This window comes from Xenopus tropicalis, chromosome 8 (genome assembly GCF_000004195.4).
Source record: "Xenopus tropicalis strain Nigerian chromosome 8, UCB_Xtro_10.0, whole genome shotgun sequence".
NCBI classification, from domain to species: domain Eukaryota; kingdom Metazoa; phylum Chordata; class Amphibia; order Anura; family Pipidae; genus Xenopus; species Xenopus tropicalis.
In genome coordinates, this window is record NC_030684.2 from 72,311,607 (window position 1) to 72,455,785 (window position 144,179).

At 38.6% G+C, this 144,179-nt stretch overlaps 1 protein-coding gene across 8 annotated transcripts; it reads left to right on the top strand.

The window, feature by feature from the left end:
• Positions 1-5,228: 5,228 nt before the first annotated feature.
• Positions 5,229-104,208, top strand: col11a2 (collagen type XI alpha 2 chain). 8 transcript variants are annotated; one of them, XM_031891216.1, is made up of 67 exons: positions 5,229-5,470; positions 26,780-26,947; positions 27,037-27,247; positions 27,439-27,601; positions 28,989-29,117; positions 30,938-31,051; positions 32,914-33,123; positions 34,179-34,328; positions 34,813-35,001; positions 36,184-36,243; positions 39,931-39,972; positions 47,111-47,173; positions 47,265-47,339; positions 48,959-49,045; positions 49,131-49,187; positions 49,724-49,777; positions 52,043-52,096; positions 53,640-53,693; positions 53,775-53,828; positions 55,786-55,839; positions 55,944-55,988; positions 57,448-57,501; positions 57,593-57,637; positions 58,463-58,561; positions 58,673-58,726; positions 59,680-59,724; positions 60,398-60,451; positions 61,019-61,063; positions 62,157-62,210; positions 65,037-65,144; positions 65,227-65,280; positions 65,367-65,420; positions 68,149-68,193; positions 69,691-69,744; positions 70,017-70,061; positions 70,193-70,246; positions 70,812-70,865; positions 74,042-74,095; positions 75,633-75,740; positions 76,276-76,365; positions 76,813-76,866; positions 79,029-79,136; positions 79,686-79,793; positions 80,097-80,150; positions 81,659-81,712; positions 83,120-83,227; positions 84,462-84,515; positions 84,609-84,662; positions 84,877-84,930; positions 85,639-85,692; positions 85,781-85,888; positions 86,495-86,548; positions 88,912-88,965; positions 89,714-89,767; positions 92,724-92,777; positions 92,876-92,983; positions 93,644-93,697; positions 93,786-93,839; positions 95,615-95,722; positions 96,254-96,307; positions 97,341-97,376; positions 97,667-97,720; positions 97,806-98,055; positions 99,084-99,193; positions 99,508-99,576; positions 102,250-102,483; positions 103,111-104,208. In XM_031891216.1, exons 1-67 carry the CDS (start codon positions 5,359-5,361, stop codon positions 103,255-103,257), a joined length of 5,619 nt encoding a protein of 1,872 aa, XP_031747076.1. In that variant the 5' UTR covers positions 5,229-5,358; the 3' UTR covers positions 103,258-104,208. The 8 variants fall into 8 exon arrangements, with proteins under 8 accessions (XP_031747076.1, XP_031747078.1, XP_031747079.1 ...); XM_031891218.1 differs by lacking the exon at positions 34,179-34,328; XM_031891219.1 differs by lacking the exon at positions 32,914-33,123.
• The last annotated feature ends 39,971 nt before the right edge of the window (positions 104,209-144,179 follow it).

A 144,179-nucleotide genomic window follows, 5' to 3' on the forward strand; every position in this document is an offset into this window, starting at 1 on the left:
GCTCTTTACTGAACTGTTATGAGAATTGGTGCACTTAGCCAAAAGGAAATATGCCGCCCAAATATTTTTCTCAACCTAGTCAAGCTTACCCTATGTCTCTCATTTAGCACCCACCTCAAAGTCTTCTTCTGAGACTGCAGTTATTAATATATATACATTTCCATCCTTTCTCGGTAAATAAGATAGATCTGTTTGTGCCCATGTTCTATCTCTACCATGTGTAAAGATGCTTGATTTAAATACAGTATCTAGCCGTTTTGTCCCAGAGGGATCCTCAGTGCTGCTCATGTGGGACAGATGTGGAAATCTCACACTGCATTACTAGGCTACAATGCAGGTGAATACCACATGGAAGAATAACTAGAGGTTTGTGGGTTCCAGTAAAACTTCGGTCCTGGGCCTCCGTCTGTTTGCCCCTATATCTCCTTGCATACAATCAGTACCTGTTTATTTATTGCAACCCTTATATTAGCCTGTACCCATCATAATAATAATATTTGCAATATTAAAATCCTATTAAGTCCTATTCGGTCATAGATGCTGCATCCCTTGTAATTGTACCTGTTGTGCCACATTCATCATATATAAAGGAGAAAGTCTGTCCATATGTTTAGCTGTTGGGACACAGTATAACATAATGCAACAAACTTCTGAGGGATGCTTTTCTCATCCACAAGGATATCAACAGATACTTTTGATTAAAAAAAATCAGGCCCCCATGTGCAATGGCCCTGCATATCTTAGGGCCCAGTCTCATTATTTTATTTTGCCCACTACAACGCACTATTCTATTTGTCCAGATTTCATCAACAATTGCAACAAAACAACTTCCTAGGGTACAATCTGCAATCTGATTACACCAAAATCCCATTCCTGCCCACCTAATCAATCAGTTTATGCTATTCTATAGTACAGAACTGCTCTGCAGTATATTGTACCCAGGGATTTTCACTGGTGCTGAGCTTCAGTCTGTTGTGCTACTTCCATAGTACTGGACCGCTAATCAGCAGTGCATTGTGGAAAAGGACAAAACATGTACCTAGGGGTGTTCAAAGGTGCTGAGCTTCAATATACCATCCTTTTACTCCAAAATCACACACCTGCCTCAATAGCATTTTGCTCTGAAGGAAAAACCATGTATCTAGAGATTTCTTTTGTGTGTTAGGTTTATGGCAAACGGGGTGATTTGTCTTCTGTGGTTAAATCTGAGCTACTGTGGCGACATATCTCCCAAGTGAATAGCTGGTGGGAAACCATATAAAGCTCTTTGTTTTCTGAAGTCGCCTGAAATTTCCTCAAGCCGCACATGTTTTCCCACCAGTGGTTGACTTTATTGCCAGGGGGAAAGCATTCTGGGGAAATTTGTCACCCGTGGTAGCCCACATTTCATTGCTAGTGACAAATCTCTCTTTGTGCCATAAGCCTATGTTTGATTATGCAGCCTGTTTATCTGCAAACCTGATAAAGTTACAGATAACTGCCAAAAACAATTGGTGGTGTAATATCTTAGGACAGTCCAAGTGGAGTGCAGATGACCTACTGGATGGCCACATCAGCTCTTCCCAACCTCCTGAAGTCCACTAAGACTTCCCTAAGGTAATATGCCCCCAGTTGTCTTTGGTAGCTGACTTTATAATTATTCATAAGGTTTTGACAACACTTTTACATAATGATTGCTAGGATCTTGGCATTTATTTTTATTTTATATTAAGCTAACTGATGTACCAGGCATTGTATGGGAAATTTCAGGTTACATCTTTAAAACAATACAATACATTTAAAATAAAAAAAAAATTTGCAAAACATTTGCACTACTGAGAATTTCTCTAATGCAATGGAACCCCATACAGATGAAACACTTCATGCCCCTACTGACATATGGAACAATACAAAATATTCTAGCTTGTTATTATTAGCTTGTTATTATAAATAAGGCCAACTTATTCAGTATCACCAGAACAATGCTTGCTTTGATATCAACAGAAACACATTTCTGAAAGGGATCTTGAAGGCCTCAGTCTGCTGAAACATCCTTGCAGCTCATGTGGGGATGCCCAAGGGACTCAAAGCACTGGATGGAGGCCCAGCCTGGAGGTAATTTAGAGTGGGACATGGTTAGATGCTTATTTCCTATATACTCCTGGAAGCACAAACTGTTGTACAGCTATCTTTGTACAGTTAGCTAGGAGATTGACTGGAAATATATATTTTCTGACCTATAGCAGTATGGCTGAAGTGGTCTGAAGTCTGTTACAAGCTATGGAGAGCTTTTTTCTATCCTGCCAAACGGAGGAGTTTTGAAACTCAAAAGTTTAAAAACAGATTTATGCCACCAGAACAAATGTCAATGTGTTTTAAAAATATAATGTATGCGCACATAAATTTGTAGTACACTGTTCAAACAAGGCTAATGTGACACTTGCTTGGACTTACCCCCAATAATATGCATATGTTGTGTACAGTTTCTAGAGAAGAAAAAACACAGAGGGAATCCTGGAAAGCACTTTGATATTATCCAGGCACTTAACATCCTCTTTCATTTCTATTTATATCAATTCAAGCATCTAAAGACCAAAGACACAACATGTTTTGTCCTGGTGATGCTGAATTACTGGGTTTCAGTTATGGTGCCAGGCAAAAATTAGCTCTAAGTACACTTGTCATTTTTTTAAGATTGTTGTTGCAGAGGGCAGAATATGCTAGGGATGTAAAACACACATTTTGAAGTGTTTCTAAGTCAGTATTGGCACAAAATGTGCATGGAGATCCAACTTTTTAAAGTTGAAGCTCAAGCATTCTTCAATTCAAAACATTGCACAAGGTGAAAAAAAAACTAAAAGTGCAAGAAAGAGGTGCTCAGCAGACTCTCCTTAAAAAAGTAAGAGCCTAACCAGCCGGACCTAAAAGTAAAAATAATGAATGTGCTAATAAGTCAGTATTTTAATTGGGGGGTCAGTGGAGTTTATAGTATATAAAGTCATGTAAGCTACTTTGAAAGTAACGTAAGTTTTGCATAAGTTATGTAAATTATAGGCTAAAAGTGAAGGGGCCCAATAAAGTTGCTTTGGAGCTCCATAACCAGTGATTCCCCTGCTGGAAAGTTCATGTAGAAGACACTGATATAATTCAGTAACTAGATCCCAATATAAACAGCTAATGTTACTCTAAAATAAGCAGTTCATATAAATAGTTAAAATGAATAATTCATGTGCTCAGGGTCGGACTGGGCCGCCGGGATACCGGGAAAAATCCTGGTGGGCCCCGGCGGCCCAGTCCCGATGCTTGCCGGCGCTCCCCCTGCCCTACTGTTCCTCCCCTGGCACATTTATGCATGCTCAGGGAGGAGGTCGGGGTCCCAGCAGGGGGTTAGGGGGGCCCCTGCGGGGGGGGGCACCTGCAGGGCCCCTGGGGTGGGACCCCCGGTGGGCCAGCAACCCCGAGTCCGACCCTGCATGTGCTAATGTCAGTCAGTTGATTGGGGGCCGTGGAACTTACCTTAAGTTATTTAATTAATTGGTGAATAGTGGAGTTTGTCCATGCCTTGCCTTTTGCTTGATACGCAAGTTTCTAGGCAAGTTACGTAGTTTAAAACTGTTTCTAGCAGTATTACGTGACTGGGCCCCCTTGCAAAAAAAATTTAACGGGGTCTGGCACAGTTGTACCAGCTCTGCCCCCTGATGGCGGCCCTGAACGTGCATACGTGTGATGTCACCTCCACTCAAATGTCACCAAGGGACCCCTCACCTCTGCTGCTGGATTTGATAGGAAAGTATCTGACAGCAGGTCAGGTTTTTTTCTTTTTTTTTAAATTTATGGTTAATTTATGGTTTTATTTATGATATAGGCATCCGAGGGCCGCTCCCTAAAGCTGCTGCCATAGGCATGGTCCCTCGAGTGCCTATATGGTAAATATGCCTCTGGGGTCATAGGGAGAAGACTAATGGGGCCACACATCTCTCAGCTAGATTTTAGTCTATAAAGACAAAAAATATAAAGTAAAAGTTATGCACAAATGTGATTAAATAAATAGATGGAAAAATTATAGTGTATATGTGACCGTGTACAGCCTCACCATATTGAATGAAATGAAATCATTTCTAAGCCTCAGCCAAAAGGCCAGGGCATAAGAGCAGTGCTGCACAGAAATGAGGATATGCTGTGTCAACCACAACTCATGCCATGAGTGTAAGGTACCTCAGGCTTCCAAGGCCAACAACATCATCTGGAATTTGGCCAGAGGATCAAGTGCTTTGCTGTCTCACCAGTGGGAGTGATTGTCAAACACCCCACAAAAATAAGAACAGATACTACACTAAATCCAAATGGCTGAGACGCAATTGGGGCTTCAGTATAAAACTTGGCTCATGATGAAAGCCCAGATGTGTGGGTGCCAGGCCAAGTGTGCCTTGGTATGGTACACACAGTACATATGTGTATCCCCAAAAGTATCATTTTACAGAACAGTAACATTCTGTGGGATACAGTCACCACCATGGTGCAGATTCACTTTATAGCTGCAAAACACAAAAAACAATTAAATAATAAGCTTTGATCTGACAAAAGCAGGCACAATAATGAACAAAACATATCTAAATGATTGATATGGATCACTGCCCTAAAGCAAATGTGCATGATACATAGTAAATGTACCCTTGTGCCAGATACATTAGAGAATAGGACTGCTGAATGTATAGGTGTAAACCCCAGAGGCATTGCCATTATAAATTACTCTAATGGGTAAAGGGGACAAATGATGGAAGAAAAAGTAATGGCTTTATATACAGGAGTGCATAAGCATGCAGAGGGATTTCTATGGCACTGTCCTGTTAGGGGGAGAAAGAAGGGGCATAAAGTAGAGAATTAAAATACAGAAGGTATGAGGAACATGTACAGTATGTGTAGAATCAGAGAGACAGAAATCATACATGGGAATCTATAGAAAAAACACTAGATGAGCAGAGAGAAATAGCAGGATGAAGGGATAAATGGAGCGACGAGGAGAGAGGGAGCTAGCAATGCTGTAATGTACAAATAACTATGGGACACAAATGACTGAAGCGGACAACAGAGGGCACGGATTAACGAAGAGTTCAGCGGAGAAAATGGGTGAGAGTGGGTGTGTTTAATGAACAGGAGCTCAGACAGGGTCTCACCTCAAGCACCCCCCTGTCTCCTCCTCCCCTCCCAGTGCTGGGCAGCCCTCCCTTTCCCTGCCCAGGCTCCTGCACATGGTGTAAGTAGTGAGCTTCCAGCAGTAGCGGCAGCCTGTCCTCTCCTCTCCTCTGCTGCTCCCTCACACCTCGGTTCCTGCTGATCCTGCGGCCTCCTCCACCCCTCCCTTCCCTGTACCTGGGCACCATGCCCCGCTCTCAGCGGCAGCCCAGGAGATTCAGGGTCCCCGGAATGCCCCCTCTCTGCAGCCTGGCATTGCTGCTCCTACTCACGCAACTGGTGAAGACTCAGGTAGCAGGTAAGTTGGCGAGTGCCAGAGGGGCACTGAAATATTAGCATCTACGGGAACAATCACTTGGACACCTATGAGCTGACTGGGAGCACCTACTGGTGCCAGGGTACCGGCTTTTAAATCATTTTCCGAGTCAGATAAGTGCTTTACTGATGGGAACTTGCCAACAAGTCTATGATGGGTGCCAGGTGCCCAGCACCTTCCAGCTGTCTGACAGTCTGATTCAACGCTGTAATGACTGAGAAAACCCCTGTATGTCAGGTAGAACCTAAAGGCACCTAACTTACAATCTCTTCAAAATAATTGGGGTCCGGTGCTTTAAATCCCACTAATGATTTCTTTTAACTCAGATATGTGCTATCAAGATTCTAAATCAATATGGAGGTGACATTCCAACTATTTTTTTAAATTCTAAATTGAAAGCAATGGTGGAGAATTGTATTAAATTGGCTCTTTCATGCTAAGTAAATAAGAAGGTGGCAGGAGCAGGTGCCTGGTGATCACTTATTCAGCAAGATTGGAGGACACGTTGGCCATCTCTATCCATGTGGCAGAGCACCTAATAATTAAATAAATCCCATGGGAAAACATTTGGTAATCCTGGAAATGTTCTGTAGTGACAGTGCTTGGTTTATATGACTGTATAAACAGATGGGATTTGCCATGGGTAGGAGGTTGGTGGAGCAGTTATACCTGAAAGAGAAAGCTTTAGAGTTGCACCTAGAGCACCATACTCTTCTACCTGCACTGGGAACCAGAAATCAGAAAGAATAATTATAACGCACTGCAGGGGCTAATTGTTGCCCTTTTGAATGTTGGTTGTTACTTCATCCTAACACAGCCCCATGTTACTCCGTTTTATAAGTTACATTTCATTTTTCAGGCTTTAGGTCTCCATATCTGATCAGAGGATGTTTGCTCTTTGTGGAGTATTGTGGGTGCTAAGGGCAGTTTATGGCCCTCAGAAAATATGTTTCTTACATGGCACATGTTTTGTGTTGCTTATTTTGTTGGAAGATAAGCGTTGTCTTTAAGAATAGCAGAGTAGCTGCAGATTATTAGCATGTGCCTGGGGTGCCAGGATTATTGTGGTTAGGACTCAGGAAAGATCAATAATTTTGTTAACATTGTTTGGGCTGCCTCTCAAAGTATTACAGTCCATGTATATAAATAACAGGAAGGAGGCATCTGTGCAGTTGTGTGGCTAGGAATTTGAAAGCTGGAATGTGAGAGAGGGAGAGATTCAGACTGGTGGATAAAGGTGACTTCTCAATGTGACATTTGGCTGGTAGCACACACAGGGACAGAAGGCCACTGAACAAATGGCACACACTTTTCATTCAAATGGATGTAACCTACAGCTTATTATAGTGAGCATATATCCAAAGATATATTTACCCTATTCTGGACTTGCTTTTCTGAATTGAGCATTCATGTTTTTTTGTATAAAGCATGAAATGTTAGTTGTGAACATATGGGCAAATGGTTGTGAGTCTATAGCTCTTTATCAGTGTGTGGCCAGCCCAGGCTATGTGTACAGTAGTGTCTGTGTATGGGGAATGTGGTATGCAGGGGAGGCAGGCACACAAGGAGCCCAGGTAGTGCACAAGCAGACTGAAATAAATGTGACCATGGTCCATTAACCACTCTGAACTTAACCCTTAATAAGCTACAGCCATTAGAGTGTGGCATAGGATGGTCTTTTAGACATCAGCTGTCTGCATATGTGGATGGGTATACCAGAAATCACATAGATTATGCAAAAGCACAAATAGCTGCTGGTGCTTAGTCAATGTAACTCTGTGTATGGAGATGGGTGAGACCATTCCCTGTCTCTTGGGACAACCCTTCTTCACCAGACCAATAAGGGTTAACAACATTTTTTCAGTTCAGATAATAAGACTTTTATTTAAAAGGTGGATGAATAAAACACACTGTGTTTTTCTTTTACTGTTTTACTCCTGATAGCAAAGTGGTGATTTTTGTTGATGTGCCACTAGGCAAAATAAAGAATCTCCTTGACCATATTAACATTAACAAAAGAAATATCTGTACTGTATGTATACTCACTTGTGTCTCCTTTATTTTATTGTCCCTTTGCTGTTGTAAAGACATTTCAGTTTTCCTTTATTGATTTTTTAACAAAGTCAATCCCTTTTGCATTGTATTTTAGAGAAGAATTTCTCATATGTTTTGGTATAAATGCATAAATGCCAGTCAGTGTGTTTCCTGATGCCTCATCTCCTTGGAGAACAATGAAGTTATTTTATTGTTTAAATGGCTAGATTATGATTTTTTCTCTTGCATTTAATGAGCTCAGAGCTGGCTGATGGAACAAGAAGACTTTTTATGGGGCATCAGAAAATTCCATAAAGGCAGCAGCATTTTAGAACTCCATGCATCCATAAAAAGGTGCTGCTGGGGGAGTGCTATGGAATCTGGGCTTTGGGCCCCAAAATCGGCCAGCATTAAACGTCTGCAAAACTAAAGCTTTTGCAGAAAAAACATCTGTAAACCTTTAGAACACTAGGCTCTTCCTCTACTTTTTCCTTTATGACTGAAGTTTCTTGATTAAGAGTAAGGATGGGAGGTTATAGATATAGCAAGGAAGCATTGACAGACTGGGTCAACAAGGAAAATAGAATTATCTGGGGAACTGATCTGCTTGAAGATAATTAATAAATGGGAAAAAATTAGGGCTGTTTGGGTGACAGTTGTCTGACAGTCTCTTCATCAGAAGTAAGAGATTTTATTGAACACATGTGACTGCTTGTGATGTAGAGCTACATGTGACCAGTCATCCTGAAAATGGTTTAAGCATGGCAACCCCCCAAGGATCTAGAAGTCTGGGCAACATTCTTTTAAATGAAGAATTTGGGGCAAGCATAGGGAAATGGCTAAAACAACCGTTTGGCAAGAATCTACCAAACAAGTAATTAACACCTAATTGTAATATAATGGTTGTAGGACCTTGGTTTTGTTCTGGTGCTGAATCAAAAAGAATAATGGATGGACTAAAATGTAGGAATAGAGTTGGTATCATATTGCCTTCCTCATCATATTGCCTTCCTCCATTTCTCTTTTCATTCCAGTTTTATGTTAGGCCAGGGAGTAGAGGCTCTCTGAATACACTGGCACAAGAGAAAAATGTGAGATACAGAATAGAGAGACAAATATTATAGGGGCCACATGTCACTAAACTACTTAAAATAGATGAAATAGGATTCAGATAGGAAGTACTTATGATATGATATTCAAATTGACAGACTGCTTGCTTATTCTGGAAATAGAAGACCCCCTTAATTATTTTATATGAAACACCTCTGCTCAGATAAATATAATGCAGCCATGCAGCAGATAATAATGGCTCAAATTTGCAACATTAAAGTAACTCATGGAGCCAACTAGTTAACACTTACCTTTGATCAGCTTAAATCAATGAAAGCATGGACCCTGAGGTGCCATGGACTGAAGGATGAAATATATGGAGAATAAGCAAACAAGGAGAATAGCATTTACCTGCAGCTGGGGGCACATAAAGTGCATTATGGGCAAGTTCTCAATCTCCTGTGTCAACCACATGAATTGTAGCCAGAATGATTAACTTGACAGTCTTTCTGACATATATCATTGACAGTCTCTATGATGAGCATTCAAGGTATAAGATGAGTGCACTTATTGTTAACACACTTTTCTGAATATGTCATTATTACACCAATAATTTTATAGTCATCTGGAGTTTGGTAAAAGTAATGCAGCAATCATTAGAGATACTGAAATATCTGACTTTGCTGTTATATATGGAAACACTATTGCTGCTCCATTAACCTTTCCCCAAATGTGAGGTTAGCATCAGGTATGCTGGAGGCAAACCTGCTGGAGGTCACTGTTCCAATGAGACTTGTTGTGGTGGCTTGATGGTGTGAATTATTGTCTGCCAATTACTTATCTACTGTGCAGTAATTATGTAACAAAAGATGCTAAGTTTGCTAGGAGCTGTGATCTATAACATCCAATCAGCAGGTAGCATATACTCCTGTTTAAAAGCAAACATCTTATTGGTTGCTGTGGGTTACTACGCCTGGTCAAACTTAGTTCTTTTAATTACATATCTAGGCCTGGTTTGCTAAGGCAGTAGCAAGTGCATTTACACTAAAAATCCCCACTTTTGATATCAATTGTGTTCAGTTTGTAAAAATGTGCAGCTGCAATTATGTGCATTTTAACACATCACATGCAATTTAGGGGGTGTAAATTTGCTTGTGGCTTCAATTATGATGTAATTATTGGGAAAATCACTGAATTATGGGTAAAAAAAATATTGTGAATTAGATCTGAAATTGCACTTTGAACACTGTGGCTGTATTTGTATATCTCCCTGCTTGTTACAGACAGCTAGTGTCTCAGTTGATAGCCCAGTACATGGTTTACCTCATTAGGGGTGGCACATTCATTTACCTCAAATACTACTGGTATTGCTGCAAGCTGTTACCAGTAAGCTTTTCTGCAGAGGTGGCATTTAATCTGAAAGGTATATAGGCAATATGTGGCATTTAAAAAATGTGGTTATGTAATCACTAGTAGAATTAAAAGAAGAAAGTTTATATAGTGTAATAGGTGGAGTTAAAGGCTGTACTGAAAGCAAAAAGGTTGTGTAATGAAGTAGGTGGAGTAAAAGGGAAAGGGTTTTACAGTGAAACTGATGGAGTTAACGGAAATGAAGACATATAGTGAAATAGTTGGTGTTAAAGTAAGAGAGTAATATAATGAAATATGTGGAGTGAAAGGAAAAAGGGTTATAAAGTGCTACAGGACAGGTAAAGATAAAGAAAGGTGACTTTAAATGGAAATAGGCATTGTCAAGTGATTAAATAGTGCTATTAACTTTTAGTATTTTGTAGATATTAATTTAAAACTATTTGCAGTTGGTCTTCATTTATTATTCATTTATTTGTTTTTATTTATTTTTTTTATTTATATTTGATGTGCAGCTGCTGTGCTTGGAAGAGTAATTATCTGGTTGCTAGAGCTCAATTACTATAGCAATGGAATAGAATATATTAGAGAGCCTGACCGGAAATATAGTCAATTAAAAATAAAAATTATTATAAATTTAAAGGCTTACATCCAGTCTATTTTTTGGTTGCTTTAGTCAGTGACCCAGGCAACCAGATAGCAAAGTTACTTACAAAAGATCCATCCATAGCATACTTAAAGGCTATCTGACAGAGAACTTCCTCTTTAAAGGTAATTGGTTTTGGTAAATAAAAAAACAAAAAAAACCTACAGATTATTAGGGATGCCCTAAATCCAGAATTTTTGGGTTCACATTTGGTTCGGCCAGAATTAAGGATCTGTCTGAATCCTGATCCTGCAAAGAAAAAGGCTTGGATTTGGCTAATTCCCAAACCACAGATTATACTTCATGTTGGGGGTAGTTTAGCACCATTTCTATTAATTATACAAAAAAAATGCCTTTCAGTTGACTATTCCAGTATGCCGCCTTTAAAAATTGTATTAAATACGCTGTGTTAGTTTGATGGAGAACTGAATGAAGCATTGGATATATATGAAAATGATCGTCTATCATGGACCATAACGCCCAAAACCTTTACCTGCACCCAACACTTACCCACAAAAAGTTGCCAATGTAGGGCCTGCACCAAACTCGCACCGTTTTTCCACTCAGTACTTTCGCAGACTGACCCGCACCCAACCTGCACCTGCAACAGTTGCCTAAATTTCACCCCTAACCCACCTCACCTAAGGGTAAACCCACGGCTTTCAGGTCAATGCTCACATTACTAGTTACTTATCAAAATAGTCTGCATGCAAGGAAATGCTTTATACAGTGAGATGGGTGACATTAACAGAAGTGGGTATTGTGGTATAGTGTGTAATCGGCCCCTAACATAAAACAACATGGCCTTGTGTTTAGCTTACCCACAAAAAACTTTGAACTCATAAAACAGCGTTAAAAAGTACTACAATACAATTCACTGCTCTTACTGCCCCTTCTAAACCCACCCTAGCTCCATGGCTTCATCTGATATGCATTGGGAGCCACAACCCTACTTTTCTACTTGTCTGCTACATTTACGTCTGGCTTTCACTTCTAACATAATAAATGTACATGTATAATATTTGTTATGGTATTGGGGTGTTCTTTCCTTAATTTGAGTAACTATAACGTAAGTCACTTAAAACCTTAAACGTTAAATAAACCAGGTAGGGATGTGTTGCCACCAGTATGGATTCAAGTGCAGGGTACCGTTTTTTTTAATAAGGCAATGAAAAAATAATTATTTGCTTAAAATGGCCTCTATGGGTGACTTGCTTTCTGTAATTTTGAGCTTTCTGGATAATGGGTTTCTGGATGAGGGATCTCATACCTGTATAAGGGTTATAGATTCAGTCACATAATAAGAATAACGGTTATCATAAAGCAAGAGAAGGGCTACTATGCAAGGGAGATAAAATACCCTGTATTTAAGGTATTTGTTACACCCAACCCCATCTTAAAATGGAGTAAGATTGAACTGGCTGTCATTTCATTGTGATTCCATTGTGCCATATTTTAGCCATGGCTCTGTATTTAAAGCTGATTAATACATTATTCTTGGCAAAAGTAAACTAGCACACATACCTGTAAAGGTCTGTTTCATATGTTATTCGTACCAGTTTGGAATGGAAACAGGCAACCATTTTTGATTTAAGATCTGTGCCATATGAGGCAATTTGCCTATTTAAAGCATGTGGCACAAAGTTTCCATATACAGTACCTAGATTACTACATTACTTCTGTCTTTTAGGATATATTCTTAGAACAGCTTGGCCTTCATGGCCAGTGTTTTTGAAGAAAATGACAGTAAGAATAATAACTAATTAGAATTAAGGACTAAACTGGTTTAACCCTAAAATATCCCATAATAAGCTAATCTAACTGTACTGTAAGAGAACTGAGAATTTCTTGTAGGGACATTCAGTGCACTAAGAGCATCCTGTGTCTGAAACTGAAGGAATGAATTTGACAGAGGGCCCATTGTGTGAATTCACGTACAGTACCCTGTTTCTCCCTGTGCGTTTATGGAACAGGCTACTGCTTCAGTTTGGGAGAAGCTGGGGGCCCGCTGTGAAGGGAAAGGGGGTGGTTTAAATATTTACTTAGGGTTAGAAAGTATGTGTCAGGAGCTGGGAGATTGTTTCCGAGCCTATTCCTGACAGTGTGTGCTTAGTTGCTGAATGTATGCATCCAGGGGGCAGATGGACAGCTGATCTGTATTCAAAAATGTTGGGTTTATTATTATTTAATTTAGAAAGTCCGGTGAAATTCCAAAGCTGCTTGTTGGTGATTAGGTTACATGTGATTAGCTAAATCTGCTATTGATTATATGACTTGGATATTTCCACTGAAGAGTCTAATTTGCCTATTCAGCTTTTATTATTGTGCTTCTCTGATGAGTGATTAAGTCAGTGTAATACACCATAAACTATATTTTTTATTACTTTTGAGCTAAAGAAATCCATCAAGGGTAAATAAATGCAAATGGATATTTTGTTTGTGCAGGAACCAATGTGTGGCAGTGTGTGGCACACTTTAATCCAAAGTACTAAAAAGAAGCAATGGAAACATATTTTCAGTATTTACTAGTCATTTATTAAAATGTATGGATTCCAAAATCCAAATCCAGAATCCCTCCTTTTGCTCCTGCTTTTATGAGTAGCAAGCTATTTTTTGCCTGATTCTCTTGCACCCACCACATAATGTCATACTAAGAGGAATATCACACATTCATGTGATGTTATACAAAGAGGCATAGGAAGACCAGGAAGCATATCTGCTACTAAATGGGTAGTGTATGTGTGTGTACAGTACATGCTGGAGCTAAGCTAATGTGCAAGAAAAGAGCTAAGCAAATTTGCTGTCTGATTACTGTCTGTATTAAAGTATAGCACTGACCCATTGTACCATCATGGTGGGCAGCTCTCCACAAGGCTAAATTTCTGGACATTCTACCATCTCTCAAACATAGCTTTAGAGCTGCAGCTGCCCTTATTTTCTGTAGGTGCTCTCACAGGCCCTGAATTAGCCTTACAGTTCTAACTATTCCTGCAAAAACTTTTCAGCAAAATTGTGTGCCATCGTTTCTCAAATCGAAGCCCAATATACCACAAATATAAAAATTTTGCCTCAGATAATATTTCACTATTTGATAGATTTAATTATGACTTTTGTCTTTCCTCCTACACAGTTGACATTCCTAAGGTGACTCTATATATGTCTCTTACATTAACAGTATAGGGCTTACCAACAGCTTCAGTTGCAATAGCCATCTCCAGTAATTCTTTTTAGCTTCTTGTAGGCTTTGAGCATTAATTTTCTTTTGAAAACACCTTTAAAATTTTTAAAAGTGTCACACCTAAGGGAAGTGTTTACACTTTTACTGTGCGAGGTTCCAGTTATTGGTACATCTGAATGTGCATCTTATGCTCACATTGCATTCCACTATGCTCTCATCCTGTAATTTGGATCAGTTATCAGTAGTGATGTGTGGTCTGGCCTGAAACTCGGGGGACCTGCGGGTCGGAGGGTTTGGGCCAACACGCACAGTAAATATGCAGGTCGCAAGCAGGTGCTGGCTATGCTGTCTCCCCGCCCATGACATAACCGTGACACTTTTCCGGCTCCAGTAGTGTTTATTGATAGATGTGCGCCTGTCCAGGCCCCTCCATGACATCAGAGGCGGAGCGAGTTGGGCACAGGTATATAAATAGACTCTGCTCAGCGGGCCGGGTCAGGTGCTGGTAGCTAAAGAGCGGGTTTGGGATGGGTGCGGGCCGAATTTGAACTCGAAAAAAACTTGAAAAACGTAAAAATGTCGAATTGGAAATATGGCTTGACTTTGCTTAGGACAACTCCCATTGATTTCTCCATAAACTCACAAGTTTTTAAATTCCAAAGTTTTCATGTTTTTTGCACTAAACATTGGACATTTTAGCGCAAAAAATCAATTGCGAAAAAAAAAATGAATTTGAACATTGCTAAATCACCCTCTTAATGCATAAACTTTCCTGTACTCAGCTTTTGTATTGCTGAAAGATGTCCTTATACTTTAATGGGATTTATAGCCCTCACCCTGTTAATCATATTGAATTAATTATGTGCTGGTTTAAAGAAATTAGAACAATTTATCCTACCATACAATTAGAATCAGCAGAGCACCAATAAGCTGAACATTCTGGGTACACATGCCCCCCTGTTTCTTTGGTCATTAGGTACTTATTGCAGGCATAGCATATTTTCTTAACAGTTATAGTGCTACTTGTGAAGTTCATTGTCAGTTTTTGTAAAAAGTAATGTTTGAGCTTCTGTATACCAAACAAGAAGTTATCTGTTTCCAGTACTTCTAGTATGCAGGCACCTTATCTTACCCTGCCTTATGACAGGTAGTACAGACTATCTACAACACAGTACAGTACCTTTTTAACATAAAACTTCATAGGCCAGGTTCTACGTAGGAAAAATGTCCACCCTTCCTAGGAATTTTTACCTACTAAGGACTTACACTGGTATTGCTTGTTCTTTGTGGGTAAAACTATTAATAAATGTACAGATCAGTATCCAGAGCATAGCTGTTCAAGTTCTCTTTGCCTGGGGAACTTACCCAAATGCTGCTCCTGGGTGATGCCTTATAGGCCGGGGAACAGGGTGCCAATGGAAGAGCCAAAACCCTCTACCTTCCAGAGTGGATTTTAGTTTGGTAACATGAAAGCATACTTTTTGCAATGATTTTAACACAAAAGTAAGAATACTTGCATAGGCAGATAAACACACCATTAGCCTTAGTCTTATGCTTTTCTATGTGTACTGCTTGTAGTGAGGGTGGTAACAGCATCAGGGACCTGTACTGAAGGGATTCTTGGTGTAACATACACATAGGTGGTTACTAATAAAACATATATATTTATACTGATATATTTGTTGTTTTGACAACAGGACTAGCAGTTTCAACTGTGATATATTATATAGGGAATAATGAACCCCTTTTGTAATTTATTTGGATATTAGAAGTCACCAAGTAGTCCTATGACCAAATAAAAGCATGAGGCTGCGTGAGTCATGTATCACAAATTACATCACTAAAAACTAATTTTAAATGATGACATCACTAAGCACATTTGCACATATTTGTTGTGTATGTGTATAATATCACTATTTGCATAAATATACATGTGCAATGCATTATATATTAAAAAACAAACATACAAACAACAGACCAAGAAAGCATCTAGGATAAATATACAATCTGCGTAGAGAAAATAAAGAAGATTTCCTCTGTAATCATTGATCATTAGTTGGTTTGTAAACAAGCAACAGATGTGCCCACCCAACAGTGTGTATCCTTTATCTAAAATATCAGTTGACTTCCAGTCTGAAGCCTAACATGCACTATCGGTTTAGAAAACAATGTGATACTACGTTTAGCTGATATTTAACTATGGGTAAACTGTATTCCTATTTTTGTTGCGTTCAACAAGAATTTAACATTTAATTTAGAGGTTGTTTACCTACTGTCTAAAAATGTAATGGCCCATGGAGTGTGAACTACTGTGCATTTCAACAGTGTAGTGGGAAGTGATCCCTGCAATGGATAGTAATAATCAAAACACAGCCAGTGTTTAACAGCCTAAGAAAGGGTCGACAAATGATGTGTTTATGTGTGTTATGTGCCACACAAATGATCAGCTAGCAGGTAGGTAGGTTTTTCTGGGGCAAAAGGTTGAACTTGTTGGATGTATTTTTTAACCATAGCTTCTATTATACAAACTCAGCAATCATTTGCTAAAAAGTAGGGGTGAAACTATAGAGAACACAGACCCTGCAACTGCTGGCTAATTAGTCAGTCAATTGATTGGGGGTCAGTGGAATTAAACCCTAAACTCCTTCCTGCCCCTACTCTATGCTGTCATTATGTTATGTAATAGGGGCCCAATGATCTTACAGGTGGGGCTCAATAACTAGTAGTTCATGTAAACAGTAAAATAATTAATGCGCTGATATTGCAGCAATGTACAACAGAAAATGCTGGATACATAAAAAATAGATGCCGATATAAGAGGTAAAGGGAACTCTGTCTTCAATATCTAAAAAGTTAGTAGCAGTGAAAACTTTTCAACAGTTCTAAACTCTAATTTTTGAGATTCATTATTTGCAAAAATCGAGCTTTTTAAAAAAAGAAATGGTTGAATTTTTAAAAATCAATTTCAGTTTTTTGAATAAATGCTGACAATAAAGAAAAAAAATGGGGTGAATGCCATTTTTAATTACATTTAGAAAACATGTTAATTGATGAATTTGTGGAATTTTAAAAAAAATTATTGCGGACATTCTATAAGTTATAAAAATCGGCTTTAATGAATGGGCCCCTCAGTGTCAGCTGCTAATAGAGCAATTTTTTTCAAGAAGCCAAAATGTCTTCATTAAAGGGGTTGTTCACCTTTAAATTAACATTTTTGGGTCCAAGGCCGAAGTCAGACGAGAATTTATCACCTTAACAACTTTCTTTTAGTAGCAGCAGTTTCCAGACATATATATATAAATAAATATGTCTGCATACACATCATTTGTGAACATGGGCTTTGTATCATATTACATTATGAAACATGTTTGTATGTTAATTTACATCTGTTGATGTTGATTTAGGTTCATAAAGTTTATTGTAGTTTTTAACTTATAGATACAGTATTTACAGGAATGTTAATGAGCTTAATGACTAGTACAGAAAAAATACAAGGGTCTTGGTTATTTAACCTTCCGTAGCTGAAAGTCTCTGTTAGTTTTGCAATGAAAGGGCTAGTGGATAGAATCTGGCAAGATGGATAGTGTGCATGAGTGTCAGTAGATTAATGCTTCTGAAAAGAAAGGCCCTAGTGTTTTATAATATTTCATGATACATAGATGCCAGATAGGCTTTCTAACTTCTAGTGAGCACATTCTGAGCTTCCTTTGAGAATGGACATAGTCACCCACATGTCTGCATGCACATATATCTGCCCATAGGATGCATGGGTCACTGCCACAGAGAATACAGTGTGTGCTTCATCTCAACAGTACGGATTGGGTTAGTTCTTTTCACTGACGTACGAGTTGGAATTCTTCCATCTCTTTCAGGTATTCTGATGAATTAAATTGATTTTCCAGCAGTAGTTATTTGTACAGAGGCAGTGAATTTGGTGCACAAAGCGCTTGCAAATGTGTGTACATTATGTATTAGTGCTGTAATTCGAGCAGCCTCTGTCTTCAGATCTCTGTCTTTTCTTTTCTTTTACTTTTACCGACCAGATTTTACATTTTTTTTCTTACCAATGAAGTTGAAAAAGACTTAGCCCCAAATATATGGTTCTTGTAGTGTACCTGTAAGAATAGCAGCTTGGGATAGGCGTGTATAATATGGCCTGGTTCTTGGTTATCCTACAGTGAGGTATCTACATTATCTACAGCACAGCCCTCTTTCCTAATTTTACTGTAATACGGTATTTCAATGGAATTAGAAAAAAGAACTGTGTCTGCAATGGCTTACACGCTATACTGTACAAGTTAAGGAGCCATGCGCAAGGACTGAGAGGCCATCTGGACCTGTAAATAAAACTTGGGGAAACTGGTACCAGGGAACAGGTCCTAGAGTGTAGAATGCATTGGGTTAAGCAGAATCAACACACAGTTCAAGGCAGGCAGCAAGCAGAATAACCAGGAACCAGGCAAGAGTCAATAAACCAAAATACCAGGAAATTTAACTTGGACCTACATTTATGGTTGCCACTTGGCTGGTATTTCAGTGGCCTAGCCGGTAAAATGCGAGTCAAGGCTGGACCGGTATTACACATTTAAGAGATTTCCCCATTCAAGCTCCATCTGTCCCTGTCCAACACACAAAATTCTCCTCCAGTAGTGATGTTGATGTCATGGCCCCACCTGGTTAGCATACTTTCTCAACCCCTTAGATCATGGACTCATGCACTCACTGACCCACCCTCCACAATCGGTAATGTAGATGCCAAAAGGTGGCAACCCTACCTACAATCTGGCACCAAATCTGGGTCCCTGTTGTCCTTTTATTTTGAATTATAACATTCACATCACAATGCAGTGCTGGTGTGATAAATAAAGCCAACTTGAGCACAGGTGTATTGATGTTACTAGGTTATACTCTTATTGATGATTGGGGGATATTTCACAACTCTCTATTTTCTTGTCTGTGATTTCGAGGGGCATATAGAGCCAACTTTATGGTGGGACAGACTGCTGGTCCTGCTTCCTTTATAGTTGTAGAAACTATAGTACCCAACTGCCTGCCCCACTTGCTTCCCCCATTCCCCAGCTGCACCTACCAAAATGTTTTTAGGACTGTTTTTATTTAAACAGTGATCAATATGCTGCTAAAAATGCCTTACAAATACAATTAATCTTCATATGGTGGTGATATTCCACAGCACTTTACAGAGGTTTACATTGGGAAGCAGAGCTTGGTGAAATATTCTTTAGTGGTACAAGTTGATTGTATAGTAAGCCCATTATAAAATATAATGTTTGTAATGTTTGCTTTCAGTACCTCCTGTTGGAGGCATTTATTTTGGTGCTTGTAGAGCATCTAACTACTCTTCTTTTATTCACTCCTTGATATCACCGTGCCATCAGGTGTTTATATGCATGCTCATTGGTCTGATTTAACAGAGAAACTGCTCCTATTTGCATAAAACTGTACTGTATGGTTACCAGGCACAATAGGGTCATACCCGACCTGCATATGACATCACTGAGGGGGTAGGGTGGGGCAGACACGCGCCTATAGATAGACACTGCCAGACCTGGAAGTGGGGCTCAGCTCTCAGGTGGGGAAGTAGGCAAAAGGGCTCGGCCTGCATCCGCCTGTGACCCGCTTTTGATGTTGTGTTGCAGGGGCTCACAGGTTGCGGCCGGCCCGCACATCACTAGTTTGCCAGTCTAGCTTAGTTGCCTCTAAGGCAAATCGGAGAGGCTTCAGAAGGGTTTTTTGCCTTTCTCTGGAACAATTAGCAGGTTTTATATAGACTTAAAAGGTTAAACTTGATGGACCTGTTTCTTTTTTCAAACTAACTTAGCATTCCACTATAACATACATTAATATGTAATAATATTTGTCACAGCAAATTTGACACAAACTATGTAACGATTCTAGAAAAGGGAGCCGGGTTCTTTTTCAGTTCCCATGTCCTATTACATTTCAACCTGGATAGGCGCACAGCTTCTTATATGGTGAAATGTCATAGAAGTCATAAATGGAAAAATATACCTAAAATACATAAATAAGAGCAAAAAAATGGACAATATACAATGTAATATTCTTCATTAGACAGTTATTACATTATGAATTTGAATTGGGTATAGTGCTTTTTAAAGCCTTCTTAATGGTGTTCTATCTTTTTTGATACAAAAATGAGAACTTTTTTAGCAATTTTTCCCTTGTGAAAATCTAGTATAGCATTTGTGAACCTGGAAGGAATTTAGTGGCCCCATCTGCCAGTGGATGAACTGCACTGCGCACTGGGGCAAGTTATAAAATTTGCACATTTTCATCCACTGGCAGATGGGGCCACTAAATTCCTTCCAGGTTCACAAATGCTATATTAGATTTTCACAAGGGAAAAATTGTTTCCTCATACATTTTTCTCGTTAACAACTTTATTATATTCCTTCCATAGAATCTAGACTTCCAAATACAGTTTATTATATAAAATGTTATACACAGAACATTCAGTCTTTCCCTGTGATAACAAAGCCTAACTATACTTTCTATTTATTTGTTGTACTAGTTTGGAGTTATTATAGAGAAAACATTCAGAGCTGGCATTTTAGTGTAAATAGGGTATTGTTAGCAACAAATATAACTGCGTGCCTATGCAGAGGCTTCACATTGCTGTTATTGTTGTCCCTGGCCTCTCACTTTGCACAGATCTATGTCATTTTTACTTTTCTCCAACTCTTCCAACTCTTCTACATTCTCTTTTCTATGTTTATGATGCTATAAATTCTGTCCCACTGTGCCCTGCCCATCACAGGATTATATTGCAGGTCTCCTGCCCGCATTTAAAATGAGAACCAAATGCAAGTATTTTGACTGTAGACAACACTTCTCTAATGTTCCAAGCTCTCCCACAAACCCAGACAGACTCCTGACCTCTGCTGTGCTATCATAATATCACACTGACATGCAAAGCTACTGCTGGAAACTGCAGGTGTCCCAGAGAGAGGGAGCAGGCAGAGAGTGAATGGGAGAAATAAGTCGAGATTAGTTATGTGCGTATTGACCAGCAACCTGTGGGACCCGCAGGTTTACCAGGCCCGGATTTGTGGCCTCACCACAATGGTCTGGGCCTAGGATGGCACAAATTTAGGGGCGGCATGCCGCACAAGCCACACTGAAACTTTGCTCAAATATGGAGCAATGGGGACCGGACACGCAGAAAATTTCTGCGCAACCTCTCCCCACTACTCTGTATGTGAGTTAAATGGATGTGCATGTGCAGGCGGGGGGTTGTCTCGATCTGGCCCTGGGGTTTACCCTTATGTCAGATGTGTTAGCATTGTCTCGCGTTTTTATGCAGATATTGGCTACATGTGCCTGCACCCGAGTGTATGCCATTCATTCGTGTGCAGGCACAGGTAGGAAAATATACACCATACACCTGGTCTGACATTAGCCTTAGGGGCTGATTTACTAAGACACGAATTCGAATCCGAATTGGAAAAATTCCGATTGGAAAACGAACATTTTGCGTCTTTTTCGTATTTTTTGCGATTTTTTTCGTAGCCATTACGATTCGCTCGTATCTTGTCACGACTTTTTCGTATTGAGCGCTCGTAAGCGGCGGCCGAAACTTTCAGACTTAGCATGATTTTGGAAGCCTCCCATAGGACTCAATGGCACCCTGCAGCTCCAACCTGGCCCATGAAAAGTCACCATACTGAAGCTTGAATGAATCCGAACGCTACGAAAAAAATTGCAACATTTTGCGCAACCTTCGGAATGGCTACGAAAAAGGCGCAACTTTTCGCGCAAGTTTTAGCGCTACGAAAAAATCGCCAGATTTTACGCAACATTCGGATGGCAACGAAAAAGTCGCGATAATTTTCCGAAAAAAAAACGCCAAATACCAATCATTACGAAAAAAACGCAATCGGACGCATTCGGCCGGTTCGTGAGTAAGTAAATGGGCCCCCTAGTGTTGAATCTAGTCAAGCATTGCATGTTTGGGTTGGGTGCGGGTCAGACTGGGAAATTATGGTCCTCCTCTGCTTAGATTTTGTATGTCTAATAACTAGATGGTTGATATATAACATCCAGAGGTAATTAATACCTATTTAAAATATGTGTTCTTATTTTAATATAACCCAAGAAGGTGCCAAATAATTATCATTCATTTACTGGCAGGGTTGGACTGGGGTGTCCGGGGCCCATCGGGGCTGTTACCACAAGGGCCCCCACCCCAGTCACACACCCTTTACTGTACCGGCGACCAGCATAATTCCTTTGCATGCGCAGCCCGCCCCTTAAACATGCATGCATATTAAATTGCATTTATTTTATTAGATGCAAGTTCAAGGCAGCAGGGAAAGGACCTGGGCTGGCAGGGTCCACAAGGGCCAGGGAAACTGAGTTTTTTCTCGGTTCCCTGTCAGCCCAGTCCGACCCTGGTTACTGGCTGCAAGCATAACTTTATTGGTCTATCTACATGTTACTAATTAAGCGCAGATCACCTATTGACACAGGTGAACCTGTATATTTATAGGCCATTTACACCTACAGACATAAAGCTACAATTTATATGTTTATACCCTATGTCTGTCTATCCAGCACCTAGAAATAAAATACTTGTGGCAATAACAGTTTGTTTGATTTGGTGTAAGAAAGGCTTTCAATATTAAAGGATTAGTACATTATATTTATTTGTAGACAAAGCCCTTTCATTTGTTTGCTGTTACTCGCCCATTTAGAGCAATAACATTTGAATCAATAATATAACAGGAAATATTTAAAACAAACATGTATAAAATAAAAATGGCAATGTCACATGAGGCTGAAAGAGCCTATAACTGTCCCATGTGACATTACCCTATACGAAAACAGAAGACCTATTTTTAAAGAGGTTAAAGAATCATTAGAGCAGATATCCCTTAAAAAGTATCCTTTGTGTTAAATTCTGAACCACATATTAGTTAACCCTTGCATAGTTGTAATAATCACAGGGATCACTATTAAATAAATGTCACTGTTACATGGCCCTCACAGTGATTGGTGAGGAAATCATATTTATACAGACATTCCTGATGAGCTGTTTGGTTGTACAGCTGCCCATCATCCCTTAGAGTGCCCCAATCTTTATCTATCTGCCCATGTCTCTAATAGCCTGTCTGGAAACATTCCCAGCACTCTCTCCGCTTATGCTTTCAATGGTCTTAGTAAGGCCTAGCGTTTTTAGTTTAATATCATGATTATGCAATAAGAGGCAAACTGTTTTTTCAGAAAGTTTGAATCAGCAACTAGTAAAAGGAGATAGGGCATGTTCCGTTTAACTAGGCCTTTCCATTTATTGTATGTATATATTTATCATCTACAGGTAGGAATAGTAGAAGTCTGATGGTCTGTATGGCGTCATATGTAGCCTACAAAAAGGAAGTTACCTTTGCTGTAAAATAGCCAGCTTTCCAATAAAAATGGATTAATAGAGATTAACAAATTGGTGTGCTTGCATGTGGGGTCAAGTAAAAGAGGGAATTGAGAAAAAACTCTGACTAAAGCCCTCCAATTGAAAGCAAGCGAATTAAAATTAAAATTTAGTGAAAACAGATGAAAGTGAGTGTAGGACTGGCCAGACTGGGGATGACTTTGACATAGTTGGCTAGCTGCATGCAACTATATTGCAATATATGGACAAACAATCCCTGGGGATTGGGGGAAGGGCATTTCTTGCTAGCTTAATGCACAGAACATCTTAAAGTCTTATATATATTGCTAATGTGTAAGTGCAGAGGATCTCTTGTTTCTATCTATACTGAAGCCCCCCACAGCCTTCCTCCCTCCTGTCTTCAGGAGCTGTCTAAGCACTGTGTTTGGATAAAATTGGCAACATGGGAGCCTTTTTTTCCTTGAAGAATAGATGTAGTGTAGTGGTGAGAAGCTTTCTCTAGGGCAATACATATGCTATTGCTCAGTGTAAACCTCCTTAACTTGCAATGTCATTTTGCCTTCCCATTGACTCCAATACATTTGGTAAAATTTTGCCATTTCACAAATTTATCTGCGGTTATGTGAAATTTTCAGTGAAGTGTCCTACTTTCGCTCATCACTAGTTATCACTTCTCCAGTTTTCCCTCCATTTTATCCTTTAGCATCTCTTTACAATTTTCTGTAAAGAATACATTCTTCATTTAATTTCTGTTACTCTCCCTATATCATAGACTTGTGTCTATCTTCTTCCCTTTCTCTCTCAGTCTGTCTTCTTTCCCTCTTTCTTTCTGTCTCTTAATCCCTCCTGGATTGAGGTATGTGGAGGGTAATGAGTTTTTCCTCTTTGGCTCCTGGTTGGAAGTCCTGCAGACTGTTAAGAATCGAGTTACTAGAAGTCTGTGATTCACATCAGCTCCTTTCATTAGTTTGCCCCCCTTCTGATTCTTTTCTCTCCTCTCTCTCAGTATGCAACTTATTCTCCTCTGTTTGTACCATTTTCTCAGTTTTTTCATCTTTCCCTCTGCTAGCAATTATGCCTCATTTTATACAAATAGGGTATAATGCAGGAGTATGATCAGGAAAGAGAACCGTCTCATTCTCTTCTCTCTTTTCTCTGTGTACAGTAGAGAAATTTACTTTGTATTCTTTTTTAAGCATGTTAAACCCAGTAGCTCTCCAATAAGTATACAAAAGAGAACATTTCTGTATATGAATGTACTGTACATTGTATTGGGGCATTTTTTTGTTTTGCCCATGTAAGGATACTTGCCTGTTTGTATTGGCTGTATAGGCATGGCCAGATGCCAGTTACCTTGATCTCAAACAAAACATTGTGTCTGTACTATGGTCTTCACTTATCTTTATATAGACTGGGCTATATAGTGTTCTGTAAGGCAGTGCATAGTTCTAGGTTTTATTTTTGGTAGAGGCGTAGGCCAAGTCCTTCAATATACTGCTCTTTGATATACCAGTTTGGTTTTCTTTACAAAGTATATCATCTTACTGGATTCATGAAGTACCCCACTACAAGCAGGATTGTTTAATGTAGAGACATCCACTTGTTTAAACTCATGGGTGTCTAATAAATATGCATAAGGGGTGTTTGGCAAGGGCTTACCAGAACAGGGATCCCACTTACCTCTTCTCCAGGAATACCCTTTTGTATGACACACTGTATAATGGAAACATAATACCAGTATTTTATGCTGGTTAGAGCTTCAGGTAATAGTGTATTATTTTAAATGCTTTCATAGGATTTAATTGTGTGATATATCATATAGAAGCAGGCAACGATCAAGGTTCCTGGGATATTTTAACCTCCACTGGGGCATTACCAAATAGGCAATCTTGGGCTGATACCCAGAGGTCCTGGTGGTGTGGTAAGGTGGTGGAGCTGATGCAGGGCTTGGGAGGTTTGGGGTGGGGAGTTGCATGGCCAAAATCCTAACCTGACTTCAGTATTTACCAAAAGTGTTGTACTTGGATGTAACTCTCACTGCCTGCTTCTACTACCACTACTGGTCTCTACTGTCTATTTGCTTTCTCTTTCAGCTGTCCCTTCTGGCGATAGCAAGTTAGGTTTCACACAGTAGCAATACACTTTAGTGGAGCCAAATACTTTATTTACTGTTTGTTATGCCATCTAAAGTTCTTAAAATAGTGTTCTCCAGCTCCCAGGTGTTAGTTTAGTCACATGCAGCTTTGAATGTCCGCTACTATTGAAAGAATGACTTACTGTATACATTTACTGCATATACTATACTATACTATGTAAAGGTTAAATGATACGGCATAAATTTGAGCAACTGATATGCATTGTTTTATTGTTATAATGAATTTGGTTCTCTTGGTGTCACTAGCACTTTGCTTCTCCTTGATTTCTGTACAGTTTTTTTCTGGGCTAGATGCCCAGAAAGTTAATACATTTGCAAGAGCAATGTAGTAGTAGTAGAAATAGTATCTAGTCAAGGAGGGAGGCTGACTGCAGCAGCTGTAGGGAATAGGTTTCAGAGTGGCAATTGGAGGCCACTAAAGTTTACAGACTGCTCAGAAAAAAAAAGAAATGAAATTTTATATGTAGCATGACAAAGAAAGTATTGTAAGAAAAAAAGCAGAACATAACAAAACAGAAGAAAGCAAAGAGGAAAAGATACTAGGATAAGATGCTAAAATAAGAATTAGAAGCATATTTAAAAATACACAAGTAAAGCAATAATAAGCCATACAGTGACATTTAAGATACTACATATATATCACAGTTGTATTCCTGCCTGGTCAGGGCAGGTCTAGACTTTCTTCTAGACCTTCTTCTCACATCAGCAGAGTTCTGAGGGACATATAAGTTTGTAACTATGCAGATTTGTGTAGGCAGATGGGTGTATGCTAAATGCTGCTAGATGAATATAGCAGAAGCTGCTGGCATTTTCACTGGGAAATATTGAAAGCTGCCAGTTTCCATTCTCTCAGAACTTTGGCATCCAGACACCTGCACTGCCTTGCTTAGGTCTGAAATTGCTTGTGTGGCTTCTCACTGTGCTCCTTATCGGAGTAATACTCACTAGCAGTGCAGATCTCTCACTTGATGAGCAGTTGAATTATTCCTCAGTCTTGTTTGGCCAAGGTTTCTACCAAAATGGGGTTTGTGATGCTAATAAATTCATTATTTTAGCTAGAGACATTCATTTGGTAAGGAATACACAATAATTTAATATACTGAAAGGAGGCAGAATAAGTATATATATTTTTGCAACCTTCCCTAAAACCCCAAAATCCCTAATCAATTTAAAACCCCTGATAGTAAGTAGGCCTCCTGCTCTTGATGTCCGTTGGGTCCTACTTGCCATTAACTCTGGCCTTTAGAGAACCATATAGTATAAAATATTGGTACCAATCCATAGTGTAGTGCAAGCTGTACTCTGGGGCTTACTCTGCACCTTGGACTGGTCGACTACACTGGTGCAAACTTTGCGTCTTTTGTTTCATTATCCAGTTAATCTTCTTGCATCAGTGTTCTTTTTCTCTTAATATTTTCTTTCATTCTCTTCATCAGCTGATCCCATAGATGTGCTGAAAGGACTGCAGCTCCATCTGCAACCTGAAGGTGTCAAGAAGACCACTGGCCTATGCCCAGTCCGTCGTTCAGGTACTGGCGCAGATGTGGCCTTCAGAATATCCAAACAGGCTCAGATAAGTGCTCCTACAAGGCAGCTCTTCCCAGGTTTGTATCAAACTCTTCTGATCATGAAGGATGGGGGGAGGGGGGAGCAGGGGCACATTCCCACATGACTAAACATTTTCACTTTGTAGGTAAATTCCCTGAGGACTTTTCAATCATGGCACTGGTTCGGGCTAAGAATGGATTACAGTCATTCCTCCTTTCCATATACAGCGAACAAGGGACCCAGCAAATAGGGGTAGAACTGGGGCACTCCCCAGTATTCCTCTTTGAGGACCAAAATGGAAAGCCAGCCCCTGAGGATTACCCCATATTCAGGGGGATCAATTTGGCAGATGGAAAGTCAGTATACACTGTCCTACTATTCTTTTTCTGCTCTGTGCGTGTGCATTTCTCCTTGTGTTCCCTGTATTCCATTCTGGTGCCTGCAAATCCTAATCATACCTTCTTTATTTTCTCTTATGCTTTTATTTTGCATTCAGTGTACAATTTGATATCCTTCTAACCCTGTACTTTTGTCCCTTCCTTCCCAGGTGGCATCGCATTGCCCTAAGTGTACAAAAGAAATCAGTGACCTTAATATTGGACTGTAAAAAGAAAATTACCCAGCAACTTCCACGTGGAAACAAGCCCATAGTTGACACTAAAGGGATTACAGTATTTGGAACACGCATCCTTGATGAGGAATCATTTGAGGTAAGGAGAAATCGGCAACACTTAGTTCTTATCACCACTAGAGGTCAGAATCAAACAAACAACAAATTGAATAGGTATAATACTTCCCTCGAGTGGTTATACATTTCAGTGGTCTATTATGAGAGCACTACGTTGCTGCTATCCGCTCAAAGTATTTTTTTAGCTTCTGTTTATATATAAATGTGTATATATGTTTTAATGTTACCCCAGAAAGAGATCCTCTTCCAGACTGTCTTCCTTTGTAGAAGAGAAAGCTAATGTCAGTGCCTTCTTAATCTCCTTCTAGGGGGAGAGCCATTACTAAATATTACTTACAGCAGTGGCTTCCAGATTGTTTCATGTAGTAGATAAACTGTCTGGTATTATATACAAATACTGGGCAATACTGAGTCTGGACTTCTCTGATTCACAAATCCTTCTCATGAAGACCCCTGACAGTGCAGGTTAATTAACCGCTAAAGTACCTAATTCAGTTGTATATTCACCTCTATTCTGCCTGATATGTACTAATAATTTGCATTATTGCTGGTTGCCATGTAGCACAAGTAAAATATGCAAGTAAATTAGAATACTTCATGTTAGCCAGAGTTTAACTTCTTGGGCACATTATGTGACCAGTATTCTCCTGCTGGTGCAATGTCTGTATGTGGGTTAGAATGTACCACTGGTAGCTTAATGGGATGCACTCTCTGTAACAACTTTACTCTTAGGGGCCTATTTATTATGCTGTGTAAAAAAGGTGACAAAATTTGCCACATATTGCCAGACTTCGCTATGTAAAAAATGGCGTAAAATTGGCGGAAATTTTTTTACCATGTTTTTTTGTTCTGCCGAAACTTACTTAAAATAACAGAGTAAAATCTGGTGTACGGGCAGTGAGCTTCTCTATTTATTTTACACATCTTTTTACATAGTTTTTTCGGCAAATTTCGATTTACACAGCATAATAAATAGGCCCCTTAGTTTTGTGTATTAGGTGGCAAGGCAAAGACACACCCATATTAAAGGGCTTGTTTACCCTTGAATTAGCTTTTAACATGACGTAGAGAGTGCTATTCTAAAATAATTTGCAGTTGGTCTATATTTTTTATTATTTGTGGTTTTTCAATTATTTAGCTCCTTATTTAGCTTCTATTCAGTTTGGAATTTCAATAGCGCTGGTTTGAATGTGAGATTGGAATATAAATAGGAAAGGGCCTAAATAGAAGGATAAGTAATAGGAAATAACAAAATGAAATGGTAGCCTCACAGAGCAATCTGGTTTTAGGTTTCACTATTATAGGTACTCTCAGTACTGTATATGTATATATAGTATATCTTTTCTGTGTATTTTTTTAGTTAATAAATAATAAAAGATTATATATAACATTATTACTGTCTTTTCCAGGGTGATATTCAGCAACTTCTTATAGCATCAAACCCACAGGCTGCTTACGATTATTGTGAACATTACAGCCCAGACTGTGACTCCCTTCCTAATGCACCACAAGCTCAGGATCCCAATCCAAGAGTGGATGTAAGTGTAAAAAATAGAGAGGTCAGCAGAAATCCTTTTTGTTCTTTATAGCCCCTACTCAAACAGCCAGCCCGAACAGTATATAATAGGAACACAATGAGGCAGTTCCACCTTCTGTTGTTAGCTGGGAATGAAGTGATCCTGAAGGGTCTGGCTGACTCTTCTGCCCATGCTGACTGCATTCTCTATTCCCAGTTTTAAACTGCAAACTGTAACCTGGAGATTTGACAGTGAAACTGCGCTACTCAGTGTTAATGCGCCATCCCTCCTTTTACATTTGAGATGATTTATATAATCAATGACACTTTATTATATAATATTTGTTGATTATATTTGTTTATGTGGGAAGTAAGAGGCCATATATTACTGGAAGTGGCAACACAGACCTAAATGAAAATTCAGCTATCCTTTTCCCAAAACACTTCATGGATTTGAGTCTAAACATTTTTAGAAGGTTATCGTACCAACCCCACCCCCAATTTATTTTGCATAAATTGTAAGGTAGGTGGTCACAGAATTATAATGTCCCAAGCGTCCACATTTCCTCTTGACTACTTTGTGTATGAATTTTACAAATATACTGTATAAATGGAAACTAACATTTCCAAACTTGGTAATGTTTGCCACACTGCTACCACTAATTTTTAACCCTTCAAATGCTTCCCAGTTTTATCTTACATCACTATCTCTAAGAGACTGAGAAAGATTTGCTCAGCAGCCATCTTTCAGAAGCATTAAGATGGAATGGGAGCTCTTGTTATCTGATGGAGTATCATGCTATCTGGAATTATTCTGCTGGTTTTATATATATATTATAGAACAGCATACAAATAGTGAATAGGTTAAAAGCACGAATACTTGACTATATCACCTCATTCCACCACTGAAGTGGACTGATATTTATGGTCTGTTCAGATGTTGAGCGATGAGGGATGTGGGTGTCAGGGTTCTGTTGGGTTTTGGGCTTATTGACCTGTAGCAATTTACCTAAACACAATTAAAAAAGTTAGAGGATTTCAATTACAATGATGTAAGGGCTTATTTATTAGAGTTATTGGGACAAGATTATATAAAACGGGCTTCAGCTTCAGCCATTTTAGTAATATAGTTTCCCTGGTCTTTGAAAAACCTGTAATTACAGATTGAAAATTGAAATATTTAGTATGTACAGCATCAAGTGCAGGCAAAAAGGCAGTAGTGGAAGTCTCACCAAAGTGCAGAAGATTGCATGCTACCTGCTGATTGGTTGCTATAGGTGCTAAAACTAAAGCAACATTTGCACTTTTTATTACATTAGCCCCTAAGAACATACTGACTGCGCAACAGAAGGATAAAGTACATCTGTTTTTAAATAAAACAAAGAATATAATTTTTAAATAAAGAATATTGTTTGCACAGTCTTATCTGGAATTAGGTTAGGATTTTGGGTGTCATGGCAATAATTTGCGTATAAACGAATTGTTGGTCTTCAAATTAAGGATTGAATGCAAAAAAACTCTGCCTCGGTAGAATTTAAACTAAAATGGCCTCTGATCTCTAGTCAGTCAATTAGGGTAATGGCACATGCCACCCACATGTAAAACTTATAGCTGACAAGTTGGGCATCCCAGTTTCTGTTTTATCTGATGGTGTAAAATGTCTTCTAACTGGGATCCTTCATGATAAATATCTAAAATGAAAAAATGTATCAGAGAACATGGGCATCCCATAACTTTCTGTCTTTTTTAGTCTGCTAGCAATCCACAATCTCCTAAAAATTCACAATAACATATTTCTCCTCTCCCTGTACCTATTTTGCTCTGCCCTCCTGCCGCTTATAGTATGCAGAGGAAGAGGTGGAGTATTACGAATATCCATACTATTATGACAATAAAGAGGAAGGGACGCCTGCCCCACCCACTGTGAAAGCTCTTGAAGAGGGTGTAGAGGAGCAGGTAACCAGTGGATGTGTCATTGTATCCATCCTGGGTGTCATGTCTCACTCCATCTCATTCCATCCAGCACCTGTAAATGTAAACTATTGTGTTGCCCAACGAGGAAAGGGGATTATGGGAAATCGCATCACTTCTTTATAGCTATATTCAAAATTTCCAGTCAGTGAACAACAAAAGCAATGCATCATGTGTCTCTGACTTTTTCTTTGCTTTTCTAGGTACTCACTCCTCTTTGTGCATGAAATATTCTACTTTTTTTTAGTTACATCGGGCAACTCAAATTGACTTTCCTAATATAAACTGGATAAATCTTTAGGGGTCAGCTAATTTCTTCTTATTTGACTAATTGTCCTGATGCAGGTTCCTCTCAAATTTTGCTTCTCCCTAGTTAAAGTATATATATTTGCTGAGCTGTATTGATTTCTAGCAGTTTTACTTCCCTGTTTTTTCCTCCCTAAAAGAGAAGAAATGTATGTATATTGTAGAATCAGTTGTTATAGGCCTATGTTGAAGCCTAGCAGAACTAATTGGTTACTGTATGTTGCTTGGTTTTGCTACATTTACTCACATGCTGCCATTGGAGCAGCCAAGTGACACATTCTATGAATCAGGGAGTCACAGCTTTGGTTGCACCAGGATAAGGCCGAAAGTCTAAAATGTTTTAATAGACTTGGAAAAAAATAAAGCTGTTTGAGACAATTCCTTTTGATTTCTATAAAAACTCTTTAGCTTTTACTTGCTGGGTATTTTTCACATTACTTCCCCTTGAGGATGATTTATACTTTTTTGAGCTTGAGAAAAAAAAACACAGAATAGTCATGGTCACATTTGGTTGCTGAAAAATAATCACGCAAACAACAATCAAATTATTATTGCTTGAAATCTTCAGAGACAATGACTTCTGTAGAAATTCAGCAGCCTTTGCTTGCTGAATTTTTTTTAACTACAACTATTCAAGTTTTGCAAAAAGTATTGTATATTATATATATAATGTATATATAACATTTATAAATACATATTTTTCGTGCTGTGTTTCCTCGAGTCACAGAAAATATTAATAAAGTGGCCTTTTAGAATCTAGACCATTGAAGGAAAGTACAGAGATAATAGGGAAGATATGAAAAGTTCCTGAGAAAGAAGTTCTGATTCCCTTGTAATGTAATGTAAAGTAATGTAGAAGAGAGGCTGTAGATTGACGAAGACTATTTAAAAAAAACATTATTTTTCTCAGTCTCTCTCCCCATTCATGAATACAGTTTGCTACTTTTGTAAATATTACTCTAACATGGGCTCATTTTCTTATTTTACCTTCTAACGTTATATCCTAGTTTTCTCTTCAATTTTTTCCCATCTCCTTCTGGATATGTTGAAGCTTCACTACCTACCCACAAAACAAAAATGTAAAAAAAAATTGTGCATAACCATGAAACAGTGACCGGTCCAGATGTAATAACTATGTAACATGGCCCATTTACGGCATTACAAGAGTCTATATCTACTTTATAAATCCAAGTATGTTACCATACAGTTTCTTCAAATTATTATTTCCATGCAGAGCTTTTGTTCACATATCTGTATACCATATTTTTAGATTTCTGAAAAGAGATTTGGAATCTGCTAGCAATTTAGAGATGAGTATAACAGTTTATGAGTAAACCCCCACCCTTTCCTTGTTGGGCATCACTTTGTTCCTGCATCTACCAAGGTTACTAAGTCCATCACATGTCTTATTCATGCGTGTTTCTTTCTTTCTCTCTCCAATTCATTGTTTGTCTGTGTGCCACCCCGTACGTGTACTTCATATTCAATACCCCAAAATACCCATATTCCCCATTCTTCCAAACTGTTCTGGCCACTGACAGAAAAGCAAAGTCAAAAACCACAAGCAGCCAACCAAGCCGAAGCCAAAGGTGCCTCCTCCTGCCAAGAGTGTCAGCAAGGTGAAAAACGGAGCAGCGGGCAAGGCCCCTGCCAAACGCAACACCCCAGTGAAAAATAATGTGGGCAAGGCCCAACCAAAGAAAAACTTCGCTGGCGCCAAGAGGAGGAACTTGGGGAATGGTTACCAGCAGGTAGAGAAAAAAAGTATGCAGATCACATAAATGAGATCTGACATACCTGACTTGCCCCAACCCCACACTGCTCAAGATATTTTTGGCTTCCCTTTATGAGAGGGGAGACAGCAAACAAAGGGATCTACTATTTGTATTATTATATGAGTCCTGTAATGTGTATACTTAGCGGTATTCTGCTTCAATGCTCCTCGCTTGGAGCTCATTCATCTGTGTCCCTGCAAAACAAGGAAGCACTGGAGCCAAATTGAACTATATGTGTCACCCTCTTAGATAGTGATTTAACCTTTAAATCATAAAGTTTAGCTAGACATATGAAGGAATATTCACATAAAATTAATTTTAATGTATTGTTATTGCTAGTTGTCTAAGTAATTGGTCTTAATATGTTATTATTTTGACAGAAAATATAGTAACAATGCTGCATTCAAACATTTTTGGTTGCTAGGGTCTTTGATTCCAACAAACAGAGAACAGCAGAAATCCATGGTTGGACAAAGGCAGGAAAAATGCAAATAATTTTAACCTTGTTCCTCCACAAATTACTGTTGTCTTAACATACTAAAAGTTATTTTTAGGTGAATGTTACTTCTCATGAGAATTATATAGATAGATATAAATCTGGGAAGCCATCCCAGTCCATTGTGGTTTGGTGTCACATATTTCTCTTTTTGCTTCAGATGTTTTCCCTTGTTTTGCTGTGTAACGATTTGACAGTGAATGAATGAAAAGCCTTCCCCATCATCATAGGGACAATTCAGTCAGGATTCATTATCAGCCCTCTCCTCTCTACTGCACCTCACTGGGGTGATAATGATCATTCTGTGTGAATTTATGATGGAGCAAATACATTCTCCTTCAGCATGAGGAGAGAAATGATATTATAACACACTAATGCTTGACATGTTTTTTTTCTCCTTTATTTTTTTGCTCCCCTGTATTTTATGCTTTACTCTATTTTCCATTTGCTTTCTCTCCTTTCCTGTTATTACATCAATGCTATATCTTTATCTTCACATTTTCTACTATACAATACTTCTTGCCCTATCCCCAAGGACCCATCTCTTACCCCTGATCTCATTGTCACTCCTGAGCCCACCATATCAGAAAAGGAACTTGATTACACTGCACCTCCTTTGGAAGAGGAGGAAGCTTATGGGGTCTTGGAGGAAAAGGCCACACAGGATGTCTCACCTTCCCCCCAGGTATTCATCATTCCCTCCAATCAAGCTTGCAAAATGCAGTAATACAAAAATTCTCCTGGCAATTCTTCCACTTTTTTAAAAAAAGAAGATTATTTGCCTTTTTTATTTATAAAATAATTTAGATGAGTGAGTTGCAATCATAAGAAAGCCTTTCTGGATTGCACATTAAATATCTATTACTGTATTAATACCAAAGGGAAAAAAGCCAATTGGTATATTATTTTCCTACCTAGTACATCTGTGTCCAGTGACAAAACCTTCCCAGCAAAATCCTGTTGGGAGTTCAGAACTGTAACCTGTTCTGAACTCTTTCCATTATTTGCTATACATAAGGACCCAGCTATTGTCTTATAGGTCTTACACTGTTATTATTACTCCACCTCCTGTTTACACCTCTACTTTTGGAGTTTTATTGTATTTCACACTTCATCCTTCCCCTCTGCACCCGTCTTTATTCTTTCCTCATCTCCTCCCATCATGGAAGGCCAAAGAACAAGAACCTTCAATGGCTGCCAAGGGCAGTGATTCCTTCACAGAGGAGTATATGACTGGGGAGGAGGACAATCCAACAGGAGGACTGGACTATGAATATGTGTACAAGGACTACACCGAGGGCTCGGAGACCACACACCTGGGTCCTGTTCTCTCAGCAGAGACCCCTGAAAGTGGAGGTGTAAGTTCATTGGTTCAGAGTCCCTGTAAATTAACCAAGAATAAGAAGCTCCTTTACACAACCTGCACGTTTCCTAAACTCCAACAGTCCCTATTGTTCAGTGTGTTCCTGTGTGATGCCATTTCCTTTGTCACAGTGTCATTCCCTGTTCTACTAATGCCACGTTCTTATCATATTTACTTAGGTCACCTCTTTTTATACATTATTACTAAATTCTGTCCCTTTCTCCTCATTCTTTAATGTTATTTTCTTCTGGTAGAGTAATGTCTAAATCTAAACCTTTGTGTTCTCAAGGCCTTCTGTACTGCTTCCATGCCTTTCTTCCTTACTCTCTGCCTTGAATCCACAAGTGTGGTTGATTTCACCTTGATATCATATTCTACTGTGTGATGTCAAAAGAAGTTCAATCCAAACTGTGCCTTGCAAAGCCGATGAAGCCATTTTGTCTGATTATTATGACTGTTTAAAATCCATTTTGAGCATATCTGATCATAGAAATCCCTATGTGGAATTTTATGATGTGACTGTAATCCAATAATATTGCTGCTTGAGCATATCACGGCTGCCGCTAAAAACACATTATTATAAAGGTATTTTTCCACTCATTTAGTTTCCCTTTAATAAAGAGAGAGAATTCATAGCCCATAAAGTAACATATTTGATATTAGCTATCTACAGGGAGTTCCATGACAATTTTAAGACACAAGGCTGCAGACCACAAGCTTTTGTACCAGTCAGAAAACTCAGAAGTGAATGAATATCATATTTTACAACAGGGTTACATTAGTATTTATATTACATATGTTTCAGTAAATCATGGGACACAAATGACATTACTATGCACTCATTACAACTGATGAGTACCAATTATAAGGATATATTTTGCAGGTTATTCTTGGCTTTTATGTATTATAATAGTGTATTTAGACAATCAACTAAAGCACCTCTTGTATTACACGCTGAAGTCAATGAAGTTTAACTTAATGTTAAGCAAAAAGGTGAATCCTAAACACAAACATAAATGCAGAAAGGCAATGAAGGAAAGTTAAAGAATGTTCTAATTAAATAGTGCAGCTATAACTTTATAATTTGTAGTATGATAAAAGTTAGTTTATTACGATATTCAGAACTTAGTGATACTAAATAACTGCATATTTGTGGTTATATGTGTGCTACCCTCAGGCTTTCAGTGGACCCCGTGGGATCAAAGGAGACAAAGGAGAGCCAGCTGTCATGGAGCCAGTAAGCATCAATTACTATCTATAAAATTGACAAATATTGACAAATGTTATTGTATATATCTGGCACTCTGTAATAATAGGTTGAATGTGCCCTTAAAATAAACCAAATTTGTGACTTTGTAGATTTATTCATTTTCGACTAAGATGATTGCATATATAAGTGTTAAAAATGCAGTTGTGTTCTTTATCACAGTTGCATTTTTACCATTGATTGCAATTCCACTATTATTTTACTTGCACGATCGTATTTTTTAAAGAAAATGTTAACTTCAAGTGATGAAAAAAAAAACTGAACTTATAACATAACAGAATCATGACAACTTGGCCAAATTTTCAACATCTATATTGTAATAATATCAGCCCATTAATGTTATGCTTGTAATGCTTTCAATTAGGAGAAGAGGCTTTCTGTTTAACTCATCCTTTCATCTGTCAGTGTGAAAAATATAGAGTATGTATCATAGGAGGCTCAATCAAAAAGAAAGGATTTAATACGTTTGTAATAGTGTCATTAGTAATAGTGTCATTAGTATCATTGACCCAGACTGTGGGGCCTGCATCCTCTATATCTATAGTATAGAAATCCCCACTCCCAAGCTGCTCTCCTACCTTAGAGTGTGTGGTGAGGTGGGGACGCGACTGGGCAGGAGGGTGGGCAAATGAGTCTGGTAAGGTTGGCTGTGGGCCTCCCATTCAAAGTATTTTTGTGTTGCTGGTTAGCATTGTACTCTATTATTAGCTTTGATGACTATTTCCTGTTGCAAATAGTAAGCTTTCATGAATCCATGTAGAAGCCTTGCACATTTTATTTGCTGGAACCTTTCAGACATATACCAATAATGCTGGACCCAAGTGTATCTCTAATGGAGAACTAAAGCTCAACAAAAAAGCAGGCTGGAAATGTATATGCATATGTTAGGACTTCTTCAATAGTCCAAGATGACTACAAAGATCTGTGCCCTGAAGATTCCTCTTGTAGCTCCTTGTCTTCAACTGATTCTTTTCTACTGACTCTGGGCTGCTGTCAGTTACCTGGGCTAAAGGAGTGACTCACTATATACAAACATATATATATACAAACATATAAATAGATATATATGTATAAACACAAACGCAGAGGTGCACTTCCATTTCCAGCACAGACTAAATGCCTGGGTGCAAAAAAATAAGTAGTAGTAACCAACACTGCACTCAACAGAAAAATGTAATGTGCAAAAATCAGTAGTCCAACATTTCAGTCTCAAACAAGTGACCTTCCTTAAGGACAGCTGCCTTTCTCAAGAAATAATTAGTAATTAAATCAGATTCAATTTAAATGGCAACTCAAACAACAGTTCTGCACTAGAACAAGAACCAACCCTTTTCAGTTTTTCAACCACAGCCCAGACCACAATATGGGGGGGATTTACTAGCTGTCGGAGTTTACTATGCTACAAAACTGCGACAGTTTAGAATTTAGAAATACACTTTTAAAACTTGTTGAGATCATGTAGAAATCAATGGCAGATGCCCCCCTTACAACTGGAAGATCTTTCCTTGCTACATATTTTTAGAAGTTTTTGTATTTTTCATGCTGACTTTTGTGCGACAATACAAAAAAGTTGCATATGTGCTTTTTCAGTTCAGCTTTTTTGATAACTGTCGGACATTCGTGGTAATGAGTTTTTTCACAGTTTAAAGAAAATAAAGGAAAAATTAAAATTTTAGTGAATCTGCCTCCACATGACACAGATGCTCAATATATAACCTAACAAGACCAGAAAATAGGCTTTGGACAACTTTCCAGGGCAAGAACATTAATGTTTTAGGGTTGGTAAACTCTGCCAAGACAGTATGTTAATTATATAAAATGTATCTATCTATATTCCTTGTAAGGTTTTAGATTCCCTTTAAACCCAGCAGCAGCCCAATTGACTAGATGATTTGGAATTCAAACTATAGCAGTCTAATGATAGAGTCTGGATTTACTGGATGCTAGGAGAATGCTACCTGCCGGAATGTGTAATGCTACCTAAAAAGTATGATGAAGAATTAATAATGGCCAACAGCTGTTTTTCACGCTAGCACTGAATGAAAACATTACTAGTACATCAAACAATGGCATTCGTGACTATTCCCTGCTTTGTATTTTGTGGAAACAGTTTGGCCTTACCTTTTCAACACAATAATGTCTCCATGCACAAAGAGATTGGATTGGATTGCTGTGATAGGAGGGAACAACCTAAGTGTCCCGAACCTGTGGAGTAACTTGGACTGCAAGCCAGGCTTGATTTCCCAACATTAGTGCTCAACTTTTCAAAGAAAATGGCTGCGGCACCCCCAAATATTTGAATAATTGCAGAACTGAGTAAAATGGGCTGTAAAAATAAAAGATGCAGATCCTGTAGGGGATGCTGTTGGTTTAGACTTAGAATGAGGGCTAGAACAAAAAAGTAAAACAGTTATTTATTTAGCAGTCATTACAAAAAGCCTCACTTACTATTTAGCTTTCTGCTACCTTTATTCTGGTTAGAGCGCCATTAAATGATATCTCAAACCATTGCTTAAGAAAATAAAACAACATAAACAAACAGGGTACCACCCATAAGTTGTGAAAACCTATCCTGAAGGGCAATTAGTATGAGATTTGGAGCAAACAGTTATAGATATAACTATCTATATATTCTTGACAATATCTGAATGGCTGATTGGATGAAAGGAGGGCTTTAAACAAAAGTCGAAACCCCAAGGGGGGCTGCAATCAAAAAAAGTCTGACAAACACTAATAAAAAAAATATGTTCCCCTACAGTTCCTGCTTTTTGACTGCAGGTTTGGTCACTTGATTTTACTAGTGCACCACCTGCCTCATGTTTTGTGCTAACTTGATGTACTATATGTTTGTAGTGAGGAATGGATAGCTAGCTCTTTTAGTAGATAAGTGGTACATCATCTAACACTAATAGATGAATATATATTTTGTAGGAATGCATTTATTTGTTATTTGCACTTCAACATCTATTTTATCCAAGCCGCTGAAGAATAATTATTTTTAAAGGAGAAAGAAAGTCATTTTGCCATTTTACTGCCAATAGATTCACAACATTAGTGCCACTTAGAACACTATATTTATTCTGCAGAAAGTTTTATCATACCTGAGTAAAGAGCCTCCGTTTGTTTAATATTGCAGCTGCCATTTTACCTTGGTCTTCATAGCTTCCTGCTGTAGCTCTAGTCGTTATAGCTCAGATTACACATTCCTAAGGGTGGGGGGGAGTGAGTTTTATGAATCTTATGGGATGGGGGAGCAGGAGAGGGGAGAGAGAAGAGGACTGTGCAGACTCTGGCCCCTTGAATGAAGGCTTTTTCTGAGAGAAGAAGTCAGATACCAAAGAACATGTTTACAAAAAAGAAGGCAAGAAATCCTGTGTTTCTTTTGATAGAGGGCTCAGTGCAGCTTTTCTGTGAGTGCTTTTGGCTGTATTTACATAGACCTTTCTGATAAAGCTTACTTAGTTTTTACCTTTTCCTAAAAACTCATATTGGTGATGGATTTATGAATCTATGTTTTAATAATAATTGCAAGCTTAGAGAGCCATATGGGCCAGATTATTGGGGAGTATTTTCACTACCTCTCTTGCTTTTCCATTGAAGAATACGCTTCTGCAAGGGTTGTTGCACTTCTGACATTGCTTACTTTATTTCTTCCAGGGCATGTTGGTGGAAGGACCCCCTGGTGCAGAAGGTCCTGCGGTATGTATAATCCTCATCCTTTCCCCACGTCAATAACACGTTTAAAACACCTGAATTGTTTTTGTCCTTGTTTCCCTTGTTAACCAAAGTTACTGTGGGCCTCATGTACTAACAGTGGCAAATTACAAAGAACAGAAATATTCATAAAAATGCAAAGTTATGTATAGGGTTCTCTTGTGCCTATGGTATTTGGCTTTTCACACAACAAGCATGATAGTTACTGTTAAGTTATTTTGAGTAATGTTTAAGGAGCTACATGAGTGACACTAAAGGCTACAGTGACATGGCAGAAATACTTTTATTATGGCATTTTTTCAGAAACAAAGTTGTGCCTTTTTCTGATTTACATCAGAGGGCAGCTCGATAAATCAATATAAACAATCAATATAACAATGCTTTAAATTTAAAGGGGAACAAAAGCCTGATAATGAAGGAGTCTATTAATGATGTACATTATGATTTTAGCTTTCCATACAATTCCAGCAATAGCACAGCTTAAATCCTAGGCCAGAAATGTCCAGAAATGTGTAAGATGCCTTAGGGCAGGGGTGTCAAACTCTATCACATAAGGGGGCCGAAATCTAAAACACAGGCTAAGTTGCGGGCCAAATTTTTTATTAATATACTTAGTAAGATACTAAGGGCTTTATTTATCACAATGTGCAAAAAGTGGAGTAAGACATTACCGGTGATGTTGCTCATAGCAGCCAATAGATGCTTTGCTACTGTTGAAATCTGATTACTGATTGGATGTCTTGGGCAACATCACTGGTAATGCTTCACTCCACTTTATACACAGCATGATAAATATACCCCTTAGTCTTAGTTACTATGTGAGGAAAATGGAAATTGATCAGGTTGGATGGTCAGACACACTCACCAAGGACTACATAAAACAGCCAGGTGGGCCGGATTTGGCCCCCGGGCCTTGTGTTTGACATATGCCTTAGGGCATGTCACAATATGAATAGCAGAAAGTGAATCTGTCTGTCATTCTGTCACATGTTTGAGTCAGTGTTAGTATGGATGGCAAGTTTGATAAGACTCAAGTAGCCTCTTTCTGCCCCATCAATTTAGAATGAAACACCTATGCTGCAGAGCTGCACAAGCTTCTAACTGCACTTACTGCACTATTGACCATCACAGCAACATCTGAATTCATTAGAAGTTAGGACTAAAGCACATTAATTTTGTCATCTATAGCTATGCCAAGCCATTCAATTAATACTGGACGGCTAAAAATAAGCATATAATCATATACATGTGGGTTTTATAATAATATAACCAAAATGAAAGCTTCATTGAGGCACTTACGCTACACACATTTTGTAAGAGATATTGGGGCTTCAAAGCATTATTTATTTCCATCACATTGAGGTAATTATCTAATAGAAATAATACTAACCCATAATTCACAAACATATTTGAAGCGTTAAAAGCATAAAATGTGGCGATAATTACTGTGAAACTTAATGCCTCCCAGGAGTAGGCGTTACTAAACAAAATTGCAGCTGGTGATTGTCTGTGGGGACAAGATGGAGTTTGCAGTCGGATTTTTTCAAGTATGTGATTGCCCTAGAGCAGTGCTGTCCAACTTCTGTTGTACCGAGGGCCGGAATTTTTCCGACCTACGTGGTGGAGGGCCGATAATGGAAGCCAGTTTTGACCACTCCCCTTTTTGAAACCACACCCATGTTATCACATGATCATACCCATATTAATGGTTGTAGTACAGCAAAAACCTGCCATACTCTGCCTGCCCTACCCTGCCTGTGTGCCATACTCTGCCTGCCCTACCCTGCCTGTGTGCCATACTCTGCCTGCCCTACCCTGCCTGTGTGCCATACTCTGCCTGCCCTACCCTGCCTTTGTGTGTGCCATACTCTGCCTTCCCTACCCTGCCTGTGTGTGCCATACTCTGCCTTCCCTACCCTGCCTGCGTGCCATACTTTCACTGTGTGCCATTCTTGGCTGGTTTGTGCCATACTTGGCCTGTGTGTGCCATACTCTGCCTGCCCTACCCTACCCTGCCTGTGTGTGCCATACTCTGCCTTCCCTACCCTGCCTGTGTGTGCCATACTCTGCCTTCCCTACCCTGCCTGTGTGTGCCATACTCTGCCTGCCCTACCCTGCCTGCGTGCCATACTTTCACTGTGTGTGCCATTCTTGGCTGGTTTGTGCCATACTTGGCCTGTGTGTGCCATACTCTGCCTGCCCTACCCTGCCTGTGTGTGCCATACTCTGCCTTCCCTACCCTGCCTGTGTGTGCCATACTCTGCATTTCCTACCCTGCCTGCGTGTGCCATACTTTCACTGTGTGTGCCATTCTTGGCTGGTTTGTGCCAAACTTGGCCTGTGTGTGCCATACTCTGCCTGCCCTACTCTGCCTGTGTGTGCCATACTCTGCCTTCACTACCCTGCCTGTGTGTGCCATACTCTGCTTGCCCTATGCTGCCTGTGTGTATGGCACACACAGGCAGCCTACAGTGACACAATGCTGGCACTGCTCCTACAGTCTGCACAATAACTATATATTAAAAAACTTTTTAATTGCAGTACCACCTCAGTATATGTTATTTTTGTAGTGTGCAGGGATTATTTGTGGGTTTCTACTGCTCCTGAGGTGTGAACAGGGGAACAATGGGGGTGATTACAGCCTGAGCCTGAGGTGTGAACACTGCAGGGGGTGAACAATGCAGAGATTAAAAGGTGTGAACAGTACAGGGGATTACATATTTAAACAATACGGCCTGATTACAGCCTGAATCTGAGGTGAGAACCATGCAGGGGGGCAGTTAATCACAGTACTGATACTATTTAAAGCTTACACAAGAGTAAGCCATCAAAGCAGCCAGACAGGTGGGGGGCCACACAGAGGGGGGCCCGCGGGCCGCCAGTTGGACAGCACTGCCCTAGAGTGATGCATTCTCCAGTTTTCAGGGAAATGGTCATTTTCAGAACAGTAGTTTTCAGAAAGTAATGGCTACGTGTGTAATAGCGTGCGCTAATATTGCGTGCTACATAATAACGCATAAATATATTGCATGGTTTAAAATAACGCTTAAAAATATGTAATCGCCAGATAATTGACGACAATAACATCGCTTCTTAATTCAGACAAGTGTCCTTTTAGTGAATCGATGGTTAACTTGCAAAAAATAAGAAGTGATAACATTTTTAACTCATGCTATAAATATCACTTGTTTTTTTGGACTTTAGTGAATCGGCCCCATTGTCTCTTTATAAACAAATGCTAATAAAACTACCTCACATTACTCCTCTTTTGGGGAGGGTGTTAAGGGACAAATAATTCTAATCAGTTAGGGCATTATACATTAAAGTTGAATTTAAAGGGATCATCAGAACCCTATACATAGCTTTACTGTCATAACCAGACATCATTTACAAATATAAATAAGTGCAATTTTCAGTGTATGCTCCTCACTTCAGATACCTCATGTCCCAGTTCAAATAAAGTTCAATAAATTACTCCAAAGTGCCCTCTTCTGCTTTAGACTTAGCGATGAGGTCTTATGAGGAAAAGAAGAAAAAAAGAAAAAAAAAATATAGTGTAATACTGTTATTGCTTCACAATGTGCACTCTCATGTGCTTTTTAACACCAGTGATAACTTTTACTTATATCACCCTTTTGTGCCCAGTTGTGATATCCCTTTCCACAACTGGGCACAAAAGGGTGATATAAGTAAAAGTCATCACTGGTGTTAAAAAGCACACAAGAGTGCACATTGTGAAGTAATAACAGTATTACACTATATTTTTTTTTTCTTTTTTTCTTCTTTTCCTCATAAGACCTCATCGCTAAGTCTAAAGCAGAAGAGGGCACTTTGGAGTAATAACCAGACATCAGTAAGATATGCTGACTTTATCACTACTTTAATCTACAAGGAAAGACAAATTCACTGAGGGTGCCAATATGTTAGGCACTTCCCAGTGAGTTTAATAGCTATGTTTTCCCCCAGGTCAGTGCTCTTCTTAGGAATTTTCAAGTAAAGGGGCATTAAGGGCTCATTAACCACAACAATGGCAGTCATTGAGTGTATTGATGGCATTCATTATTATTCTTCACAAAGTAATATACAATATAGTTGCGCTTAGCACTAGTGTGTCCATTCTGCTTCCAATTCCAATTTGTGTGTTTAACGAAACAGGGGAACCTTGGAGCTATTGCCACTTTCAATCTGGCAGTAATTCCAGGCTTCCCACTGTGACCTGTGTCAATACACACAGTGAGTTTGAGCCTAAAGAATCACGCACATACATGATGCCAATTGGCAGAAATTCTGCCATCTTGGTTTTGGAATTTTCAGCACAGTTGTGTCAAGTTCATGGCAAAGTGCAACTGTGCATGTTTTTTACACACTGGGTACAATGGCATCCAATGCAACACCCTCTCATGGACACAGTGACGCTGAAGTTGTGGAGAAAATGCTGCATGGTGATTAAAAAACAGGGTAAATTATGTCCAAAATTTTACTTTGCGAACTGCACTTGCCTTCATAAATGGTCCCTTCAGACTTCCCTCTAGGGTAAAATTTTCAGATTTTTCAGAAAAGAACAATGGCCCCGGTTTTAGCGATTGAATTCACTGGCAGTGCATAACATATTGTCATCCAAAAATCATTTTTTTTGTCCTTAAGACACTGTAGCATTATGAAAATTGGAGTAAGGAGTTTTTTTGATGTCCCTGGTAGGCGAACATTTTGGCGTAGGGTAGCATAAATAAGAAAGAAAACTGGTGTTTAGAGAAATCTGAATTTGTTGTATAATGATTTTCTGGCTTTAATGAACATTATACTTCATTTTAACACTAAAAACACCACTTTTTCAGATAATTCAGAAAGATGTAGTTAAGTGACAAAATAGTTTTAGTAATAATGGTGTTTGTAAGTTTTACTTCACTTTAGCTTCAATTTTGAGCTCCACTTTTGTAAATTTTCCCATAGTCAATATACACTAACATGTTAATCATGCTGCATAGCTGCATAAAAAGTTTGAATTCATACATATTATCCAGCAGAACTAATCACCAGTCTGCCATGCAGCATAATTATTGTAACTTTTAAGCTGACCTTCCTTTTCACTTCCTTTAAAAACTAGCGCCATTAAATCTGCTGCATGGTTAAGTAGTTGGTTCCGATGTGCATTCCATAGAAATCAGTACAGTCTGCAGTATGCTTCAGGGCAGAGTCATAGTGATGAGGCTTTTAAAGTGCATTTGTTGCAAAATAAGTGCACTGCACCGTTATTTTGTGTTTGAACCTAAGTTACTAATATCTTGTGATATAATTTGGGATCAATATTGGATGTATGTTGTTGACAGATGTTACTTTTCTTTCTGCTCCCATCTTGATGTTTTATGACAATTCCTAAACCTAGCCTACCTACATTGCTCAGGTACTAGGGAGCTGGAAGGACAGATACGACTTTAGTGACATGAATTGTTAATCCTGTACCTTTAGGATCGTATAGCAACTCCAGTGTATAACCATAAGATATAGTACAATGTAGTTCTAGCTGTATGTTTTTAGACTTTAGTTCCCCTTTAAAAGAAAACTATACCCCCAGAATGAATACTTAACCAACATATAGTTTACATTATGTTAAGTGATTTATTAAAGAATCTGGAATATATATATATTAGTAAATATTGCCCTTTTACATCCTTTCCCTTGAGCCACCATTTAGTGATGGGCTGTGTGCTCCCTCAGAGATCACATGACCAGAAATAATGCAGCTCTAACTGTAACAGGAAGTAGTGTGGGAGCAAAAGGCACAACTCTGTCTATTTATTGGCTGATGTGGCCTAGCATGTATGTGTGCCTTGGCTAGTTTGTGTGCATTCTGAATCCTATGATCCCAGGGGGCGGCCCTTAATTCTTAAAATGGCAATTTTCTATTTAGGAGTACCCAATAGCACATGCTACTAAAAAAGTATATTTCTATGAAAATGGTTTATTTAGATGAAGCAGGGCTTTACATATGAGCATGTTTATGCAATATATTATTATACATACCTACACTGTTTGGGGGTTTAGTTTTCCTTTAACATCCTTAAATAAGAATAGTTTACTGAAGAATTATATTCATTCTTGGATTGTACAGGAACACTGGGCCTAATTTCCTACTGGAAGTGGAACAGTGCAAATTTGTCAGTTGCTGTATGTGCAAGATGCAGCTGGGCTTATATATCAATTTTAGAGTTTTTTCTACTTCAGATAACTCAAAATTAAAAAAAAAAAACTTGAATATTTGCTTATTTATTAAAAAAAACAGAATATGAAAAAGGTGATTAAATAAAATCATGTAAAAATCTTGAATTTGTGAGTTTACTCGAAAATCTCAAATAGAAAATATGGCTTAAATTATGCCTATGACAATTCCCATTGGCTTCTACATGAACTCACAAGTATTTAGATGGCGATGTTTTACATTTGAGTTTTTTTTCACTTAATAGATATAGAACATTCAAGTTTTGAACCATAATTTAAATATTGGGAGTTATAACGAAAACATTCGAATTGTGGAAAAAAATGTAATTAAAACATTGATAAATCACCCCCAGTGTATAAAGGCACAATGCAAACCTATGGTTTACACCTACTATTTACTACCTACTTCCTACGTGTAATGCATCATCATGTTATATTTTTATCTAAAACAATTGAGCGGTGTGTAAATATATTTGTGCTTGAAAAACCCTTTTGTTTGGGGATCAGTTGCATGTGATTTAGTAATAGCCACAAAAACATGTTACCAAAGTTTCGCTCAGGTTTTTATTGGGGGTAAATATGCTGGAATAATGCATTTTGGGGAAACCATTTTGGATTTCTCTAATTTTTTTGTACTGTTTAGGACGTTTTTTTATGGTGGGAATGAAAAAGAAGTTCTAATTGGGAAAGCAAGTTCAGACATTAGCCAAGCAATAAAACTAAGAAGCAAGAACAGTATTATGTGTCAGCCATATTATCCTAAGGCTAAAGGAACTATTCAGTCTTGGGGCACAGTTCAATATGGAATGGACTGCTATATCTGTGGCATCAATTAGGCACCATGTATAGTAAGGAATATAGTAATGCTTATATAGATACAATTGTAACAGCATTATTTCTTTCAAAGGGTCTGCCTGGACCTCCTGGGAGACATGGACATCCTGGACCAGTTGGAGATCCTGGAGAGAGGGTAAGGATTCTAGTATAGCTATTGCAACAGCAAACTGTTCTGTTCTGTTTGTACCTGTTTTCTGTAACATTCTCATCTACTTATTTAATAGGGTCCCCCAGGGAGGGCAGGTCTTCCTGGAGCCAATGGATTACCAGGACAACCCGGCAGCTCTGTCATGCTTCCTGTAAGTCTCTCAGAATGGTATATATCTACCTGCTGTTCCACAATGAAGTCTGAAGTACCTAAATTGATGTAAATGTTGTATTAGTAGAAATATCAAATAATGTATAAAAAGTTATGGAAAAAATGAAATCGATGTTCAATGTCCAAGTAAAGATAACAGAAATTATGTGATGATGTAGTTGGAAGACAAAGCTTTAAAAAAAAAAAAAAAAGTCTCTCAACTGTATATAAATAACCATAATTGATTCAGTGCCTAGGGATAGAGAAATAGATAACCATATTTGATGGTTTTGCCCAGGCCGAATCCAAAACCTGCTGAAAAAGGGCGAATCTTGTCCAGATCCCAAACTGAATCCTGGATTTGGTGCATCCCTAAATATTTTGGTGTATTTCCCCTTTTATAAAGGATTTTAGTAGAGTATGAAGAAATCTTGGGTGTTATTGAACCACGCTGATGTGGCTAAAACTGTCTGGCAGAATTGCTCGATAGATTAAAGGAAGGGTCAGCTGCCCATCGTGTAAAACTGTTATTATTTCATTAAAATCTAAATATATTACACTCACATTTAAGGGTTTTAAAAACATTCACTTAAAGGTTCATGCAGAGCCACAGAATGTTGTTTAAAGGAGAAGGAAAGGCATTTTAGTATTTTATTGGCAATAGATTAGCCACAATAGTGCAAGCTATAATGCTATATTTATTCTGCAGAAAGCTGTACCATACCTGAGTAAACAGCTGTAGATGCTCCCTCTGTTTGTTTAAGATAGCAGCTGCCATTTTAGCTTGGTCTCAGTAGCTTCTGTGCTGCAGCTCTAGCTGCTGGTAGCTCAGATTACATAACACAGTTGGATGGAGGAGAGAGAGATGATGGGAGGGGAAGCGAGTTAGAATGGGAGGGGGAGGAGGAGAAGGGAGTGGGAGAGAGGAGCAAACTGAGCAGACGTGTTGTGCCCTGAAGGATTTTTCTAAGATAATAAAGTCTGACATGGAAGAACATGTGTACACAAAAGAAGAAAAGAAATCCTGTGCTCTTTTGGTAGAGGATTCAGTACAACGTTTCTGTAAGTGCTTATGGCTGTATTTACATAGACCTTTCTGATAAAGCTTACTTAGTTTTTAAGTTAGTTTTTAACTTAATTTTCTTTTCCTTCTTCTTTGAATCCTGAGCAGGAGCAACTGGTGATACAATCCTCCTCACCTGATGTATTTCGCTGAGCCAACCAGCTTCCCCCTTATTAAAATGCTTAATTAAAAGGCTACTAGGAGTCACCTTGGAGTTCCATGGCCTTTATATAAGAACTTGGCCTGTGGCCTTATGCTTTTATATGGTCATGGAACTTTGATATAACTTCTAAAAGTTATTATTACATTCTATATACCCAGACACTTTCTTGTCTAGTGTGCACCTCTTAAACTGGTATATGTATAAAGACTGTGTGATTTGTTGTCAAAGGAGATCCTAAAATATTATATAGTAAAATTTACCTATAGGACAGTTGATGATGCCATAACGTTAACCATTAAGATGGTTAAATTACCGATACTTTTAATATGTGGTTTCTGCACAGAGAATATACAACTCATAGCTCTAACCAACTGTCTCTCTGTTCCACAATTAGTTTCGACTTGGGAATAGTGCCGGAGCAAAGGGTCCTATAGTGGCAGCACAAGAGGCACAGGCTCAGGCCATTCTGCAACAGGCCAGGGTTAGTTCCTTTGAAAGTCCCATTTCTATTCTCCACTCTCATAACAGTCAACTCCTACTTACCTCACCCATCTGTCTCCTTATAGCTGGCTCTGCGTGGACCCTCTGGACCCATGGGATATACTGGGCGATCTGGACCCCTGGTATGTGATGAGTGCACAGTTAGCAAAAGGAATGATTTGTTTTACAGATTTTCCTCTAGCAAATATAATGTATAAATTCGCTTTTGTTAATACCAAAGAATATTGGAAATATTTTTATTAATCTAATATTAGAAACATTGCCCTTTCTCTCTCTGTACAGTAGTTTTATTGCCCTGTCTCTCTGTGCAGTAGTTGTATTGCCCTGTCTCTCTATACAATAGTTTTATTGCCCTGTCTCTCTATATAATAGTTATATTGCCCTGTCTCTGTGTGCTCTGGGATATACTGTATTACTTTGACTGTATTACTTTTTGAATTGTAGAATTAAAATAATACCTGTGATGAGGCCTCACAATGAGGTTTCCTTTGTAATATTGTTCTAATCATCACTTTACACATTACTTAAATGTGCTCTACAGTTCTGCCCAAACTTTTTTAAGAATACTGCCAGGTTAAAATATGTAGGATAATATTTATCATGCAAAAGTATGTGTAGAAGATTTCAGTGCACTGTGATTGTTTTCTTTCTATTTCAGGGTCCTCCTGGAAGTCCCGGATTAAAAGGGGAATCTGGAGATGTTGGCCCTCAGGTAATAAAATAAATTTTCAAATTAAGTATAGTAGCCTTAGTTACAAGTGTTACAATGGAATCTGTTTTACATAAATTTACTAGGTGGCTTATGTTATCCAAGTTGCAGTTGCAGGGCAACTGCATTTAGAATCAATGTGGATGGTACAGAGGGTCAATTTATACTATGTAATATTTCACTAATACCTTAATTCTTCTTTCCAAGTGATATCAGGACTAAGTTAACATAGTAGGAGAGGAGAGCTAGGCTAAGAGCCATCTGAGGAGGTATTAAAAAGCATATGCAAAATCACGAATCACCCAAGACATCCAGGGCCCCTTTTATAGTTATAACACTGGTTAACAGATTTTCAGTGAAATCCAGGGACTGTTATAGAAAAATGGGTCACACCTCTTTTTGACAACTATAACAATAATCACACCTCATAGACTTTCCTTCACATCTTTAAAATGTAATTTTCTTCATTCATATGTACCCAGAGAGGCTGGAATTTAAATGCAGGGCCCACTTCATGCATAGTGCCCCAAATACACATAGGGCAGAATTATTATTATTTAAAGTTAAGGTTCTGGTAATCACCCAATCTCAAACTTTTACTATTACTGAATTTGCCCTATAGTGTGTAAATGCAGGGCCAACTTCATGCACAGATCCCCAAAAACACATAGGGGCAGAATTATTATTATTATTATTCAAAGTATAGGTTCTGGTGATAACCTAGTTTTGAACTTCAGCTAATAATATATTTGCCCCATAGTGTGTAAATGCAGGGCCAATTTCATGTTTACTGCCCCAGTATACACAGCAGTATAAATGCAGTGCCCAGGTTATATTAAATGCCCCTAGAACACATAGCAGTATAAATTTCGTGTCAATGTCATGTTTAATGGCTCCAGACACATATTAGTGACAGCAGTGTAAATATGATGTAAACTTCATTTTCACAGTGATATAAATGCAATGCTAGCCTGATACCCCTGGCTGGTGATTTTGTATGCTGAAAACTGCACAGGCCTGGGATACAATGTGGATCACCACAGAGCAATCTTCTTCTTTTTCTTCATGCCGGGTGCACATGCACAGTAAAGCAAAAAGCTGAACTTAAAGCAAAAGACCGTATTTTTTTACTACTGTGCATGCGCTGTCAAAGAATAAAGGAGCAGATAATGATAATGATAATGATGAACAGATAATGATTACTCTGTGGTGCTTATATTCAAGTACCCCAGGGCCAAAGCAGTTTTCAGCAGGAACACCAGCCTGAGGTAAGCAATTTTAACTTTACTTCACCTTTAAGTGAAACCAGCACCACAGCAGAAAGTTAAAAAGGGCTGTGATCTGAAAAGTAGCTGTGTTTGAACTGACCATTGTGAAATATGCACGCTACTAAATAAAAGGAAATAAATATGGGTGAGTGCTGATTTTTAGCATCTAAAAGAAGGTGCTGTATAACACTTTAATTATATTACAAGTATGGGATACCTTTTCCGGAAACCAATTATCCAGAAAGTTCTGAATTACGGAAAGGCCATCTCCCATAGACTCTGTTATAAGCAAATAATTCTAATTTTGAAAAATTCCTTTTTCTCTGTAATTATAAAACAGTTCCTTATACTTGATCCCAACTAAGATATAATTAATCCCTATTGAAGGCAAAACAAGCCTAATGGGTTTGTTCAATATTTAAATGATTTTTAGCAGACTTAAGTTATGGAGATCCAAATTACGGAAACATCCATTATCCGGAAAACCTCTAGATCTCGAGCATTCTGCATAACAGTTCCCATACCTGTACTTCAAATTGCCAGTGGAAACTTGCACTGGAAATGCCCCTACCCTTGTTGAAAGGTACATAGGTTGGTTGAACCAACAAATCTGTGCTTTATTGTACATATAAGGACAGATTTATCAACATGTGAATTTATGTTCTACTGATTTTTGTGGCAAAAATTGTGAGTTTGAATTTGAGGTTACAAAAGGCTAATTTTCCAGATTTAAGTGCAAAAGAGTGAAAACTTGAATAAAAATTTTAGCATCTAAAAACTAGAGAGTCAATGCTATATTCAGTTGAAGCTTTTTTTTAAATGATATCTATTTTTCAATTTGAATTATAGATTAAAATATGGTACTCATTGAAAATTAAGGGTAAAATGTGATTTTACTGCATTCCATTTATTTGTTCCCATTTGTTAGGCTGAAATGTTGAATTCATTTATAACCTTGCATAAATCTCTATAATTATATATTGTTACCCTCTCTTTTAAGGGACAAAGAGGACCTCAAGGATTGGCAGGCCCCCCAGGAAAAGCAGGGAGAAGAGTAAGAATCTTTCTGTAAAGGCACACTGAACCTTAATATTGTCTTTCTTATTTGTGCAAAGTACAAGGGAACACCTCTTACCTATGCTAGATGCAGCTTTGTGGCATCAGGTTTATGAAATAACTAAGGGGCTCGTCCCTGTTTATACTTTGCTTTATCTTTGCGATGACTGATTGCTTTAGGGCACAGCCACATGGGGAGGATTCTCAGCTTGTGCATAAATGCAGGATTATTATTATTATTATTATTAACATTTATTTATAAAGCGCCAACATATTCCGCAGCGCTGTACAATAAGTGGGTTACATACATTGGACATACAGAGTAACATATAAAGCAATCAATAACCGATACAAGAGGTGAAGAGGGCCCTGCCCAAAAGAGCTTACAATCTACAGGGAGAAAGGGTTGAGACACAAGGTGTGGGAATGGGCATGAGCAGAGTTGTGAGAGGTGGGGCACAGGGTATTGCTATACTAGATTAGGTTAAGCTTCTCTGAATAAATGGGTTTTTAGAGATCTCTTGAAGGCAGAGAGATTGCGTGAAAGTCTGACAGTTTGTGGGAGCGAATTCCAGAGAAGGGGGGCAGCCCTTGCAAAGTCTTGAATGCGAGCGTGTGAGGAGGGAATGAGAGAGGAGTTGAGGAGCAGGTCAGTAGAGGAGCGTAACAAGCGGGTTGGATGGTACCTAGAGATGAGTTCAGAGATGTAGGGTGGGGCAGAGTTATGAACTGCTTTGAATGTGAGAGTCATTAGTTTGAATTTTATCCTGGATGGTAGGGGAAGCCAGTGCAGAGATTGGCAGAGCGGCATGGCAGAGGAGGAGCGGTTGGAGAGGTGTATGAGCCTGGCAGCAGTATTCATTATAGACTGGAGAGGGGACATCTACCCCTGCGCTCAAAATATCTTACTGCCTGCTAGGGAGCCCGGACTGCGGGGCCTGCTTCTTCTGTAGCCACACTGAAAATGTATGTTCCCATGTGCCTGCACAGGCAAACGATTGCATACATGCAAACAGAAGAGGTTGGAGGCACCAGAGAGGTTGGAGGCGCCCTTTTATTATGCCTCTGCCTCACAGCAAGGTGTTGGAAGGAGATAAGGAGACAATGGAATTTAATTGAAAAGCAAAATCTGCTGTAAAGTCATTAATAGTTTTAAAGAATAATTTTTAAGGAATTCAGATTACAATGTCAGGATATGCCGGCAGTTGAGGTAAGGGCCAAATAAATGAGCCAATGTGGTCCTAGCCCTGACTGGCTTTTTAAAACTACGATCAGTATCTGGTCTGAACGATCCATACATTTGCCGTTAAGTTGATGTTTTGGTCTGAAAACTAAACAAGAAATCTGAATTTAAAATATATAATTTATTCCAGTTCCAGTACACATGGCCTTAGGCCTGTATCTTCAGCTTATTAATCAGGGTGTTCTTTTCTTCCTTTAAAAATCTCACACAGTTTTATTTGTTTTTTTCCCATTTTCATTTTTTCCTATTTTCCTGATTTTTTCCCTTCCTAATCTCTCCTTACTGTTAATTTTTTCAGGGTCGTTCTGGTGCTGATGGTGCCCGTGGTCTCCCTGGTGAATTTGGACTGAAGGTAAAAACCTTAATTTTGACTCTAAAGAGCACATTGTGCACATGCTTGGGCCTATGTGATTAAACTCTGTTTCTGCTACAGGGAGATCGTGGCTTTGATGGCCTTCCTGGACTGCCCGGAGAGAAGGGCAACAGGGTGAGTTATTTCATTGTTTACTTTAAATACCGAGACTATTTAACTAATATGATTTTTTCTCAGTTTCTTAAATTATGTGTAAGAGACCCTGTCTTCCTCTTAAAGCAAAATAAAGCCAGCCATATATTTACATATACGGTTGTTTGGAGCTGTTGCCAAACAAACGGATCTTTCACGATATGCCCACCTTGAAGTGGGTGATATCGGGCTGATCAGACCAGATTACAATGTCAGTAAATGCTGGCCATTGGTGTTAGGACCACTTTCACAATCCAATGTAGTTCTTGCCCTGACGGGATATAAAAACTTGCCCAATCAGTATCTGGTCTGATGTCCTCATACACAGGCTGAAAAGCTGGCAATTTGGCCTGGAAGGACTGAATTAGCAGCCTTTATAGTCCTGTGTATGGCCGCACTCCCCCAGCATGTTACTGTGAAGTATGGTATACTAGTTCCCTCAGTCGGCTGAAAAGGCCTGTGCCCAGCTTGGGGAAAAACTCAACTAATGAGGTACTTTTGCCCAAAACCCTGTGTAAGCTCCTTAACTCTCATGGGGTTTCCTTTATGATTGCTTGAACAATAATACATGTGCCCCCAATTACGGAAGATACTGTACCTTGGTGTGTACTAACAGTTACAAACTGTGCTACCTTTTATTAGAATTAGTTCTTATTGCTGTAAACGTCGCTTGCTATGACATACTGTGTGTTCTAGGAGGTACTGTACATACGCAAGAAAAAAACACCTTAATATAGTTCAAGTTTATTATTGTCTGTAGAGTTCATTATAAGTGGCTAAAACTAGGGTTGCAAACTGCCTGGTTTTTAACCAGACAGCCCAGTTTTCACATGGGCTTTCCAGTTCAGAACTGCCTTTTTCCAAAGTTAGAAATATGAACAGGATTTTGAGCTGAATTACACAGTGGCTGCCACATCAAAGCCCCACTCCCTCCCATCACACACACATGGCCCCTAAACGTCATAACCCCACCTCCTGATATCAACTGCCTGAGTTTTCTTTTGACAAAAGGAGGAAATGCTAACCAAAACCATCAGTAAGATAATCATGCCAATTATAAAGTACAATATAAAGTACCGTAGTATAAAGGTAATATAGAAGGGAATAAGACCAATAAATTGGATCATTGCCTTTATGATAACATAGGGTTTCTGATTCATCTGTAAAGGCAAGTAATATAAGTTCACAAGACATTACTAATATAAGTTTACAAGACATTGATAGGTAGGTTTTAATGTTTTTTAGTAGATGGATAAAGATGGGTGGTCTTTTAAGCACTCTCGAGTTCTTATTGAATTGTGAGAAAATTCTTGTAAATGTTTCAGGCAAGTCAAAATCAGAGCAAATTAATTTATCTTTAGTTAAGCCTTTTGGCGTGATTTGAAGACTAGATGAACACCCTTAGTGCTCATTCAGTCTGGGGAAATGGCAGCTCACTGCACCTCACTCTGGATAAAAATATCTGGCACGCAGTTCACAGTGCAGTGTCTGGGGATGCAGGGCAGCCCTGTCCTTACCACCTACCATAGGGCAGGGCCCCATTGCTGTTTCATAAATTTCAAACTGTGTTGTGTGTGACATTACTCTTATTCTCATAATTACAGATATGGGCTCTATTATCTGGAAAACTAGTATATAGAAAGCTCCAAAATATGTAAATGCCATTTTTCCTATTTAAACACAAAATTAATTTTTTTATGATTCATTCATTATTATTCCTACGTAATAATAAAACTTGATTATTACTTGATGTTAAATAAGCTAGCATAGTTTAATGTTTGTTAGTGTCTTAAAGTATTATGATCTAAATTACCGGTACATAAGAAAAAACCCAGGTGCCTAGCCTTCTAGATAGTAGGACCCATATATGTACTATCATTTCTTATGGATCAGGACAGACTATGGAATTGTGTCACAATATATGTTATTATTTCTGTAGGGTGACAGTGGTGTCCAAGGCCCTTTAGGAGGACCAGGAGAAGATGGAGAGAGGGTAAGTAGGCAATTTACAAGAATGGACCCTAAATATGTGTGAAGCAACACCTCCAAATCTGATTTATGGTTTACCTCACCTTTACTTCCATTTTTTCTTTCAAGGGAGCAGATGGAGAAGTTGGAGCTCGGGGTCTCCCTGGAGAACCAGTAAGTAAATACATTAAATCTTAGTACTACCCATGTTAATACAGGGCATATATATGTCTAAACCTGCCTTCATTATTTTATGGCATGCATCTTACACAGCTTCACTGAGTGTCTCTTGTAGATATATTGTTGTCCTGTTTTTACATGTGTCTTTCTATTCATTAAGTGGTCAAATAATATGCTTACCTTATGTCCTTAGCATTTTAGTTTGGACAGTGAAAAAACAATATGGCTCCATTGAAGGCATCTTGCGAGTTGCCTTTAACTTGCAACTCTCAAATGGAGCCCAAAAGTTGTGCCTGACTGCAAATTGCTTGCAGTGGGAGTGCCTGCAGGAGCAAGTTAAGCAAGAGCTCTGCTCTCAGTCTTCACTGAGCTAAGCATTCACCATTGGGGAATTAATGTATCGTGCTCTTATGGGAGCAGTTTTGCATCCCCTAGTGTTCTCAAACTTGCACCATTTCCTTACTAAATGAGCTGTTGAAACCTTTTGAAAGGTAGTTCTATATCATGTTAATCTGAGTGTATAGGGCTCATTGCAAAGCCCTTAGGTGCTGAAGACAAATTGCACTTAATAATGTTATGGTTGGATGACAATCACTCTTCCAGTAATTGGTTCTCTACCCAAGACTGTGCTGCTCACTATGCTTTTTTAGTCTATATCCAGGCCAATGGAAGTATTCTGATTTTATTGATCATTTAGTTCCCCAATGTATTAGATGGGTGTAGGACGGGTTACCCCACTTGCTTCTTTATACCTTTTTTTTTTTTTTTAAATTTAAGCAGCACTCTCAAGGTTGCTTCTCACAAGTTATTATAATTTAAGAAAATGTATGTAAACTTGAAATTCCCTATAAACTCTTTGGATTCTTAAAGTCCATATTAAAGCTAGCTGTGGAACTTTTTTTTTTACGAACCCAGGAAGTATTTAGCTCACTCTTCCAACAGTGGGAGAAATATTGCAAATATTATAGTTTGCACAAGTGTGCAGTTTATGTTATAAAACTTTTTACTGAAAAATTTGATATTTTTGGTCCACAAAACCATGTTGCCTTATGTACTATTGCAATAGAAATTTGCAATGGAATACTGTAAAATTATAAATATTTTATTGTAAAATATATTTTCCATCAAGTCTTTTATTACATTTTCTACATGACAAGTTACCTAATGGTCCTCTTGGAAATAATCAAAGGGCATGTATTGGAGTATAGTTAGGTAAAGACATAGCAGTATGTCCTTAGCTCTCTTAACTCCCCTTAGATTGTGGTCTCTACTCAGACACTGTCGGCTCACCCACGGAAAAACTATACCAGAGCAAATAATACCTTCAGATAATCAATTATGGAAAGAATAAAGCTTAGAGAGAATGTTAAAAAACAGGGAGCACTGCCAAACAGCTTAGTGCTCATTGCCTTTGGAATGAAGAAAATATTCTTAATTTTTAACCTCTATTTAGGGAGTCAGAGGATTGCTTGGACCTAAAGGACCCCCTGGCATTCCTGGGCCCCCAGTGAGTATCAATCCGTGTGCTCCATGATATTATTGGATTATATGTTTGTGGGGACCTTATCAACATAACATTCCTCTCTGTATTTTCACAGGGAGTGAGGGGTATGGATGGACATGTTGGGCCAAAGGGAAACCTGGTAAGATCTGCACTTTAAATTTTGAAATGTTACCCTTATATTGTGTGATTATGTTCATATAAAGGCATATGCAAAGTAACTTGCAACATAGGTTTAGCCCTTAATGAGATACTGACACCAGAAATGAAACTTTTTTCAAATGTATCATAACATTGTCTTTGAATGCTATTTATAATTTTGCCATAAAAGTATTTGCCTGATGCCTAAGTTATCTCTCTGACCCCCCCCCCCCCGTTCCTCTATGAGGGGGCTGCCGTATTTGTGCAGCAGGAGTCCATTAGCATTAGAAGCTATAAGTGACAGGCTGAGAAGGGACAGTCAGGTTGGAAAAACAGTCAGGTTTAGGAACAATCACTTACAATTACTTATCAATGAAAAATGATCAACATGACCAGTAGGTAACTTTTAAGGGTTTATTTATTTAAGGGTTTGTTTATTTATTTATCAGTTTTCGAGTTTGTGAATTTGAGTTCTAAATCGAATAAACTCACATATCAAATGCTTGTTTATTTGTTAATGTGGTAAATTTATGCTGTTAAAAAACACGAATGCCTCAAATTTTTCAAGTTACAAACTCAAAAAACTTGACATTCAAGTTTTTGAACCATAACTCAAATTCAAGTTTTTTATAGTGCAAAAAAACTTGAATCGAGAAAAAAACTTGACCCTTGCTAAATCTCCCCCTTTATGTAGATTCATGTTTTGAAGAGTAGTTTTTAAGTGTTAGTATCACTTTAATGTGAGATACACAAGAATTTTTACTTTTTTACTTGTTGTTGTAGTGCCATGCATACATTTTGGACATCTTTCCGTTTTTACTTTCAGGGTCCACAGGGTGAGCCTGGTCCCCCAGGACAACAGGGAACTCCTGGAACTCAAGGACTTTCAGGGCCACAGGGACCTGTGGGGCCACCAGGAGAAAAGGTAAAATAGAAGGGGTTGATTTAATTGGGGATATTTCATTGGAAATATTGTAGATATGAATATGTTGCTTTAAATATGTACAGGGTCTGACAAATTTTTCTTTGTTTACAGGGGCCACATGGCAAACCTGGACTCCCTGGTATTCCTGGGTCTGATGGACCTCCTGTAAGTATAAAGATATATATATATATATATATATTCTATGTTATAGACATACACTAAACGGGGACCAGCTGGTCACTTGAACTTTTTGATTTTGTTATGTTTTCATAATCTGCATAAAATACAAGAATGCCCAACACAAAACTAAACTGAAATATTTGGTATTCTTGGACTCTTTTTGGACTAAAGTAGGCTCAGATGGTTACTCACCTAACTCTTACAAATTTTTCTTTATTATGGACACTTTTAGCTTTTTTTTATTTTTATAGCAGACACATGTAATGTGTTTATATACTCTGCAATTCCTGCAAGTTGTTGTGTTACAAGTGGGTAGGTGAGGGTCAAAGCAACTTAAACTGGGGCATATTGGATGCTGGTTTAAAACATGATCACATGGAAAGGCGAGGGGAAGAAAGTAATGATTATTTGTTCAAACCCATAACTGGCATAGGCACCCAAGACAAAGTTTTCCCACCCATTTTCATTATATTCTTTCCATTTGAATGTTATGATTGACATTTGGAAAGGGTCAACGCAGGCTGTGTAGGACATGTCTACATTACAAATAAAATGTACCACTTGATACTACTTATATATTGACTAGTTTTTCATAGTACATATACTTGCCTTGTCGTCATGGCACCAACATGGCACTAGCAGGCTTCTAACCAATATTAATATGTTTATTCTGGTAACAATATGAAGAAAATTAGACATGGCAATGTGAAAGATTTTTTACACCATGTTTCTGCATCCACAAGAATTTTTCTGATGTTGTCTATCAGTTAAATCTAACTGCCTTGTGCTGTTTACTTTTGCACAAAAGAAGTACAATAGAAGTGGATATTTTAATAATTTTATATTTTGCACTACTACAAGTAAGAATATTAAATGAATGATGTTATGCTAATGGTAATATGTGGGATATCACATAATGTTTATGCACTTTCTTTTAGGGACATCCAGGAAAAGAAGGCCCAGCAGGGACTAAAGGCAATCTAGTAAGTGGCTCCTTGCAAATACATGCACTTCACTCATTCTGCCCAATACCATGAAGACCAGTCCAGAATGATATACTCTGGAAGACCCATCCTGGATCAGGGTCAGATGAGATCAATCTCAGTTATCATTATCCAGGTCTCCCATGTGAGTTATCTACCCCTCTAGAGAGACAGATGACTGACAATGACTTAACCCTCTTTGGTCTCAAATTCTTTTATACCATGTTATCCATCCTTTATATGTCACATACTTTAGTATTGATACTGACACATAATTAATTAAAACAGGTATAGGACCCATTATCCAGAATGCTCAGGACCAAGGGTATTCCGGATAAGGGGTATTTCCATAATTTGGATCTCTATACCTTAAGTCTACAAAAAATCAATAAAACATTTATTAAACCCAAAAGAATTGTTTTGCATCCAATAAGCATTATTTATATCTTAGTTGGGATCAATTACTACTGTTTTATTATTACAGAGAAAAAGGAAATCTGTTTTAAAATTCTGAATTATTTGATTAAAATTGAGTCTGCTGGAGACGTGCTTTCCGTAATCTGGAGCTTTCTGGATAACGGGTTTCTGGATAAAGGATCCCATACCTGTATATGTTTTTTTATTTACATTGATTATTATATCCTAATACCTATATCCTTTATTTTCTTTAAAGGGTCCTACTGGTCCACAGGGTCCTATTGGTTATCCTGGGCCACGTGGCGGAAAGGTAAAGTAAAGAATTCTTAGCCCCTGGTTTGTTACTGCTCTCCTTCCTTTTCTGTTTTCTGTTGTTTATAGTGGGAGTTCTTTTCTCCCTCATAATTGTATTTTATTCATTTATAATACACAAGAGCCTTATAAACAGTGCTTAGTGATGTCATCGGTTATAATTGGTGCTTAGTGATGTCACATGACACTTGTGTATTGTAAAATATACCCCCTGTTGTTAAATATTAGGATTTTATAAATCACCTCGGAGTTCCATGATGTGTATAAAAGCACTCAGCCTTGTGCATTTATATGGTCATGGAACTCCTCTGTGACTTATAATATCCCTGCATTTTACAACGGGGTGTACATTATTCACAATATAATTTCATCCCTTACTGTGTCTCTCTGGCTTTCCTTTAGCAGATTTACATAATTTTTTCCTTTTTACATCTCTCTAAAACTCTCTTTTTCTTACACCTTCCAAGTTGTTTCTCTCTCTACTCACATGAATACTTGAAAATGTGTTTATATCTTCCCTGCTCTATTTAATTTTGTGTGTTTGACTCTGTTGCTTCTTTTACAGGGAATCGATGGAATCCGTGGCTTGAAAGGGCATAAAGGTGAAAAGGTACCCAAAAGAAATCCAGTACTGCCCCAAAGCCCCCTTTCTTCCCCTTTCTGTTTTACATACATCCTCTGACTTCTTTATCTAGACATTATAGATAATACTTCATATACCACCAAAAGCTAACAGGCAAGCAGAAGATATACTTAAATATGCAATGTACTGTATGGTCAGAAAAATTAGGACTTTTATAGCTTAGCTATTCCTTTGCTTTAAAATTACTTACTTCCTGGACCCTTGATGTCTAGTTGTCACATCATCAACCTTATCTAGGACTGTTGACAGTTGTGATCCTAATACTAATTTCTTTGAAAGATCACAGGGTTTTCTTAGTGACAGATAACAGTATTACATGCACTCAAACAGAAAGTTAAACTTCACTGAAGTTGAAGAAGTACTGCAGTGCTTCAAAAATAAGAATTTTTGCTTTAAAAAAATGTAGTGTTTGCATTAAAGGAATCTCCAAAGTAAGTGGTTAGATAATCTTATGGTTCAGCAGCTTCCTACTGGAGGATCATTGCAAAGTGAAGCAACATAATGTAAGAGGGAGTAAATTTAGCACTGAGTTCCAGAGCTATTGTAATTTGACTGCTCAAAACATATTTTTGCATGATTAATGTGTCACTGGGTTAAACACTTTCCTGAATATCAAATTAAAAAAGTGGTTACTAAATGTACTGAAATTTGGAATCCTGAAGCATTTACCAGTTTGAATTTTAGTAAATGATAACCTAGATTTTTTTTTTACCTAAAGCACAGTGCTAAAAAGGTACTGAGATCTTAAAGTAAATGGCCCATTTAAATTAAGAAACTACATGTTATATAGGTTCATTTGGTTCCCCGCCCTATATGGAGAGTGAGAAACACCTTTCAGAAATTTTTTCTCATGTTTTATACATTCCAGTCTAGTAAAGTACTCTAAAAACATGTGAAATTAAAGGTATCTATAGTTATGATTGCTGTCTGGGGTGGTTATGTTGCTACACCACATCTGATGAAGGGTAAACTGTATGTTAGTACTGTGTTACCAAACCTACTTTGGTTTTCTTTTAATTTTACAAGCAGCTATTCCTAAATATGTTCTTCTTCATTATAGGGCGAGGATGGATTCCCAGGATTTAAGGGAGACGTGGGCATTAAGGGTGATAAGGTAATTTCTGTCTTGTAATCTACTGATGTGTGTGGGAATTAATATGTTGTGTACCAAAAAATGTGTTGAAACTACCTGAATCTACCTTTGTATTTACTATTATATACTTTCTGAAGCAGCAGTATTAATTTTATCAGTACCTAGCATTTTGATTTTCATCAAGGAACATTTCATCAAATAATGAAATGGGCTTTGACATAGGTTTCATAATCATTTAATCCAATTTGTACTGTATGTTTCTGCTATAAAAGGCATCGGAAACAGTGACAGTGACCAGCATTTTAGATGTGTGTATATAGATATACAACACTGTACAAACAGAAATGACAGACAATAATTTACAGAGTTGCAGATTAATTGCCGTGTGTTAACAGACAGAGGAATGAGGTCCCTGCTTATTAGAGCTTGCAGTTTATGGGGGTGGGCAACATACAGGTACACGTAGGATGGCATTAAGTGCTGCTTTAAATAGGCACTGGAACTTGCGAACCAAGACAATTAGGGTCAGATACACTTGTAGTACTCCAAAATATTTAGTTAAATTTAGTTTTAAAAAAGGAATTGAAATCAAGAGGTAAGAAGCAGCAACACAGATAGGTTAAAGATGGGAGTTGGTATTAGATGTGGATACAAAAATTAGACCTCAGAGAAATGGCAGAACGCAGCAGTGTAACTTGGTTGCGTCAGGCCCCCCCTGCAGAAAAAGCTTTTGAGAGGGCCCAGCTCGACTGGTCCCTCCTCCCCTGCCCCCCACTCTTGCCCCCGCCAATGCTGCACCTATTTGTGGTAGGGGAGGGGCTGGGCCCCCCCATAATCATGGGGTCTGCTCTGTATATTGTTATGCCACTGGAAGAATGGAACTACAAAAGTAGTAAAAGAAATGTAGTGAGGAGCACAAGAGTGAAGGGCGTTGAAGGTTAAGAGAAGAATTTTGTGTCATTTGCTCAACAGAAAGGCAGGATAAAGATTTAACAAGGAATGAACAGGATCCGTCTTTAAATAGATTAATTAGATAATATGATTAGAGAAAGATAGGGAAGAGTCATTTACCCCAGACAGTGTGCCAAAATAACAGGGTTAATAAACATATAATTAGTAACATATTCATTATAGTACATAAGGTTGAAACAGACACACATTCGTCAAGTTTAAATTTTGTATCAAAGGGAAACCTGTCTAAACCTGCCTCTGTAGCCACTCTAATTTGCCTCAGAGGGAAGAAGTTCCTTCCTGACTTCAAAATGGCAATTGGACCAGTCTCTGGGTCAGCTTTATATTAAGAGATAAATGTATTTTCTCCCATTCTAACAAGGCACCCAACCTTTTCTTGAAACTATTTGGTGTATCTGCCAGTACAATTGTTTGTGAAGATGATTCTACAACTACACAGCTCTTGCTGTAAAACAAACAAACAAACCCTTTTTGCATTTTAAGATGGAACCTCATTTCTTCAAATCTGAATGGATTCCTTCATGTGCATCTATTGCTGAATAATCCTTCAGAGATTAGTTTGTATAGTTATCATATCAACCCTTAAGCTCTTCTTCTCCAATGCAAACAGCCCTTAGCTTGGCCAGTTTTTCCTAATAGACATTCCATACCCAATTAGAGTAAAACAATTAAAAATCAAGGCAACAATGTTGCAGTGTGCTGAATCCTAAAATAAATTCGACACATTATCGTAATGTGTTCCACAATCTCACAAAACAGTGGCTACTGCTATCCAATGTCGGACTGACCCACAGGGATACCAGGAAAACTCCCGGTGGGCCCAGGTGTCAGGCCCATCTGCCTCTAACCACTTGGCCTATTTCATGGCTATTCCCTTTTTTTGCTTGAAGAATAGATTATAGCATGTAAAGAAAATAGACTAGTAAAACAAAAAGATTAAATGAGTAGAGGAAGAAAAATAGTTTGGAGAGTGGGCCCATGATTTGTAGTTTTCTGGTGGGCCCCTGGCATCCCAGTCCAACACTGCTGCCATCTCTAAATACTGACAGCCTGATAAAAGGGAAAATACCTTTAAAACCAGGCATGGGCTAATCACTAATCAGCAGCAAGCAGGACAAGGTGCAAAGTTAATAATAAATAAAGTAATAGGTCGAAGTTATTAGCTATATCTTACAGAAGTGACAGAAAAAAAGGCAGCATTCAGGAATCTTGTAAAAAACTGTGTATCAGTGAAGATTTTCCGTGTAATCAACCTTGTTTCTTGTAATTATCACTATTTTGTGTCATAGGGGGAACATTTTAGTGTTGGCAATAGAAAGCAAGTGCATCTGCGTTTCTGCTTCTTTTAATTATTGACAGGATTCTTCCTGAGAATATCAGAATATCACAAAAGCAACCAGGGTTTTAGCTTTCCGTTTTGGTCTAAGTCTTCAGGTTTGATGCCTGTCCAATAATCCCTAAATAGATTAAATAATCATAAAGGCAGAAGCCAGTTGTTTTTCCCCCATCTTTAGACCTGACAGATTCCAGGGTATAAACAAATACTTATATATTTATACAAGTATTATGTAGATTTGTTTTGCCTTACATATATTTACTGACATCTATATTTGATAAATCTTTAAATTATTTCTGAGTGTATTTGATTACAAATGATTCATATATATTGTTGGTCCCTTTACAAATTATTACTCACTTTCTGTGCGCTAGTTGCAAGGAGGGTACATTTTCTCATACCCTACTCACTACAGGTTACTGAAATATAGTGTAAGATGGCATGTGTACATTATTTAGGTATAGGAATTGTACTTTTTATACTGCTCACCATAGTGTAGGGCCAGATATACTTTTACTTATGCTTTATATATTCCTCAGGGTGAAGGTGGAGTTCCTGGCTCCCGTGGAGAAGATGGACCTGAGGGACCCAAAGGAAGGTCTGGCCCCAATGGTGATCCTGGACCCATTGGAGTGATTGGTGAGAAGGTGAGATGTGAAAGTTCCCCTCTGTGTATCCATTTATACATGAGAGCACAAGGCCTTGGACTGACTTTTGTATTTTTTTAAGGGCAAACTAGGTGTGCCAGGACTGCCCGGATACCCTGGACGCCAGGGTGCAAAGGTAAGGGAAGATGGCAGCAAAGTATTACTTTTAATTATTATCACAAGGTACTGCATGTCGTCACCAATTGCTATATCTCCTTACAGGGATCACTTGGCTTCCCTGGATTCCCTGGGGCAAATGGAGAGAAGGGAGCACGGGTATGTGAAATGTTCCATATGGTTTGATTGGTACCATATCTCTTTAGGGAATGATATAATGTGCCTAAGGAAAACTGTAGCAAATGCACACTACTGCCAGGAAAACATAGAAGGAGTCATTTACGACCACAAGTGTGGTGCAGAAAGTGCGATTTCAAGATGTCACCATGTTTTTTTACCCACAATACAGTGAGTTTTACCCATAATTCCAACAAAATTACAATAACGTTACAAGGGGGAGATACTTCTGATGCAGTTGCTGGTGATACATAAAAACATGCATAACCGCACGTGCACTTTATTGCAAATTGTCCTTAGGTACGCTTAAAATCTTAGTTGTCGGACTTACCTCATTTCTGGGGCTCAACATGAAATGGACATTCTTTAAATGCAGGCTCTTGAGGTGGCATTAGCTCTAGGGTTCCTCTGCGTCAATAGGTGCAATGTGCTCAGCTAAGAATTGAAAGCAGGATGGACCAAGGGGTGCTAGATTCAGGTAGTTCAGTTCATGCATTTTTTCATGGATTTTTTTCATGCAACAACTACAGATAAATTGTGCGACTGCAACTGCACTTGCTGGTTGTAAATAACTATAGATATTATTTCATGAAAATTATCACCTATGTTCATTATTGTAATGTGTATGTAAAATAAGTATTAGTCCTCCAGCAAAAGCTTAAGAGGGATGCATAAGGAACAGTAACAGTAAAACAACACTTTAATATGGGAGAGGAAAGATTTTTGTTAAAGGGGTGGCCACCCAACTATTAAAAATCAAACGTTTCTGCTTAATTAAAGAAAAGTAATAATAGCCAAAATCATGAAACAATTATCAAAGCTCTTAGTTATTTATAAATGAAATTGCAATTTGAAGGCATTTTTTCCTGTCCTTTGCTATTGCCTTCTCAGTTTGCTGGACTACAGAAAGAGAGTATTAGAAATCAACTCTCCTCCAGTCAACATTTACTTTCCTCTATGCTTTGCATGCTTCTATTATTCTCCTTTACAGGTCTCAGTTGGGTCTGTAAGAGCAGGAACTCAATGAACAATAATCCACACAGATATATAAAAAAGTAGAAATTTATTTTGTACACAAAAGTTAATCACCAAACAGGTTAATCACAAAACATATTAGTTATTGTGGGAATTGGCTGGAGACTAAGCTTGCCACCTGTCTGATTTTGAAGTGGACAGCCCAGTTTTTGAGGGGCTGTCCATGTCAAAACATGTCTGAAATCCACCCAGTTGAGTCAGAATAACACAGTAGTTCTTTCCCCGACATGATAATCCCTCCCCATAATGTCATCATGTCTGCCCTGATGTCATAGCTCTCCGACATCACCACGATTGCCCCTCAAAGTCATTGACCCACCCCCTTTGCCTGGTTTTAACTGGAGACTAAGGTAGCAACCCTACTGGGAAAAGCTGACTATAAATGCACTGTTTATTAGAATGTGTAGTAAGGGAAAGCAGAGGTTGGGAATAGTAAGAGACTACTGATGCAATGGGCCAGAATTTAAATTTACAGTACCTGTGGGCTTAGGCTATACCACCACCAGGAATGGTTGATGAGAGCGCTGTGGTCCAGACTTCCTACATGGCTCCTCCCATCTCTGATGTAATTATTGTTACACCCTTCTCTGATGTCACAAGAGGGAGCACTAAATATATAATTACGTATATATTGGAAAACTCCTTAAAATACATTCTCGTCAAGGAAAATATTTTTTTTACTGTATAGAAAGACTGCATAATTAGGATAAGGCTTTTTCCACAGCATGGTAGTTACAACCAGGCCATTATATATATAAATACATTTGCAACTTAAGTTCAGGCTGTGGTTTTATAACTTCAGTTAAGGCCTGGCTGTAAGTACCAGACTGTGGTACAAACCGTATCATAAATTTGGAGTCTTTGTATATGCGGTAGTACAAACTACCTTCTTGGTCATTTATCTCCATTATGGTTTCAGTATAGGTGCAACCTTTCTGTGGGTAACAGCTACTTCACTGTAATTGAGAAAAGTGTGTTGCAGTCCTGTTAATTGTGTTAAGTGTTAATTTTGCTTCCCAATCCATATTTCATTAAAAATGTTTATCTTATTTTTTTGGTATTTAACATTTAGGGGCATATTTACTAAGCAATTTTGAGAAAAAGTAGATTTTTTCTAGATATTTTTCAAGATTTACAAATGGGCTTTTGCCAGTACTTGATTTTTCTGAAATTGTTCTTTGAAATTTCAGAAATTTCCCCCCAAAAAATTTGAGTTGGAAAATAACTCCCATAATTCGAGAATTTATTAATGTTTAGTGAACTCTTTCTCTTTTAAAATTTTTTTTTAGCAGGTTTGATCTGTCAAGTACCATTGAGTCCTATGGAGGCTTCGAATAGTAAAGGAATAGAATAGTCGGTGCCAGCCTGTCCTTGCCACATTTTCAATGAGAATTTAATCCCCTCACTGTTTTCTGTTTCATCCAATTTTTAAGGAAAAGTTAATTTCATTATTGTTTCTGTTTCACCCAGTTTCAAGGAGAAGTTAATCCCCTCATTGTTTTCTGTTTCACTCAGTTTCAAGGAGAAGTTAATCTCATCATAGTGTTCTATTTCACCCAGTTTCAAGTGAAACATAAACACATTGTTGCTTTCCATGTAATTCATAATTAATGTATTATATATTTCCATATGTATTCTACTTTGTATAAAATGTTTATTCATTTGTTCCCTAAAGGGTCTGTCAGGAAAATCTGGCCCTCGAGGAGAAAGGGGACCATCGGTAAGTGACAAGTTTATTAACTAATATGTTGTTTTACCATGTTTCCCACTTTCCCCTACTACTCAAGTCATATTGTCACTGCAGTATACAACAGGTCCCCTCTGCAAAATAATTAACTGCCTTGGGCAAACCTGAGGGAGATTAATCTTATCAGCATATGCAGTTAGTGTGACATACAGTTATATATTCTACACAGTCCATTTATTATTACCAGGTATCACCTACTGCTATTTCTCACCCATTTAAACCCAAAGGGTTTCACAGTCACCTGATGTTTTCTCATGTTACATGCCCAAGTAATAGGTTATACCTAATGAGTAAACAATGAATAATGTTGGGAAGTAGATATCACAAGTGTGACACTGAGTACGGTCTATTCCATTTTCTACTATTTGGCAGCTTGTAGCCCTCTAAATGTTCTTATTCTAGCAGACTCTGTGGTGAGATTGTTGGCGGTAGTGGGAGTGCTGCAACTATGTCTGGAGGGTCATCTGATGCTAAACACCTTTCTACTGAATGAGAATATGCTCCTAAACTTGATTAAAGGCAGTTATTAAACACATTAAGACATTACCAAAGTATAAAAAAATTACAGTCATGGGAATTGCAGCAGAATCAGTTAAAAGCTGTGATTTCCAAAATCTACAGTGCCAAACATAAGGGCTGATTCACTAAAGTGCGTTAAAAGCTATTTATAGCATGCGTTAAAAATTTTATCGCTTCTTTATTTTTGCGACTTAACGCACGATTCACTAAAAGGATACTTGCGTTAATTTAGACGCAATGTTGTTTGTGTTATTTAAGTCATGATGAGCGTTTTTCTTGCGTTATTTTCCGCACGTGTGTTAATTCCCGCTGCGCACAATATATTTTGCTACTTGCTATATTAGCGCACGATTTAACGCACGTAACCATTACGTTCATAAAACTACTTTTCTGAAAATGACCATTTCCCTGGAGGATGCATCACTCTAAGGCCAACACATAAAAAAAATCTGCAACTGCAGAGTCCCACTGCAAAGTCCATGTTGTGTTGCCAATAGCTCACCAACCACAATTTTCTTTAAGTACCGCCTGCCCCAAGTAGGTGTTAAGCTTCGCACAGACTAATGCGATATTTAGTGCTTCATATGTGTTTGTGAATCATGCGTTAGTATTATTTATACACGCGAATTAACGCATGCACTAAAATTAACGCATTGCAGTAACGCGCTATTTAACGCACACAATATGTGTCTTAACGCATGCGATAATACTTTAGCGAATCGTGTGTTTTTTTGTCCCCCAATTTTAAAGCAAAAAAGCATGCGATAACGCTTATCGACCTTTAGTGAATCAACCCTATAGTCTTTTATTTTCCCTTAAATCTGAGCTGCTGAGATGTTATACCTCTAAGTTTGTGCCCTGTCTAAAAGAAGTGATGCACCTAATGTCAGCGTTGTATTCCTGTGCCTGCCTTGTATTTTACTTATGCTTTTTTCAAATTTCTTTCTACAGGGACCTAGAGGTCAAAGAGGACCCCGAGGTGCCACAGGAAAATCAGGACCAAAGGTCAGTCAGTTTTCTAGTTGCTACTGTATGTAGATTAAGCAGAGCATGGGGCACTGTGCAAAATGTAATTTTAGCCAAAAAGTGATTTGTCCCATGGGATCCACAAAGCACAGCTAAATGTGTTTCAGCTATATGCATGATAATATGGTATTTGTGAGTTATACCATATGGTAGTGTGTATTTATAGCTAGAATGGAGAGCTGTCAATTGCAATAATGAACTATAAAGTGTGAAACCTCATATTATTCTAATTTTATTTTTTTAAAATCTAGGGCACTTCTGGTGGTGATGGTCCATCAGGGCCACTGGGAGAAAGGGTAAGTTGCCATATTTTCCCAAGTTGTTTAAGCCATTTATCCATTTGTGTCTTTATTTTTCTTTGTGATTCCTTCTCTTCTGTATGCATTTATCTGTCTCCTCACATACTTTAAATTATCTTTTATTTTAGGGTCTTCCTGGACCACAAGGCTCTAATGGCTTCCCAGGTCCTAAGGGACCACCAGTAAGTAACTTCAAACTTGATACTATCTACTGGGCTGTCAATATGGTACACAAAATGTATTGGAGTCCAAACTATATTAATATCATAATAATAATAATAATATCATACCAAATTTTTTATTAAGCTCTTGGTTAGTCCCCTGCCCTGGGATGGGGACTAATAAAAAAGAAAACTTACTTCATCATTAAGGGAGTAAGCTTTGGAAAACAAAGCCTAGTTTGTAAAGTACTTTCTCTTTACTGCTTAGCAGAGAGTTGCTCAGAGGATTTTCCTACCTTATCAATTATCATCCCACAAGTCTGTGGCCTCCAGGCTCAGAGCCAGTAGCTTCCTAAATTTGCTATGTACAAATAGGCATAAAATATATATAAATATATATATACATATACATTAAATGTGTGGCTAGAGGGCACTGCTGTTTCTAATATGCTAGGCACTGCAGGTGTTGAACATGTGTTTGTGTAGTTTGACAGGTAAAGCTCTTTATCCACTTATGCTACAATTATGTTAATCTTCTAATTGTTTGTTTAAATCTTTTCTCACAACTCTCTCTCCTCCTTGGCAGGGACCACCAGGAAAGGATGGAATCCCAGGACATCCCGGACAGAGAGGTGAAGTGGTGAGTAGCTCTGCACAAACTTCTCAGAAGTATCATTTCAGTTTATATTGAGATAATAACATGTGCTTTCCATGAGTACAGTGCTAGATTTTAAGTACAATTTAGTGATCTTAGGGCATGATTCAGTTCACCCAGAAAAGTATGGGAATAAACAGAAAATTGTTCTTTTATACAAAATATCCGGTAAAAAGGACTGAAAGTACAGTATTTTTGCTGAGATCAGTTTTTCCCCTTTCATCCAGTAGCTTGGGTGGTTATGCAGAGTGTCTTTATCCCCGACTAAAGTCTAAAAGTGGCCATACATGAACCAGTAAAAGCTGCTGTCAGTCTTAGTCGGCAGCTTATTGACCAATATATGGGGCCCTGAGATGGGCCCCCCAACCAATAACTGGCCAAAAATCAGGCAGATGTCAATGGGGCAGGTTTAAAAATCACATTGGGTTGAGGAATGCATCAGCACATTAATGCTTTCCTTGTCCCAATGGCCTTTATCTCAACAATGTGATTTGATTGTTTGGCCTAAGGGCTGAATGACCGATCAATCTGATATTGCCTACATCAAGGTGGGTATATCGGGCAAAGATCCGCTCGTTTGGTGACCAAGCCAGACAGGTGGATCTTTCCATGTATGGACAGCTCAAGTATGCTCTTTAGTCATCTTTGGCTCTCGGGCCTAGTCCTTAGCATAGAGCAGCTGTAATGCAGACTGCATTGCAAACAGCAAGTTACCAGCTTGAATCCAGACAGATTGGTACATTACCTATCTGCTACTTGTCAGCAGTGGAAACTTCAGTTTTTTTGCCATAGTTAAACCAGCCTAACTAGTAGCTAATCAAGAGGTCGGTAAAAGAAAGAAAATACTCCTTTGTTCAAGAGTTATCTTTACATCCTCTGGAAGAGTTTATTTTATGGTCACAATATATAATTATATAATTGTTTCCCCCTTAACCCTTTCCTAGACAATAATGTAGAGTTGACACCATTTCTGTTCCATGTTTTCTTTGCAACAAACAGCAGTTATGCTTTAAGTCTGCTTTTAAAAACATCCAAAGAAGATGCATCTCGGACTTTATATGGCAAAGAGTTCTATACTGTGGGTGCTTGGTGACAGAAAGCACGAGATCCAAAGGATTTTATTGCTACTCTGAGTACTTTAAGTATTCCTTAGTCTGAAGAACGAAGAGGCCAGGAGGTTACATGAGGAATCTGAAGTTCTTCCAGATAAACTTTACAGATTATTTTGAGATTTAAAGGCACGAAGGTCAATTTTGAAGTGAATCCTCCATTTATTTGGAAGCCAGTGTAGGGCTTGTAAAACTAATTGTATGTGGCATTGCCGGTGTTGATGGGAGAGTAGCCTGGCTTCTGCATTTTGTACTACCTGTAATTGGCGCAGTTCTTTTTATGAAAGACCCATAAAAACAAGTGGATGTAGCAGTAATCCAGTCTTGAGGATACAAAAACATGACTTCATTTTGGCTTGTCCTCCAGTGGAATCAAGTTTTTATTTCTGCAATGTTTCTAAAATGGAAGAATGATGATCTGATGGCAGCTGACACCTGATGTTTGAGTGAGAAATTACTATCTAGAATCACACCCAGGCTATGCACCTTGTCTGACAAATCTAGATTTACACCCCCAAGTTTTAAATCCACGGATGGTACTCCCTGCCACCTTGTTATCGGCCTGTGCCCTCCAGTTATGAGTTTCTCTGCCTCGTCCAAGTTTAGTTTAAGCCAGTTCAGGTTCACCAATGTTCCTTCAATGCTGTGCTACCACACACAGCAAATTGTGGTGCGTACCAAGAATTTTGCGTGAAAACAAAATGTTGTATCTATTCTGACCTGAGCACACTGTTTCTTTAAATGCACACACAAGTTTAAAATGCCCACACAAAATATTTTTTTGCGCACATAGCCAAGAAGGATTTAGAGGGAACATTGTTCTGCAGGTAAGCTAAGCGCCTATTGATTGTAGATATTGGATCCCTATTGTCCGGTTTAAAGGAAAGGATTGGAAATTATCTGCATAGCAATGGTAACTAAGGCCATGGTGTTGATGCTTGATAATATTTCTGTATGTGGCAAGTGGCATTGGTAATGAGATTAAGCCCTGGTGAGTGTAATCCAGCTGTGACTTTTTGTGACCTGCCTGACAAAAAGATTGGAACCACTGTAGGTGCTTTAAATTTCTTGTGGAAAATAACATTCCCAAAACATTTTTAAGTTGCATTGATAATGAAAGTCAACATTCAGAATAAATTTACACTCATTATAATAAACAATACTGAGCCTTAAATAGAAACTATACCCCAAAATAATAGTTCTCTATAAAAAAAAATATTAAAGAAAACAATTTATATTTAAAATAATTTTTATTAATGAAAAATACATTTTCTACCCAAATTAATAGCTGCCATTTTAAGCACCAAAAACCATTGCTTTGACAAAAATGCATATATACCATATTTACAAGTAAAATGGGGCCTCAATGTAGAAAAAACCTCCTTACACACGTGGCCCCACCCTGATCCACTCCCCAATTATGTCGAAATACCACCCCAAACTCCACTAAGTCCCTGAAATCATACTTCCATACTTCCATCAGTTACCGTTAGAACCTGTGTTGCCTTTTAGAACATATAGGTCTCTTAAAGGGAAACTATTCTCATAAAACAGCCCATATTTAAAACACTGCTTGATTTACATAAACATTTTCTTAAAAATATACTTTTCTATTAGCATCTGCCATTGGATAGTTGCCATTTTAAGTCTAAAGGCTGTTCATATGATTTACTGGGCACACACCCACCAAGGCTACACATACATTCAAGGTTATAGCAGCCAGTGAGCTCTCTCTTTCTCTTCCCCACTTCTTCCTAGTATAGGTGATCTGTGAGTGAGCACACAGACAAAATGGCGGTTCAAGATAAAAGATGTAAAAGGGCAATATTTACTGATATCTATATGCCAATATGGTAAGATACTTTAATAGGTCACATATTATGATATAAATTACCTGTTGGTGATGTAATCATTCTGGAGGTATAGTTTTCCTTTAAGGCCTTTTTGCAACTCTTACAACTCTTACAACATAAACAGAATTCATAGCAGTTAAATAAGTTATACACTTATAATGCTGATATACTTAGTCCTTCTATATCACATGTTTTATAGGGTTTCCAAGGAAAGATGGGAACTACTGGTCCCCCAGGTGTTGTTGGATCTCAGGTAAGATATTAGCTACGTCTCAGAGTGTATATTTGACAACTAATTGTGTGTTTTAAGCCATTATAAAACATAATTGTGTTCAATATTATCATAATGGTATTTAGCCTAATTTCCAAATGCTTATAGTGTAACAGCACTAGATAATGTAAAAAATGATCTTGGGTTGCTATAGGGTTCAGTGCAATGGCAAATATTGCTTTGAGCACTGTGCAGCCCAGGAATGTATCTTCAAATTGATATTAGGGGCTTTTTGCTTTAACAGAGCTGACTTAATTAATTAATAATTAATGTAATTAATTAATGTACCTGGTTACATAAATATCATTATTTAACGAACCAAGCAATGGGCATGCACTGTACTGATTTAACCAACCAAGCAATGGGCCTGCACCGTAAAGGTCACACAGTCTAGTGCTTTTACAGCTACATAGTAAGCACTATGTACAGTATTACAGGGTAGCTATATTTTCAGTTTTTTGATAGTAGGAGATGAACCTTATTGTGCCCATAGACGTGTCATTTACAAAGTGCAAGGCAGGGTGGCAAATGGAGAAAGGGGCACAAACCATCATATTTTTTGCACATTTCCATTGTGCACTTTTTTAAATTTGGCTATCCGTCTTTATCTAGCTCCTATAGCAAGCTCCACTTCCCTCTATCCCTGTCACTAGCTAGCCATGTGAGAGCTACTGCAGAGTGGTACAAAGGACAACGAAGCTCTTCCTCTGGGCCATGTCCCTTTTTGAGCTCTAAATTTCTAGACTTTTCCTCAGGGAAAGGCGTAACCAAGGCTCTACCTTGGCAGTTGTTATCACTTATTGTAATGAAAATATTTAACCTCCTTATACACTGATGTGTGTACTGCATTATGATATTAGGAGATTAGCAAGGCATTTGAAGCTCAATATTGAATCCAGTATCAGAAAGCTGGGATGCCAGTGCAGATTATGGGCAGCACAATGACCCCAATCACACTTCAAAAAGAACCCAGTATAGATAAAAACTAGGGATGCACTGAATCCACTTTTGGAATTCAGCAGAACTAAAAATCCTGCACCAAATCTTGTGGGCGCAGTGAAAAATTTTCAACCTCTATGTTCATGTAACGAAAAGTCACACAATTTTAAGGATTTGGACTTCAGAATCGAATCTTGGATTTGGTGCATCTCTATTAAAAGCACAGTCCAGGGTGTCATTTAAATTTGAATGCAATTTTTTCAGTTCTGAAAGGATGTGTTAAGTTCTAAATGGAATAAAAAGTTCTAAAAGAGATGTAAGGATAAACCTAGAGGGAAGATAAGAGGGCTCATTGGCGCCTAATTCCAGGGGCATTTTTAACCATAAAATATCCAACTATACCTATACCATATTTTACGACAGTAGATATGATAAAAAACTTGAATCACATTCCTCCGCATAATTATGTTACCCACAATGATGACCCGACATTTGAACATGCTCAGATGAATTTAGGACACAAAGTCATTCAGAGTGTATACCTTTTCTAATGAGTTATCTCACCCTGATTTCTGCGCAGGGAACACAAGGTGAATCTGGCCCTATGGGAGAGAGAGGACATCCTGGACCACCAGGGCCCCCAGGAGAGCAAGGGTTGTCAGGTCCTTCAGGAAAGGAAGGCACCAAGGTGAGTGTATGACAACAAGTACTTATAGTTTCTGTCTTATTTTTTTCAGATTCTTTACAATGTTTTGCCTGTAAGATGTAGTGTTTCTATCATCCCCTAATATTGATTAGCTATATCTCCATTTATTTTTTGCCAATGTGGTTCTATTTAGTGGTTTAATATGTATTTGTTTAATGATGACCACTTTCTGGCAATGGGAGAATTGCATGACCCCCTTCCAGTTGCATATTTGTCCTTCACTACATAGTATAATATAGATATCCACAGGGTCCCCCATAAAAGTCTTCATTTTGGCTGTCAGTGAAATTACATAGTGTGCTTTTATTTCTCCTAGATTTTGTCACTTCATTGTGTAAATGTGCTAAATATAGTTTCTGGTTAAATATTACTTTTAATTTTATATTTTTATTTTATATACCACTAATATATGGTGTTCCTGGTGCTGGAAGGAAGTTTTTCTCCTCATTCCATTTTATCTGTATTTTGAATAGTACTTTTTTCCTCCTTACCCACTTCTCCTTTTTTTTTTATACAGGGTGATCCGGGTCCAACAGGAGTTGGTGGGAAGGATGGACCTGCTGGACTGAGAGGATTTCCTGGAGAGAGAGGCCTGCCAGGTACTCCGGTGAGTTACATTGTCATTAATATTACAAGAGAAGTCTGCCAGGTCTCCTGTAGAGAAAGTGTAGACCATATGGATTATCTAAAAGGCAATTTAGCCTGCTTCCTATAGTGAGCTGCAAGACGCAGACCTAAACTGGCGACAAAAAAAATGTATCATGCAGATCACTGATCAATGGTTAGCTTAAGCAGCTATTCTCTGTTTCCCTAGTTAAAATTGTTATCAGTTTAGCATTTATATGTATCTACTTTTAAGGACGATCTTGCAAACTTCATATACCAAGCTTATTAATTTTACTGGTACTGCTGTTTATAGTTCCAACTCATTCCTAAATTTTTTTTGTTTTGTTTTGGTCTTAACCTAATATATTTTTATGCAATGGCGATTCTCAGGAGAAATTATTTATCTAAAAACTGAAATGTCATTTTACGTCATTTTTATCCTTTATAGGGTGGACCTGGTCTCAAAGGTAATGAAGGTCCAGCAGGCCCCCCAGGCCCCGCAGTAAGTATGCTCATATACTGTCACAATGGATTACTGTACAAGGATTGTTTTTATGCAGATAGTAAATCTAGCCTTTGACTCGCTGTAAGTACAAGTCAAAATAGTGGTGCCATTATATAAAAGAGTTTTATACATACAAATATACACACATATATATGTATAAATATAGATGACAAGTGGTGAGCACAACTTCCCCTTTTTTGCTATGTATATATATATAATTACTTTGTCTCTGATATTATTATATTCAGTTTGCTTATCAAGTAATAAAGCCTCTGGAACTTGATCCAAGTTAAATGCCTACATCTAATGCATTAAAGGCAAGCCTGCTCCACCATGTGATTGTGGCTAAATATCTGCCCCACAGGGATCATTTCTTAACACTGGGCAAATTTGCACTTAGCCAGTAATCCCATGACAAGCAATCAAATCTAATCAGTGATTGGTTGCTATGTGTTACTGCCTAGGTGTCATATTTTCTTTATCACTAAGCATGCAAGGGTTTGGAACATAAAAGCTACTTATAGTATAGGCATCTGTTTGCTAAAAGTTTGGCTCATTATCATTATCAGTAGTGTTATAGTTATTAGTTATTTTTAAATGGAATTGCTATTGAAAACAGTATCCGTTTGACTATTTATAGTTTCTGTTCTGCTGGTTTTGACTACTGTTGTAAAAGTAGTAAAAGCCAGCTGATTAACAGACCTGGAGGAAAACTGACTTCTGCTACAATGTTCATTGACAGAACAAACAGTGCGTACAGAGTACACAAATGCTGCTTGCAATTTACAAATGTTTTAAAGCCACAGTGGGGCTCATTTATAAACACTGGGTGATCTGCACCTGGGCAGTAAGCCATGGCAACCAATCAAATATTTCCTTTCATTGTTTACCCTGCAGCTGGCTGAGAAAAGCCAATCACTGATTGGTTGCTATGGGTTACAACTTGCATGTGCAAATTCGCCCAGTGTTTATAAATGAGCCCCACTGCTTATTTTGAGTTGCAGTTCCCTTCACAGCATAGTTTTAGATACCATTCTTTATTGTGGTTTATGCATTGAGATAGACACCTTTTGCATGGAGTAGTAGGGCTTCCTGTTTCCATATATATAATGAATAAAACACTTTTATTTACAGTGCTTGTTTTAATATATTTGTGCCAATCTTTTTACACATGTGACAGTTCATCTGGATAGCAATAGAAAACATTAACAACCTGGATGTACTGTATGTTGCTGTTTTCTGTTTCAGTTGGCAATTATCTCTGCTAACATTTAAATTATGGACATTCTGTGTGTGACTCATGTCAAATAAATATCTCATTATAAGAAAGAGAAATGATGGCCCAAGTCAAGTGTAGATACAGCACTTGTCATGAGACAGAATTTACATCACTACATCACTAAGATCCAATCTGTATATTATATAGTTATAATGACTCTAGAGAGCCAACGTTGTCATAGCACTGCATAATTTCCTGTAAACTACTCCTTCCATAAATTGTAAGCAGTAATCATTAACCAGTATATTAACCAATGTTTTAATATATATCATATACATTTTATGAATACATTAGTTAAAGGACAATGAAAGGTTAATATAAATTTAAAGTAAGTCTAAAGGCATTCTTTTTAAGTACTTACTGCATATCTAAATTCCCAGATCCCTGCTTGCTTCTCTGAGATATGGTGCTGGCAGCCTACAGCAGTGTAAAGACTACAGTGACATCACTGAACTCTCGCTGTCCTTCCTGTAGGTGCTCCTGTCTCCTGTTCTGAGCTACAAATGCCCACCAGCCAATCAGAAGCGGATCTGGCAGAGGGGAGGGGGGGAGGGAATGAAACACATGTGCAGTATGAAGCAAGGAGGGAAAGGAAGGGAGAATAACTTTTTAGAGATGGCTGCCTGTTCTAGAAAATGTGAAGTGTGACTGAGTAAATATTTGATTAGGTGAGCCAAAAGTGTGGCATTTTTACTAAACAATAGGAGGACTATTGGGCAGTATGCTTTTTAAATTTTGACTTGCATTCTCCTTTAATACAGTGGTTAATATCTATTTCATATATATTATATATATAAAAAATAGATCTTGCTCTTGCACTCAAAGTGAATTGTATATTACCTTGCCATAACTACCTAAACCTTCTGCATGCCTCAAACAGGGATCTCCAGGAGAGAGAGGTGGACCTGGACAAGGAGGACCTATTGGGCCTCCAGGAAGACCTGGCCCCCAGGGGCCAGCTGGAGCTGCAGGCGAGAAAGGAGTGCCAGTAAGTATTCGGCTATTAAACTGATTTACCAATTAGATCTACTGCAATTAAATCTTACGCAAATGTGTGAATATGCTGAATAGTGGTAATAACCTGTATACTAAACAAAAGCAAAAACTAAAAAAAAAAGAAAAACCAAAAAAACTGAAGCAGTTCCACTGATTACAATGGTAGTTTCCAGTTGATCCACAGTGCTGTCTGATAATGCTGTTGTTGCATGATGTTTTTATGGGAGCACAAGTGGATTTCAGCACTCAATGGGAATTAACAAGTGACAGGGTAGCTTGCCTATTGGCAACAGACCTACACAAATCTCAAAAATTACTGTTTACTGATTTGTTTTATTGGACAGCAGTTGTATTCAGTCTGGCCATATTACATGAAGGTTGCAGCATATTTTTACTACATCTGATAATTACAGTTGGAGTAATGAATCTGAACTATCACATACATCTAAATGTATTATCCTGTTTAATGACTTTGTATTTTTGAATCACAATATTTAAAATTAACACAAACATTTCAAACTCAATCTTAATATATTTGTAGGGGGAAAAAGGACCAATTGGCCCTGCTGGTAGAGATGGTGTTCAAGGACCTGTGGGGCTGCCTGGTCCCGCGGGACCTCCAGGAATTTCCGGAGAGGATGGGGACAAGGTGACCTCTTTAGTTACTGCATGCAGTATGTATGTTACACCCATATTTCTTCATATCAGTAATTTACAGTGGTTGTGTCTTTATTGGGTGACATGCTTGTGTGTATGAAAATACCACCATTTCTTATTACGCTGTGCGTTTGTGTGAATAAGAATAATGTAGATAATATTCTGTAGCAGTAGGGTGTGGTTGAGCATAGCACAATAAGTGCTGCTGATTAAACTTAGGGGTGTAAAAAAATGTTTACTTTCGTTTACTAATGTTTACTAAAAAAAATGTTTACTAATGTTTACTTTTTTTTAGGGTGAAGTTGGAGAACATGGACAGAAAGGAGCAAAAGGAAACAAAGGAGAACATGTGAGCATTTGTGATTTTTTTAGAGATAATCTTCAAAAAATGTTAACCTTAAAATATCTTCTGTCATAAAATTAGAACAATTTGCTTTTTTATCTTGTTCTTTCTTTCATCCAGACATCTTAAACAAACAAACAAAAAATGAGTGATTTAGACAACTATTTAATCTTGGATGAAAATAATGGGCAAGAAGTTAAGGGGACCCATTATTGATATCAGAAACAGTACACATTTTACATGGCACTACTATGGGGCACATTTATCAAAACACGAGTTCGAATCCCGAATGGGAAAAATTCGGATTGGAAAATAAATTTCTGAAGATCGCAAATATCCCGAAAATGCTTACGAAAAAATCATATTAGTCACAATAATATCGTATTGGCGAACCAAAAGTCACGAAATATTCATACCAAACCATTGTAAACAGCGGCAGAGCCCTTCTGAATTTTTCGCGCCCCAAATGTCTAACTAATTCGTAATTCAAAAGCTGTTGCTTGACAACTGGAGGTCTCTGCCACATTAGGGATTTTTAAAAGAATGTTTACCAAACACATCAATTACAATAATTCAACCAACAGATCTCAGTTACAAACCAATTACATGGTAGGTTTCAGTTTTAAATTATAAATATCATGTAACACAGGCAATCTTTCAGTTACTCTATGTTTCTGCACCCTAGCAATATAATATAAGATATAATCGAAATATAATGGATATAATTAGGAAAAGAATAGTTAGGAAATAAAAAGGAGGAATACATTGACTATACTGTTCAGTAGTGACATGCATGCAGGCTTGAAACCTGTGGGTCATGCAGGTTCAGGCCAGCAAAATACATCTTAGTGTCCCCCCCAGTTCTACCTCCATAGATGTAAACTGTATGAAATCATTATTTTAATTTAATCTGGCCCTCAAACATACTGTATTAGATATAGCTGGCCTACTACATGTACAGCACTCTTAACTGTATCTGTCTGCCTCGTTTTACTTCCCCTTTATATTCATCTTTTATATCAATAAATAGCCATCATAAAATGGGTTGTGTAAGGCAGGTGGACTGAGATTGTTCTTGAAATATCAAAGATCAGCAGCAGTAATTTGTTCCCTTTCATATGTACACAGTGTGCTTTCCTTATGCAGCTATGTACAGCAGGCCTGTGGCTCATTTCACCCAGCTACACCCCAGCTGAATCAGTCCTTCAAGTCTATATGAAGATAAAACATATAAAAGTAATAAATAGTGCAGTTAACAGATATGAAAACATTATATCCTGGAAGAATATAGTGATTTAGAATGTTTTTAATGCCCTTATTATTTCTTGGTTCACTGTCTACAATAAATCTTACTCAGAATATAGAGGAAAGATAAGTACAAGAAACTCTGCTCCTCTTGGTACTTAAACATTAACTGTATTATCAGATACATTAATTTTCACTAATGAATGGTATGTTTCCATATTTCAGTTGTCATATTTTTTTCCATGCATTCTAAATATTTCTTTTTTCAGGGACCCCCTGGCCCATCTGGTCCTATTGGTTCTGTTGGACAACCAGGAGCTGCGGTGAGTAATTAACAACCTATTTGTTCCATACACCATTCATAATTTAAGTTATATACTCTGCAGATATTTACTTGTATTTATTCCTAGATCAGGAGACTTTAGGGGTCATTAAAATACATCTTCATAAACTGGGAATTTTCTCAGTGGAATTCTTCACAATTTAAAGGGTAACTAAACCCTAAACATGCCAAATTTTATATGCAAAACTTACTCCACCAGCCAAAAGTTTCAGCATCTCAATAGCCGTAATGATCCTGAACTTCAAACTTGTCACAGGGGCTCCTTATCTTGGAAAGTGAACACTCACATGCTCAGTGGGCTCTGGGCAGCTGTTAAGAAGCTAAGCTTAGGGGTTGTTGCAAATTATCAAGCAGAAAATTAGGTTTGCCTGTCATATAAGCTGATAGTAAAGGGTTGATTAATAAATTCTGATGTTAAATGCACTGGTTTCTCAGCTGTCATGTAGTATCTGTATTAATTACTAATCAGCCTTATATTGGGACATTTATATCCTATATATACAGTATATTGTGAGTAGGTCCCTAAGCTCAGTAAGTGACAGCAGCACAGAGCATGTGCAGGGAATCAGCAGAAAAGAAGATGGGGAGTTACTTGGGCATCTTTTGGGGCACAGATCTTCACTGCTAAAGGGCTGTGGTTGCCTTGGGCTGGTACAGAACCCAAAACGTAATGTACAGTATTTCTGCCCACCTTCTTAGTTAGCCTTCAGTCCTCTTTTAAACTGGATTTATCAAAGGGCAGGAAAGTGCAAAGCCCAAAAAAACAGCCACTTTATGCCAAATCAAAAAACAGCTATTTGATGCCACTGAAGTGTAAAGTTCCATTGGGTGCTCAAACCTACAGCTGTTTGGGTTCACCAGATCCACATAGCATATAGCATTACAATAACTAAATCCACTGACCCAGAATCAGCCCCATGTGGCATCAGCCTTAGGCACTGAGCTTTCTTGGTTCCGAGAGCCTCATGGGAGGTGTAGAGAAAGAGCTGGCAGTCAGTGGCACAACTATAGACGAAACAGACCCCACAGGGGGTCACAGGGGAAGGCTCAGGGTACGGGGGGCCAGATCCTTGTGTCTGCTTCCTCTGTAATTGGTGAATTCTCCACTTGTTCTCAGGTAAGGCATGAACGAAGTGTGTACCTCAATACTTTTTGCAGGTGTTGAGTTTTTTCTCGGTTTGATGCCTGGGGAAGCCCAAGTGCAATGTTTGCTAAGGAATCATGTACGTCAGCCGAAAAGTAGGGCGGTATTTTGTTCAAGATAGTAGAAAGGAAACCTAGGAACAGAACTAGAAAATACAGATCCTTTATTAAATTGTACCTTTCATTTGCCTTATTATGCCTTATTATTATTATATTACATAATTCTTATTTGACATCTATTCAGGGTGCTGATGGAGAGCCTGGCCCCCGTGGACAGCAAGGAGTGTTTGGGGCAAAAGGAGATGAAGGAACACGAGGATTCCCAGGAGCTCCAGGACCCATTGGACTTCAGGTGGCTGTGTAACTATACAGTGTAAACATAAAGGGGGAATTTATAAAAGTGGAGAAAGTATATTTATGGAGTAAAGGTGGTGTTAAAACTAGTGTATATATCAGGTGTCCCCAACCTTTCTTACTCGTGAGCCATAGTCAAATGTAAAAAGACTTGGAGAGCAACACAAGCACCATAAAAGTTCATGGAGGTGCCAAATAAGGGCTAAGATTGGCTATTAGGGAGCCTCTATGCACACTATCAGCTTACAGGGGGCTTTATTTGGTAGTAAATCTTGTTTTTATTCAACCAAAACTTGCCCCCAAGTCAGGAATTCAAAAATAACTACCTGGTTTGGGGGCACTGAGAGCAACATCCAAGGGGTTGGGGAGCAACATGTTGCCCCCGAGCCACTGGTTGGGGATCACTAGTATATATTATATTCTCTATACATTCTCCACCGAAATTAATTTTCAGAAACAGTTTAAAGTAAAAAAAAGTGCATTTTTATATCATTTTATATATAAAAATCACCTTATTGCTAACTTGGAACAGGTCATAGAAATCTAAGTTTTTATCTTGAATTTGCATTATTTTGCTGATTTTTGATTAAGGCAATATTAGCATTTTGTGTCAATATATCTTAGAAATGTTTATTTTTTGCCTTTAAGAGGGGCCTGGATGAGTTTTTGAACAAGCAGAATATCCAAGGCTATTGTGATACTAATATCTACAGTTAGTATTACTGGTTGTATATATATAGTTTATGTATGTGAGTGTATAGATTGGTTAGTATAGGTTGTGTGCTGGGTTTACTCGGATGGGTTGAACTTGATGGACAATGGTCTTTTTTCAACCCTATGTAACTATGTAATTTAAAGGGGAAGTAAAGCCTACCTTGCAAATTTTTAGTTTTATCACCAGTGTATTATTATTGTGTATGGGCTCCAGCCCCCTTCACAATTGCATCACTGCCACTTACCTCAACTTATGCTTCCATAACATGTCCAGTGTGGGGGAGTGTAGCAGGAACTTTTGCCCAGATGGCAGCCCCAGTGGACCCCTGACACCCCAGTCTGACATTGAGCTAATTGGGCTAAATTTAGGGTTCAGTTTGGTGGTGTGCTGGTAAAGGTTTATTGTTGGGTTCTTTATTGTTGGGTTCAGCGCATACATGGTAAGTCAATGTACAATTGAATTATTTGTTTTATTTATAAGTTTACCATATTATTTAACAATGCTCTTTTTCTTTCAGGGATTGCCAGGGCCATATGGTGAGAAGGGAGAGACTGGAGATGGTGGACCTATGGTAAGCATGAAAATCAAGGCCATGTGACTTGCATGTGATTGCATATTGGGGATATTCACAAATACTACTTTTGTTGCTTTGTTACTTTTGTAGGGACCTCCTGGCCCCCCAGGACCACGTGGACCTGCAGGACCTTCTGGTGCTGATGTGAGTAATAGACCTTACACCTAAATTGCCATGGCTTTCTAGAATCCACCATATTCCTTCTTCTTTTCCCACTATTTGCCACCCCTTTATTCAGCCACTGATTTTCTTTCTATCCATGTACAGTAGCCACTCTTAACATTTTCTGCCTGAACCCCCACTTTTAATTTTATTCTGAATTTGTGTTGTTCAAATTATGTTCTCTTTCTTTCTGTAGGGCCCGCAAGGTCCTCCTGGTGGAATAGGAAACTTGGGTCCTCAAGGAGAGAAGGTAAGTTATCACTGGGTTTGGGAAAAAATTATTTTGGAATTTGGATAAATATCTTAGAAAATGACACTGAAATCAGTCACATGATTCAAATCCAAGTATGATTTTTTAGCTGGGGATTTGTTGATTACCCAGATTTTTCACAAAATGGAAGAAAGACCCCAACCATCTCAGACTGTCAGGCACCATAGTCCATTTTGCAGTACAGGTATGGGATCCCTTATCCGGAAACCCATTATCCAAAAAGTTCCAAATTACGGAATGGCCATCTCCCATAGACTCCATTATAAGCAAATAATTCTAATTTTTAAAAATGATTTCCTTTTTCTCTGTAATAATAAAACAGTAGCCTGTACTTGATCCCAACTAAGATATAATTAATCCTTATTGGAGACAAGACAATTCTATTGGGTTTATTCAATATTTAAATGATTTTGTGCAGACTTAAGTTATGGAGATCCAAATTACAGAAAGATCCCTTATCTGGAAACCCCCAAGTCCCGTACCTGTAATACCAAAATATTGTCGCTTTTATAAACAGCCCATATCTTACAAGCACATTTCCAAACCCCACCCACAAAATGCAAGGTGGGTTTAAATTAGTTCAAATGCTTAGATTTTAAAATCATTCTAAATCAGATTTAGACAGAATTTACAACCATAACACTCTTTAAACACTCTTTAAACTTTGTTTAAAACTCATGCTTGCAGGGTGAACCAGGTGAGACAGGAGTGCCCGGTATTAAAGGAGAATTTGGGCCCAAGGTAAGCCATACACTACAAATATTGGACAAATTTGGATTTCTTTTTCAAAATCATGTCCTTATTAACTCACTCGGTATATTGACTTCAGGGGCCACGTGGGGACCGAGGTGAAAAGGGAGAGTCTGGGCAGCCAGGAGATCCAGGACCTCAAGGAGTTAAAGGACCTCCCGGAGATGATGGGCCTAAAGGAAACCCTGTAAGTACAGAATACAGTAATATGGTTAGCTCAACAAAATATTTACAGTAAATTATTTATTCTCCTTGAGAAAAGTCCTGTTGAGGACCGAAATGTCATGATCATTTTACAGGGTTTGCCAGTCACAAAATATTTGGCTGTGCACCCCACGAGAGAGATATATATATTTTTGCATCAGAGTACAGACACTGCAAGGACTGATACATAAATATATATATATTTTAGACAAGAATAGGCGGCACTCAAGGTGCAAAAAAGTGTATTATGTCCATAATAATAAAATGCATCTTACAATAGCCTGCATAGCATAGAGCATCCAGCAATGTTTCGGGCATGCAATGTGTCCTTTATCAAGCTCAAACAAACAAACTATATATATATAGTAGAAATACAAAAACCTGTTTTGTTCTGATATATATCTAGAGCTCTGGATTCATAATTATGTAAATATACACAGCTCCCTGTGATTCATGTATATACTTCATATTGTAATTGCGAATAGTTACTGCTGGCATTATTCTGGTATCAGCTGTGATTCACAAATAACTAACTAGAGGAATTCAATTGTATTTTTAAATGTGCTGATGATTTGCAAATGTGTTGCAGGGTCCTGTTGGATTCCCTGGAGACCCCGGACCCCCAGGAGAGATGGGACCAAGAGTAAGTGGCGTGTTGGTGGAGAATGTATTTCATAGTATCATTTAATAGGAGTTGGAATCCATTGGGTCCTGGAGGAAGAGTTCATTAAATTAAGGGAAAATAGGAAACAATGGGGTTGATTCACTAAAGGTCGATAAGCGTTATCGCATGCTTTTTTGCGTTAAAACTGACGTGAAAAAAAAGTGCACGATTCGCTACAGTATTATTGCATGCGTTAAGTCGCATATCGCGTGCGTTAATTTGCGTGCAACCAAATGTGTTAATTTTAACGAATTGCGTTTATTCTCACGCAGAAATAATACTAACGCATGATTCACAAACACATATCCGCGCTAAATATCGCATTAGTCTGTGCGAAAATTAACACCTACTTGGGGCAGGCGGTAATTATAGAAAAGTACAGTTCATGAGCTTTTGGCAACACAATATGGACTTTGCAGTGTTTTTTATTCAGAACAGTAGTTTCCCGAAAGTAATGGCATGTATGGCTAACATGGCGTGCAGTTTTTTCGCACACGGTGACAATTTGTGCGCGCTGCGTTAATTAGCGCGCGTCGCTTCAAATACCGTACAAAAATAGTCTTCGCGACTTAAATAACGCAAGCAGCAAAAACGCGAAAAATAAGACGCATTAAAATTTTTAACGCATGCTATAAATAGCGCTTGTTTTAACGCACCTTAGTGAATCAGCCCTAAAGTTTTTTATTGTTTTACTCGATCAGTTATATTCCCTTGGAAAGTCCATGGAAACAAATGACTGGCACTATCATAGTTTTGTATTCATTTTATACAGGTTCATTCTGCCATGATACTACAGTATATACAGACAGCATACAGGGAGTAACAAAGATCTATAGAACTACAGGCTGCTTACCTTTCATTCCATTTCCCATTCCTACTTTCTGCCTGATATCCATATCTTTTCTCAGCTTGTTCATTCCTTAAGTAATTGTGCAGTGCTACACAAAAAACTTTCATACATATACTTATATATTATACTGCACTTTATATATTTATAATTATATTAATAAAAATGAAATAGAAAAAGATAATAGTGCAGAGTGCCCCCCATATTCCACGAATGCTGCTTCCTTTTTGTGCCCTTATATTATTGCTTGATGCAAGCTAGATGCAAAAGTGTTTCTAATTATTCCTGCTCTTTGTAATTATCCTCTCGTTTCCTACATTTAATATTTTATATTAGTTGTGATTTTAGTAGATAGAATATTTTTTGTATAATACCTAAGCTTATCTAATCATGTACCATGCATGTACCACTGCTGTGCAGTTACTAATATATCAGGGATAGTGTAATGTTATTTTGTAAAGTTTGCACCAGGTCTGTTAACCTATAGAAACCAATTAGCAGGTAGCATTTATTGGTCACCTATTTAAAAGCATGCTTCTTATCGGTTGCCACAGTTTGCTAAATATGTTGCAAACTTGTATTTGTGACATTTATTAAATATCCCTAAATGAGACCTTCTGTTGGTTTCTTTAGCTTCCATTTTTCTTATCTCTACAACTTAGAAAGAGTATGTGGTAACCCTGATAAAAATATGAGCCTGGGATGTTTATCTTGCTGGATGTGGGACATTTAAGGCTCTAGAGGAAATTCTAAGTGCAGCTATAGAACTACGGCCAGGAATTATGTGAGAGATTAGTGGTGGGGCACAGTGTGTTTCATCATCAGCTGATAATAAAGGGAGTTGTGGGGGAGTGTAGATATGGATGCTAAGGAACAAGGGGCTTATTGAAATGTTTAGATTGGTTGGTATTACTGCTGGAACTGAGAGGGGGACCTGTGAGATTATTGGAGGTCTTATATATAGGGGCTGATAATCACTATAGATCCATACAGCTTACCTTTGTAAATGCAGATGTCTACATTTATATGTGAACATGCCATTCAATTCTCACATATACCCAGCAGGGTCTGGGTAAATCCAGATGTAGCCAAGCGACAGACATAAACAAGATAAATCTTCATTCACATAGTAGAGACCTACATTTCAGCTGTATCTCCAGCCTTTTTTTGAAGTGAACCAGCAAGCAAATCATTATCAATAGGAATATCAAATGGTGGGAATAGCTGACATTAATATGTGTGAGTAAGACCACAGGTCTGTTTACTGAAGATCAAATTAGGCAAGGGAAAAAAGTCATCAAAGCAAATCAATGGAAAGATTGGGTTTTATCATATGTAGCAGAAAAATAAACAATACCATATAGGCATACGCAAAATATTACACTTTAACAAGGAAAATTTAATGACAGAATTCTTAGTATAAGGCAAAACATTTGTTTGTCTTTAAGATTAATTTCTTATTTCCTAACTTGATTGTATTATGCACTACCTTTAGGGACAAGATGGAGCAAAGGGAGATAGAGGAGAGGATGGAGAGCAAGGAGAAGCGGTGAGTGTTACTGGGAACATAACATTTTTATTTTAGTGTCATTAATGTGAATGTTTTAAATAATCCAGAGCTCAAAGCAAGCCTTTCAGAAATCTGCCTGCCTGGCTGTTTATTCCGCATTTCTGGGAGTCAAATAATGTGATGTGACGGGAAGCCAGAGTGGAGTTGTGCATAACTATAGTCTGGCTATGCTAGGCTAAAAAGATAAGTAATAAATAGTAACAATAACAATAAAATAATAGCCTTATAGAGCAATAGAAGGCAACTCATTCAAATACTATAAAGGAAGACCAATTGAAAAACTTGTTAAGAACGGGACATTACGCCAACTTAAATGTTGCCTTAAAGGTGAACTTCTTTTTTAAGAAAGAAATGCTAAACCTGGTAAAATCTTGACTTGTATGAGCTATTTAGCAGATGTTAAGTAGTTCTCCAGGGACCAGCAAACTATTACGTTTTAGTAAATAGAAAATGCTCAGGTATGCATTAGGCCTTCTGGTACTCAAAATAAAGGCCTTACCATCTGTCTCACCCACTGCCTAGAATTCACTTTGTGCTCTCTAGACTGGAGGTCAGACTCTAATTAAACATCAGCAAAGATTACATATCCATTGTGTATGGTTTCTTATAATATGTATCTGTAATGCTTTCATTATGCAAGCCAAGTATAATTACAAAATAATAGTATAAATGCATCATCTACTGGTTCTAGATAAACAGTATAAAGACAATATTCTTTCACTGACAGGGTTCTCCTGGTCCTACTGGTGAGAATGGTCCTCCTGGTCCAGTAGGAAAGAGGGTAAGTGTAATTACATATTATTCCTATATCCTTTCCTATGCTGACAGATCCTAAAGTGCCTATGTATTCATCATTCAAGTGTCCGCTATCCTGCTGTCTTTTTCCATCACCCTGGGCATTTTTCTGGCATATCTGGATTAATCGGGCAAACGTTGGAAAAGTATTAGATATGGCCTTAGTGACAGGCAAGTTAAGAAAACACATATTTATATGCAGTTCCTGCAGAACATAAGTGCATAGATATCTTGCCTGTGAGATTGCATTGCATCAGTGCAGTTACCCATAACAAACCATGAGGCGTTGCCTGTAATCAGCAAAGTGAAATAAATAAAAACAAATTTGATTGGTTGCCTTTTGTTTCACCAGTGATGCAGTTTATTACTTATACGAGTCTATTAGGTAATAAAGCCTTACTTGTGCAACAAGGATCTAACTAATGCAGTGCAGTGGATTTATGAATAGCTACTTATTTTATATGCCATTGCATGTTGGTTGTCTATGGAATTGGGAAGAAATTACATTAAAAAAAATGTCCAATATTTTTTCAAGTGCCTCATCCCCTCCCTTTTAAATACTAATGCATGATTAGGCTTACTTATGGTCTTTTTTACACTTGATAGTGTTTGCCTGACTTTAGGTGGCATAAGTAATTGAATCCAATGCAAAAGGTATTGTCGTTCTTTCACATTTTATTGAATGATTGAAGTTACTAGAGTACACAGAGGCTTAAATTATGTGCAGAGGAATGTGGTGGTGAGTGAATTAGTATTAGTAGTGAATCAGTACAATTAGGAAACACACATCATGAAGTTCTCAGTTTTGTAATGACTCTCAATTCCATTTACTTTATTTTTAAGGACTACTGTCCTGAAAAACATGTGTTTTTACAAAATGCATTTGTTAATAGAGCTTCTCCAGCAGAATTCTGCATTGAAATCTGTTTTTTAAAAGTGCAGATTTTTTACATTTTGAAATTTCACATGGAGCTAGCCATATTCTTCATTTCCCAGGGTGCCACATCCATGTGACTTGTGCTCTGCTAAACTTCAGTCACACTTTACTGCTGTGCTACAAATTGGAGTAAAATCACCCCCCCCCCAAAAAAAAATCCAAAGTATTCCAAAAAAATCCAAGTCTGGCTCATGAGTAGGAGCATGAGTAGGAGAAATAATAGGTTAACTCAAAGCAGTTCTAATGTGTAGCACTGGCTCCTTCTGAAAGAATATTAAAACAAAAAAATATACATTTGTTGGTTTAAAGAAGGAAAGCCATTTTGGCATTTTACTGCCAATAGAATAGCCACATTAGTGCCACCTAGAACGCGATATTTATTCTGCAGAAAGCTTTACCATACCTGAGTAAACATCCCTAGAAGCTCCCTCCCTCTGTTTAAGATAGCAGCTGCCATTTTAGCTTGGTCTCCTTAGCTGCCTGCTGCAGCTCTAGCATAGATCACACATTCTGATGGGAGGGGGAGTAAATTCTTATGAATTCTTATGGGAGGGGGGAGCAGGAGAGGAGAGAGCTGGATAGACTCTGGTCCCAGGAGTAAAGGATTTTTCTGAGAGAAGAAGTCAGATACCAAAGTACAATCCTGTTTCTTTTGATAGAGGAGTGCAGCATTACTGTAAGTGCTTATGGCTGTATTTACATAGACTTTTCTGATAAAGCTTACTTAGTTTTTACCTTTCCTTCTCCTTTAGGAACACATTTTTAAATGGTAGATTGAATTGTTTGCTATGTAAACAGTGTAATTTAGAAATAGCTAGTAGTCCCCTAGAGTTCTTTATGGTAACTAGCAGGTTGGATAAAGGAGCTCTAACCAACATACAGAGCCTATCAGCCATATATGCAGCAGCTTGCATGTTACCTAAGAGCAGAGTGATCTAAGAACCATGCAAACAGTGATAGTGACACTATTAAACAATGACCATGTTAAAATAACTATAGCAAAGTCATGGTTGTTTCTCTTCCTATATGGCATTTTTAGAATAAACTCAACTGGATATCAGTAAATATAATATTAACAAGTATCATACTTGACAAACGAGCAATGCTTTAGTGAACATGGGATACAGAGGTCTGACAAAAAGTAATTGACCGGCACAACGAGTGTAGTGCAAGCGGGGCTTAGCCCCTGCGTGTTTATTCAAAATAGCAGCAACGTTTTGGGGGCGTACCCCTTCGTCATGCGGGGCATGACCCCCGAAACGTTGCTGCTATTTTGAATAAACACGCAGGGGCTAAGCCCCGCTTGCACTACACTTGTTGTGCCGGTCAATTACTTTTTGATGGACTGTGCTGGGAGTGCCGACTCTCTGGTCTGTGCACCGAGTAAGAATTGCTGGAGGAGGTAAGGGTGTGCTGGGTGAACTTTCTTTGTTATACAGAGGTCTGATACACTTTCCCACCGTGGTTGTGGCCAGGCCCTTCAATCCACAATACAATATAAATACGGAAAACCAAGAATGGCTTTAAGGGTGAAGACACACAGACCTACTAGTAGCAGCTACTTGTCTCAGCTACAGAAAAAGACAATGCTAATCATTTACTGATAATTGTCTCTATGTGTGTTTTAGCAGAGGCAATTCTCAGTACTGTCTATGGCAGGGTATTTTCTGGAGTTTAGTAGCCATGAAAACGTAGCTGCTACTAGTAGCCCAGAGTGTCTTCACCCTAAGGGTCAATACATCATTTTTTTTACTTTCTTTTTCTCTTTGTTTTCCTCTTTTTGATCTTGTTTTTAATGCCCTGTGTTAATATATTTATATGCACCTTATGATAGAAAGTACTCTACTGGAATTAATAGTGACACTTATTATCGGTAGTATGGGCATATAATGTAAAAGAATGGGTAGGAGGGCCAGTCCTGGGCATAGCAGTATTAGTTTACAATTACACTCTGCATATTGTTTCTAATTCATTCTGCACTCTGTCTTGGTTCTTATTTTTTTAGGGTCCTGCTGGTCCATCTGGCCCTGAGGGGCGACAAGGAGAGAAAGGGTCAAAAGTAAGGTCCACTTGATCAATTTACAGACAAACTCTATAAATCTACAGTTTTCTAGGAGACCATCTGTTGATTAACTTTTTGCTTTGGATTGTTCTCAGGGTGAGCCTGGTGCTTTAGGCCCCCCTGGTAAGACAGGTGCAGTGGGACCACAAGGAACTGCAGGAAAACAAGGACCTGAAGGTCTCAGGGGACTTCCTGGAGCTGTGGTGAGTAATGAAGAGTTAAATGATAAAGAGAGAGCTGAATAATATTCCTTTGTATATTTATTTCAATGTTTGTCCTTCCTGTTTGTACCATTAAAGCATTACAAAAATATCCAACTCTCTATATACGTTGTACAGTGATATACTGTATATTTAAGGCACTGTTATCCTGCTGTTGGATTTGTTTTATCAAATTACCTGTCAGTGCTGCTATGGACAATGCTTTCTTTGTGTAACCATAGTTATGCTGACAAATGCTGTTATTGGAGCTGCCAGGTGCATAATTTCATGGTCTCCGGGCCCCCACTGTGATTTTGTGTGTGGGTGTCGTGGGAGACCCACCATTTTGCTTCTGTCCCCGCATGAAATCACAGGTAACTACAAGGAAGCTTCCTCAATAATTAAGCAATGGAGGTTGCTCTCACAGCACTCTGTAGCAACCCTCATCAGTTAGTGTTGCTGTGGGTGCTGCTCTTGTTGATCAAGCATAATATACCCCATACAAAATGTTTATAAGAAGTCATCTCAATGTTTAGAGATCCTAATAGAGAACACTTGTGTGACTTCCAGTAGCCTTATAAATGTATGAACTACAGTGGCTAAGTGAGTAATATGTTTATATAGTACACAGCCATTTTCCTCATTTTCTGCTATGTTTTGTAGGGTGAACAAGGACGCCCTGGAGCTACAGGACAAGCAGGACCACCTGGACCTATGGTAAGGGGGGGGGGTTGTGTGTGAGGAAAACATTATATTTGGTAGCTAAACCACGTAACTTTATGTAACAAATGTGTCTCATTTATAGGGACCCTCTGGACTGCCAGGGCTAAAGGGTGACACTGGAGCAAAGGGTGAGAAGGTGAGTAAACTACATTATAGTGTATGGGATGTAAATATATTTATCTATCTCTCTTTATCCATCTGTTTTTTAATTTACTGCACTGGTGTCATGCAAAAATTAGTACAATAATGTTTTTATTATACACTATGTTCAGAATTGTTCTTGATTTGTTCTTGAGCAGTTATTTAGGAGGTAAGTGCTGCCCTGATGTGGCCTAGTGGATGTTCCCCCCTCACGTTAGGTTGGGGGGGGGGGCATTGCTAGTTAAGAGGGTGCAATAGCGCTCTCTGCACTAGAAAAGCTGAAAGTCTGATTTATGCAAACTTCCACCCATCAGGTCAGGACTGGAATTCAGAATAGGCCCTGGCATTTCAAGTACACAGAGGCCAAACAGTACCCCCACCAGACCAATAAATATTGACTGTCTATGGCATCTTACAGCAGCCCCTCTGGCATTTGTCATAATCCATAGATTGCCAGTCCGGGCCTGCCCATGATCCACCCAAAACCTGTTCACTACCCTACAAGCTGTGCACCTTTAACATCATCCTGGGGTTCCTTATGTTGGAAGTTTAAAGTTGTACCCAGTTGTCTATTTAACAACACAAAAATTTACACTACATGTATGCGATACAGAATTTTGCACTGTCCTACACTGGAATTTTTTTTTTTTAAATGAATGCATTGTGGGTAAAAATATAGGATATTTCAATTATGTTTTTTTGGGGGGGTACTTTTCATTGTAAGCAATTCGTAGTAAATGTTAACATAAAATAAAGCATAATTATTACAATATAAACATTACAGAATCCACTAGGGCATGACAATCACTTGTATAGCTGGACTGCTATAACTCCCTGGCATGATATAGGTCTATTTAGCAATTATTTTGTTTACTTATCTCCTACTGTTCCTAGCTAGCTAGTATTTTAGCAACCTGGTTGGTTAAAAGTATGCTTAATGCTGATTATTTTGAATAAAGCTAAAAAGTAAGTGTGTTGTTTCCAGAAAACATTGCAACCTTACATTGTTTACAAGATCCTAGTCACATTGTTCATGAGACCCCATTTTCCTCTTTTTATAAACATAGTTACATAGTTACATAGGGTTGAAAAAAAACCAGAGTCAATCAAAAGTGGCTAAATGGACACTTCATCACATAACTGACACCTTTTATAATAATACCAATTGTTTCCCACAATTATCAACTGAAAACTGTCCAGTGAGCCACGTGCCTTCGGATTTATATTTTGGTACAGTTTGAATGAAATGTTTCCCCATACTTTATCTTGGCTAAACCTCCTAATCTCTTTCACTCTTATTGTTAAATAATACAGGTATCCCAAGCAGTATTGTGTCATTGAACATTTGGATAAAGTTGAATTACACCTACTGCTGCCTTGTCCTGTGGAATTGGCTCTAAAACTAAAAATGTATCACTAATCTCTTTTGTGAATGAAGATTTGGCTTCTGTTGTCAGCCATAAAGGAAATAGAAACAGACACATGACATCAACCAATGGAATCCCAGTAGTTCCATTATTTCCTGCAGTAAAGTACAACATTTTCCCCAAAATTGACACTGCTAAACATAATGTTACACATTGATTTCAGGCAAAGGGAAACAAAAAAATGTTGTGAAGGAAACATACTTGGGGTGCCTGAGGCAAAGGTGAATCTAATAAAATGATTGATGAATCAAAGTCAGGCTTTCAAGTGGAATATCTTTTTTTCTAGAATCTCTTGTTCTGTCACTCCAGCTCTCAATGACATAACATCTTTTTTTCTGTATAGGGCCATCCTGGACTCATTGGATTGATTGGACCAACAGGAGAACAAGGAGAAAAGGGAGATAGGGGTTTGCCAGGACCCCATGGGTCAGGGGGGCAGAAAGGAGAGACAGTAAGTTTTGCTTTCTTATCTGAACAATTAGAGCCTCTAGCAAAATGCTATTTGGATAGTATTCTTATACTCTGTCAAAACTTTGATTAAACTTTTGTATTGTTACATACATACTTATCATATTTCACTATTTACACTATTCTATTATTAAAGTGGCCACACTGGCCAGACCAATTTGGCAACTTATCAGCCCAATTCTGCCCAGCATGTCGGTGGCCAAATCAGTCCCATGTTCACTTGTTTGGTGACATTGCAAAGTGAGTGGATCTGGCCATGTATGGCCACCTTTACTCAAATTTTTAAAAAAGTATGTTGCTTATAAGTGGGCTCACATGCAAGTGGCTCAGAAATAACTGAGTTTCTAATCTTCTAATACAATCATATGTCAAGTCAGTATGGTGCAACACTGTCTCCTCCCTACCAGACTTCTTGGTATACATACAGATAAATGTATAAAGGAATTTAGTATTGATGATTTTATAGTAAAAGTCTGGCATGTGTTTTCTGATAATTTCTTTTTCTGTTCTATAGGGCATTCCAGGTGTCACAGGTCCTATTGGCCCAGGTGGTCCAGCCGGCTCCCCAGTAAGCAACTCTATGCATATATGGTTTAATTTTACATATATTCTGCATTACATACATATCTGCTAATCATACATTCTGAAGTTGTCAACAGATTGGATCTTTTCTCATTTTAAACTGGTCACGTATAAAATCCAAACACTAAATGAATAATAAGGATTATTTTTTTATTGCTTTGTTTCCCTTTGCTTTGGTAAATGTGTTTTTAGGATTTACCTAATCCACCACTGCCTCTTATTGTATTATTACCTTGTATACTGTGCACAAGGTTGCAGCTCAGTGGGCATGGTCTGACATAATTTGTGGCAATGACAGCCAAACATGATTGTAAATATTCTATATACAGTTTACAATAACACAGTAACACAGTTACTAGTGGATAATGTACCCCCTACTGTAAAATATAAGAATATTATAAATCACTGTGGAGTCCCATAGCCTTGTTTTTAGGACTCTTTTTAGGACTCTTTACTGTATTACTGTATTTACTGTGAACTTCAAGGTGACTTCTTATATCATATTTTACAATAAGAAACATTGTTTATTATAATACACAAGTTTCAGTAAGTCATGTAACAGAAACACATTAAGCACAATTATTATAACTGTTGACATCACTAAGCACCGTTTATAAGGATATAATTAACAGGATATTCATGGCTCTTGTGTCTTATATTGATATAAACAGCAGGTTCTGACATCAGACCTGACTATTTATAACTAAAGTATTCTAAAAACTGTGATTATGACAGACAACCCAATATTTCTTTACTATAGTACCTCTACGTGGAAATAATATCTTCATTGTGTTCCATGGTAGAGTTGTTGATTAACTATATCCTTTAGCTTTGGACAAGCTTAAAATGTAGCTTTTGTTAGGGGTAATACAATAAATGTGGCAAAGTTTGAATCAGGTCTAGTAACCCAAATGTACCAATCAGATGTTAATAAACCTGGTACAAATGTGACTTTTATTGCATTCTCTTATAAGCTTATTGTGCCATACTCTAACCAATCTGTATTTTCTTTAATTCAGGGTCCACAAGGTCCTAAAGGTGCTAAAGGAGCCACAGTAAGTATGCTATCTGTCTATCTGTGTCACCTGTTAGTGGATGTTTACATTATCACCTTTAAAAGAGTAATATAATACTATATCATGGAACTCCTCCAATTGGTCAGCACCAGTCTAGACAAAAACAAAGAGGTACAAAGCTTCTCCCTATATATCTTTTCCTGTTTGTCTGGTAGCAGTGAGGTATAGGTCAGGTCAGCTTAAGCCATCAAAACCTTTTTTGCATGTGTGTAATTCAGCTTGCATATGCTAATATTATTGTTATAAACCGGTTATGTCTTTCCACTTAGGGCCAAGCTGGACCCAAGGGACAGAAAGGAGTACAAGGACCTCCTGGACCCCCAGTAAGTGAAAATGTTTTTTTTCCAGAATCAGAGACACATTATGTTTATTCAGAGAATTAAAAATTCTGCATACTTTGTTAATTAGGGTCCCCCTGGTGAAGTGATCCAGCCTCTACCCTTCCAAATGCCTAAAAAGAGTAAACGTTCAATAGATGCCAGTCAGATCATGGCAGATGAGCCTGCTGCTGACTATACTGATGGCATGGAAGAAATATATGGATCACTTAATGCTATCAAAAAAGATATTGAGCTGATGAGGACACCTATGGGCACAAAGGAACACCCAGCACGCACATGCCAAGACTTGAAGCTCTGCCACCCAGAACTTCCTGATGGTGAGTCATTGCATTTATTACTGATATAAGAAGATATGAGAAGTTGTTATTCTTATCATATAACAATAATAATATATAGATGTGTTCTTTGGGTGTAAAAAAACCAAAGTAGCTCTTGCAGACATGAGAAGAACTTAGAAACTCAGTGCTGATTGTGCCCTGCTCATAATCCGATTTAACCACAAGCTGCTTTTTACTTGTATACAAGACAATATTTGTTCTAGCAGTGGTTGAGGAAGAGACACATTTTGCTCCTTTTTGAGGATGAATTGGCATATCCCTTTTATACCTTACTCTGCATGCTAACAGGAAACACTTCTACTGACTAGTGGGTACACTTAGCCCAGGGGACTATATGTGGCATGATAAGGATAATGTTTTTTTATATGCCTTGGATACGCAGACATTTACTCATGTGAGTAGACAAAGTCAGCTGTACCTGGAGAGATAACGGTGCATATTGCTATATATTGCCACGTAGCTGATCATATTTGTTAAACACAATTATTTATTCTCTGAACGTTGGTGCAAAGTGTATTTCAAATCAGGATATAATTCTGGTAGTATATATAAAGTTTGTGCCTTATGGATAATTGCTAGTGATGAGCGAATCTGTCCCGCCATAAAATTTGTGAAACGGAAAAAAAAAATTAGTGAAAAGGCGAAAAATTTGCGAAACACATTTGTCGATTTTTTTTATGTCTGCGTCTTTTTTGTCACCCGTGTCTTTTTTTGGTCGCCCACACTTCTTTGACACAACCGCGCCCAAATGTTGACTTGACCGCGGCCTTATTTGACGCGCGACAAAAAAAATTAAAACGCTGCGAATTTTCACAGAAGTTTAGCGAAACAATTCGCCAATGGCGAAATTCGGAAATTCGCTGTGAATCCATGACTGGCGAAAAAATTTGCTCATCACTAATAATTGCACATGGGCCTTTAGTTTTCTGGAGTTAAGATATTTTATACAGTTCAAGCAGTATTCTAACTTCCATGTATTTTTCACAAAAAATGTTGCTCTCTTTTAGGTGAATATTGGATTGATCCCAACCAGGGTTGCACAAGGGACTCTTTCAAAGTCTTCTGTAATTTTACAGCAGGAGAGTCTTGTATCTTCCCCAGTAAAGACATTGAAAAGGTAAGTGGAATAGTGCAGTTATCATATTATGAATAATAATGGATAATACCCTAAGATGCCCATAGACAGAGGGATCTCTTTGGCATGAGCAGAACAATCAGGCCACAAGGAAATGGGATTGAGGTTCAGCTTCTGACACACACGGGGCAGCCGCTGCTATCCCACTTTCTCCAATGGAAGTCATCCCAAGACTTACTTTAGTCATAATAGACAGCACAATGTTCAAAACTGGCCGCCCCGTTTTTGCTAAAAAAAATATTAGAATTGTCAGAATATATAGTCCTGTATCACCTAGATTAATTCTTCTGTCTCAGGTAAAGATGTCTTCGTGGAGCTCAGAGAAGAGAGAGACGTGGTACAGCCAATACAGGAGTGGCCGTAAGGTAAGCAAACCAAAGGGCAGGGAACAAAAGTGAAAATATTGTCTGTACAAAATACAGGCACTTCTGGGTAGTACTAGTTAATATCAGACATATTCATATATATAATGTTTTATTATTACTGATTATTTTTTCACAGTGATTTACAGTAGGAACTAAGAAACTGGACCTGTCCAATTAGTATTATTTTATTCATATTTCACTCTGATATTCCCCTGTGCAGTTATTTTACATTTGGTTAAGTTATTACAATTCTGATTGTATTTTCCTTCTGATCTTTCTAATACTGACAATAATAGTCTATCCCATTTTCTTTGTATACTTTTTTTTTCTCTCCTCTGCCCTCCTCTTAAAGGGGTCCTCCATATTAAAACTGTTTTTGGCATAATGAAAATGTAATTCTAACAAACTTTGCAATATATTTTCTTGTTTGGTATGTTTTATTGGTTTTAAAGTTTTTTGTTAATATACTTGCTATTAAATGCAATATATGTCTGGCTGTTGCATTCTTTGTACTCCTGGAACAATACTGAAAGCCAGCTGATTAACCCACCAGAAGAACTGATGACTATTACTGTGATTTTAAGAGTCAGACCCAGAGAACAGAAAGGGATAAACAAATTCTTTTTTTGTAGTGATTACATTTACACACAACTTAAAAACCAGTGAAAATGAAGGTACTATTTAATTATTAAAGAGAAAAAGAAAATTATAGTCAAATTATAGTTACATTTTCTTTCATTATTCAAAAAAAAACAGTGGAGAATCCCCATGTGCAGTAACCCATAGCAGCCAATAGAATGTTTGCGTCTAAACAGGTGATCTGTACATGCAACCTTGCTTTAGGTCATTATACAAGTAGAGAACTTGCACCATTTATTAAACAACCCCTTAAAGGAGAAGGAAAGTCTAAGTCACTTGGGGGTGCCAAAATGTTAGGCACCCCCAAGTGACTTAGATCGCTTACCTTTTACCCCGGGCTGGTGCCCCTGTACGGAGAGAACAGCACCAGCCTGGGGTAGCAGCGATCGCTTTCCTTCTTCCTTGTTCGCTGCGCGCGCATGCGCAGTAGAGTGAAAAGCCGAACTTTGAACAGAGAAGTCGGCGTTTCACTCTACTGCGCATGCGTCTGTCCCGGACATTTGCCAGCAGCGCGAATAGGGAGGAAGGAAGCGCTCGCTACAGGTACCCCAGGCTGGTGCTGTTTTCTCCGTACAGGGGCACCAGCCCGGGGTAAAAGGTAAGCGATTTAAGTCACTTGGGGGTGCCTAACATTTTGGCACCCCCAAGTGACTTAGACTTTCCTTCTCCTTTAATGCTTCAGTAATAGAGCTCAGCATACAGAACCATCCTTTATCTCTGCCCCCCAGCCAGGCTTATGTTACCTAATATTTTGTATTCCCATTTTAGCTTTATTCCTTAAATAGTATAACTCATTTTTTTTGATGGGGAATATGATTTTTTTGTAATTTCACATACTAAACAGGTCAAAATCTAAAACTGAATGTCACATTTTAATTTCTGTTCGTATAAGAAAAATCGAAATAAATCAACAGTCAGAGAAGTCTCTGTATAATGAGCAGTTAGTTATCTGTAACTGTGAAGGGATGGGGAAGTTTATTCAGAGGGCTTCTCAGTGGACTTCTGATTTGTTTTGATTGTGCTCCTACGTACAGGAAGTTGAATGTGATTTTACTTTCACTTTTAGAATGTGCCCTGTTTAGTGCAAAAACATTTACATATTTCCTAATTAAACCTATAGGCAAAAAGTATGTACAACACAAGCTCCATTCTTTGATCTAATGTTGATCAAGTGCTAGCTGGATGGACATTCTCTTTTCTGTAGCTTGATGTTTTAAATATTTGTATTTAAAAGCTTGAAAGTACAGCTTTCCTATTGCTGATTTCCCATTAGCATCTTTAAAGGCATAATGTTTTGTTAGTCCTGCTACATGCATCAATATGCATTATCATTATGCATAATAGACTCTAAGTAAAATGTACTTGTGACCAGCTATAAGTAGTAACAATATAGGGCAGATTTATCAAAATGTGAGAGCTTGATAAATAAAAACTCACTAGTTCTGTTTATTCCTATGGGATTTTTAGAAGCAAATTTATCAAATGGTGAGTTCTAACTTTCACTCATTGATAAATATGTTTCTAAAAATCCCATAGGAATAAATAGAACTTAGGTGAGTTTTTATTTAACAAGTTCTAAACTCGCATTTTATTAAATCTGCCACTATATTTCCCATTGTGGCATAGGCCTTATATGCAAAGCCTTGGCTAAGTGGCCATTATTATTCAGGTTGATTGGCTAAAACCATCTTTATCATGTCATAACCCCCCCCCCCCCATATTATACCTTAAAAAGAATTCAGAAAGGCATTTGCCTAGTAACCCAAAGGGGTTTCACATTATGAAGGATGTGGCCAAGCAAGCATTTCTGCTTAGGGGTATATACAGAGACATACCAAAAATCATGCCAGCCTGTACTAACCACAATTCCATGGGAAACTTTTAGGGTGTAGTGGCTCTTTAGGAGGGACATGTTTTTACTTTAGTCCCACTTCTTCAATTGTCAGATCATCATCTCACCTTCATGTCTATCCTGCCTTTCTTCTTGTATTTGCGAGAGTTCCTTACATCTCTCCTCTTTCTGCCTTTTTACAGTTTTCTTATATCGATTCTGAAGGCAATGCTATTGGTGTGGTGCAGCTTACCTTCCTACGCCTTCTAAGTACTTATGTACACCAGAACTTTACATATCACTGCCACCGTTCTGCTGCCTGGCACCTTACCTCCTCTGATAGCTACCAAAAGGCTCTCCACTTCAGGGGCTCCAATGAAGAAGACCTTTCCTTCCATACCACCCCTTACATTAAGGCCTTGAGAGATGGCTGTGCGGTGAGTAGCCATATGGTTCATAAAAAGAAAAAGACAAACTCCTACAAAGGTTTTTAGAAATGGTCTTTCAGTACAGTAAACACTTGATCAGTTTAGAATTTCCTGGCTAATATTGCTACTACTAACTTTTATATATTTTTTTTATATCAAAATTTCTAGTTTTACAGATCATTGTGTCTGTTTATCAAGTAAAAATTCAAGCCTAGTTTTTTATGATTATTTTGATTGTATGGCAGACATTTGATGTTAGTTTTAGAACAGCAGAAATTAAATTCATATTGCAAATTTAATAAATAATATGAACATAAGGAGGCCCTTAACAGATTAAGATCAAGTTATATTACACATGATGGTTACATTACTACCACAACAGATTTTAAGATAGAACTAATTAGGGCTACCTGTTTTATTTCTGAGCTCATTTCACTTGAATGTGAGCCCCTATTTCTTCTGTGTGTAGCCCATATTGCCTCTGTGTGTAGCCCCTATTGCCTCTGTGTGTAACTAACATTGCAGTAACAGCATTTTCAAATTAAAATCTTACTGTTGTAGAAGCAACAAAAACAAGCATTTGATACTTTTTTGTATAAACTCATTTTGTAAAAAAGAATGTCTTTATCTCTGTAGATGAGGAAAGGAACAGAAAAGACTGTGCTAGAAATCTACACACCCCGTGTTGAGCAGCTCCCCTTGACAGATGCCATGTTCATGGACTTTGGAGAGCCCAACCAGAAATTTGGCTTTGAGGTGGGACCTGTATGTTTTCTTGGCTGAGGCAATCGACAAACGAACTTCAACCAATTCCAATCCCTTCTGCAAATAAAATAGAGATCCATCCCTTCTCTCTATTCCTGTACAATCATTTTCGAAGTCTCAGTTGAAAAGGAGCCAGATAAGAATGCCTCCAGGTGACTTGTATAAAGAGACCAAAAGCACTGGTCAATATAGCAGAAAGCTACAGACCAGGGGGACCCTCTGATGACCAAAGAAAGATTTCATCATAGACTCTTAGCTAGAATAATTTGAGGCCTTATTAAAGAAAACCAAGAGTTCAGATATAGGTGTTTGCAACAATGACTTTAAAACATTCACATTCAGGACATTTTTGCCACTTTTTAAAATGGAGATTCTTCTGTAGAAATGTATCCTAAGCCCAACATTTGCCTCTCACCTTTATTTAAACAAAAAAAAATTCAGATGCCTAAAACTGAACTTTATTTTTTTTTTTCTTCTGTGGATAAATGAAAGTTTTAAATATTATTTAAAAATAAAGTTTGTAATGAATTCCCCTTCTGCCTTGCACACACACAATGGGCTAAAAATCTTGTGAAAATATGTTCAGAAGCTGATGGAAAAAAAAAGTCTGTGAAAAATTTCACCTTGGTGCTTGGAGATAAAACTTATTATTTGACCAGTGACATGATAAAAACCTCAAAGGTGCTCAAAGTATTACTGTGTAATGTTTGTAAGTATTTTTTGTATTGTAATATATAATCTATAACTTTGCTGCTTTTTTATTTTTACTCTTGTTTTTTGTTCTTATTTTGGTGCATGTTTATGCATTACTTCCTGTCTAGCCTGACAACTTCCTGTCTACCTTGATTCCTGTTTTCAGCTCAGGATCTCTCCCCTCTGTTTCATGACTTTAAGCTTGCTGTCTGTCTGTAATTTTTTCTTTTTATTTAAATAAATGATGCACAACAGGTAAAACCCACAGAGGAATAAGATGGCAGGATGGGTGTACTTATTAAGAATTGCTTATCATATATACATACTGCACATGCAAGCCTAAAAGTTCAGCATTGTGAATCCACAAGAAAGTGGGAATATTACTAGCTGCCATACACAGACTGACATTGTCTGATGACTCAGCCACAGCAGAACATGTTGATAGCTTATTGGCCAAACAACAGCCGCTCTGACCAAAATTTGACCAGGGATTGGACAGACTTCAGTTTGAAAATATTTTCAGTGAGCAAGGCATTGGGTCATGGATGTGGTCCTCTCCTAATGTGTCTCAAGAGGTTCTTATTTTGATTAAATTGTTCTGGTCCAAGTGCTTTGGACACCACCTGTTCTTACCAACCAAGCAGATCTTTCTCTGTATGGACAGTTCTAGGCTACAATACATTCTTTATTCCATTGGCTAAGGTCTGTATTAACTAAAATCATACGAAAACTAAATACTATATGATACAGTGTTTTCTGAAAAAAAATTACTATTCTTGAAATGATGTTAAGGAATACTAATGTGGTATGATGGTTGTGAGGGAGAGTTCTTAGTGTGGTAACAAATAGAATGTTTACAGTAATTCACATCACACATCAAGTTGGAAGGAGTATATATTGATCGTTTATTTCAGATAGTTTTGTTCCAGGTCATGCCATCAGTTTATAAAATCAATGATATGATGAGTAGTGTGATTCTGTTGTGCTTACTGGGGATCACACTGCTTTAACACAAGTTCAGTTAATAGAGCTTGTGCCAAACACATTCTGCATGCAGTTTAATTAAGTAATATCTATGGTTATTGTTTTTCCTTACTGTCCTCACCATGAAGAACCATTGCTTTGCTTCAAGGCTAAATTAATTTCCTCTAGTCTAAAGGGGCGGCCTCAGGATCTTTGATCTTTTTCTATATCTGTAATGTACTTGTACAGAGTAATCATGTTCCCTCGCAAGCACCTTTTTTCCCAGAGAAAACAACCCCAACCTCGACAGTTGACTCTAACCTCATAGCTTAAATCTTCCATCCCCTTTACCAGTTTAGTTGCATGTCTCTGCACTCTCTCCAACTCCAGGTGAAGGTTGTTCACCTTTATGTTAACTTTTAGGATGATGTAGAAAGTGATGTAGAGAGTGATATTCTGAAACTATTTACAGTTGGTTTTTATATTTTATTATGTGTGTTTTTTTAATTATTTCACTTTTTGTTCAGCACCTCTCCAGTTTGGAATTTTAGCAGCTGTCTGGTTGCTAGGGTTCAAATTACCCTAGCAACCAAGCAATGGTTTGAGTAACACATTGGCATATGAATAGAAGAGTGCATGATTAGAAAGAAAAGTAATAAAATAGAACAATAACAATAAAATTGTAGCCTCACAGAGCAATACTTTTTTGGCTTTTGGGGTCTATGACCCCCATTTGAAAGCTGCAAAAAGTTGGAAGAAAAACTCTAACAAATAAAAAATGAGGACAGATTGAAAAGTTGCTAAGAACTGTCCATTCTATAACACGCTAAAGGTTAATTTGAAGGTGAACCACCCCTTTAATATCTTTTCTTAAACCCTTTTTACATCTATCATGACACTGTCTTTGGGTGATATTTATAATTTTACCTTCAAAGTATTACCTGGGGCTTTTACATTACCTATCTGATCCCCCATGTTCCTCTATGAGGGGGCTGCCATATTTGTGCAGCAGGAGGTCGTTAGCATTAGAAGCTATAACTGACAGGCTGAGAAGGGACAGTCAGGTTGGCAAAACAGTCAGGTTTAGGAATTTCAAGTAACAATTACTTACAAAAGCAGCCCTGTCAGTGAAAAATGATCAACATGACCTATAGGGAACTTTTAATGTACATTAATATTTTGAAGAGTAGTTATTTGTGTCAGTAGCACTTTTAGGACTGGAGCCCAAAACTGAAATCCAGGGGTCTATGACCAAAAGAAGTCAAACAGCCTGTGGTGTCTTTAACTAAAATTGTCAGGGCCGCTTAATAATTTGGGCCCTCAAAAAACCTAGTAGTATGGAGAATAATGATTACTAATGGTGGCCCTGAAGCTTTGTTTACAGACACTTTTAATCTAACATAACTTTTTTTAAGTTAATTGAGTGTAAGGTTGTCACCTGGCTGGTGAAAATTTTTGAGCTAATCTTATTCATAGGGAATGATGGCAGCGATAGAATGGCCTATATTTTGCTGGGTTCATAATGTTGAGCCTTGCATTTTGTTAGTACCCCAAGTAAAGGTAGCACCTGTGTTTGGGGAATTCATACTGCCAGCACAGTTAAAGGGATTGTTAACCTCAAATGAACTTTTAGGATAATGTAGACATTAATATTCTAAGACAATTTGCAATTAATATTTGTAAATTTTTTGTGGGTTTTTCAGTTATTAGTAGGAAGAATGCTGCTTAAACTCTCCCCACCCTCTGTAGCTACTCACCATACACTCTCCAAGTGATTCAGTGCAAAGTGATCACATTCAGGTGCACTCTCCATGGAGCTCCCCACCGTAACGGTATGTTAATAAATAGTAGGAAGGCGTTCCCGTAAAACAGTGGCACTTTATTCTGTCAACCACTGGGAACACAAGACCTTACATGTTTCAGGTACTATGCCCTTAGCCATAGGCTTTATGACTAAGTTGACTAAGATCATAGGGCCCAAAATGCAAGAGGTGTCTTCCTTGCGTTTCCTTTTACCTGTGTCCTGGGCTTGGTAACATCACCCCAGCAACCCTATTGGCTAGGTGGGGTCAGCCAATCAGGGCTGACTCCACCCTATTTAAGCCCAGCCCTCCTCACACACATTGCCTGAACATTGGTTTACATTAAGCACTGTGGCCTGTCCCTAGTTTGTGTTTCCCTGTTCTGGCTCCTTTGTCTTGCCCCTTTGCTTTTCTGCTCCTTTGTCTTGCTCCTTTGCTCCTTAGTCTTGCTTCCTTGCTTCCTTTGTCTTGTTCCTGTTCTCGCATCTTGCTCCTCACTCCTGATCTTTGCCCTCTCTGTCCCATCCTGTCCTGTCTGGTCTATGCCCGCTCCGTCCTGTCTGGTCCCGTCTAGTCTATGACCGCTCCGTCCTGTCCTGTCTGGTCTATGCCCCCTATGTCCTGTCTACACCCAGTCCATTCTGTAACAGCCCCTGCCTGAAGGACTCACTTTCCCATCTCCCACTCGTAACACACAGGTACTATACACAGGTGCTATACACAGGTACTATACAGTTCTAAAGGCTGAATCAGTAGCTGAAATTAAATTGTTTTTTGTCACCTGACATCTATAATATCGCTATCACCTATACTAAAAGATGAATGGTAAGTTAACTCTTTCCCCCTGAAAAAGCGCATTGTGCTTTTATATACTTGTTGTTTTTTGCACTATTTTTTTTTTTATTTTACTTTTGTCATTGTCTTGTTCATTTCTAGTTAGTTACGGTGGAGCCAATGTTGTGTATCAGTGCCAGTGTTATAGTGCCAGTGCCAGATACCTTCAGTACCTACTGCTTCTCACAGCATTTAATGTGCTGGTTTTGTAAATACAGACTGCATCTCACTGTATATAATGAGCCTGGGATGTCAGTACCCACTGCCTCTCTCTCTATAAAACTAACTTAAACACATCTAAAGGGGAGGTTCACATTTAAGTTAGCTTTTAGTATGTTATAGAATGGCCTATTCCTAGCAACTTTGCAATTGGTCTTCCTAATTAATTTTTTTATAGTTCTTGAATAATTTGCCTCTCTCTTCTGCCTCTTTCCAGCTTCCAAATAGGGGTCACTGACCCCGGCAGCCAAAAAGTATTGCTCTGTGAGGCTACAATTTTATTATTATTGTAGTTTTTTATTACTTATTTTTCCATGCAGGCCCCTTAACTATTCTTATTCCCATCTCTTGTTTAAACCACTACCTCATTGCTAGGGTAAATATGACCCTAGCAACCAGATAGCTGCTAAAATACCAAATGGAGAGCTGCTGAACAAAAAGCTAAATAACTGAAAAAGGTAAACTACCCCTTTAAGCTAACTAAACAAAAAACACAAATGTAAGGAGAACCCCTCACAGATGTGCATGTATAAATACTTTTACATCCTAAGCACTTTATGGTAAAAAAAAACACTCCCACCCACACTTTTGCGCAGTATCCCTGGAAGTCAGTGGGAACCGCAAGAGGTAGCTGTGATGTTAATTTTTTACACCAGCAGCGAATCCATCATGTCTCACAGTCTCTTTAGGCCAGTCTATGTATGGCCTATCTTTTGCCTCCCCAAACACAAAATTCACCTTCCACCTATGATAATAAGTTATTCATTAATAACTTGGGTATTGTAAGTAATGTGTTTGTTAATGACACAAAACTCTGCAGCCCAGTCAATTCTATCCAGGATGTGGCATCCTTGCAGCAGGATCTTGACCAACTGGCAATCTGGGCGGCTAAGTGCCAGATGAGAGTTAATGTGGATAAATGTAAGGTCATGCACCGGGGATGTAAAAATATGCAAGCCACTTATACCCTTAATGGGAGGAGGACTGGGGGGGGGGGGTACTTAATAATGGAGAAAGATGAGTCTTAATAATAAATTTATTAGCAATGCTAATCAGCAGCAGGGAAGGTCAGCAAGGTATTGTTATCTAATAAAAAGTTGTATCGATTTAGAGGAGTAAAAGGTCATACTCCCTCTGTACAAAGTACTGGCAAAGCCCCATCTATAATATGCAGTACAGTTTTAGTCTCCAGACCCTAGAAAGGATATTGATGAAATAGTTAACAGAAATGCTACTAAGATGGCAAAGCGTACGGAAAGCCCCAGTTATGAGGAAAGCTTAGCTAAGTTGTTAGCTGAGGTTATTTTCTCTGAAGAAAAGGCGCTTAAGGGGGGGTATGAATACTTTGTATAACTATATAAAAGGACCAAATTATAAACTTCCTGGTGATTTATTTACCAGTTGGTACTTTCATGACATCCAATCAGATTAGAAGAATGGAGGTTCCATCTTACAGTGAGAGCTGTGAAATTGTGGAATTCTTTCCCTGAGCTTTTTGTATTGGCCAATACATTAGATAGATTCAAGAAAAGGTTGAATGTCTTTTTAGAAAGTGCAAAAACACCAAGTTACTAAAACTCTAGTACAAAGCTGATCAAGGAACTGGTCCAGGGTTGGGTGTCAGGAACACATTTTTCCCACTTTGAGACAAATTGGAGAGGCTGCAGGAAGGGTTTTTTCACTTAGACAAAAAGGTGGAAATAGTTGGACATGTCTTTGTTGAGAAGAAAACATTCTTATGCTTTTCACAGCCCAGAGGCGCTCTAGACTGCCAGTATCTTACATACAGTAGATAAAGACTGAAAGAGGTGATTTACAGGAATGCAATGTGCAAAAGTAGCATAAATTCGTCATGTTTTGCCCACAATGCAACATTCATTCCCGGGATTACAGAATAATTGAGAATTGCTGTATGAATACAGCAGATTTTATTCTGAAGGTCTGCTTGCTTCCATCATTGCCTTCTGAGACCACCTTTTTTAAAATTTGACCGAAACAAATTACCACAGAACTGCAAACTACCTACCTCCCTTATGCCTGTAGAAACATTTTTGATGTCTTCAGTAGTGAAAGACCTCCTTCTTGGGTCAGTACCTCCCATGGCTAAACCTTCCCTCTTTCTCTTTCAAAAATATAGGATATAAAGCAGCACATTCAGGACAAACTGCAAAAAGGATTTACCCAGTTGTTCTTCTCTCATGCTGGGAATGGTTTCTGAATAAGGAGAGGGTCTCTAGTCATGTAGTGATGACAGTTTTAAGAAAATCACAATTATCAACGCCCTCTCCGTCTCCTATCAAATCCAAGCTTTATATCTGTAGTGCCTATAACCTAACCAGATTGTGAGGGCAATCAATAGATCAGCACAAGTCAAGTCTTTCTGTACCACCAGTATATGTAACACATTTATAGTGAATGTAAATTTAAATAGGGTCTACATACTGCTTAATGCAGTCAGAGCTCTGTTCAGGGGGAAGCGGCAGGCTTCTGCACTCTGAAAAGGAGGCATGATTAAGAGCCTAGGGTGACTTTTGTTATGTTCACTTGGATGCCAGAAAGCATTTAAAGACTTTGTTCAAGCCATTCAGTGTACTGTAGTATTTTAATTTTGTCTCGCATGGACCCCCAGGCAGGTTAGGGGACCACAAGCACCTTAGTCTGGACAAAGTGTATGGCACACTTGGAAAACTCTTCAGCACTGTGGGGTTTATCACCAGAGATGAGCAAAACTAATATCTAGTTATGTCCTTTTGGTCTATAAAATGTTTGGTAATGACATACGCAGAGACATATCAGAACACTTTCCTAAAGATTTGGCATTTAATAAATTAGAGAAATGTACAGTATCTTAGAAGTTTTTAATGTTCCAAATTTCCTGAAATCCCAGACTGGCCACACCCCTCTTACACTAACTTGCACAACTGGCATTTTATCAGTTTATTATAGACAGTTCATACTGTCTCTTCTAATGCCAATTTAATGGGGAGGAATTCTTGGTTGGCTATATTTTTAGTAGTTAATCTTCTAGTTTGCACATGGATGAAAGGATAACTTTGGTTAAGTGTGTCTAAATATATGTGACATGTAGGGATGGACTGAATCCCCTTTTTTGGGATTTAGCCAAATCCTAAATCTTTCATGTGCGTAGTGCAGGGAAAAAATGCTGCACTTTCATTGATCATGTGACCTAAAGTCACGTGATCTTAAAGGTTCTGATTCAGTTCAGCCAGGTACTTGAATTTGGCTAATCAGAATCCTATTGAAAAAGGCTCATAGTTGGCAGAATCTGAAACTGAATCCTGTGCATCTCTACTGATATCATCTGCATCTAACTGATATTTAAACGCTAATGAATGTCACCCCATTTCATCACCAACCCACCCCAAGTATTGTTACTGCCCAACCCCCATGCTGAAGGCCAGAATTAACTCTGTGCAGGGGAGGCAAATCTAGTATCACTGGGCCTCTGCAGAGGAAGCAAACCCATGCCCCTCACAACTGTGGAGTTGGCTTCCTCTGTAGTTAGAGTGGCTTGCAAAAGTATTTCGGCCCCCTTGAACTTTTCCACATTTTGTCACATTAGAGCCACAAACATGAATCAATTTTATTGGAATTCCACGTGAAAGACCAATACAAAGTGGTGTACACGTGAGAAGTGGAACGAAAATCATACATGATTCCAAACATTTTTTACCAATAAATAACTGCAAAGTGGGGTGTGCGTAATTATTCAGCCCCCTGAGTCGATACTTTGTAGAACCACCTTTTGCTGCAATTACAGCTGCCAGTCTTTTAGGGTATGTCTCTACCAGCTTTGCACATCTAGAGACTGAAATCCTTGCCCATTCTTCTTTGCAAAACAGCTCCAGCTCAGTCAGATTAAATGGACAGCATTTGGGAACAGCAGTTTTCAGATCTTGCCACAGATTCTCGATTGGATTTAGATCTGGACTGTGACTGGGCCATTCTAACACATGGATATGTTTTGTTTTAAACCATTCCATTGTTGCCCTGGCTTTATGTTTAGGGTCGTTGTCCTGCTGGAAGGTGAACCTCCGCCCCAGTCTCAAGTCTTTTGCAGACTCCAAGAGGTTTTCTTCCAAGATTGCCCTGTATTTGGCTCCATCCATCTTCCCATCAACTCTGACCAGCTTCCCTGTCCCTGCTGAAGAGAAGCACCCCCAGAGCATGATGCTGCCACCACCATATGTGACAGTGGGGATGGTGTGTTCAGAGTGATGTGCAGTGTTAGTTTTCCGCCACACATAGCGTTTTGCATTTTGGCCAAAAAGTTCCATTTTGGTCTCATCTGACCAGAGCACCTTCTTCCACATGTTTGCTGTGTCCCCCACATGGCTTGTGGCAAACTGCAAACGGGACTTCTTATGGTTTTCTGTTAACAATGGCTTTCTTCTTGCCACTCTTCCATAAAGGCCAACTTTGTGCAGTGCACGACTAATAGTTGTCCTATGGACAGATTCCCCCACCTGAGCTGTAGATCTCTGCAGCTCGTCCAGAGTCACCATGGGCCTCTTGGCTGCATTTCTGATCAGCGCTCTCCTTGTTCGGCCTGTGAGTTTAGGTGGACGGCCTTGTCTTGGTAGGTTTACAGTTGTGCCATACTCCTTCCATTTCTGAATGATCGCTTGAACAGTGCTCCGTGGGATGTTCAAGGCTTTGGAAATCTTTTTGTAGCCTAAGCCTGCTTTAAATTTCTCAATAACTTTATCCCTGACCTGTCTGGTGTGTTCTTTGGACTTCATGGTGTTGTTGCTCCCAATATTCTCTTAGACAACCTCTGAGGCCGTCACAGAGCAGCTGTATTTGTACTGACATTAGATTACACACAGGTGCACTCTATTTAGTCATTAGCACTCATCAGGCAATGTCTATGGGCAACTGACTGCACTCAGACCAAAGGGGGCTGAATAATTACGCACACACCACTTTGCAGTTATTTATTTGTAAAAAATGTTTGGAATCATGTATGATTTTCGTTCCACTTCTCACGTGTACACCACTTTGTATTGGTCTTTCACGTGGAATTCCAATAAAATTGATTCATGTTTGTGGCTGTAATGTGACAAAATGTGGAAAAGTTCAAGGGGGCCGAATACTTTTGCAAGCCACTGTATGCCACTACTGAACTGAACTGGAAGAGGAGCAGAACAGCTTGGTGATCTGGAGATGATTTGCAAATAAACAAGATTACATAGGGCTGGCAGGTTATGATTGTAATGACAGTAATACAAGAGAAAACCAAACTCTAAATAGATAAATACATACATACATTCATACATAAATCAATAAACAAAAATATAAGGTAGAAGGCTGTGAAACTGGGTAAAAATATCATACAATATATTGTGTTAAAATGTTTATGATCTGGCCACTAGATGGGGATAAAGTACAGTAAAATGTAATAATCAAAACAATATTCTGTAGGCATTATATGTTCTATACAGTTATATGTCTCACTATCAAGGGATTGAATCTATTAAAGAGGTTGTTCACCTTTGAATTAACTTTTAGTATGATGTAGAGAGTAATATTCTGAGATAGTTTGGAATTGGTCTTCATTTTTTATTATTTGTAGTTTTTTAATTATTACAATTTTTGTTTAGTAGCTCTCCAGTTTGGGGTTTTTAGCTATATGGTTGCTAGGGTCCAAATTACCTTAACCAGGGAGTGGTTTGAATGAGGGACTGGTATATGAATAGGAGAGGGACTGAATACAAAAATAGGTTATGAAAAGTAACAATAAACAATAGTTTTCTGGCTGCTGGGGTCAGTGACCCCCATATGAAAGCTGCAAGGAGTTGGAAGAAGACAGCAAATAATTAAAAAAAAACTATAACAAATAAATAATGAAGACCAATTGAAAAGTTACTTAGAATTGGCCATTCTATACCTTACTAACAGTTAACATAAAGGTGAACTACCCCTTTAAGCAATGTTTTAAAATTTAGCATATTATGGGCCCGATTCACTAAAGTGCGATAAAACGTGCGCTATTTATAGCGTGTGTTAATCGCGTCTTAATTTGCGCGACTTTTCACATGATTCACTATAAGCCTACTTGCGCTATTTTACGCGCGGTATTTCATGCAATATGTTTGTCGCGATAAATAGCGTGCGCGGTATTTTCCGCATGCACGCTATTTATCACATGCGCTAATTGTGGCGACATTACACACGCGACAATCGGCAGCATAAAACTGGCGACATTTTGCCCTAGAGAGTTGCTGTATAAATGTTTATTTGCAAAAAAACCCCCCAAAAAACAATAAAAATATAAGTAAGAAAAAAAAAGAAGTGCTAGAGATAATAAAATGGGGGGGGGGGGGGGGGGGCATTTAAGAATATTTAGCCAAATACTTAGGGGTCCGTTTGCTAAAGTGGCTTAAATTAAGTGGGAGATTTTAGACACAGAATAAATGGCAAATATTTTATGGGCACTTTATTAAACGGGGACACATATAATATTGCAATTATTCTGGCAACAAAACATTGGATTGGCAGTTATCACACTCGCCAGGAAATACGCTACGTACTACTTAACGCAAGTTTTACTATTTGGCAAAATGGCCTAAAGACAAAATTGTTGGCAGAATATTTGCAAACATTTAACCCATAAAGCATATTGATGCTGTTACTGATAAATGTAAGAGTGTAGGGGAAACTACATGAAAGTATAGAATACCATATCAAGGAAGGAAAAATAATGAGACATTACTCAGTTCAAAAGTAGAAAAATATCAAATTTTACTATTAAAAGAAAAAAGGGGGGAAAAAAACTTAGGACTTGCTGCCCTTGAGTTCTCTCATGTCCCTCTGGAGTTGATCCACTTTCCCCCGGAGCTGGGCCTTCATGTTGGCCAGGTCCTCCTGCACTGATGGTCCTTCGTGCGCAGGAGAACCTGGCGCCCAGCACTTGGCCGGGGGGGAGTCCGGGGCCTGGGCGGAGAACTCAAGGGCCTGGGGGGAAACTGGGGGAGGAATCAAGGGGGGGGGGTGTCTGGGGCCTCAGGGGGCCCCTTCAGCCTCTTGGGCCGATGGTCCTGGGGCCTCAGAGGCCAATTGTCCGGCCTCGGGGGCCAATTGTTGGGCCTCGGGGGCCAGTGGAAGTTCTGTGAAATAGTATTGCAAGATGTTATTTTGTGTAATATATTATACATATATATATACATTCATACACCATCATACATAACGGGGCCCCTCACAACAACATTTTTTGGGCCTCCCACGCCCCCAATGGCCCCTCCCCCTGTGAACCCTCACATCAATACAAAGGACACACAGACATTGTTAGCCAGGGCTCCCTAAAACATTCCTGGCCCTTCCCCAAATGACTCACACTATGGGCCGCTCCCTGCTGCTTCCCCCCTGCTTTAAACTTATTTATGCATATGTATTTGAAAATAGATGTGTATATACAGTATATATATATACAATAGGAAGTGCTGGGAAGCTGCACACCATAAGGAACAATAATACCTGGGTGCCTGTGGCAAAACAAAATCTAGACAGGCATGGGGTGACGGCACACACAGGATTTTCACAAGGAGTCACAAAGATGTGAAATAATATTCAGAGGTTTATTGTGACCAACGTTTCAGTTCCTCACTGGCATTATGGTTGAACGTGATGGACGTATGTCTTTTTTCAACCCAACTTACTATGTTACTATGTTACTTTCATCATCCCTGACATTTCTTACATTTGTACCTTTAGTTCAAATTACTTGCTAAATCTTTTACTGAACGTATACTGTAAAAGCATAATAAAGTACAATAATTACCTTCCGCAATTTCAGCTACCAGTTCTGGACTCCTGCGCATCAGGTCAGACCACAGACGCTGGAGCTGGCGGGGGTCCACATCAAGGGCAAACCTGGCGAGCAAACCCTCTCTTAGCTCGCCCAGGATTGCCCTCTTCCTCTCGTGGACCCCTAAGTCCCCCAGCGGCGGGTCATCACATCCTGCACGCAGGAGCATGCTGATAATATAGCGCCTCTCCCCTGGTAGCAGATCAGAAACCCCAGGCATGGTCCTCTCAGTTTGGTGGCTGCAGGCTCAATGACACAAAATGGCCCCAAGTCGCACATGTCACGAGATTACAAAATCACCACAAAATGTCCGCAAGTCGCGAGATTACAAAATCGCGACAAAAAAAATCGCCAAAATATACATAGTAATGTATTTTGCGCGACAAAATATGTACCGCTACAGTACAGTATATTCTCGCAACAAAATATCCACCACTATAGTACTGTATATTTTGGCGACAACATATTCACCGCTATAGTACTGTATATTAGTAGCGAAATTCCATACATGCCAAGACTTTAGTAAAATTGAGTAAAAAGACACATACTTGAATAAATAACACTGTAAGTCCATATTTTATTGCAAAAAACTCATTTACTGTACTTTTCTATAATTTTTCGCCTGCCTGTAGTAGGTGTTAATTTTCGCATAGTGCGCCAAAGTTATAGTGAATCATGCGATCGTATTCTTTTCAGTGCGGAAATGAACGCATGCGCTAAAACTAGCGCGAAAAATACCGCATGCGAAAATGGCGACTTATCGCACGCGATAATACTATGGTGAATTGCGCGCTAATTATCGCGACTTATTTAAGGCAAAAAAGCGTGCAATAATTTTTATCGCACTTTAGTGAATCAGGCCCTATATATGTTAACACAATTAATTTATGTTTGATGAAAAGTTCTATTTACAAACAAGCTAAAAAATGATGGAACCCAGCTTGTACCCTCATATTTAACCTTGTTTATGACTACTTGGGAGGATCAGTTTACAGTATATGGAGCTCTAAATGTTCCAGCATAATTGCTGTCACCAACAGGGGAGTGACTTTTGGTATAATTGTTTTTTTTTTTCATTTTTGCTGTCACCAACAGGGGAGTGGCACTTGGTATAATTGTTTTTTTTTTTCATTTTTGCTGTCACCAACAGGGGAGTGGCATTTGGTATAATTGTTTTTTTTTCATTTTTGCTGTCACCAACAGGGGAGTGGCACTTGGTATAATTGTTTTTTTTTTTTTTTACATTTTGAGTTTTCATGCAAATAAGGAAAATCAGCACTATTGTAAGAAAAAATGTAGAAATGTACAGAAAACCATTGCTGGGAAATTTACAGCATAATCACCCTTATTGTGATTAAGTTAGAAATGATATGTAGCTTATTTGGTAAATAAGTAACATCAGTGATTGTCATTTATACCATTGTGGATCATAAAGAGTCAAACAAAATCAGGAAACTTTACAAACTTACTGCCTGTTTTGTTGGTTACGAAATATATTGCTGAGAAATTAGTTGCAAAAAACATGGATCCGTGGTGGTCAAGCCTTTAATATACATTTCGGTGAGAACTTAAAATGCCAAATAGGAAGCATTATAATAAAATATGTGGCCCAAGGTATACTGAAATAATTTAACAAAAATGCATATAGCTCACTAAAAGTACATAAACATCCCAGATATCATGTGGAAAGAAACACAATTCTAGTCCTAAGGGGAGGCCCATGGAGCCCAAGGTCATAAGTGCCTGAAAGGATAGATGTTTGTTTACCATTATGTTGGTTATACAGGCTTTCAGCTGAGAAATTGGGAGAAAAGGTATAAGCCAAGATTTAGCAAAGTTGTTTGGCTGCCATGAAAATAAGTCATCAGTTTTTGAAATTTATTATTAAAATTAGGCAGCCATAAGTTGAATAGGGCTTTCCAAGGATCTTTCCTCAAGAGCATGTTGGTGGTTGACTAAATAAGGCCAAAAACTCTTGACCAAAAATACTGGACTAGGGACACTGCCATCATATGTGGCTTTTTTACCCTCTTTTCCACAAAACAAAGAGGACTGAGCTTGATATATTCTATACAAATGTACAGGAACCAATGGGTTAATACCTTGTAAAAAGTTTCTACTTGGCCCAAGTTGATTGAACATTTGTTAGTTCCACCCCAAATGCTTTGCCAAGCTTTCTCCTCAAGTGTTTGACCCAATTCCTGTTTCCAACATTTTATATGTGATGGCGGTGCTGTAAAGGAGCTATTTCTGTTAATCTTCGATACAGCATTGATTTAGACCTTTTGACTGAGGATAAGAAACAGGATGGAGTTTAGCCAAAATGTAAAGGATGAAAAGGCCCGGGTTTCAAACAAAAGTTTAGGAGCCGGTACTGGAACAGGCACAGGTTGGGGAGTTGGCACTAGAACTGAATAGCCTTGAGGGAAGCCCACACTGGAACTGAAACAGGCAAGAACCAGACGGGACAGCTTCTGACAGGGAGCTGACAGGACCTGGATCAGGCTGAAGGGAGGTTGGCACAAGCTTCCATTGCAGAGACAACAGGAATAGAGCTATATCAAAGATCAGAGGAGATTTGCAGAATAGTAAGTTATCTACCCAAGAGCAAGTTTCCCCCTCCAGCAGGAAGAATATTAATTCATGCTGCTGCTTAGAAAGGAGTTAAACTTCATCTAGGAAGATTGGGAGTACTATCAAAATACTGCTGGGGGCCAAGGAAAAACTGTTTTTTTTTGGTTCAGACTTGAGAGGAGTCATGGCATCCAACATACTGTATTACCCAGTCTATGTAGTGCTCCCTCAGTAATGTCCATGGAACATCCTTTATCTCACACCCAGTGGCCAAAACCCCCCACAGAATGACCACCAAGGGGCCACAACAGAATTACAGGGGCCACTGGACAAGTGTATGAAGTAAAGATTAGGAGATATAAGATTGGTGAACAGGCACAAGGGACGCTTGCACACAAGAACAGTTTAATAAAACCAAAAAAAAGTGAACAAAAGTCCAGATTCAGGTAAGGTAAAGAGCTTGTGGCGATAAAGGCAGATAGGTACAGGAAACAGATTCAGAAGACAGGTTCTGGAATCAGATTCAGGGGTGCTGACCAGCAGGCAAATGGACCTAAAAACTGGTGACAGCTAATGCCAGATCAGGATATATATATATATATTTGTGATCTCTGCTGGGAGAAAAAGCCTATATCTCTAGCCTGCCTTACTAGAGATAAGGGGAAAAGGCTGTAATGTACCAGGTATCTGGTTTGAACCCAGCAGATGGCAAGATATGTGTAGTTCCTTACATCTACTAATAACCATTTAAACATATAACCAAGCCAATACGATTGCCTTGTCATCAACATGGAATTATAATAGATCAAGAACAATGTACTTTTACAGAAAAAAGTAAATCAGACAATAATGAACTCAGTGGGGATCATACCCATATTTTCAGCTTTCCAGATAAGAGGTTTCTTGATAAGGGATCCCATACCTATAGAAAGCTCTGATTTACAGAAAGGCCACCTCCCATGGACTCTATTTTAATAAAACAATTTACATGTATAAAAAAGTATTACCTTTTTCTCTGTAATAATAAAACAGCACTCTGTACTTGATGCTAACTTGATCCGTCCTTATTGGGGGCAAAACAATCCCAATCAATATTTTAGTTATTTTTATGACAACTTAAGTTATGGAGATCCAAATTATGGAAAAAAACCCTTATCTGAAAAAACCCCAAGTCTCCAGCATCCTGGGTAACAGGTCCCATACCTGTAAAAAAAAATTTTAGCAGCACCTTCTCATATCATATGTATGTTGATTATTTGCAAGGTATTTAATAACTGGGGTACTTTATGTATATTGATGAATACACTTTGTATTATATGCTAAACTGATGTTTTCATATTTTTTAAATGAAATTCCCACAAATTCTATACAAATGGTCAATGACTCTTTAGTTTGCCGATGCCTTATTATTTACATGCTAATAATGTCGAACATCAGTGCCCAGACTACACAAGCAGAGCAGAGTCTTTACACAGATCTGTCCTACAAATACTACTGATTTAAAGTCACAAAGTAGAAAATTTATCTATGGAAGACATGTATGCATGCAGAGCCGGGCCAACAGAGTACAAAAGCCTGGGCCCAGTCATCACACACTTAAAACCCACCCAACTTGGCCAGTCTGCCCCTAGCCTACCAAGTCTCTAAGACTTTGCTTTTCTGCAACCCTATTTCCACAATTCTGCTCTTGGCACTTTGCACCTGTTTCTGTGCAAAAAATGTCTTGTTCATAGCAGGAATGACTTAAATCTGCATTTGCTTCCTGCTCCTGATTTTTGTGCCGGTATAAACAAGAACAGCTCACTCCTGTACTATTTGGAGCATGCTGCTGAGCACATTAAAATATAAACCAGGAGCTGGAGGATAAGCAAGAAGAGGCATGGCTGACTTCCCCCTATGTTTAGGCACCCTAAGCAGCTCCCTTTTTTGCCTACCCCTAGTTCTGGCCCTGTATGCATGGCAGGAGATAGCCAGCTTTGAAAAATATATTAATTTATCCGTGATACACCAGGATTTAAGACAAAAAAATGTCTCATCTCTTTAATTTAAGGTGAACAATTCATGTTATGTTGGAACCAAACATTATTGAACTGTTCTTTGAAATTCATAATACATATAATTCTGTTCAAAGTGTTCAGTTGATACATCCTTACAATGTAAAAATATTCATAGGTAAAAATTGGAAGAATTGAAGGTTGAAGTTATAGATTAAAAAAACAAAACAATGTACACATGAAAGGACTATATGAAGACAAGTTAATGATCAGGCAAGCTATAAATTCACCATTCAAATCAAAGGCCATATAGACCAGGAACAGAATAGTTTTGCAAAGTATACCTTGACCTTAATAAAGATTAAAGTACTGTACTAAATCTTTCTTCTAGAAGTATATCAATGACAGATGCTGAAGATATTAGGGAAAGGATAAATCCATATTTTGCCCTCTTTCCTTCACTAGTAAAAATTTGTCCAAACGAAAGTTAAGACATTACACAGAAAAACTTGCAATTTTAAAAACAATCAATGGATGATTTAAGTTGATGACTTTATAGTTTCTCAAGCAGTCAATAAAGGCATTTTAATTGTGATTCTTAATAGCCAAAATGCAGCTTTGTTGTGACTCTACCTATAAGACCATTATACATACTTCTCTATACAGTTTTATAAACTACTGTTAGATTGTGGGGTGGAGGGTTCTAATTTATTGGTCTGCTCATAAAAAGGCCTATTGTAGTTGCAGGAATAGTCTAATTGAGTGAATAGATCATTGTATCCATATTTGGGGATTTAAGTATGTGTGAGTCTGTATTTGTGATCTATGGCATGAAATGGTCAGGTGGTAAAATGTACGTAGCAAAAACTATTAGGCCAACAGAAGAAATGAGAATCAGCCGGTGGCCATACATTGTAATGAATGTGATCATATTGTGAGGCAGCTAAGTTTCCTGGTAACAGATTCAATCCAAAATGAAGGTTAGTTGGAAAAAGGGTGCTACAGTTATTGCAGAGAAAAACAATGAGGATCTAAGTAGTGTGCCATATTTGGGCCTTAACAGGGATTCTGTTTTTTAAAATAAATAAATATATTGGTGTTAATAATGGTTTTATTATGTTGTTTTATTTTAGGTAGCTATCCTGGGCTGGGACTGGAGCTATGGGCATGTGTAGATGACCTGAACACCGATCCCCAGGGCTCTGTACCTGACAACTGAAATCTGCGCCTGATATGTAAATCTGGGTCTGTGGACAGGATATATCATATGGCAACATGAGGCATTAAATGAGATTTATCATTTGTAGTATCAGATAAGTGTTTATGACATTGTGGAAATGTATTTAATAAAGGGTTAAATTAGTTAATAGGGCCTCACAACTAGATGGCATAGTCCAACATGGTATAGTCTGTCAGAAGCATTATAGGTTTAAGCCTAATGTTATGTTTGCTGCCATGTAGAATAAAGGCATTTTTAAGGGGGTATTTCACCTTTAAATTAACTTTAAGGGGTATATATATCATGCTGTGTAAAAAGTGGAGTAAAACATTACCAGTGATGTTGCTCATAGCAGCCAATCACCGGTAATCCTTTACTCCGCTTTTTACACAGCATGATAAATATACCCTTAAGTATGATGCAGAAAGAAAAAAACTGCCCCTGCCAGAGCTGGGCTACTCGCACTGGGGTGGTTCTCGATGTGGGCAGCCATTTTGGGGCATATGCATGCGTATAATGAGTGAAAGCAACAACTGGCTCATTATACACAGGTGTGTGACGTGGGAGGGTGATTTAAATTTACCACTCCTATGTCAGGCGCATGTGCATAGTTAGCGAGCAGTGAGATCACTTTTTATGTGCATGCGCGCCAACCAACGGTGCGATTAGCCCAGCGCTGGTGGGGGGAGTTTTTCTTCTAAAAAAACCGATTGTTTCCTCCAACCAGAGTGCGGCCTCTCTTAGCCTGCTCCTCTGGTGGGGAAACAATATAGGGGTGATTGGTGCCCTTTAAGCCTTTAACAGAACACTAAAATTTTTAAAATGTCAAAATCCCTTCTAAGTCTTTTTGTCAAAATTGCTATACAGTAATGTCATTATTTAGTTGTTTTTTTTTTAGAAATACTACATTGTTTTATACAGTATAACCTAAGGGCATCTAGTCTGCAGAGCATTGTGTGTGTGATCTTGTTCTCTCCTTGTTCTCTCTGTCCTGACTCACAGTTGATACCATAAGTCGGTTTCTGCAGCTTTGAAAGTGAGTTTCAGTGTCTGCCTACCTTGCTGGTATTTACATTTGGGCAGTGACATGGGCTAACTAGCTAGCAGTTAACTAGCATGCAGCAGACCCTGCAACAGCATGAAGAGGGGGGGGGGGGGGGGCGGCTGGTGGAGAGCTTTCTGTTTTTTTAAAGGGAAACTGTTGTGAGAATATTATACTGTATAAGCTTCATAATACTGAAATAGGAAACTTTCTGACAGTGCTGCAAATATGGTTACACCATATAAACATACGGATTAATATTTAAATATTATTTTAATATTTAAACAATTGCATAATATGTCAGTGTTATATGAATAAAGGAGAATATTACATAATACAAAATACAGTAGACATTTTGTTTTGCTTTATAATTTGCACAGGTGTGACTATTTTTCATAGCTGCATGGAAAAGTAAAAATAGAAGAGATCAGCACTGAGGTTTGTTCTGAAAGGGAACTGGATTCTTTTCAGTAGGAAAGTCCCTAGCAGCGTGTCAGTGTCAGCAACCTGCAAACTGAGATACTGAGGCCATATTCCCAGCCAAGCCAGTGATTCATGGCATAACAGCCAATGGACATATTTCTTTAGTACAAGTCATGTGTTACTAAGTAAGACACAGGGACAGCTAATATAATCTGAATGTATGGGCAGTTCTACTGCATTACGAGAGGGGGAGCCAATCATTCACAAATTCTAGCAACATTTTCTGAAATATTCTGTCCTGTGTAAACACATTAAATAAAACTTTTTTTTTCTAATATTCTATTGTTGGTTTGGTACCTCAAACAAAGATATAAATACAATGTTTATTAAGTACGCAGGGCTTTCTCTAATATACTAAGTACTCGGCTCATGTTGCAGGTTCTATTGCAATGAGTACAGTAGCTGCAGTCTGCACTAGTCTGTCAGCATGGAGCTCACAGATATATGCTTACACTCCTGAGCATATTACCATGTTTTTATTAAAGAAAAATAATTAAAACAATTGTTTACATACATTGTTTAGGGCCAAGCTAATGTAGCTTTGGTGAGGATTTGTTAGACCTAAGTTTCCCCTTTAATTAGAAATGTTAATATTGGCTGAGAAAGTTTCCTTATAAATAAATGACATCTGGGAAACTGTGTTATCGACATCATCAACATGAAATATTTTACTTTCTTTAAATCAATGCAGAGAAAATGTGTAAACTCTTCCAATAATAGATGGATCCAGGACATCTTGAAATGTGCCTTGAGGGTGCTACATGTAGTAAAAAAAAATATGATTAGAAGAGTTTGCCAGTTTTTTTGCATAAATAGTTATATCATTAAAACTGCAGAACCCTCAAAATGAGCAGGTAACCCATAAGTTGACAGGATGCAATAAAAACGACTGTGCACTAATAATTCTAGTAGAATTGCATTTAAAGTAGCCAATAAATAAAATAGGATATTCCTGTTTGGAAACCTGACTTTTATTTTTTAGGCTCAGTATCAGGTGAAGCTTCCCCCTACAGTTAAAGTTTGAATTAGAAGGAAATGGGCATATCAGTTGGAAAGTCCCTGGCAGTGTCAGCACCAACAGCCTCTAAATATAGATATTAAGAATGTATTTCCAAGTAAAACTATGACGCAAGGCTTGACAGACAATGGGTAATATTTTCTAGAAAGGATGTCAAGTGTTGCTAGGTAAGTTACAGGAAGAAAGAGCATAAACAGTTCTCTGTGCAGTTTTTCCAAGTTCTATGACGGGGAGTAGGGCCGGATTTCTGTGCTGAGGGCACAGAGGCACCCTTTTCTTAGTGTGAAAATAAAACTGGGTAAAAAGATAAGCTGTGCAAAACAAAAAATGTTATTGTTCAAAAATGTAATTTATAAAGGCTGGAGTGAGTGGGTGTCTAACATAATATCCAGAACATAACTTCCTTCTTCTCACTAAGGAATACGTATTCATACTTAGGCAATCTATTTGGGAGGGTACAAAGAGACCTCTTTCATGGGGAATCATAAAAAACTTTGTTTTAGATTACACGCTGATTCTAGAACTTTTAAGCCAATATTTATATTTTTGGCACATTGATATAGTAGTGCTTTAGAAAAGTATTTGTAGAACTCCTGCTGCTTCCTAACTCCCCTTGTAGTGTGTGCCTTTACTCCTTTTGGGAATGAAGTCCCATTTTCTTGATAGGAAGTTGAAGCAGTTTGCCATTTATGGGTGCTTGAAAAAACAACAATCTCTGATCTATGATCTGGTTTTGTTTAAGTAAATGTACAAGCATCTCATCATGTCTAGAAAATGCCACTTCTCTTCCTGATCTTGGTTTAGGAAGAATAGACAGTAAAGCAATTTCACTTTCACTTTCATTTCCAAGGTGCTCATTAACCACATTTGGAAAAAATTGTGGTACAGGTTTGGGACCCCTCTTTTTTGGAAACCTGTTATTTGAAATTTTCCATTTTAAAGGGGTAGTTCACCTTCAAATTACCTTTTAGTATAATGCAGACAGTGATATTCTGAGACAATTTGTAATTGGTCATTGTTTTATTTTTTTGTGCCTTTTCAGTTATTTAGCTTTTTGTTTGGCAGCTTTTCAGTTTTGAATTTCAGCAACTATCTGGTTGCTAAGGTCTTATTTACCCTAGCAACCCAGCCTTAATTTCAATGAGAGACTGGAATATGAAACGGGTGAAGGACTGATTAGAACATAAATAATAAATGGTAACAATAAAATTGTAGCCTCAGAGAGCATTAGAATTTTGTGCTGCTGCGGTCATTTAAAATCTAGGAGGCAGAAAATGAAGGCAAATAACTTTAAAAAACTATTAAAAATAAGTAATAAAGACCAAATGCATAGTTGCTAGGAATAGGACATTCTATAACATACTAAACGTTTAAGCAAATAATTCTAATTAAAAAAAAAAAAAATTTTATCGCGTCTAAATTTTTGCGACTTAACGCACTATTCACCATAAGCATACTTGCGTTAATTTACGCGCGATACTGCATGTAATATTATACTCTACACGCGTTAAATAACGTGTGCGCTACTTTTCGCATGCACGCTAATTAACGCACACGCAGTATTTTCTGTAAGTGCGCTAAATAACGTGCGTACTAATTGTCGCGCCTTTACACAGAAATCAGCAGAAGGTCCAGACTGTCAGTAGCTTCTTAATTTAGCTAGTAATTGTGCACTGTAAGCCTTCACTTAGTGCAAATGTGCTCCTGTTTGTGGGGATTCCCATATGTGTGGGTGTTTGTGGTGGTGGGGGGATTTGACGCACGCGGCAGCATAAAACTAGCGCAAGTTTTAACGCTACGAAAAAATCGCAACTTTTCGCGCAAGTTTTAACGCTACGAAAAAATCGCCAGATTTTGCGCAACTTTCGGAATGGCTACAAAAAACTGGCGTTTTTTCGCGCAAATCGTATTGGTAACGAAAAAGTCGCGACAATTTTCCGAAAAAAATCGCAAAATACCGATCATTACGAAAAAAACGCAATCGGACGCATTCGGCCAGTTCGTGGGTTAGTAAATGTGCCCCCTAGTGTAGAAAGAGAGAGAGAAAAAAAAGAGAGATTGCTTATTGCTTATTTTTTTTGTCTCTAAAAATATGATGGAGAGCAGTGTGGGTGCTAAAAATACTTAGGGGTCCATTTACTAAAGTGGCTTAAATTAAGTGGGAGATTTTAGACACAGAATAAATGGCAAATATGTTGTGGGCACTTTATTAAATATATTGCAATTATTCTGGCAACAAAACATTTGATTGGCAGTTATCACACTCGCCAGAAAATACGCTACGTACTAATTAACGCAAGTTTTACTATTCAGCAAAATGGGCTAAAAACAAAATTGTTGCCAGAATATTTGCCAAAATTTAACCCATATAGCATATTAATGCTGTTACTGATAAATGTAAGTGTGGAGGAGAATCTACATAAAAGTATAGAATACCATATCAAAGAAGGAAAAATAATTAGATATTACCCAGTTCAAAAGTACAAAACTAACAATTTTTATTTTAACATTAAAACCTTAAAATATAAAACTTTGGCCTTGCTGGCCTTGATTTCGGCCATGTCCTGCTGGAGCTGGGCCAACTGGGCCTTGATAGTGTCCAGATCCTCCTGCATTGACCAAAATGTGGGGTCAGTTCACCCTGGTGTTGTTTGGGTCCCCACATCTTCAGTCTGTGAGGGTCCCTCGTCGGCAGGAGGACCTGGTGCCCAGCGCTTGGCCTGGGGAGAGTTTGGGGCCTGGGTGGAGAAATCCAGGGGGGGAGTGTCCAGGGCCTGGGGTGTGTCCGGGGCTGATGGAGCCTCTGGGGACTGCTGGGGCCTCGGGTGCCTCTGGAGCTTCGGGGGCCTCGGGTGCCGCTGCAGCCTCGGGGGCTGCTGGAGCCTGGGGGGCCTGGGGTTGGGTCTCTGGAGGGAGAAGAGGCGCTACGTCCATCTGAAGTTCTGAAGATAGTATTGCAAGATGTTATTTAAAGCGGACCTGTCACCTTAAGAAATAATTCCAAATTGTTTTCTATTGTGGTTTTCAAGCAAAATAAACTTTACTTACACTATATAAATTATATTAATTTTAGTTTCTTCAACCTTGGAATTCACAATTGCAGCAAGCAGGCAGGGGCCATTTTGTGGACACTGTTATCAAAGCAGGCATTGCATTCTGCCAATATCTTGTTTCTGTGCCAGTATGGGGGGACCTGATACCCATGTACATGCATCGGTTACACAGTTACATGGTGAGGAGGGAGGGGGAATGTGAGGAGCAGCAACATCTAAAAAGTTCTGAATTGAAACTGAAAGTAACTCTCTGCCACACCTCTATGCCTAAGGCATAGAGGCGGGGCAGGCAATATATGATTGACAGATGGGATTTTTAAATGCTTTTATAATGGGTATGGATGTGGTAATAAAAAAATGATTTTGGATTTCATGTTTAGTTTGAAATGGGCTTTTATTATACAACTTTTTATGCCTGGGTGACAGGTCCACTTTAAATCTATTGTACACACACACACACACACACACATATATATATATATATATATATATATATATATATATACATAATGCAAAAAAATATCCCGCACTCACAGGGCTTACAAAAATAAAGAATTTTTGATTGGTCTAGTGACTAACGTTTCGGCTGACACAGCAGCCTTTCTCAAAGTGGATGTGTGGCAAACAAATCCCCCAATTAAACCTAACAGTGGTGCCAAAACCAGAATGAGGGGGGCATATAGTTTATCAGATAAGGAGCTTCCGTTACAAGGAAAGCAGTCTCATAATTGCCTTAGCTCTAACTCTCCCTTAGCTAATGTAAACATCAGAGGGAGAAGTAATAATCTCCGCTGCATGCTGGCTAATGCGCGTAGCTTGTCGGGTAAATTAGGGGAGCTGCAGGCTATTGCATGTATTGAAAATTATGATTTAATAGGTATCACTGAGACCTGGTGGGATGATAAATGCGACTGGGCTGCGAATTTAAATGGTTATACACTTTTTAGGAGGGACAGAGAGATTAAAAAGGGTGGAGGGGTTTGTCTTTATGTAAAGTCAGACTTAAAGCCATGTAATAAAGACATTACCAATGAAAACGTTGAATCTCTTTGGGTAGAAATTTCAGTAGGGCTGAAGGTCACAAAGAAAATGATCATTGGTGTATGCTATAAACCACCCCGTATAGATGAGGGGGATGAGGCCCAGCTATTGTTGCAAATGGAGGAGGCTTCAAAACTGGGTCAAGTTGTTATTATGGGGGACTTTAATTATCCGGACATTGACTGGAGTAATGGGGTGGCTAAGTCAGAAAAAGCTAGTAGGTTTGTAAATATGCTAAATGACAACTTTTTATTTCAGGCGGTTCAAGAACCCACTAGGAATGACTCTATTTTGGACCTGGTGATTTCTAATAATAATGAACTCATCTCTAACATTTGTGTGGGTGAGCATTTGGGGAACAGTGATCACAACATGGTCTCCTTTGAGATAATGCTGCGGAGACAGCTCTATAAGAGAGTAACTAAAACACTCAATTTTAGACGTGCAGACTTTGCCAGTATAAGGGCATCTCTGCAATGTGTCAACTGGGAAAGGCTTTTCATGGGGTTAGACACAGAAGGAAAATGGAACATCTTTAAAACATTGCTTTGTAGGTATACACAACAGTATATTCCCCTTGTAAGCAAGGAGAGGCATCGCAAAGCAAAACCTTTATGGCTGAATAAAAGTGTTAGTGTCAAGGTTGGTAAGAAAAAACGTGCTTTTAGGGCATTCAAGTTAGCTGGGACAGCGGAAACTTTCATCAGGTACAAGGAAGCAAATAAAGCATGCAAAAAAGCTATCAAGCAAGCTAAAATAGAGATGGAAAGGGGTATTGCAGCTAGGAGTAAAAAGAATCCAAAATTATTTTTTAATTATGTGAATAGTAAAAAAATGAAGCAAGAAGGGGTGGGAACTTTATTATCACGGGGGGGTAAGTTGGTTGATGAGAACGGGGAAAAAGCTGAAATTTTGAACTCTTATTTTTCATCTGTCTATACATCTGAGGAGCCAGATAATGAAGGCTTCCCTTGTAATATGCCCAGTTCTAGTAATTTAGCTACTGGCGCATGGGTCACTCGGGAGGAAATTCAAAAGAGACTTGAACATGTAAAGGTAAACAAAGGTCCAGGGCCGGATGGGATTCATCCCAGGGTATTAAATGAGCTGAGCGCTGTGATTGCCAAACCTCCTCACTTAATTTTTCAGGATTCATTGAGGTCTGGCATGGTGCCGAGAGACTGGCGGATTGCTAATGTGGTGCCGTTATTTAAAAAGGGATCCCGTTCTCAGCCTGAAAACTATAGGCCTGTTAGTCTGACATCAGTAGTAGGAAAACTTTTGGAAGGGGTAATAAGGGATAGGGTACTTGAATACATTGCAGTTCACAATACTATTAGATTGTGCCAGCATGGTTTTATGCGTAACAGATCTTGCCAGACTAATTTAGTCGCCTTTTATGAGGAGGTGAGCAGGAACCTTGATGCTGGAATGGCAGTTGATGTCATCCACTTAGATTTTGCTAAAGCGTTTGATACAGTACCTCACAGAAGGTTAATGATCAAATTGAGGAATATTGGCCTAGAACATAATATTTGTAATTGGATAGAGAACTGGCTGAAGGATAGAGTACAAAGAGTGGTTGTAAATGGAACATTTTCTAATTGGACCAGTGTGGTTAGTGGAGTACCGCAGGGGTCAGTCCTTGGGCCTTTGCTTTTTTACTTGTTTATTAATGACCTGGAGGTGGGCATAGACAGTACTGTTTCTATTTTTGCTGATGACACAAAATTGTGCAAAACTATAAGTTCCATGCAGGATGCTGCCGCTTTGCAGAGCGATTTGACAAAATTAGATAACTGGGCAGCAAACTGGAAAATGAGGTTCAATGTTGATAAGTGCAAAGTTATGCACTTTGGTAGAAATAATATAAACGCTAACTATCTACTGAATGGTAGTGTGTTGGGGGTATCCTTAATGGAGAAGGATCTAGGGGTTTTTGTTGATAACAAGTTGTCTAATTCCAGGCAGTGTCATTCTGTGGCTACTACAGCAAATAAAGTGCTGTCTTGTATAAAAAAGGGCATTGACTCAAGGGATGAGAACATAATTTTGCCCCTTTATAGGTCCCTGGTAAGGCCTCACCTTGAGTATGCAGTGCAGTTTTGGGCTCCAGTCCTTAAGAGGGATATTAATGAGCTGGAGAAAGTGCAGAGACGTGCAACTAAACTGGTTAAGGGGATGGAAGATTTAAACTATGAGGTGAGACTGTCGAGGTTGAGGTTGTTTTCTCTGGAAAAGAGGCGCTTGCGAGGGGACATGATTACTCTGTACAAGTACATTAGAGGGGATTATAGGCAGTTGGGGGATGTTCTTTTTTCCCATAAAAACAATCAGCGCACCAGAGGTCACCCCTTTAGATTAGAGGAACGGAGCTTCCATTTGAAGCAGCGTAGGTGGTTTTTCACGGTGAGGGCAGTGAGGTTGGGGAATGCCCTTCCTAGTGATGTGGTAATGGCAGATTCTGTTAATGCCTTTAAGAGGGGCCTGGATGAGTTCTTGATCAATCAGAATATCCAAGGCTATTGTGATACTAATATCTACAGTTAGTATTAGTGGTTGTATTTATAGTTTATGTTTGCGAGTGTATAGATTGGTAGGTGTGGGTTGTGGGTGCTGGGTTTACTTGGATGGGTTGAACTTGATGGACACTGGTCTTTTTTCAACCCTATGTAACTATGTAACTATCAATTGGGCGTGTATTACACTAAATCGTCCAGTAAAAAATATAAAGGATAAGAAATGAGAGAAAAGAGACAAGAAACAAGAAACAATATACAATGTAACAAGTAGAGGTAGTGACTATGCAGTGAGTGTAAATAATCCCAGTGCAAGAGAAATTGAGCGTGAACAGAAGTGCTGGTACCTACATGTACTGAACTACAACTCACACAACTCGAACCCAAAGGAGCAGGAATAAGTGGCAAACCGGCATAGGACACGGAGGGGCTAGGGAATGGGCTGCAGCGCATACCAAAAACTTAAGTCACACACTGAGGAGATAGAAAAGGTAACGATCGCGCATATCAGCGCGTCACAGGGCAGCCGCAAATGTTAGAAGGCAAAAGTGCCGATCGCGCATACAAGCGCGTATCTAGGTAGCCGCATCTGACAGGCACGGGGTGATCATGAAAGGTAACGGTCGCGCTTGTCAGCGCTTGTCAATTAAGACATTAAAGGTTCCTCAGAGACAGCTAGTGTCGCGTATGAATATGGAATCTCCCCCACCTGGGGGGACCCTGTACATCAATACGGACCACAAAATATACCGTCCCAGTTGAGGATAAAGCAGTAAGATGCGGTAGTGGTTAGAGGTTTAGGGGAAATATTACATGTCTCATATCCAGGCACAAATGTGAAGAACCAAGTTACAAGGAGGACCGATCAGGTGCTGGTGTCCGTCCCAACAAAGGGGGGATCACCAATCACTAGATCCAGGACCGCAATTAAAAATGCCCCGAGACAGAAGGTATTAGGCTTAATAGAGTTGGGACTGCTGTGGAGTGCAAGTTATCAGGTACAGGGTACAACAGCAGAAGTGATGCACAAGAAGTGCAGTGCAATAAAATAAATAAAAGAGTAAAAACAGAGTATAAGGGCTGCTGAGAGTAGATAGAAAGGGAATAGCAGATAAACTGAGCATACAGGGAGATATCAGCTGGAGAAAAAGGATCAAAAGAAACAAAAGTAACACATCAGCAATCAACATCACATGTAGTGTGGTGACACTTTCCAGTGGAAAGATACAACGTCAGCCACAATGTAACAGTATAATTAGGTGTCTATAGCGGATAAATTTGAACTAGAGTCCTTCTAGGTAAATCTGAGAGTCATTACAGATAAAACGAAGAGTAAGAAACCATTTCGTTCAGGCCATTCGGATTGATTGTATTCAGTCTGTGCATCCATTTAAGTTCGGTCCGCAGGAGGAGTTTTTCACGGTTGCCACCTCTCGCTGGCGGAGGAACAAAGTCTATCAGCATGCTGCGTAAGCTAGCCAACGAATGTTTTTTGAGTAGAAAATGTGCAGCCACTGGTGTATCTGCTTCGCCTGTGGCAAGGGCAGAGCGTATCGCAGATCTGTGGTTTGCCATCCGGTCTCTGAAGGAGGTGATAGTTTTGCCAACATACATGAGGCCGCAGGGGCACTTGATGAAGTAAATGACAAATTTAGAAGTGAGCGGTCTTTCTCAACAACCGACCAGTGGTACAAAATAGAGTCCGTTAGGGGTTTCTTGTCAGGGGCAAATGTTGTGACAAAAGTTAGTCTTTCACATTGGTTCTTTTGTTGGGATTTTTTGGTGTCCAAGGTACTCATGCGGGGCAAACGCAGAGCTCTTTCTTTGCTGTGGAGTAAATCCTGAAGGATATAGTAGAAATCGTTGGACCAGGTCATCGAGTTGTTGATGTAAAAGGTGTTGGTTGGAATTATTACGCACCATCCTGACCATCTGTGAGTAGGGAATGCTCCTGAGTAAGTGTGGGGGATGGCAGGAGGAATGGTGCAGAAGAGTATTACGGTCCGTGGTCTTTCTATAGGTGGTTGTTGTAAAGGTCGAGTTAGAGAGGGTGATGGTCAGGTCCAGGAAGGCAACTGATAGTGGATCAATATGAGCCGTGAATTTGATAGTAGTAGGAAGGTCATTCAATTCCTGGACCATTGTTAAAAATTGATCCTGTGTGCCTGACCAAAGAATCAATAGGTCATCTATATAGTGAAAAAGCCTATAGATATGTGCACCATATTTTGGAAAAATGTGGGAGTTCTCAAAGTTAGACATGAATAGGTTCGCGAATGAAGGAGCAACATTGGAACCCATACTGGTGCCGCTGGTTTGAAGGTAGTAGGAGAGTTCAAATTTAAAATAGTTCAGAGTCAAGCAGTGGTTTAACAGTGTTATTAAAAATTCAGTGGGTGGTCTGTCCTTATCGGGTTGATCCTGTAAATTTTTTTTAACAACGGTTACCCCTTCCTCAATTGGGATAACTGTGTATAAAGAAGAGACATCCATAGTGGCAAGTAAGAGTTTACAAGGGAGAGGATAGAGGTCTTGTAGCTTCACTAACGAGTCACCTGCGTCCCTAATATACGTGTTCATTCTCTGCACGATGGGTTGTAGGTAGTGGTCAACAAAAATGGAGAGGGGTTGTAGAAGTGAATCACAAGTGCTCACAATAGGTCGGCCAGGTGGTTTGGTTAGGTTCTTATGAATCTTTGGTAGAGTGTAGAATATGGGACATTTAGGGAATTCCTTAGTCAAAAAGTTAAAGATATCTGTGGTAATGAAACCACCGTTTAAACCCAGAAGTAGTGAGTTATCAATAACTTTCTTGAAGTTCAGAGCCGGGTCCCTATCCAATTTGCGATACACGGTAGTGTCTGCTAGTTGTTGTATTATCTCCTGTCTGTAGTCAGAGTAATCTTGTACCACCACAAAGCCCCCTTTATCAGCGGGGCGGATGGTGATATTGGGGTTTTGGGATAGGGAAGTAATGGCTTCCCTCTCGCTCCTGGTCAGATTGGGATAAGTACGTGTAGCCAGTCTGTGTTTGCCAGTTTCATCAATGAGTAGTCTAGTGAATGCTGCAATGGATTTCGGGGTGTTGGGGGGTTTGAACTGGCTTGGAGCTTTGAATGGTGTGGCGATGGTAGGAGAGGATGTACGGAAATGATCCCGCAGTTTCATACTGCGTTGGAATCTATGTATATCTATCATTGTATAAAGGGTATGTGTTTTAGATGTGGGTACAAAGGACAGGCCTTTTGAGAGGAGGGATAGTTCGGGTTCTGTCAGAGTATGTGTACTTAGATTAAAGACTACTTGTTCCGCGGTCGTAAACTTCTTGCGGAACGGGTGTTGACGCCCGCCTCGCCTCTTATTGGGGGCGAGAGTTTGTCTCTAAAAAATGGGACTGAGATGAATCTGTTACTGTACGGGGTGGTGGATGAGGGGGGTCCGAGATAGTCGCCCCCTACGGTGTCCCCGTTCCCTATCAGGTGTGTCAGAGTCTGAGGATGTATTAGTTTAGGGTGAGGAGTCAATTCTATCAGTTTGTGAGTTATGGGTAAATTGGGCCCGCCTCCCACGGATATGTGTTTCCCCCCCAGTCAACCACCGGTAAACTCGCCTGTTCTGATAGTCGGCTGTCACAGTCGTCACTTTCTGTTTCTTGAACTTGTGTAGGTCAGAGGTGTACTGGGAGAGTTGGTTCTGTAATTTAATGCTGACCTCTTCAATGACGAGTAGTATCAAGTCCATAGAGCATTTGTTGAGGATCTGGCACCACCGTTTGCAGAAATCAACGTTATTGCGTCCAATCGTAGGGGTATCACGGATTCTGAAGCCCCTGGGGATGTGTTGCTTTTTGTAAAAGTCAGAGAGGTATATACCATGAAGTTTGAGATCTGTCTCCCGTTGCTTCAGTCTAAGGTACTGATGATACAGATCAGTGCTGGATGAGTATGGAGTGATATCATCTGCAGTTTCATCAAACAATATCTCGGCAGCCTCAGCGTCAGAAAACTGGAAGCCGGACAGAGGGATTTCAACTATTTCCCGTCCATCCGAAGTGGCCATAGTCAGGTTCAATCAGCAGGATGAGATACAGGATAACAAAAGAGTGTATAAATACTCGGGTGCGCTGATAACAAAAAATGGATGCAGTCTAGGAAAATCAGGCACTCACGTCTCACACAAGGGTCACGGATGCCTGGGTGCAGAATGCCAAAGAAAAGAATAATGCAAAAAAATATCCCGCACTCACAGGGCTTTATCCCTGACCTGTCTGGTGTGTTCTTTGGACTTCATGGTGTTGTTGCTCCCAATATTCTCTTAGACAACCTCTGAGGCCGTCACAGAGCAGCTGTATTTGTACTGACATTAGATTACACACAGGTGCACTCTATTTAGTCATTAGCACTCATCAGGCAATGTCTATGGGCAACTGACTGCACTCAGACCAAAGGGGGCTGAATAATTACGCACATCCCACGTTGCAGTTATTTATTTGTAAAAAATGTTTGGAATCATGTATGATTTTCGTTCCACTTCTCACGTGTACACCACTTTGTATTGGTCTTTCACGTGGAATTCCAATAAAATTGATTCATGTTTGTGGCTGTAATGTGACAAAATGTGGAAAAGTTCAAGGGGGCCGAATACTTTTGCAAGCCACTGTATATATAGGCAGGTAAAAAATGTTGGCACTCTTAGGATTTCCACAATAAGGCCAAAAAAAAAGGCTTTTTTTAGATGCAAGCGGTGAGATTTATTATTGTCTGAGGATTGAGGATTGATTGTGGAAATCCTAAGAGTGCCGACATTTTTTACCTGCCTGAAAATTTTCTAGCTCTGGCACCGAGGTTACTAGTAGTTACTAATAGTTCATAATTAGTTAATAATAGTTAATAATAGTAGTTACTAATAGTACTACTATTGTGTGCTCCCCATTCTGGACCCCATTTGTACTTTTAGTTCAAATTACTTGCTAAATCTTTTAATGAATGTATTCTGTAAAACCATAATAAAGTACAATAATTACCTTCCGCTATTTCAGCGAACAGCTCGAAATTCCTTCGCTTCAGGTCTGACCATATGCGCTGGAGCAGGCGGAGGTCCATTTCGAGGGCAAATCTGTTGCGCAAACCCTGTATGAGGTTGCGCAGAATTTCCCTCTTCCTCTTATGGACCCCTATGGGCCCCAGCGGCAGCCTGTCATAGCCTGAGTGCAGGATAAACTCTACTATGTAACGCCTCTCCTCCGGTAGCAGCTCAGAAACCCCAGGCATGATGTCTCTGTAGTGTGACTGCAGGCTCAATGACACAAAATGGCCGCAAGTCGCGCACATCACGAGATTACAAAGTCGCAACAAAATGGCCACAAGTGTCATGAGACTACAAAGTTGCGACAAAAGAGTCGTCAAAATATACCTAGTATTGTATTTGTGCGACTAAATATTTACCGCTATAGTAGTTAATATTATGGCGACTAAATATTTACCACTATAGTAGTTAATATTATGGCGACTAAATATTTACCGATATAGTAGCGAAATTATGCGAATAAATGCACGCCATGTTAGCCATACATGCCAATACTTTCGTAAAATTACTATATTAAAAATGACCATTTCCCTGCAAACTGGCGGCTGCATCACTCTAGGGGCAACACATACTTGAATAAATAACACTGCAAAGTCCATATTTTATTGGCAAAAACTCATTAACTGTACTTTTCTATAATTATCGCCTGCCTCAAGTAGGTGTTAATTTTCGCATAGACTAATGCGATATTTTGAGCGTCTAAGTTTGTTTGTGAATCATGCGTTCGTATTCATTTCTGCGCGCAAATTAACGCATGCGTTAAAATTACCGCATGCGGTATCGCAAAATTTAACACATGCGATATGCGACTTAACGCACGTGGTAATACTGTAGTGAATCGCGCGCTAATTGTCGCGTCTATTTTAACGCAAAAAAAAGTGCGATAAAATTTATCGACCTTTAGTGAATCAACCCTATTGTGTTTAATATTTAAATAATATTTAGCTGATTAAAGATATGGTGATTTTAAATTATGAAAAGATTTTTTATTTGATAAACCCTAGTCCAAAGTATTCTGGATAATAGATCCTATGCCTGTACTTTGCCTGCCTTGAAAGAGGGGTCTTCTGTATGTGATTCTCCTATTACCCCTAATTCCATAGGTTCTAAAGAATAATCAGACTTGAGAAAGCCAATGTTATGCAATAATACTGAATTGCCCAAAAAGGGTCTACTATCTCCAGTCCTGCCTCATCCACGGCTTCTCCTCGCAGGCAGGGAAAATGTGATTAAAATCTGCTCAGTTTCTGATTACCAAGTTGCCAGTGCATTTCTTTCTGAATGGTCCCATTTTGGGCTGTTTTGACAAACACATTCTGGTTTAACTCCCATTGGTATTTGCTGATTAAGGTTCAACTTAGAAAGTCTATTGATTGCATTTTCCAATGACACAGAGAGATGATAAGTCCTGCACATATTGTTCAGCTAAGTTCATAATAGGGTGAAGTTCCCTCATCAGATCTACATTGTGAGTTTCCATTTGTTTCTTTATTTACATCACTGCTGTCCATCTTTACTAGTAGAACAGATCCTCTTAGCTTGTGATCTAGTTCCTGGATAGCTTCCCAGGGCTCTCTGAGTTCCAAAATGTTGCCAAGGTGACTATTTCTCCTGCTTGAAATTGCCCTGAACAAGTGTGTGATGTAGGTGAGCTCCCCATCCCCAGGGATTGGTGTCTGTGCTCAAAATTATCCATTGTGTTTTGTTTAGAAATTTCACTTTGGATATATTCCAACCATCACGTCTCCTTCTTCACCTTATGTGGAATGATCATATCTTTTTCCCATATTTGATCAGACGTTTTCCACTGCTGTATGAAGCTGTGTTTAAAAGTCATATAACACTGCTTATATCACTAGCATGATGGAATGGAAGATTAAGTAAGTGTCTTATAAAAGTATTTAATTTTTCTTTTTAGTTTTTTGAGAGCGCTACTAGGCCTGATTAATTAGGAATCTTTCCCCAAGCTGACTCTTCATGAGTGTCATTTTCCACCCTTGTTTTTTTGGAGAAAAAAGATTACAAAATCTCTGTTGTGACACAGAAACACCCTTGCATTTAGGAGTATATGGTCCAAGTACTTATAAATTAGGCAACAGCTTTTCTGACTTCAGCAACTGACGCTTGGAGGACTTTTGTAAAGACTCAAGGAGACGGTGCCAGACCAAACAGCAGCAAAGTGAACTGGTAGTGTAAACTGTTGTTGGAATAATTGTTGGAATTGATTCCATCTTGAATTTCTCCATTCTTAAATATGAGTTTATCAGTCTTAAATAACTTGACTACCCACTGAGCCCCCTTAGTATTAGTACACACTCTAACTACTGGTATTCATCTCTTACTCTGCACTTACCATCACAATCCTAACAAACAGGAACAATCACATTGGTTGTAGGTCTTACTTCTGTCTCCTAGAAGAAATTTTGTCTGTATATGTAAACCTTGGACTTTTTGTATCCCTTTACTCTGTAAAGCACTATAGGGAACAATGGTGCTATATAAATAGTAATAATTATAAGATCTAACGCCATTTTCTTCCTGAGTAAAAACATTGATGAATAAATCCCTTTTGCATTGGACTCTTAAGGGACTTGTATTATTGCTTCATCTATGAGAAGTTGTTGTACATAACTTAGCAAACAAAAGTCCTGAATTCCAGGTAATATCCTCTGGCTAAGATTTTTAACACCCACTGATTTTCTACTGACTTTGCCTAATATAATATAATAACATATAATATAATATAATGAACATTAAGCTGTCAAGAATTTAGATGGATTTTATGAATTATTTTCAGCCTCCTTTTTTTCTGCTTTGTGGATTAAAGAGAAAACACTGACCATCTTTCTTTTTTTTTTTTTTTAAACATTTTATTGAAGTTTTGCAATAAACATGTAGGATGAATAATGGCAAATTATTTAAATATAGGTTGTACAACAATAGTCACATTCGACAGTTTGTCCTTCCAAAAGATAAGAAATTGAGAAAATAGAATGTTACAGAGAAACAAAATAAGTAATTTAAATAGAGAAAAACAAAACAAAACCAAATAAACTAACTATGCCCAGTGGATAAACTATAAGTTTATCCACTGGGCATAAGAAAAGTTTCCTAGAGAGCAAAATCAAGGATAATTTTGCTTACCGTATATACTCGAGTATAAGCCGAGTTTTTCAGCACACAAAATGTGCTGAAAAAAGCAAGCTCGGCTTATACTCGAGTACTCAAATATTCCTGCTGCCCCCGCCAACATGATTTGCTACCCGCCACTACCGCTAAAGCCCCACACTCACACGCGTAGCACCAAAGTAAAAAACTCCTGTTAAACATGAAGTCGCATCGCAGAGAGTAGGACTGAAGGGTGAACGCGAGTGCCGGTAGATAACATATGCATGTTATCTACCGGCACTCGCGTTCACCCTTCAGTCCTACTCTCTGCGATGCTCTCTGCACTTTGCCGATGCGCTCTGCATTATGTACCGGCACTCGCGTTCACCCTTCAGTCCTACTCTCTGCGATGCTCTCTGCACTTTGCCGATGCGCTCTGCATTATGTACCGGCACTCGCCCTTCAGTCCTGCCGATTCAGTCCTCTCTCTCTGCTTATGCGCACCGATGCTTATGCGCGCTGCAGCAGCGCTGGGGGCGGAAGTGACGTCACGCGCACCTTCAGTACCGGTAACTCATGGCCTCTTCTTCCAATTCATACTGTATATTTCGTTTTTTACCCGAAACACATATATATGGAGTCCTCATAAATGTTTATATGCATGAACATGGGTAACGCTGGGGTATTTTTCTATCACCGGCATGACATTTAACCTGCAGACCTTTTGGATTAGGGGGCTACACATGATGCACATAGAAGATTAAGTGAAGCATTTTCTAACATTTGTATTATTATTATCCCATTATTATTATCCCATTTTCACGAATTATGGATTTTACTAATTACACAAGAACTCAAAGAAATTGTGATTTATTAAGTAAAAAAAAAGAAAGCCACAGCTACACCATCTGACAGCTGTTGAGGTCAGGTAGAACACACAAAATACAAATAACGGTTCCCATTATATTATACTTTTATGTGTATCTAAACTTTTTTAGAACAATGAGCTCACACTGAATCCAGAGCACTTTCCTTTTGTTTCTAGGTGCTCTGGTTCAGGAGATCTCCTGCTCTCCTGAATGTGATGAGACAGAGCTTTGTTGTCTGTAACTGCCAGCAGTGCTTGGATGTTGCTCTACATAATCACACACAGACTCCGACACAGTGAGCCCTGCTAGCAGTTTCAGACAACATCAGATCTTCTGAACCAGAGCTAAAAGAAAAAGTGCTCTAGATTCAGTGGGAGCTCCTTTGTTCTAAAAAAAAAAAAAAAAGAGAGAAACTCACTATGGTATTTGATTACCGCATTATGTCTGTTGCTGATCTAGAACTAGAACTGTAAAGTTCTGTTTTAAAGTCTTCTTTTTTTTATCCAGCTAGAAATGGATACCGGTACCACTAATCCTGGACCAAAACAAAAACGCAGGTCATATGAAGCTGGTTTCAAACTCAAGGTTGTGTCAAGAGCAGAAGAAAGCAATAACAGTATTGCAAGTAGGGAATTTTGTGTTGATGAAAAACAAGTGAGGGAGTGGCGGAAAATGAAGGCTGGCTTGGAAAAGATTCCAAAGACTAAAAAAGCTCAACGTGGTTTAACGACTTCTTATGGGGCTCTAGAGACTGAATTGCATGAATGGGTTATGGCGTGTCGTCAAAATGGTTACTGTGTAACACGCATGGGAATTCGCTTACGTGCCCTTCAAATAGCAAAGGATGACAAATATAAAGCACCAGGCATTGAAAAATTTGCTGCGTCAGCAGGATGGTGTACCCGCTTCATGAATAGGTTTGACCTATGTTTGAGACAAAGAACAAAGATTTCACAGAAGTTGCCTCGAGACCTTGAAGAAAAAGTGATGTCATTCCAATCATTCATCATAAAACAAAGAAGGATTCATAATTATGACCTGGGAGATATTGGGAATATGGATGAAACCCCTATGACTTTTGATCTTCCAAGCAACAGAACTGTGGCAAGTTTGGGAGACAAAACCATTTTCCTTAGAACCACAGGAAATGAAAAAAACCACTTCACAGTTGTTCTGTCATGTTTGGCTAATGGAACTAAGCTGCGGCCTGTCATTTTATTTAAAAGAAAGACCTTGCCGAAAAAGGTCAAATTCCCACCACGAATTACAGTGCGCCCACATGTTAAAGGCTGGATGGATGAAGATGGAACAAAAAAATGGCTGGAAGAAGTTTGGAACAGGCGACCAGGAGCAGCCTTAAAGAAGAAACCGTCATTACTAGTTTGGGATATGTTCAGAGCCCACACAAGTGATAACATAAAAGAATTGGCAAAGTCTTCTCAAGTTACTTTGGCCGTTATTCCAGGTGGGCTTACATCTGTATTGCAGCCCCTGGATGTGTCTTTAAATAAACCTTTCAAAGACCGTGTGCGAAAGAAGTGGCATGAATGGATGTCATCTGGTCAAGCCCGACTGACAAAAGTTGGAAATCTAATGAAGCCCGACATAGAATTAATAGCAAAGTGGGTTCGAGATGCATGGGAAGACATTCCAGAAGACATGGTGCAACGCGCCTTCAAGAAATGTGGCATCAGTAATGCCATGGATGGCAGTGAAGACAGCGCTTTGTATGAGAATGACAGCAGTGATGGTGATGACTGCGAACTCAGTGATGACAATGTCTATGCTGATAACCTTACACCAGCTGAAGCTGAAGCTCTATTTGGACATACAGATGATGAAGATGAATCCAGTTTTGAGGGATTTTAACTCTTTTGTGTTTTAGCTTGGTTGCTGAGCTAAGGGGGTATTACTCTTAAGGTAACATTGTTGATACCATATTGTTTTTGTTAACGCTCTTCTCCACTTACAGAGCTAGTTGAACTGTTTTTCTTTGAAACAAATATTTAAAAACATATACCCAACTGATGCCTCAATTAATGTGATTTTATTGGTATTTATTTTGGTTATTGAAACTTAGCGGTAGCGGCTGCATTTCCCACCCTAGGCTTATACTCGAGTCAATAAGTTTTTCCAGTTCTCTTAGGTAAAATTAGGTACCTCGGCTTATATTCGGATCGGCTTATACTCGAGTATATACGGTATATGTTACTGATCATCTTTCCACTGACTGGATCTATTGGTCTACCTTGTGCTTCTGTGTTGTCTCTGATCTCTGCAATAGGACTTATCTTAATAACTATCCTGGGCCTGATTCCATGTCTCTTGCTGGAACACATTCTTGTGGAAGAAAAAAACATTTTCCCCAATTAATGATATCTAGCATTGCAGAGCCCTAGACCTTAATTTTAGGGCTAAAAAGTACTTTACTCCTCAGTAAAATGTTAGCACTGTTTAATAAGGGTGTGTAACTGAACCTCAAGGGGTGGATAGATAATTGACTCCCTAATCATTTTATATTGGGGAAAAAGGGCAAAATTATCCTCACATATTATAAAAAGGCCTTTCTTTATAGTTTTAAATTAGGAGTATTTACATGGATCCCAAGGAATCTGGATGACATAAAGCCCACAGTTTAGATGAGCCACAAAGCTAAAAGAATTGGGCATGTTTAAAAACATTGTTAAAGGGGATGTCAAACCAAAAGTAAAAATTTGCCATTAAAGACAGTATAGTAGAACAGGCTGCTTGTTAGTTATGAAAAACTGATTGGCATGGTATCCATTATTTTATTCCCATTATTCTGATACTGGGCACGTTTCCTTTATGACAATATCTTATGCCAGTGAATCCTCTGCACTCTCTTAGTCTTTGTTACCTTTTTAATGATGTAAAGATGTTGCTGAGCTATACAGAACTTATGTACTGTAAGACTGAGTGCCTCTTAGCAGTAATTATTTTCACTATGATTGGCTGTGGGGTTTGCTGCTGTAACTTATCTTAGTAACTTAGTAACTAATGGTGCCTACTAGAAATTTGCATTTTTGCAAACACAAGGACACAATGTTTCTCTATCAGTTTATTCATGTGAAGCAGTTTGTATAGTTTAGCAAGGCCTTATTAAGACAGCACTCCTTTGGGATTGTTTTGCACATTTTTTTTTAATCTTTCGGATGACTGTAAAGTATACAAAACACACTTGCATAGTTCTGACTAGATATAGAACCATACAGATTTGTGTATGACTAAGCACCTTATAGCAATGGTAATCACTATGGTATGACAGGCAAAGGGCTCCTGTTGCTGGGGAAGCTACCACTCCCAGCCATCCATGAGGAAGAGGGATTGGTTGCAGCTATCACCATAAGTAAACATGAGAGGTACATACTGCATTTTGTTACAATATATTATTGCTGCTAATACAGACTCACGCCCAGGCTCATATACTAACAATGCCAGATTTGACCTAGGGCAGTGGCCCATGACAACCAATTAAATTTTTGCTTTTGCTTCCTGCAGCTAAGCATGTCTTTCTACCTAACATATCTATTCACTGATCAGTTTCTATGGGCTTCTATGGCTTGCCCATGTGTATAGTTGCTCAATCCAAATTTCTTTTTTTATTAACACATCCTTAGCCATTATAAAGACATTCAAAAATCCCGGCTGTCAATCATATATTGCTTGCCCCGCCTCTATGCCTTAGGCATAGAGGCGGGGCAGACAATAACTAACTTTCCATTCAGCACTTCTTAGATGTCACTGCACTCCTCACTTTCCCACTCCCTCCTTACCATCTAATTGTGTAACCAGTGCATGGGTTTGAGAATCTGGCCCTCAATTCCATCACATAAACAAGATTTTGGCATGATGCAAAGCTTCTCTAAGTAAGTGTTTACAAAATGGTGCCTGCCTTGCTGGGATTGTGTAATTCCAAGACTGAAGGAAACAAGATTTAGATTATTTATATAGTGTAAGTGAAGTTTATTTTGCATGGTAGAACTAAATTTGGAATTATTTCTTAAGGTGACAGGTCCCCTTTAAAAGGGAACTACAGGTATGGGACCTGGGGTTTTTGGGATAAGGGGTCTTTCTGTAACTCAGCTCTCCTACCTTAAGTCTACAAAAAAATTATTTAAACAGTAATTAAACCCAACAGGATTATTTTGCCTCCAGTAAGGATTAATTATATGTTAGTTGGGATCAAGTACAAGGTACTGTTTTATTACTACAGAGAAAAAGGAAACCATTTTTAAAAATGTAAATTATTTGATTACAATGGAGTCTATGGGAGATGGCCTTTCCGTAATTTGGAACTTTCTGGATAATGGGTTTCCGGATAAGGGGTCAGATACCTGTACTATGATAATAAAAAAATAATATAAGCTTTATCTCATTGAAATAAAAAATTTCTCTCTCTCAGCATCTGTTTCTCATTCAGGAGCCCAGATCTGGAGTGGGCTTTCAAATAGGCCCTGGCATTTCAAATAAACAGAGACCCAAATAGCCCCCAGCCCAATAATAGTTACTGTCTATGGCATTTGTCAGATTGCCAGTCCAGGCCTGGAGGAGTCAGAGCTCATTCAGACCCCCCAT

Excerpts from the sequence above, each read along its gene's own strand:
- col11a2 (XM_031891216.1), top strand. The coding sequence starts at position 5,359 with ATGCCCCGCTCTCAGCGGCAGCCCAGGAGATTCAGGGTCCCCGGAATG. Across the intron at positions 39,973-47,110 it reads CTGGTGCAGAAGGTCCTGCG|GGTCTGCCTGGACCTCCTGG; the intron begins GTATGTATAATC and ends TTTCTTTCAAAG. Across the intron at positions 84,931-85,638 it reads TGGGTCCTCAAGGAGAGAAG|GGTGAACCAGGTGAGACAGG; the intron begins GTAAGTTATCAC and ends TCATGCTTGCAG.